This window comes from Megascapheus bottae, chromosome 21, assembly GCF_031878675.1.
Source record: "Megascapheus bottae isolate mThoBot1 chromosome 21, mThoBot2.hap1, whole genome shotgun sequence".
Lineage (NCBI taxonomy): Eukaryota > Metazoa > Chordata > Mammalia > Rodentia > Geomyidae > Megascapheus > Megascapheus bottae.
In genome coordinates, this window is record NC_143529.1 from 12,682,999 (window position 1) to 12,827,177 (window position 144,179).

Here is a 144,179-nt window from a genome sequence, read left to right on the forward strand (position 1 = left end):
CTCTATATTCAGAGGTGCCAGGGTAGATCTTTTTTTAATGCGTGCATAATGTGCTTATCTGTTTAGCATTAATAGCACCAATATCTTCACATTATATTCCTTCTAAGCAATGCTCAGTGCAGGAATAATTCTACAGGGAACAGGCTCAGGTCTGTGATGGAAATAGGAAAATCTTCCTTGTCAATGACTAATGTCTAGCTTAATAACAACAGGAAATATTTACAAAATACTAAGCATTTGCTAGCCCCTAAATTAGCATATGTTAATTTAGACTTCATATCAACTCTGAAAAGGCACTGTTATAAATCTAACTTTATTGGGTTTTTTTTTAATAGCTTATATAGCTTCCCTTCAAATAGCCCATTTCCACAGCCTAGTTTATCATCATTTAAATTCTTCAAATTCACTCTTTCTATTCAAATAATTCCTCGTGTCTCCAAACTGATTATTCACATCCTTTTCATTAAAATTAAGACAGAATGATTTCTCCTTAATTCAGAACACTGTAGGCTTTGTTAGAAAACCCATTTCTGCATTTTTCTCACATGACATCTTTTCAAATTAATTATTCCATTGTTATATCTTTTTTTTCTGAGTATAAGCCCAGCATCTCTGTGAGAACTTGAGACATTTTTTTTTCCTTATGCCTTCTGAAGATAAGTTGCTCTACTTCCTGTACTCTAAAAGAGATATTTAGACCTGGCATCAGAGGACCTGAGTTCTCACTTTATCTGCCCCTTGCTAGAGCAGGAAATACTTTAACTTTTCTTGACACCAATTTTCTCCCACATAAAATGAAGAGCTATGACTAGGCCAGCAAAAGTGTTGATATGTCCATAGCAGATATCACTAATCACTTTGGATTTCTCCCAGCTGACTCTCCCTGCAGATTTGCCTGGGAGCTTCCATGGAGTCACCGGAGCTATGTCTAAGGTGAAAAGCCAGTTGGCATCTTTGGTAAATTGAAATACTTAATCTCACACAGTCCTGCTTTTAACATTTTTGGAGCCTGAAACAAATAGAGGCACCATGATGAGTCTATTTAAAAATTACAATTAAGGGCCTTGAAGAGATATCAGTATACCCATATCCATAAAAAACATTTTTTTTTTTTGCCAGTCCTGGGCTTGAGCTCAGGGCCTGAGCACTGTCCTTGGACTTTCTCAAGGCTAGAGCTCTACCACTTGAGCCTCAGCACCACTTCTGGCTTTTTTCTATGTATGTGGTACCGAGGAATCGAACCTGGGTCTTCATGCATGCTAGGCAAGCACTTTAACCACTAGGCCAAACTCCCGGCCCCTATAAAAAACATTTATTACAAGAACCACAGATGGAAGCTTCTCAGTGTTTGTCAAGGGATGAAAGGATAAACAAAATATGGTATAGCCAAACAATGAGAACTTTTCCAACTTTAAGAAGGGAGGAAATTTTGATATATAATGTACATCATACATATATAATATATAACTATATATATATAATACAGGGTCAATAGGTGGACCCTGAAGACATGACACAAAGTAAATTAAGCCAATCATGAAAGGACAGAAAAGGGGAAAAAAAAGCCAAACACATTATCCACTTAATGACCACTGTGTGACTAAATTTCTAGAAAGAGAACAGTGCTTAGGCAGCGTTAGGTGGAGAAAACAGTAGTGAATTGTTTAATGGATACAGAGTTTCAGTTTTAGAACTTGAAAAGACAATGGTGGTGATAGCATTAGAACACCAGCATACTTAACGCCATTGAGAAAAATCAAGGTGAGGCTAGGCTTGGTGACTCATGCCTGTAGTCATAGCTAATTGGATAACAGAATTGAGAGGATTTCAGTTCCAATTCTGGGCAAGAAGTTTACATGTTAACAAATCAAATACTAGGAGTAGTGGTGTTTTTCTGTCATTCCAGTAACAAGGGAGTATTAAGAAAGAGCATTGTGGTGGTCTAGGCTAACACAGGCATAGCTCAAGATACTATTTGAAAAATAAAGCCAAAGGGTAGTTGGTGTAACTCAAGTAGTAGAGTACATGAGGCCCTGAGTTCAAGCCCCAGTACTGATGAAAATAAAAAAGGTCAAGTTGAAAATTTTTGTGCCATGTCAATGATTTTCATTGCAGCACTATTTACTATAGCAAAGATATGGATCCAACCCAGATGCCCCTTAGTAGATGATTAGATCAACAAAATGTAGTATTTATACACAATGGAATTTTATGCTGCCATCAGAAAGAGCGACATCACCCCATTTGTAAGGAAATGGAAAGACTTGGAAAAAATATTAAGTGAAATAAGCCAGACTCAAAGGAACATAGGCTCAATGGTTTCCCTCATTTGTCATAATTAGTATAAACTTTGGACTCTCCTAGCAGAGGTTTATAATAGGGCAAAAACTAGATACATAAGGCCATATAGGATGAGGCTAAATGAAAGGACCTTCAGGATATGGAAACAAGAACTATATAATTTGTGATTGTTGTTCTTAATGTACTACGTTATTTCTCATCTCTTTTGTTGTCCCTTGGTTATCTCATATTGTTACAGTATCTTACCTTGTTATCTGATATATTATATATATGTTTGTTTATTTGAAATCAGATAGGTAAGGGGGGAAAACAAGGTGAGGGAGGGGGTGGGGGGAGGGAAATGGGGACAAAAACATGAGAAGGGGTATCAATGTTTGTGAAGTAATGCACCTTCTATCTGGCAAATATCATGTAAAAAAATTAAAAAAAATTTTGTGCCATGTATGTTTTGACATAATTAAACATTTAAAAAAACTGAAATAGTGTTATCCTCAGAGATCTGGAAACCTAATGTTCTTTGCTACATTAAGCTACCATCAAATAAAATATGCCAAAAATATTATTTTTATGGGAAAATCTTATAGATCAAGCTAACAGACTGTCAAGTAATACATTTCATTCTCCAGTCTTGAAATACTTCATGTCATAATGACCTGGAACTCTAGGTTGCAATTTAGAATTCGTCTAATCCTTAAAATACCCTCATTGCAGTCCCACTTTGGGGTTACGTGCCAGAATGCAGCAGCCCTGCCAGGGTGTACCCCCTTTTCTTCTGATGCACAGCTGCAGCCTGTCTAAGAAGAATCTTACTTGCAGTGTGTGCTCATCCTAACCTGCATATCAAAGCTCTGCCCACAGTCCTGGGAACATCTGCCCTGCCATATTTGAGGCCAAGGTGTGAGCTCCTTATTAATGCAGCTTTTTCCTGATGTTTTGATGAAAAGACTGTATAAGCTTTGGGAGACCAGGAGGAGGAGGAGTGTCATTTGGGTTAGAAAGTCCTTAGGTCCTGTTCTTGGTGAAATTGGATTTGGTATGGACTGATCACCCTGAGAGAAGAGGGTAAGTGAAAGAGGACTGCAAGGCAGAGGTTTCCGAAGAAGAAGAAGAAGAAGAAGAAGAAGAAGAAGAAGAAGAAGAAGAAGAAGAAGAAGAAGAAGAAGAAGAAGAAGAAGAAGAGGAGGAGGAGGAGGAGGAAGAAGAAGAGGATGAAGAAGAGGAAGAGGAGGAGGAGCAGGAGGAGGAGGAAGAGGAGGAAGAGGAGGAGGTGATGATGGCGGCGGCAGCAGCAGGTTTTTGGGAAGGGTGAGAAATATAAAGAAGTGATAATCAGTGGAGCAAGAAATTAGAATTAAGAAGACAGGTGGAAGTCTTGACTTTACACCACAGGCCAGATTATTCTATTTCTGAAGCTCTAGATTATGGCAGATATAAGAAAGTGGTGGAGATGCTGAGGTGACTGTGAATACTTTCTATTTTTCTTCTTTTTCCTTTCTCCTCAGTGAAGGGATGACTCAGTGAAAAGAAAACAAATGATGAGAATGAAGGGAGAAAAATATGCCTTGGGGATTGAAAGAGAAAGTTAAAAGTTTTGGTAACTAATTGCTTAGGAAATAGGTGAAGTTGCTGACTAAGACAGTTAAAATAATTGCCCACTAGAAAAAGGGAGAAGCTGAGTTCATTGAACATGAACTTTGAATGGCAAACATTTGCAGAGTTATGTTTTCTCCCCCCTCTCCCCTCTTAGAAGACAGCAATCAAGGTAGTGGCCAGAGGAGATGTGTGGGGATGGCCCAGAGTGGGAGTTTTGGTGCAATGTAGGAAGTAGCTGAGATTAGGAAGAGAGGGAGGCATGCAGGTAATGCACACGTGACTTGCTATGGGCTGCAGGTGTGGAGGCTGGATAGGGATGGAAGTGAGGACAGTAAAAGGGATTGGTGCCACGACTGGAATGTGGATGAAGGAGCTGGAGGAACATGAGAATTCTGGATGTGGGTGCTCAAGATTCCAGAATGGGCCAGTTGCGGTAGTTAGATGTGTGGCAGAAAGGCCATGGATAAGGCGAGTGGAGTGAGTGAGGTGGAGTGGAAATTCGGGTTAGAGTTGAGATTGTGGACTCGATGCCAAAGTTGGTTAGACATTTACACCTTGTAGCAAACGGCTTGAAGAAAGGGTAGCTAACATCACATAAAAACGATATCAATTCAGATATGAATCCTATAGGCCAGCTAGCTACTCTACCTTTTCATTTGCACCATTTAATAAGCTTCTGGTTATTTCCTCAGAGCCTTAGAAGAGTATGGCACGAAGGCTGAGACCTAATGGTAATCTGGAAATAGTGTTGGGAACTAGGAGAATGCAGATTGCACTTCCAGATTTAGGAACAAGATACGCCTCCCTTGAGAGAGTATCTTAAGGTGACTCAGGGCCCTTAGGGGAATATTATGTCTCAGTTCAGACCTGATCAGGAGTGAAGAATGAAAAGCTGGGGAAAACTTAGTACCTCTGAAGAGAGAATGATGGGAAGGAACACTTGGGAGGAGATCAAAAATGACAAAGCAACAAAGAGACATTAGGGAAAGTGATTAGCATTTATACTTGTTAATTAATGGATAACATGAGGCTTCAGAAATGAGGATATTTGACACCATAGAAAATTTCAAATCTCTTATAGAGACTTGACAATGTATTTCATTTCTTTTTAAGTGGATTGTGGGTGTGGAAGCTGGTCCTGGGGCTTGAACTCAGGTCCTGGGTGCTGTCCTTGAGCTTTTGTACTCAAGGTTGGTGCTCAACTGCTTGAGCCACAGCTTTGCTTCCAGCGTGTGTGTGTGTGTGTGTGTGTGTGTGTGTGTGTGTGTGTGTGTGTGTGTGTGTATGTGTGTGCGTAATTGGACATAAAAGTCTCACAGACTTTTCTGCCAAGCTGGCTGTGAACCAGGATCCTCAGATGTCAACTTCCTTAGTAAGCAGGATTATAGGCGTAAGTACCGAGCTTATTTGTATTTCTTATAGAGAGAGTACAGTACCATGGGAATGTTTGGGTGGAGATACATGAAAAGCAGGATGAATGTGGAAGGCTCACACATTGGCCCTGCCAAAGGTTGACAAGGATGCATGTACGTTCCAGAGAGGGTGGTATGCTTAGTTGTAGTTCCAAGCATTTAATCAAGCTGGGAAAGGTTGGGGGTTGGGGTTACTGAGTCTCAGAAGACTCAACTGTGGGGAGGAAAGAAGTTGAAACAGAAGACGGAAGATGGTTCATGCTTATGAAGGCTCCATGTTGGGCATTTCACATACTTCATTCCTATGACAACCCCAGAAAAAAAAAAACCATCATTATCCTTATAATGTTCACAAATGATGTGATTTTCCTGCCACATAATGTGAATTTCTATATGACTGCAGGTTTTTCTTCCAAAACCCCTGAACTAGATAATGCATAAATTTAAAAAATACAGAAAAATCAAAAGGCAAGTTAGTATATGCCTTTAGTTTCTAGACAATATTTATGTATGTCTCTTCTGTGCTTTGTTTTATTTTGGCTGAGAGCCTGTTTTTTTTTTATCACTTGGTAAGAATCAAAGTGCTATTTCTAACCTTTGTCAGTAAAAATATTCAAATTGTAGGCTTTAGAGTAATTGACTTCAAATTGTCTCTCTCTTGGGAGGCAGGCCTTATGAACTCAATGCGCATTAGTCTTTGCTCCTGTCTAATGTAGGAATACAGTAAGAAACTCAACCCTTCAAATATCGTAGCTCTAAAACAGTGCTAATGATACCCACGTTGTTGACTTGAGAGGACTGATGTGTAAATGACATGCTATGCAGTGGCAAGGACTGGTGTTTCTGAGACTGGAGTATTTAAAGCCGCAAACGCTTAGGACCAAGTATGTTTTGGAAAGATACGGAATCTGCTTGATTTTAGAAAGGAGGACCAGAGTCCATAGTACATATTATATAATATCCCCATTAAGAACAGGAGCAGCACTCTGTAATTGCACGTGTGAGACATGACTATTCACCACAGCATGGCTAGATTAAGATCATGAATAGCCTTATTTTCACTGAGGTAGATAAATAAACTGAATAATGGCCACCCAAAGATGATAAGTCCTAATCTCTAGGATTGTTATCTCATTAGGAAAAATAGTCTTGATTGATTAGAGGTGTTTGATATGAAATTATCCTGGATTATTCAAGTATGCCCTAAATGTTATCACACTTGCTCTTTTTTTTGGTCATGGGTTTGAACTGTGGGCCTGGGAGCTGTCCCTGAGCTTCTCAGCTCAGGGCTACTGCCCTACCCCTTGAACCACAGTGCCACTTCAGTTTTCTAGTGGCTAATTGTAGATAAGAGTCTCATGGACTTTTGTGCTTGGGCTGGGGAATCCTCAGATCTCAGCCTTCTGAATTACAGATGTGAGCTATTGGTGCCTAGCTACACTTGCTCTTATAAGAAGAAAGCAGTGGTCCAAAAGTTTAGCTTAGTCATAGAGTATTCGACTAGCATGCATCCAGCTCTGGGTTAGATTCCTTGGTACTACATACATAGAAAAAACCACAAGTGGCACTGTGGTTCAAGTGGCAGGGTGCTGGCCTTGAGCAAAAATTGTCCAAGGGCAGTGCCCAGGCCCTGAGTTCAAGCCCCAGGACTGGCAAAAAAACGAAAAGAAAAGAAAGCAGTTCAGTCTTGACACTGAAGAGGGGACAACAAAGTGATTTCAAAAGGAGACAGGGATGTGGCCATAAGTCAAGGAACGAGGAAGGGACCACTGAAGTTTGTTGAGCAGGCCTGTCTAATAGCCAACAGTGAACTAGGAGAGCAATGCACAGCAGCGTTTGTCCTCAGAGATTCAATGAGCTGGATGTCCCCAAAGGCAAGTGACGCTCAAGACATCAGGTAAAATAAACATAGGCAAGAGATTCTGGTATCAAGAATCAAGACGATGCAAGGGAGAGGGCATCAATCCATAGGACATTGGTTACTGCTAAGGTTTGAATGTATGTTTCAATGTTCTTATGTTGACACTCAAAAACACCACAAGATGATAGAATTGAAAGACTGGGAATGTGGCGTAGTGGTAGAGTGTTTGCCTAGCATGCAGGGAGGCCTGGGTTCAATTTTCAGGACCATATAAGCAGAAAAGGCTGGAAGTGGTGCTGAGGCTCAAATGGTAGAGTGCTAGCCTTGAACAAAAGAAGCTCAGGGACAGTGTTTAAGCCTTGAGTTCAAGCCCCAGGACTGGCAAAGCACACACACACACACACACACACACACACACACACACACACACACACACACACACACACACCAAGAGAGGTAGGGCCAAGAGGTGATTAGGCCTTTATGAAATTCATACTCCTATAAAAAAGGGTTCAGAATGCTACCCAGGGAAGCAGAGGCCAGGCTCCACCAGACACCAGACTTCCTGGTGGTTTGTTCTCAGACTCACTAGATTTCAGAACTGTGAGCAATAAAATCTTTTGTTATAACTTACTGAGCATGAAGTATTTCATTATAGTAATACATATGGACTGAGAAAGTTGCTAAAATAGAAACAAAAATGTAGGGACTAACACAAAAACACAATGGGTATGTATGTATGTGTGAGAAGAGAGAGAGAGAGAGAGAGAGAGAGAGAGAGAGAGAGAGAGAGAGAGAGAGAGAGAGAGAGAGAGAGAGAGAGAGAGAGAGAGAGAGAGAGGCTTGAGTATTTGAATAAATATAGGCTCTGCTTGGATCCTAAGCCAGATCAGGAGCAAGGCAAAGTAGAATGAACTGTGAAGTAGAAGTCTGGAGGACACTGTGTGTTGTTCCTCAGGAGCCAGAACAAGAGGGAGACTTGGTCAATATTTGGCCTGAGCAGAGCTGAAGCCCCAGAGAACCCACTACCTCACTCCCAGCTTTACCAGGAAACTTAATTGTTAGAACAAGGGAGAGCTACAGGCCAGAGAAGGGAAAATTATAGGGGGGTGAGGGGTAGGGGCTGGAGAAAAACTGCTGACCTTGTGAATGTCTTTGTCTTTTTGTTTTGTTTTGTTTTAAAGTCAACTTCCTGATGATAAAATGGTCTCTCCTTAAGAAGACAACCGTCAGTCTCTAGTGAAATCACTGAGTTTATCTGAATGCTATTTTAAAAGTTCTATTCTAACCTAAATGGCCAACTCAAGGCCTTTTTAAGCAAACTATGGCATCTATACAACCAAGCATTATATAGCCATTAAAATTATATTTATAAAGAGTTTCTAAAGGCTTACAGAAATGTTTATGCTATAATACTGTGTGTAAAAAGCTATATACAAGACTGGACTACAAAGAAACAAAATAAAAACTATGCCTAAAAACAATGTAGTAAGAAATCCATCAAAACGCTAATAGGGAAATATCCTTTGGACCACAAGGCGATGAGTCTTTTTGAAAAGAAAATCACCTTTCTACTTTTCTATTTTCAAATTTGTCAGTGCATCATTTTTCTTTTGGCCTTTTCTCATTTTACATATAGAATACCTTTGTCATGGAAAGGACCCAATCAATAAATTCTCCTTTCTGGAAGAGCTTGTGCCTTACTTTGTATAATCTGGATTCAAAGCATTTAGTGTTTCAACAGCAGCAATATCTATCAAGATAAATAGTATTGCATTAATACGTCCAATTCTATGACCTCTAGAGACAAAGGACAAATAACAACAACAAAAAAACCCTCTTTTCCCAAAGCAATCCTAAAAAGAAATGTACCCCCCCCTCCATAAAGTCCAATTGGCAGAAAAAAACAAAAACAAAAGAAAAGAAAAAGCAACTTCAGGTTGTGGAAAAGCACCTGGAGAAAGTGAGTGCCTTTAATTTTGTCATGTAAATCTTTTTGCTGCATGAAGAGGCTGCTTTTAGAGATGGGTGTGGGAGAGCAGAAGCTGTTTGTTTCCTCTGGCCTGTAGTTTTCCTCTAGGGAGTGCATAGTTCAAGATTCCCCTCAGCCATTATCTCTATCTCTTCCAGGATGCCTTCCTTGAACTGGAATAAGTGTTCTCCCTACTTCCTTCACAGCCCAAGAGGCCTGGGCTTCAGTGACATCAGCTCTCAACCAGGCTATAAGAGCCACAGAACTGCAGAAGCTGTGATTTATTTATGGTGCTTTTTATAAAACCAGCACGTCCCCTTGGCAGACAATAGGTGCTGAGTATATGTTTGCCAAATGAATCCAGTAATTTCTCCAAAAGAGAAATTGTATTAGATTCCCAGTGCTACTTTAACAAAGTATAACAAACTGGATGATTTAAGAAATTATTCTCTCTCAATTCTGGTGTCCAGGAGTCCAAAAGGAAGATTCTGTTTAGGTTGGGTCCTTCTGGAGGGTTCCAAGGAAGGGGACAACTCTGTGTTTTTCAATTCAAGTTGCCAGAAATCCGAGACAATCACTCTACTGCCATCTTCATTCTTCCTTCTGTATGGGTCTCCTTTTTGACCTGTGTCCTGTTGTCCAAATTTCCTTCTCTGTTTCTGGATATTAACACAATTATTTGAATTTTTACAATAGCATAAATTAATTATATAAAGGGTTTCATTATGATATTTACATACATGCATATAATGGAGTTTGATGACATATATCTATAAAGTATATATTTACAAAGTACACACACACACACACACACTTTGATCATATTCTCCCTATTATTCTTTCTTTTTTCCTTTTCTTTCTTCCAGTGGGTTCATCATGTTATATTACCATTATTTAAATTATTATTTTTATTTAAAGGTACAAATGAGAGGAAACAAGTCATTTGTCTTTCTAAGCGTGGCTTATTTACTCAACACTATTCTTGACTGTTCTTTCTCCCCTCCTTCCTCCCTCCCTCCCTTCCTTCCTGTCTTCCTTTTTTTTTTTTTCTTTCGTGTTCTAGGGCTTGAGCTCAGGGCCTGGATTCTGTCTCCTAGTTTTTATGCTCAAGGCTAGCATTCTACCACTTGAGTCATGGCTCCACTTTTGGCTTTTGGTGATTAATTAAATATAAGAATCTTAGGACCTTCCTGCCCAGGCTGGCTTTGAACCATGATCCTCAGATCTCAGACTTTTTTTTTTTTAAATTGATTTTATTGTCAAGGTGTTGTACAGAGGGGTTACAGTTATGTACGTATGTACGGTCATGAGTATACTTTTTCTTGAGCATTGTTACCCCCTCTCACATTCTTCTCCCACTACTCCCCCCCACTCTCACCCTCCCAGCAAGTTATCAAGTTCACTTCCAACATGTTATATTGCTGTTATAATGGTTCAGCCTTTGTTCTTTGTCTCACCATTTTCCTTCCCTAACTCAGATAATCATATAAATGATATATCAGGTACCAAAATCACATACTATGACAAGAGATAAGTCACCAGGGGAGAAAAAAAAAGATCTTAGTCTTCTTAGTAGCTATGATAACTACAACCTGGCTCATCCATTTTCTTGCAAAGACAAATTCATTTCTCTTTATTGCTAAATAATAGTGTATTGTGTATATGTATCACAATTTTTAAATCTCTTTATCAGTTGCTGTGCATCAAGGCAGAGTGCATAGCTTGTCTATTGTGAAGTGTTCCTATAAACACTTCATGAGCCTCTATTGGATATTGACTTATGTTCCTTTAGCTATATGCCCAAGAGTGGTAGAGAAAGATCATATGGTCCAAGCTTTCCTCTTCTTATAAGGTTACAGAGATATTGGATTGGGGTTGAAGCTAATCCAGTTTGACCACATTTTAACCAGATTAGATCCTCAAGACTGGCTTCTACCCCCTGGTCTTTACTTAGCATCTGACTCTGATACATATACATGAAAAACTTTACCACTAAAAAAGCCAAGTATTTCCTCCTCCTCCTCCTCCTCCTCCTCCTCCTCCTCCTCCTCCTCCTCCTCCTCCTCCTCCTCCTCCTCCTAATCCTCCTCCTCTTCTTCTTCTTCTTCTTCTTCTTCTTCTTCTTCTTCTTCTTCTTCTTCTTCTCCTTCTCCTTCTCCTTCTCCTTCTCCTCCTCCTTCTCCTTCTTCTCCTCCTTGAAATAATGACAGAAAAATATGTGTTGGCTCTAACAGGGTTTGTGTGAAACAATGAAGACTAGTCTGCAATTATCTTAACCATGTCTTTTTTTTTTTTTTTTTTTTTTGCCAGTCCTGGGCTTGAACTCAGGGCCTGAGCACTGTCCTTGGACTTTCTCAAGGCTAGAGCTCTACCACTTGAGCTTCAGCACCACTTCTGTCTTTTTTTCTATGTATGTGGTGCTGAGGAATCGAACCCGGGTCTTCGTGCATGCTAGGCAAGCACTCTACCACTAGGCCAAACTCCCGGCCCCTTGACCATGTCTTTTAACGTTGGACCAATAAAATCCATACAAACTAGTGGCATATTTGATGAAGATTAAATTCTCCTATGTGGTTACATTACAAACTTTATAAATTACCTATGGATTTGGGACTTGAAGAGTAAAAGAAGACAATCATTGGCAAGCATAATTAAAAGTAAGAAAATGAAAATGATCTTAGTGAATGAATTCCTCAAGGTAGAATAGTTCTGATAAGCTATTCTTTTGTGAGAGTAATTTTTTCTGAAATCCCAGAAGAATGGTACATTGCTTAGATGGAGATGAATGTCAGACAGAATCTTAACATTTCTATGAAACTTTAGGCTTCTTGTTCAGTACTGGTAGCTCATCCCTGTAATCCTAGCTACTCAGGAGGCTGAGATCTTTGGATTGCAGTTTGAAGTCATCTTGAGCAGGAAAATATGTGAGATTCTTATTTCCAATTAACTACCAAAGCCAGAAGTGGAGATATAACTCAAGTGGCAGAACACCAGCTTAGAGCCAAGAAGCCAAGTAAAAGCATGGGGCTCTGAATTCAAGAATCAACACCAGCACAAAAACAAACAACAACAGCAACAATGACAAGACCCTTATGCTGTGATCTCTCTCCATAGACTACTTGTTCCAGAATGTCCAAAACTATGGAGATTTTCATACTTCCTTTGATGAATTATTATTTATTGATTATAAGCTATATTTTAGGTCTAATTGCCACCTAGGAGAGCAAATATGTGTCCTTGGCTTTTCTGAGTCTGGCTTATTTCATTTAATATTATGGTTTCCAGATCCATCTATGACATAGTTTCATTCTTGTTTATGCATGCCTATCATTTGAGTTTAGTTGAGCTTATTATGACTGAGGAGAAGGACAGGAGAAGCTGGTTTTCAGCAAGACTGACCCCAAAGAAAGGAGGTCCTATCATATGTATGTATTAAAATTCCAGAAATAATTGTTTACTTCTCAACAAGACATTGGGATTTCCAGAATTCGTGAAAAAAGATAAGACTAGGCCTTGTCAAGTATTGCCATGGTTTTCAGTTGCTTTGGGTCTGTTTGGATAAGCAGACATATCTTTTGCAACCCCGGTCAAAAGGAAAAAAAAAATATTTGCTCTACTGACTAGCTGGACTAGACTGTGAGAAGGATACTGAATATTTCTGCCTTAAAAATAATTCAGGGACTCAACAAGTTTTTCTTGAGCAAGAGCTCAGGAAAAGTTATTTGGATTCCATAACTGGCTATGACCAGAAGCTTCTGCATCCTTTTATTTGAGGTATTAACTTATTTGACCCCTACATTATAAATAAAACTGATTAAAGACTAAGGAGGCAACATGAACACAGATTTTAAAAATCTGGTTTTGAACTATGTTTGGCATGCTAAAATATCTAATTCTTCATAACTTGGCAGTTAAAAGAGGAGGGTGGATTTAAATAGAGATGACCAGCTGGCTAATTACATGTTGCCAGCATTTCTCTTTGGCTACTTACTGGATGAGTCCTGTTTATGTCAAAGGCTGACTGTGTCATTCATCTCCTCTCAGGGCTAAGCAACTGGAACATCATGGGTTCCTTTAACAAGAAATGTTTCAGGGAACCCAAAGCAACACAGGTCATTTCATTCTCTTGGAGAGCTGGACAGGGGGCAAGTACTAGTGAGTGAGTTGCAAAGTTTTGGAGTATGCTGAAAAGTATGAACAAGGAAGATTCTAGATGAGCACAGTCCAAAGCTAAAGGTGATAGGTGGCAAATTCAAGGCTAGGGTTTTTAGCACAAAAGCAGAAAATAAATACTAGAATCTCTATCTGCGTTTAACTGCAGTGAGTGCCGTGGGTAAAGTGGGTGTCGAGCTAAGTAGAGTTCATGTGTGTGAAATGAGATTGTCCTCTTCTAATTGGGTAACATACAAAACAACAACTCTCCCAGGGCTATTGTTGTGGATTGCCAAGAAAGGGAGTCAGACATGTCTTTGATGGAGCCTTGAAGAGAATAGAAGGGAAACACAGAGCTGAGACTGTGTCACCAACTTCAGATCACAAACAAAGTATAAAGGCAGTTAAATTCAAAAAGAAAAGAAAAACACAGTGCTGACCAATCAAACACATCTGGGATCTTTATTTTGCTCAAGGGCTATTAATTTCTGCCTGTTATCTAATGAGAACACAAAATTGAAGGCCTGAATTTTGGGATCTAACTGATCCAGTAAGAGTGGTTTGTGAATCTGCTTTTCACAAGAGGAAGCTAGAGCTCACACTTTCTGTCCTGACCTCATATTATATACAACCCTTTTTCCTCTCCTATCCTGCCATGATATGACGAATACATTCTTGGAAGGAAGATGTTCATCTTGAAAGTTGTCAGGCGAGCTACCCTTCACTTCCTCCATGAATAGCTAGGGGTAAACGCTCTCAGTCTCAGGGTTATCAGCATACCATGGTGGGGGGGGGCCTCTCCTTAACCTCAACCATGCTCTGCTTTCTGTTACATCCTCTCCAAACCCCCAGTGGTACCATAGAGGAAGCAAACCATCAGAGCAGTCATTTTTGAAGTCACTTTTGTGAATGGGGCCGGAAGTTTTTGTGGATCAGTGGAAGAGATTAGTTTGTTGCTTTGTGTAAATAAATCAAAATAAATTCCTCTTAAACTGGGTGCCCTTAAGGGAGAAAGTTTAAATGGATAAGATTTATAATTGGGATAATATTTCATTAAAAATATAGCTATTGCTTTGAAAGCACTAGCCCTTTAGGGTTCTAGAGCCTTGTTTTTAGATCTCTCACTTGAGTTTCTCTAAACTCTTTAATAGGAATATTATTTAAAGGTAGCTTCAAGGCGTGATATTTATGTCTGAATTCACCTGAGACTAAACATTGTGGTGGTCAATGCCATCAGCCTTTACCTACTTAATATGGTTGCTGAGTTTCTCTGGATCTACTGTGGTCAGGCTGGATTTTTCTGGGTAAATCTTTGTCTGATGGAACCATAACCTTCAAGATCCTCTGGCACAGATATAAACATTCATACTCTAGATGGGAAAATAACACTAACAGTTACCAACTGCTTCATTTGCATCAAATCATTTGAAAAGAGAAATATATGTATCAGATAGGTGATACAAAGAAGAGGGTACAAGAAGAGTCGAACTAGAGTAAAGAGTTGAACAACAACAACCAAACAAACTGGAGCCCAATTATAGGCAGTTTTCAAGCTATTCTGAGCACTTGATGCATTTTCCTTGAGATGGGGAGCAATTAAAAATTTTTGAGTGTGGAAATGATTGACGGAAGAGACTTTTTAGAAAGCTTAACATGACAGACTTATATGAGGTGGTTCAGAGGAAGAAGAGACTTGAGTTGGATGTCAGTAGCAATAAATCCAAGCATTAAACTAGAGACACACATTGGCGATGAGATCTTGAATCATGAGAAATAGCTAATATTAACCACATGTTTTCCATGTGCCAACTACCTTGTCAGTGCTTTAATGCATGAAGCAATACTTACAATAGCATTTGTATGTGTGTGTAAATATCCTTCTTTTTTGGAGAAGGAGGCTGAGGCTCAGAGTAGTCAAGAATTTGTTTACTGTTACCTGGCGTGGAAGTATCAGAATTGGGATCTAAACTCCAGTAATCTGGTTTCAGGGCCTTGGCCTTCAACATGCTAGGCAGCTTTGCAGCAGTTTGTAGCTGGAGTCTGTCTCTTGTCCTCTCCTTCCATTGAGGTAAGGCTGAAGTCAGCGTAGGAGTTTGATTCCATTCTGTGTCATTGTTTCCTTTTTAATTATTGGTCTCCTATGTAGTCCAGGTTGGGCTTAACTCCCTTGTGTGGCCAAGACTGGTCTTGAATTCACAATTCTCCTGCATCAGCCTCTTAATCTTTTAGTCCTTCTGTGGGGTTAAAGGTGTAATCCCATCTTTCTTTGTTTATTAGTACATTGACTTTTCTTCAAATGGTATCCTTACCAGATATTGACACTGGCAATGCTGACATCTATTCAAAAGAATCTTGTGAGCAAAGAAAGGATAAAGCTGGATAAATGCTATAAAAAATATCACCTATGAATGCTTTCCACATAGTAGACAAGGAAAAAGGAAAATTCAGGTCTTTCCTTCCTGTTTCTTTCCATCTGGCGATGATGATGCTTCTTACCTTTGTTCATCTTGGTTCTGTGATTTTTAGGAATGAATGTCCAAAATCGAAACTATGGAACTGGCATGATGTTAAATCTTTTGGTGTTTTGTTAGCATTCTTGAGTCATGGCAATATCTTCAGTCATGTCGTATATCTTACATTTGCTATGTAAGATATCTAAACATTGGAGCCTGTAGATGATCCAGACCAACACTTTGGGAGGATAAGACCAAGAATAGATATTTGACATTTAAATTTCTTTTCACCATTTGCTGTTACAAATTAAAAGTCTGATGCAGGGTCACCTAGAAGGTAGCCTAACTAGGTCATATTTAAATGAAGGTAATTCCACAGAACAATTTATATATATATATATATATATATATATATATATACACACACACACACACACACACACACACACACATACAACACATACACGTATTTCTAATTATAAAGCCTTCTTGTTTGGAGATAGTGTTAGTTCAGAAAACATTAATTTTGTCCAAGGCTATAGATGTACATTTTTGCATATATGCAGACTACCTAAAAAACAAAAACAAACTGCAGTGTTAAAAGAATTCTTTTGTTGAAAAACAAAGACTACCTTAATTTTAGACCTGAAATATAATGTGGATTATTTCACCATGGTACACGATGGAATAGCCAATACACATATTTGATTCAGCCTCAATTTCAACAAGCATTTATTATGGACCTGAATATAGCTAAGTTTTTGTGATGTGGTTTGATCATTAGGGTGGATGTTCTATGCTGAATTCTATCTAGAATAAGCTGTTTACTGTCCTTAACGTGATGACCTCTGATCAGACCTAGTTTTTCTGTACTGCATCAGCAGGTTTACCTATTGATTAACTGTTGATTCTATTTTTAAGTTTAAACTTTGGCCAGTGATTGAAATGGATTTACTTTTGCAAGCAAGCAATCTTAGAAGAACTATTGGGAAATTCTGAAACTGTTTTGTTTATTTAGAAAATTAAGCCAGTATCTTTTTTTTTTTGGTCATGGGACTTGACCTCTGGGCCTGGGTACTGTCCTTGAACTCTTCAGGTCAAGGCTCGCAACTCTACCATTTGAATCAAAGTGCCACTTTTGGTTTTGTAGTGGTTAATTGGAGATAAGAGTTTTACAGACTTTTGTGCCCAGGCTGGCTTTGAAACATGATCCTCAGATCTCAGCCTCCTGAGTAGCTAGGATTACAGGTGTGAGCCACCAATGCTGTACTAAGTATCTTTATTTCACTAGATAAAACATGTACATATTACAATGGCTATATAATAGAGATCTCTGGTTGTCAACTGTTTAATATGCATAGATAAACTTGTCAATTTTCTATAAAAATTCCACTAAGATCTGTTAGGTTAAGGTATAAAAAACTCATGGAACTAAATATAAAAATGTTTAAGTAATCTTCATTTGATTTAGTCTGGTCTAGCTTTAGTCAGAATTGGTATTATAAGTAGGACATTTTTATTTTAAAAGGAGAGGAAGTTCATCAAATCCTTAAGTAACTATTCAACATTTGGGTCACTCTTCCTAATAACACTGGCTTTGTAGTACTGTATTGATCTAGAACTAAAAATTCTATTTCTGTGTAGGAGCTTTAAAAATTGATCTCAGAAAATCAATTTTTAAAAGTCAACCTTTCCTGAATCTGCATTTCTTATTAAATTTTACTTTATGTTATTTTACTGTATTTTCCTTAATATTTAATCCATAGAACTTAAGCTTTTTCCTCTGTAAATAATAAAATTACTTGGAATAGACACAAAATGTTAAAAAATTATTTTTTAAAGCCATGTAGTAAAGTATGTAAACATTTTTATATAATATTTGTGTGTGTGTGTGTGTGTGTGTGTGTGTGATGGAGCTTGAACTTGGCCTGGGCGCTGTCCCTGTGCTCTTCAGCTCAAGGCTACTGCCCTACCCTTAAGCCAAGCCCCACTTCCTGTTTTCTAGAGGTTAATTGGAGATAAGAATCCCAGGTCCTTTTATGTCCTGGCTGGCTTTAACCTTGATCCTCAGGTCTCAGCCTCCTGAGTAGCTGAGATTACAGGAGTGAGCCACCGTGCCCAACTTCTTTCCCATCTTTGTTCTTCCTTTTTCTTCTCTTTCCTTCCCCTTCCCTGAATTAGGTGAAGTGATGCATACCTGTAATCTCAGCCTTCAAGAGACTGAGACAGAAGGATAATACTTAAAAGATAATAATAATAAAGAATGGATTTTTAAAAAAATGTTGTGATGCAAGATGGGGTAGGTGGCTCTCAGCCCAATATGGCAGCTCTGGTAGAATTAAACAAGTGTGTTGTTTATTTATAAAACCAGGACGATAGTGGGATGTATGAAAGGCAAAGGGCAGGAAGTGGCCTGTTAGCTTTTCCCAGCCCTGGTCTGACCCTAACGTTGGCTACTTTTCTTCTCACTTTAAGGAGGATGTGGGGAACTGGCAGAGCTCCAGGGATCAGCAAAAAAATGTAATTAAGGCTTGGAAAATAAGGGGTATGAGGAAAGGGCAAAAAAGCTGTGGGGTTCTTTGGCTTAGAGAAAAAAAAAAGGTCCAACTGATTTGAAGGGTCACTACAAGACACTGGTTGTTTTCCATCTCCACAAATAACAGGGAAAAAGGAAAGAAGCTTATGTTCTACAGGGTAGGGGTTTAGGCTGTGAGAATTGTTAAGGTTGAGGTGCTCAAGGCTCATACTGGCAACTGGGAAAGAAAAGTATTGATATAATGGTGTATACTGGCTAGATTTATTTACCTACAAAGGGACAGTGAAGGTGGTATCCAATGATTAGCTTTTGTGTTGTTTTGAAGAGAAGCCTATTACTAATTGCTTGAAAATTTTAGTTTTTTCCCCCTGTTTAGATGCAAATTAGGTAAGTTCAGACAAGGACTTGCTCATTGTAGTGGTTTCTGGCCAATCAGCAGGTTAAAAAAAAAATCACTTTCTTCTTTGAGGCTACATTTGTTCACTCCATTGCAAGGGAAACTACATCTGGTTGTTACTTTCAGGAAGAATTGGATAAACACCAGCTTTGGCATCCTTACTGCAAGGATGAATGATTCGAACCCATAATGCTGTCTGTCTTCTGTCCCTTCAATTTTGGCCCTTTGGCTGTGAGTCGGGGAAATGGGAACCCACAGAGATTATGTGGGGTTTCAACTCAGGATTTGGTGCCCAAGTTCTGGTCAGAGGGAGGAGGTAATTGGCTTCTATAAATCTGTGAACTACCAATGCTTCCTGCTGTCTTCCCAATTGAGGTGCTCATGTCTGACGTCAGCTTGTTTCATCTGCTACAAACTGAGGACAAACTTGGTAAGGTTTAAAAACAACTAAAGAAAATGATCATTCATATTATTTCTATTTTCTTTTCTTTCTTTAGTACTGGGGTTTGAACTCAGGATTTTGCGCTTAGTCAAATTGGCAACTACTTCTGAGCCAGCTATGTCTCTGCATCCCTTTCTCTAGGCCAATTTTTGCACTTCTATTTTGAGATAATGTCTTTCTTCTAGCCAGCACACTTGCCTGAACTGAGTTACACTTCCATTTTGCTTCCCAGTGTAACTGGGATGACAGGGGCTTGTCACCAAGGCCCACCTTTTTCGATTTCAAAGTCTTGAGTCTTGCAGACATTCTTCTGCCTGGGCTAACCTGGAGCCACTATTGTGTCAATCTCAGCTCTTACTTGGCATTGTTTCTAGGCCTGAGTCATTCCCAACTGGCTTTCTTTTCCTTCTTTCCATCTCCCATCCTTCCTGTCATCATTTCTGTGAGTAATTTTCAATTACATCACTGATATATAATGCATCTTGATATCTTTTCATGTTAAAAATATTCAGCTTAACTTCAATTTTTTTGAACTGTTGCTTTTCTGTTCCTTGGTATGGATATTCTGATCATTTCGGAGGGATATCACTTAGAAATACTTAAGTGATAAGGGTAGAAATCAGAATATTAATTTTCTCTGGAAAGCTGTTGACTGGAGGTGACAAGTTAGAATATTCAAAGGCGCAAAAATATTTTTTCTGTATTTCATTCTCTTAAAAACTCTTTTCTTTCCTCTCCATTTGGTATTCTGTATATACTGTATTTGACTTTGAGAGGTGTTAAGTTGGTGCTATGTACATATAAAACAAGTTATTTGTGGACTTTATAGCCTTTGTTGTAGAGGGGGGAGGGAAAGTGGGAGAAAAACATGGGAAGAATTAACGTACCCATTACCTGATGAATGTTAACTGTAACCCCTCTACATCTCACCCAAATAATAAGATGTAATATAATTTAAAAATGTCAATTAAGGGACCAGGAGTTTGGCCTAGTGGTAGAGTGCTTGACTAGCATGCAGGAAGACCCAGGTTCGATTCCTTGGTACCACATACTTAGAAAAAAAAGCCAGAAGTGGTGCTGAGGCTCAAATGGTAGAGCTCTAGCCTTGAGAAAAATCCAAGGACAGTGCTCAGACCCTGAGCTTAAGCCCAGGACTGGCAAAAAAAAATGTCAATTAAAACCATTATATTCAAAAGATTGCATAAAACATTTAATTGTATTTGTAAAGGAGTACGGTAGGAATGCAGGACAGGCAAGTAGGGGAGGAAGGGAGGTAGCATTTATGAAGTACCTATATCTGGTAGCCATATTATGTAATTTAAAATTTAGTTATCAACAACCATGTAGTACAGGAGATATTCTTGTCCCATTTTTATAAATGAAAAGACAGAAAAGGTAAGATAATTGCTCCACTTTGGTCAGTAACAGGATCAGGATTTCAACAGACTCTAAAGTGCCCAATATAATTCCAAAAAGAGATTTTTAAGACAGAGGGAAGTAAGGCTCAGAGGGTGAGTGAATTGTTCATACTCCAGACAAGTTCACTGATCTAGTCTAGTGCTCTTTTGTGTGAAAATCTATTTTGCCATTTATTGTTCAGATTGTTCAATGAAGTGGTTCTTTTTTTAAAAAAAATACACTGGAATAGGTATTAAAAGTGGGAATTTACCATTTGAGCAATTTCTAGAAATTCTGGCCAAAAATATTCAAATGTTTAACATTCATGGAAGGATGAACTAAAAGTATTCGAGAGACTGAGAACGTCTTTCATTTTGGCCCTGAGTACCTTTGTAAATAATATGCTTTTATAGAAAATGATTTGTTTTTTAACCTCAGAAATGTATATGAGAGCTGAGGGAGATTTCTGTTTGGAAGCTGTGGATGGTGTATCATTTGTTTGAAGATGATAAAAATAGTTCAGATGGACAAAGAGGAAGGTCTCTGACAATTTAGAAAAATATACAAAGTATGCATTCTATATAACTGTGGCATTTTGATTACAAAGGTTGTTTTCCTTTTTTTCTGATTAGTTTCCTCTGGCTTAATTTTTTTTAACAAAATTTTAAGTTAGTTTTTCTTTTTCCTTCCTCTGCATTTGACATTTTTCTACTTCTTGTTACTAATGTTCTTATTAAATCTCTGTACTTGGTATGAGTTTGTTTATATCAAATCCATCTAATTGTATTTTAGAAACTGGTAATTGCTTTCTTTTAGTTATTGCAGAAATGCAAGAAGCACACATATTCTCGACATAATCAGTTCACTCCCACAATTGTAATACATTCCATTCTAAAGTCTCATCGGTTGAGAACAGTGCAACTTTTAAACCTCCAAGAACATATTTCCTAGAACTATAAATAAGAGAATCTTAAATGTTAACCAGAAAAGAAACCTAAGGCATAATTTTACATATGAGGAAACATAAGATCAAATCAGCCAGCAATCTTTGGATTCCTATAACCTGATGGAAATGATGCTTTTGTTTTGATTAAGTAAATCTGTAGTCCCTACATGCTTAAAGTGGATTTACAGATTCATATCATAATGTGTACAAATTGGAAATGTTTTTTTTAACATTCTTGTCATATAGTTTGTAGATATAGCAGTACTGGTAAAGAAAAAAAGAGGAGAAAAATACAGTATATGTCTTCCAACCATGTAAGTGCTTGGTATGTAACTAGGTTACAAGTCAAGCAAAATCACCTTAGAAACACCTTCAGTTAGTGAAGGCCTCCTTTGTCTCCTCTAGAGTCGAGCTGAGTAAAAATCACAGACCTACCCTGTGCCAATATCTCATGTCTATAATCCTAACTATACAAGATGCTGAGATTTGAGGATCGAGGTTCAAAGCTAGCCCCTGAAGGAAACTGTGAGATTCTTTTTGGTCTTAGGTCTTAAACTGTGGGCCTGGGCCCTGTTCCTGAGCTTCTTTTTTTCAAGGCTAGTGCTCTGCCACTTGAGCCATAGTGCCACTTAGGGCTTTTTCTGAGTAGTTTATTAAAAGTCTCATGGGAGCTAGGTGTTGGTAACTCACACTGTAATCCTAGCTACTCAGGAAATTTAGATATGAGGATTGCAATTTAAAGCCAGCCTCTCATCCTCTCATAAACTGTGGCCCTGTGGCTCAAGTGATAGAATGTTAGTCTTGAGCAGAAGCTCAAGGTCAGCTCTCAGGCCCTGACTTCAAACCCCAGGACCATCACACAGATACACACAGACAGACAGACAGACACACACACACACACACACACAGACACACACACACACACACACAGGAAAACAAACAGACTTGTACTTCCTTCACTAAAACATACATGATATGTGAAATGGAGCACTGGACTATTTTTTGACTATCTCTCTTCACTGAAGAACAAAATAGTTAAGTCTAACTTTTTTTTTTTTTGGCCAGTTCTGGGCTTGAGCTCAGGGCCTGAGCACTGCCTTTGGACTTTCTCAAGGCTAGCACTCTACCACTTGAGCCTCAGCACCATTTCCGGCTTTTTGCTATGTATCTGGGGTACCAAGGAATCAAACACGGGTCTTCGTGCATGCTAGGCGAGTACTCTACCACTAGGCCAAACTCCTGGCCCCCTGGTTAAGTCTAATCTTATGTCTACAAATTTCAATGCAATTTTTCTGACAATGGCAAACTCATTCAATTCATCTTGAAGATTCTGAGGAAGAAAATGCTTTCTTCAAAGGTAAGTTACTACTGTACTAGATATAATTTTGAAATGTTCTTCCTGGAAAATACCACTTTATAGTATGTAAGTCTAACAGGAGATATTTCCCTTCTTTTACCTGAAATACTTTTTTTTTGTTCTTTTCTGATTTCAAAATAATAGGTGAATGCAGATAAATCAAGCAATACAGTAAAGTATTAATGTGAAACCCATCCTGATTTCCTAACCAATGTTAACATTTTGGTAAACATCCTTCCTGATATCTTGAAGATATCTTGTTTATTTACTCTATGTGTACATTCGTATATATGGATATATAGACTATGTAAATAAATGTACATATAAGTGTGTGTGTACATACATATGTTATTATATAAATATAGTGGATTTATGTAAATTTAAATGGCATCATGTTCTTTTGTATTTTTGTTTTTTCCTTGGCAATTTACCTTGGAGGCTTTCTTCTTTTTTATTATTAAGTACTAAATTCTGCTTAATACTAGCAGAACAACCCTCTGTATATATGTACCACAATTTAATTCCCAACTGGTGGGAATAATAAATTTTTCCAATTTATTATTAACCAAGAAGTAAATTAATATTCTTGCACATATATCTTTACCTCAAGAGCCTATTTATTAATAAAGTAGATAAAATACAGAAGGCTGATCCATATTATTGGTTTGCTTTTCAAAAACATTAATATTTTTGACTACTTTCCATTACTCCTGACAATACTCAATAATATAGAAATAGACTTTTCATTCCATTGACTTCCAAGTCTACAAATACTCAAAATTAGTATATAGTATGTTAATTCTGGCAAGCCTGCCAAATGCCATTAATGAACAGATTAAAACAGATGTGATATTAATGATTAGTAGGCAAAACAGTTTTTTTGAACTGTTAGTTAAGAAGTTGGAAAAATTCTTCTGTTACTCTCAGACACACTAAGCCTCAGTTATAGTAATTATTTGATTTTTGGTGTGCCCTCTGGTGTCTTTTAAATTAAAGTGTTATTTCTCTGAAGGTAGCAATTGTACAACAACCCTGAAGGCTCATAGGTGTGTTTGATACTCACTGAACTTTGCAGATGAAGAAAGAACTGTATAATTTTCCATTTGCTTCTCTCCTCTTAGCAGCTGTTGCTGCTTTCCTCTGTTTCCTTAGCTTTTGAAATACGAGCATAATATTTGCCTAGGACAAATAAAAACAGGTTAGAAATTGGGAAGGTAGCATTTCGTAATGGGTGTTAAGTCAGATTGGTTTAACTCCTTGCTCTCTCATTTATTAGACCTATGGACCTGAACAAATTGCTTAACACTTCTAAGTCCTAATTTATTCCATTATAAAGTAAAGATAATTGATTCTGTCTTAGAAACTATCATTTGGGTTAAATAGGATAATCTTTCAAAGCTGTTAGCATAGTGTCTATGCTAACATTTGATAAATGATAACTGTTTCCTCAAAGGCAAAGATATTCATTGTAATGTGTGTGTGTGTATATGATTACCATATGCCTTCTCTCTTGTGGGCATGATAACTTCTAGATTAAAGAAAGACAAGAAGCTAAAAGTTAATAGTGATTAGGGGCTAAGATTCTCAACAAAATCAATTTGGAACATGGATCAATTGATAAAAATCTGATTTTTTTTTATGTTCCCAGAACAGAAAGAAGTTATGGAGTTGTAACCTCTTTATACAACTACTTAATAATAATAATAATCATAAAACAAAACTGAAAGAGGTTCTTGGGGTATTGAAGTAGAGGAAGAATGGGAATGAGCTATAGTAACCATAAGAACATTTTATTAGGGTAAAAAATGACTTTAGTCTGTAGCCTAAAGCACCACATTATACAACTCCAGGAAATAAGAAAACAAAAAAATAAAAATGTGGAAGTTGAACTCTAGTAACCTTTGTTCTTTTCCAACTAGCAATCAACCTTTCGTAATGACAACCTCCTTAAACCCTTTCAACCAGACTTTCCTTTCTGCACTAGATCATATGTTCCTGAGCTTATTTTCCACATTAAGAGTCTTAAAAATTTGGAAATATCTTGTGGGTTTGATCACTAAGTTTGGATAAGGTTTCTGCATTTGCTGCTGGAAACAACTCAGGGAAATGGAGTAGCAAGAGGGAAGCCTATTACCAATGCTTCCTTCCTTCCATCCGTATATCTTGTATATCAAGCCACTTAGTCACAGCCAGTGCTCTTCTGCAAACATGTAGAGCGAAAGATTCTGCACATCATAAACACTTTAAAATTTGGGTCAGAGAGAGTTCTTTGAAAGCCAGAATATATTTTTTTTGTTTTAGCATACAAAGTGGGAATCATCGTGACATACAACACACACACACACACACACACACACACACACACTTACACACGTATAATATATCCCAGTTAAATCCCCTTTATCATGCTTTCTTACCACATTTCTTAGAGCAATTTCAACAGTTTTCATTATTCTCTTTTCATACCTGCAAATAATTTGTTTTGACCACAATCATCTTCATTCACCCGCTTCTTTAATCCTCTCCCTCTTCGTACTGGTTTCCCCCTGCCCAACAATGCCTATTTTACTTTCCTGTCATTCTTTTTTTTAAAGCGTGTACTAATTGTACCAAAAGGTTTCCCTATGATGTTTCAGACATGCATATATTTTGCTCAGAATACTCTTCTCTGTTGCTTTTTCTTTCTCCACCCCACATCTCCAATTGATCAAGAGCTTTCATTGAGATTCCCTATGTGAAGGGCAGAATGTTTAAAAAGACGAGCCCAATGTATCGTTTGTGGGACTAGGCAAACATCCTCTTCCCTGAAAGCAAAAGGATATCTCTCCCCTTGCTTCTCAGGAAGCCAGATCCAGATTTATTTATTTATTTATTTTTGTTCAAGACTCAGCAGAAACACAATGCTTCATTTTATAGTGGCTTATTACAACACAATGACAGCACTATAATTTCTGTGGGGATGAAGGGCTTCACTTGGCTTCAGGCCAGCTAAGCTCAGTGTCATTTAGCACTTCTATAACTTCTGACACTGGCAAAAACCCTCCATGGTTATGTATTCTATGTTCTTTCAGGAAGCATTGTTAAACTGGTTTTTAACAGCATGTCATTAGACACAGCAGTTAGATTGTGCCTGTGACCAGATTTCTTATGCCTGGTGGAAAATTGGGATAGTTCATCAGGCACTGTTAGCTAAAATGCCACCCACTTCTGAGGCCAGAATTGACATAAAAACAATTTGAGGCACAAAGGGCCCTTTTGGTTCTTTTGTCATCAGAAACCTATAATTGTAAAATTCCTCCTTGATTTTTATCATTCACAGGGGCCTAAATAATATTCCCTTGTCTTATTTTGGTTATGCGAAATGCAGCCATTCTTGATGTTTTAAAGAAATTATAGTCCGTTAAATAAACATTTTGAGGGAATGGCTAAGATCTAAAGCTAAGGACACTTCATAATTTTTGTTTACAAAAAAAAAAAAGCAGATTAAAAAAATTAAAGCCACACATCCCCACGTTGGTCCCCAGATACTACGGTGGAACTCTGCCCTGGGAGGCTATAAAAGTTTTGTAATCTTACTTTCTACAATGGAACAACCTGAGTACTTCCATATAACAGTCACCACCCGTGTGGCAGGCTCCGTGACGGATGTGTACTGAAGTTCTCAAGCATGCTGGGAGCAGAGCAGGGAGGTTCCCTTCAAGGAACACAGCTGTGCAGCAGGCCCTTCCATGCAACAGCAAACTGGGCCTAGAAAGTTAAGAGTCATCATCTCCTTCTTTAGCAATCTGGCATGACGAACTCGCTGCGACAGCTTTCACATACTTCCCTCCTTGTTCTTAGGAAATGAGAGGGCCAAGGAAAGACAAAGTGTCTGTTTACTCATACACTTACTGACTGCAAGTGCAAACATCTACCACGTGCTGTCTAAGGACTTAGCATTGTGCTCATACTTCCTATGTAGTATCTCTCTTCCTTCTTACAGTGATCACTTAGCTGAGCAAATTGACCAAGGTCATATATTATAAGAAAGAGAGCTGGGACTGCATTTTTGTGCCATTCTAGGCCTGTGCTTTTATTTATTTGTTTATTTATTTTTATTTATTTATTTTTGCCAGTCCCGGTGCCTAAACACCATCCATGGACTCTCTCAAGTCTAGGGCTCTACTTGCGCCTCAGCACCACTTCTGGCTTTTTCTATGTATGTGGTACTGAGGAACTGAACTCTAGGCAAGTACTCTACCACTAGGCCACACTCCTGGCCCTAGGCATGTGCTTTTAATCACTGGCTATACTGCCTCCTGGAATTACAGCATGCTTTATCTTGATCTCAAACACTGTGAAAAAAGCAAAAACTAAACAAGCAACAACCCCCCCCCCAAAAAAAACAGAAATGAGAAACATAATGCATAATAGATTCCTGGGATAATATTATATAATATATGCATTATATAATATATGTTTGTCATGTTTATGTTGCATTATTCTATTATACTATTTTTTTAGGTTAAACATAACAAATCTAGGATGCCAACTAGGCTCAAGCATATTGAAGCTATTTGATCTCTAAAGATGTATTAGAAATATAATTATCTCTTTCTGTTGGCTTCTCTTTGTCTGTCCCTAGTTTTCTGAAGTGATCATTTGTTTTGCATGAACAGTTGTTACTGAGGAATAACAGCTGCAGGAAATAATTTATGACATCGCTTTCTTCTCGCTCTCTTTTTTCTCTCCCTGCAACCTCTGGTCTTAGCAAAAGCTGTTATTTTGAATGAATATGATTGACAAAGATGGGACACTGTTTTACTTATTTTTCTTATAAGAGTGGTTGAAGCAAGAAGGTCTCCAATGACCCTTGACAAGGATCTTGTCATCGTCCTCCGGTTCAGACAGAAACCGTCACAGAAATACGACAAAATTAAAGAAAAAAATCATTGCCAATAAAATTGTTGAGAGGTAAGAAGCAGAGAAACTTTTAGATTTGGAGTGCTATAATACCGATGGTTTTTATTTTTGACACTCTAAGGGACATATCGTTTTACTTCAAAGCATAGCTTAGAGAAAGAATGCTTTGGAGATTAAATAATATCCTCTGATAGAGACATAAGGTTTAGGGGCAGCTTACTTTTCCTTGTCTACTTATTTCTGAAAATTGCCTCCGGGATACAAAGTCCATCCTTAAATTAAGCCTTCTTCATACTCTATATTCTATGTGAAGGTGTATTCTCAGATATCTGAAATCAGAGTAAATCTTTTTCTGTTTTCCAGGTCCTCCATGAGGAGAAACTTATAGCTTCCTGTTAGAGGTTGTGTTTGTAGCACACTTTCGAGTCTATACTTCTTGGCAATGCAAATAAAGGGCTGAAAGGAATCAAGGTAACACCACCATCTCTTTTATGATAAGGCAATGTCTAACAGTCTCCAAGTGTTTATCAGTTAGTACCCTATGTGTGTGTGTTTGAGGGCAGCCTAGTTTGCCATTCCCTTAATGCTTTATATATCCACAGAATATAATTGTACTTTGCTGCTGGTCTGCCATGATGCTAGCTTTTACAGGATCAGTTTTGATAGATTTAATTCTAGCAGGTTTTTTTTTTTTTTGGTCAGTGGTGGGGCTTGAATTCTGGGCCTGGGTGCTCTCCCTGAGTTTTTCAGGGACCCTATGCTGGGTTGCCTTTCTAGTTAGTGACGCTCAGAGTTGGGTGCTTTGGGACATTTAGACATGATATAGCTTGGTAAAGCCTGGATAATGTCCAAGAATTTCAGTGGATACTTAGTTTGATGACTTAGCATGGACATAGACAAAATAGCATTAAGTATATATTGGTAAAACCTGGCACTTCTTTGGTATTAGGGGATCAGGTCAGCAAGTGCTTCCTTGCATTTAGAGAAGCTTTTGGTGTCATAAGCTCAGAATTACTCCATGCACAGAATTCTGAGAGTAGATCCAGGGAGATTAGGCACATATATTATGCTCATATGCACACTAAGTAGAAATTTGCCTGAAAAGTTTCTTTCCTTTTTCCTAAAAGAAAATGTCTAATGGGTTCTTTTTAAACACTATAGAATTCATTTTCCTCTGGTAAATAAATGTAAATCCTGAGTAGGTTTGAGGTATGGACTAGCAAGAGACAAGAAGAATCAAATCTAGCAATTTATTAAGTGAGCCTTTGCCTAATGCTTACATGCAATGTGAATATTGACTTGATTCAATATTTGTCAATGGTTCTTGGAAGCACCATCCCAGAAAACCACATGGGCACAAGTCATATAGAAGAAAGGAAAGTTTATGGCCAGCAAGACCCCTTCTCACATACACATGAGACGCAGTGCTGTGTATTTTCTAGGGTGACGTGCATAAGCTGTAGGGTCTAGGGAGAGGAGAGACCTTGGGGTGGATGTGAGGGTTAGGGGCTTCATCAGGGTGGAAGATTTATGGCTGCTGCCCAACTAATTGATGGTCACTCTTGGGTGGATTCTGTAGCCTTATATGGTTATTCAGGGTAAAGGGATAGCTATTTACTGCCCTAAGCAATGGGCCTGGTACTGCTTGTGTAGAGAGAGAACACATCAAACTAAAGGGAAGGTGGAGGAAGGTCCCTGGGTCAGCACTATCATTCACGATCCGTTCTGTAGTAACCAACATAGATTCTAGTCTCTGGGGATAAAACAGTGAATGAGAGAGATCACAGCTTGGTCACCACTCACATTTTAGTGAGAGGGCAAAAGATAAACAAGAGGGGTTGGGAGTTAGGCCTAGTGGTCAAGTGCTTGCCTACCATGCACAAAGACCCAGGATTGATTCCTCAGTACCGCATACATAGAAAATGCCAGAAGTGGTTCGGTGGCCCAAGTGGTAGGTTCTAGCCTTGAGAAAATCCAAGCCCTGAGCTTGAGCCAGGACTGGCAAAAGAAAAAAAAAAGATAAACAAGAGCAAATACACAAGATATAATAAAGATAAAAGAGAGGAAGGGACTAGAGGGTGAGGAGAATGAGGAGGGGAATGAGGAGGGAGATGCTGGTGTCACTTTGGTGCCTTTTAGCCCTTATTTGCATTGCCAATAAGTATAAACTTGAAAATGTGTTACAACACAGCCTCTCATTCATCATGGATACATAATGAAAGGCTTAATTTGGGCGTGGGGGTGTCAGTGTAGGGGCTTGAAATGTGGATCTAGGCACTGTTTCTTGGCTTTTTTGTTCAAGGCTGTTGCTCTTATCACCCGAGCCACACCTCCACTTCCAGCTTTTTGATGGTTAATTGGAGACAAAAGTCTCAATGGACTTTCATGCCTGGTCTGGCTTTAAACCGAGATCCTTAAAACAGCCTCTGGAATAACCACGATTACAGATGTTAGCCACTGGCTCCCAGCTAATGAAGGACTTTTGATAACACAGCATTTAAGCAGAGAATTGGTGAGCTTTGTGTGTGTGTGTGTGTGTGTGTGTGTGTGTGTGTGTGTGTGTGTGTGTGTCTGCGGCAGTTGGATACCAGATTGAAGACATCAAAGGCACAGAGCTTGAGGGGATGAGGGGGATGTTTAAGAGCAACAAGAAGATCTTTGTAAGCCAAGGAGGCTCTAGAAGGTAATACTAGAGGGGTGGGGGAAATTCATGTGTTTCCCCATAACCCTGGGAAGAGTTTGGCTTCTATTCTGAGCAAGAAGCATCCACTCGGGAGTCAGAGCAGAGGAGTTAATGGATCAAGGTTGCATCTCAGCTAATGTTTAAGGGCTAATGTAGGAGAGAGTGGGTAGGAGGTTATTCTTATAATCCAAGGCAGAAATCATGATCGTCTGGATCAGGGTGCAGGTGGTGGCATTGATAAAGAAGTAGCCATATTCTGCACATATAATTGATGTGATTTGCCTCTGGACTAAATGCGGAGTGTGAAAAGAAAGAAAACTGTTAAAGTCGGGCTGGGAGTTTGGCCTAGTGATAGAGTGCTTGTCTGCATGCATGAAGACTCGGGTTTGATTCCTCAGTACCACATACATAGAAAAAAGCCAGAAATGGTGCTGAAGCTCAAGTGGTAGCACTCTAGCCTTGAGAAAGCCCAAGGATAGTGCCCAGGCCCTGAGTTCAAGCCCCAGGTCTGCCAAAAAAAAAATTGGCTGGGAGTTTGGCCTAGTGGTAGCATGTGCCTAGCATGTACGAAGACCTGGTTTGATTCCTTGGTACCACATACATAGAAAAAAGCTGGGAGTGGTGCTAAGGCTCAAGTGGTAGAGCTCTAGCCTTAAGAAAATCCAAGGACAGTGCTCAGGCCCTGAGCTGAAGCCCAGGACTGGCAAAAAAAAAAAAAGAAAGAAAGAAAAAAAGAAAAAGAAAACTATCAAAGACAACTTTAAGACATTTGCTCCTTGATGCCCAGAGAAAGGCTCTTTCTCTGGGAAGCATTTCTAGCTGGGTGGGATTGTGGGAACAGGAACAGGACACCCGCAGGCAGGGCATGCCAGAGGGGATTTAGGTGGCTTGTTTTTCAGTGCACAATGTCAAAGTGTTCTGGTTTGACTTAACCTATTTAGTGTCCAGGGGCTATAATGACTTTTGGGAAGCCTCAAACCAAACCCAAGCATTTTCCCTGAAACTCTGAAGGAATTTCTTTTCACTGTTGATCCAGAATTAGAAGGCTACAGAGGAGAGCTAGAGAATCAATGCCAGTCTTCCAACAACTGAGAGGGGAAATCCTTTCTCACAAAGTTGAGGACAAGTTTGAAAGTTGAAAAATGATGGAGGGATGAGTGTTCATGAATCTCTTCAACAGTAGAATTAGCTTGCCTGACCTTAAAGAAGGAGAGTTTAGATAATAAGGGAAAGTTACTATTGGCATAACAAAGAACACATTGTAAAGAATGCAAGTATTCACTCCTTATATACATTAGAGATTCAGGTATATTCTACCAAAATTTATTGGTGTCTACTTTGAGAATATTGCTGACTGCTATGAGAGATAGAGGAAGAATAAAACAAGAGCTCGAGTTTTTTTTTTTTTATCAATAAGAATGACAACATGTGGCTGGGTGTGGTGGCTCTCACCTATAATCCTAGCTACTCAGAGGGCTGAGATCTGAGGATCTCCATTCAAAGGCAGCCCAGACACCCAGGGTTAGGGCAGTAGCCTTGAGCTGAAGAGCTCAGGGATAGCAGCAGGCCCCATGACACCCCCCCCCCCACACACACACACTCCACATACACACTGGAGGGAGAAAGGAGGAAGAGAAAGAGAATGACACCATGTGTAGTAGTATAAAAATAACAACTTCTTTCTAGATAACAGGTAGGTAGTTTGCTTTCATAGTCCCTTCCTGTTACTACAGCCTTTGCCCTGAACCTTTGTGGTTCCCTTCCACTTTGATTCTGGCCTCATGTGGGTGACTTGTTTTGATCTGTGGAATGTCAGAAAACATGGATAGAAGCAGAGGCTTGGAAAGCACACATATTTCCTCCGTGCTTCTCTGTGTTTACGGATGTGTTCTCTTTTTCCTCTTTTCCTTGTGGTGGGAACATGCCAGCTAACCTTCTGCAGATGTGGGAGAGGCATATGGAGAAGATCCAAGGCCAGCCTAAATCCCCTGACGGTCACACGGCCCTGGAACATGGAAGAAACTCCGTCAAGATGAGCAGAAAGGTCTCCCTACACACAGTAGGACTTTGGATACATTAAATGATTTAGTTCAGACTAGAAAAGCCATCCAATTGATTCTAGGTTCATGAGCAAGAGTTCATGGTTACTGTTTTAAGCAGTTTGGGGGATGATTTATTTTTTAAAATAGGACATCACTGTGGCAATAGATGACTGATACAAGCACCAGAGGCCCTTTGCAATGTGATACCTGCTTGCCTTTACAACTTCTTTCCCCCCCACCCCAATGTACTTTATGCTCCAGGTTTACCTGCATTCTTGTGCCCTTCTTTGTACTATTCCCTATTTCTGAAGTTGTCTACTTCATCTCTGTCTAGACAACCATCATTCCTTTTTTTTTTTTTGCCAGTCTTGGGGTTCGAACTTGGGATCTGGACACTGTCCTTGGGCTTTCTCAAGGCCAGCATTCTACTACTTGGGCCAAGCACTACTTCTGGCTTTTTCTGTGTACGTGGCACCAAGGAATCAAACCCAGCGCTTCACACATGCTAGGAAAGAACTCTACCACTAGCCCATGCTTCCAGCCCCCATCCTTCCTTTTTAAGGCTCAGCTCTGTTGCCTCTCCTCTGAATCCCCAGGCTGGTTCTGTGTTTTCCCCTGATCTTTTTTTGGCAGAAGACACACACAACATTACAGTTTAATATGTTACTAAACAGACACTTCTGACAACAGGAACTGTGCATTCTCTCTCTCTTGGATGGAAGAAAATGTGCATTGGGGAGGTCAGTTGTGGGGCTTGAACTCAGGGCCTGACCATTGTCCCTGGGCTCTTTTGCTTAAGGCTAGCATGCTATCACTTTAAGCCATTGCTCCACTTCTGGCCGTTAATTGGAAGAGAGTCTCATGGACATTCTTGTCCTGGCTGGCTTTGAACTTCAATTCTCAGATCTCAGTCTCCTGAGGAGTACAGTATGGGTCACCAATTCCAAGCTACCAATATTTCTTTTATCTCCAAATTTTAGGAGAAATAGAAATGAAAAGAAATTTTACTATGATATAGATACAATCACTCATAGAAGCCAGTTACTGGTGGTTCAGGTCTGTAATCCTAGCTACTCAGGAGGCTGAGATCTGAGATTTGCTCTAAGATAACCTGAAAACAGCCTGAGTTTCTTATCTCTAATTAATCACCAAAAAGTCACAAGTGGAGCTGTGGCTCAAGTGCTAGAGTGCCAGCCTTGAGCAAAGAAAGGTAAAGGAGGGGGCCAGGAATTTGGCCTAGTGGTAGAGTGCTTGCCTAGCATGCATGAAGACCGGGGTTTGATTCTTCAGTAACAGATACACAGAAAAAGCCGAAGTGGTGCTGTAGCTCAAATGGCGGAACATTAGCCTTGCGCAATCCTAAGGATAGTACTCAGGGCCTGAGTTCAAGCCCCAACACTGGCAAAAAAAAGAAAAAAAAAAAAGGTAAGGGAGAATACTCAGGGCCTAAGTTCAAGCCCTGTACTTGCATCAAAAAATAAAGGAAGGAAGGAAGGAAGGAAGGAAGGAAGGAAGGAAGGAAGGAAACCATATATCCAGTTCTTTACATTTTTAACTTGTTTTTTAAGGCTTGCCTTGAAATTTGATTCTCTTAACTCTTCCCAACTAGCTGAGTATATGTGTGTCCATGCCCAGCCACTACACTTTAAGCTTGAGTTGACATTAGTCGTTTCTAAAATAGAAAAGTATTTCATAGATATCATAACCATCTATATACATACTTACTGCTCATATAATTAAGTATGCAGTAAATACACATGAAAATATTTGTACTAAATAATGGAAATTTACACATATTTTTCATATATTTTATTATAATTAATAGAAGGATTACATTATATTCACCAGACAGAAGGTGCATTACTTCACAAACATTGATGCCCTTTCTCATATGATGGTCCCCATTTCCCCCCTTACTCCCTCCCCCCGCTCATCTTGATTTCCCCCCTTCCTATCCAATTTCAAATAACCAATTAAGCATATATAAAATATATCAGATAACAAGGTAAAATATTGTAACAATATGAGATAACCAAGGGACAGCAAAAGAGATGAGAGATAACAGTACATTAAGGACAATAATCACTCATTATATAGCTTTTATTTACACATAATTTAAAATGCATTCATCAGAATTCTCCAGTGAAGTTCATGATTTTATGATAAGGAATCTCAAAAGTTATTTGGAAGTAGGATTTCTCTTTCATCTATTGGTTTAAAGCTGTTCCAGTACTCAGGTATGGAAAATGTTTTGAGGTGAAAAAAATTAAAAATCAGGTTTCAGTAAAGTCACCAGCACAACCGTGTTCATTGCAGCACTATTCACTATGGCCAAGGTATGGAATCAGCGCAGATCAATGGATCAAGAAAATGTAGCATGTATACACAATGGAATTGTATTCATCCATTAGAAAGAACAGTATGGAAGCATTTGTAAATAAACTGAAAGACTTGGAAAAATTTTTATTAAGTCAGGCCCTGAAATACAAAGGCAGCATGGTTTCCTTCATATATGGAAGCTAGAATTAGCCTATAAGCCTATGCAAATGTGTTAACTAAAACATGGCAGATTCAAGGGAGAACTCAAATAGTGTAATTCTTTTTTTTTTTTTTTTTTGCCAGTCCTGGGCTTGAGCTCAGGGCCTGAGCCCTGTCCTTGGACTTTCTTAAGGCTAGAGCTCTACCACTTGAGCCTCAGCACCACTTCCGGCTTTTTTCTATGTATGTGGTACCAAGGAATCAAACCCAGGTCTTCATGCATGCTAGGCAATCACTTTAACCACTAGGCCAAACTCCTGTCCCCTCAAATAGTGTAATTCTTGAGGCAAAAACAAAACCCCACAAAATAAGCACCAGGAAATGAGTACTTGTGTGAGGTGGGGGGGGGGTCTGACCAAGGGGTGAGGAGTGGAAGAATGAAGAGAAGGGGGGAATGCAATCTAGAGTTCCATGTATATACTAGAAAGTTAAGAAAAGTGAGGGAAGGGGTGGGACGGGAGGGGTGGGTAAAATGTTGAAAGGATTGACACTGATCAGGATGCATTGCATTTATAAACTTCTTCGTTAAATAGCAACTTCTTCGTACAATTATGTATAGATAATAAAATATCCTGGTGATTTATTATTGTCATTGTTGTTGGTAGTAGTAGTAGTAATTTTTACTAGAGATGCCAAATGTGGAGGGAAAAATCTAAAGACTAACAAGGCTGTTCCAGGTGGCTGGACATTCTGGAGTTGATTTCATGTCCTCTCTGCTCCTTCATATCATTCTTTCTTTTTTCTTCTGTGCTGGCACAGACCGTTGTTGCTGTTCTGTAAAGTCACCCGGGGGGAATTGAGGGTGCTTCGAGGAAGGAGAGCTACTTTCATCTCTGCTGGACATCAAGCTACCTTCATCTTTGGGGTCTTGACCCTTTTTGAGTTCCTGATGGTTTTTGGACAAGGAAGAAAAGGAGTCTCTGTGCTCCCAACTGTGGGATGCTGGGCTTTTGGGTCCCAGTCCATCACAGATTCCTGAACATCTTACAGATGAGGAAGTTTTCCAAAACTAAATGAAAAGAATTTTTTCAAACCTTTTGATCTTTACCAGATTAATCCAAGTGAAATGTCTTTAATACTGGAGTCCTAATAAAGAATTGCAAGGCATGTTGGCATAGATCTGCCAGTCAAGCTATTGCAGAAGCAGAGAATCTTGAGTTGGAGGTTCCCTTAGCCACAGATAATAAAATAAAATACAAACCAAAAGGGCTGAGTTGTGGCTCAAATAGCAGAACACATGCCTACTGTGCAAAAGGCCCTAGGTTCAATCCTCAGGAATAATCAATCATACATAAAGTTGTTCATACCTAGTCATACCACTCAGGAGGCTGGGGCAGAAGGATACTGACTTCAAGACCAGTTTGGGCTAGGTAATTAGTTCCATGCCAGAAAACTAGAACTTAAGAAAGTTTGGTTTCTTTTTGAAGAAGTATCTCGATGTGGCAAGCAAATGACTCAAGTAGCCTTGCTTCTCCAAGTACTGTTACTTAATCTACTTAATAAATTCTGGATTATTTGAAGATAAACAAAATATAAAGCAAAAATATTCCCTAGGTGGAGATAGGTTTTTTTTTTGATATGTAGACAGTTTTTTAACACTCTATAATGTAATTTTATGAAAATTATTCATAGGGCATGTAGAATTCTTAATAAAAACCCAAAAGAAATCTACCTTACTTCAATAGAAGCTAAGTTGGAGAGCAAGGCAATTTTATGGGGAATTCTCCAGGGCAGACTAATGGGTGTGATGTAACTTTCAAAAACAAAATTAGTGTATTAGTCACGTTAACTCTTTCTTCTCTATCTTTCTAAGAGCTGAGACTGAAAGTAAGAAAGGTTTTCCTTTTTCCTGAATGTTTCCAGCTAGGCCTTGTCCTTTTGCTCCATTCCTATATAAAAGAGAGGTGAGGTCTTAATTATGAACCATTCATCCAAATCCTTTGCCAGAATATGATTGCTCCTAATCTAAATTTGGATGACTTTAGACTTGAAGTTCTAATGGCTTGGGAGGGATGTTTTCTTGATATTTTGAATTTTTTATGCATTTATGTATGTGCTGGCAAATAACTATGTGAGTGCCTATAAATCCTCATTTGAATGCTGTAATGATGTTTCATGGTTCTCAGATAAACACTCTTCCTAAGACGTCTTCTGCAATCTTCTCCCCTTATTTTTTTGATTGACCATACCCCCTTTTTTATTAAAAGATTTTATTAACACTGATTATTTTTATTAAAGAATTTATTAACATTGATTTTTGCATTGCATTTCAAATGTCATGTTTAACAAACAAGTATTCAAGAAGCGAATCTACTATATATACAATCACTGGTATTTAGGTTTTTCTTTTGGCTTATTTATTTATTTATTTATTTGGCTTATGTTTACATCATATTTTAAATGACAAGTTTAACAAACAAGTGTTCAAGGAGGGAAACTCTAATTACAATCTCTGGGACTTAGTATTTAGAACTTAATCAAAATTAGGCTAAGGGTTTGTATGTTATAGAAACATATCAATTTATGAAATAAAACATTATAGAGTCATAGGTTTTTATGTCTATATAGTTATGTTTGTATTTCCATTACCATGTCCGTAGCTTTGGGTATGCAGTTATTGAGTCCTCGCTCTTGTACTCTTTGGATTTAATGCCGCATATTAAGGATTCCATGCGCCTTTTGTTCCTTAGGTCTTGACTTGTCTCACTCAACATGATTCGCTCTAGATTCATCCACTTCCCTGCGAATGCCATAATTTTATCTTGTCTGTTGGCTATGTAGAATTCCATTGTGTATATATACCACATTTTCTGTATCCATTCATCTGTAGTAGGGCATCTGGATTGTTTCCATCGCCTGGCTATTGTGAATAGTGCAGAGATGAACATAGCTGAGCAGGTGTCTTTATAATATCCTGGGTCATGCTGTTCAGGACAGATGCCCAGAAGTGGTATGGCGGGATCATAGGGAATGTCTACTTTCAGTTCTTTAAGGAACCTCCACACTGCTTTCCAGAGTGGCTGAACTAGTCTACATTCCCAACAGCAGCGTAGTAGGGTTCCTTTTTCTCCACAACCCCACCAGCAACTGTCATTGTCTGAGTTCAAGATCTTGGACATTCTTGTTGGGGTAAGGTGGTATCTTAGGGTTGTTTTTATTTGCATTTCCTTTATGACCATACATGATGAACATTTTCTCATATGCTTTTCTGCCATTTTAATCTCTTCTTCTGATAGGTCTCTCTTTAGTTCCCTTGCCCATTTAGTGAATGGTTTATTGGGTTTTCGGGGGATTAGTTTCTTGAGTTCCCTGTAGATACTAGATATTAAGCATTCATCAGATGTATTGTTGGTGAATATCTTTTCCCAGTTGGTTGGCTGTCTCTCTACTTTTGCAACTATGTTTTTATCTGTACAGAAACTTTTTGTTTTTAGGTAGCCCCATTTATCGAGTCTCTCTCCAATCTGTTGTGACCCTGGGATTCTGTTCAGGAATCTGTTGCCTGTGCCTATGAGTTCCAGTGTCTCTCCTACTTTATCATGTAGCAGTTTCACGGTTTCCGGTTTGATGTTGAGGTCTTTGATCCACTTTGAGTTAATGCTTGTGCATGACGAAAGGCTAGGGTTAATTTTTAGTTTTCTGCATGCGGCTGCCCAGTTTTGCCAGCACCAATAATTGAATAGACTGTGTTTATTCCATTGTATATCTTTGGCTCCTTTGTCAAATACAAGTTGACTATAGGTATGTGGTTCTATTTCTGGGTCTTCTATTCTGTTCCACTGATCTTCTGGTCTGTTTTTGTGCCAGTACCAAGCAGTTTTTGTTATTATGGCTCTGTAGTAGAGTTTGAAGTCTGGTATTGTAATACCACCATCATTGCTCTTTTTGCCTAGAATTGTTTTGGCTATTCTAGGTCTTTTCTTGTTCCATATGAATCTTTGGATTATATCTTCAATTTCCGTAAAGAATGTCTTTGGGATTTTGATGGGGATTGCATTGAATTTGTATATCAATTTTGGCAGTATAGCCATTTTCACTATGTTGATTCTCCCTAGCCATGAGCATGGGATGTCTTTCCATTTCCTAGTGTCCTCTTTAATTTCTTTCGTTAGGCTTTTATACTTTTCATTTAATAATTCCTTTACATCTTTAGTTAAGTATATTTCTAAATATTTTATTCTTTTGGGGGCTATTGCGAATGGGATCATTTTCTTGATTTGGCCTTCTGTTTGTGTATTGTTGGTGTACAAGAAGGCTACTGACTTCTGAAGATTGATTTTGTATCCTGCCACTTTGCTAAAGTGGTTTATTAATTCTAGAAGTTTGGGAGTGGAGTTTGTTGGGTCACTCAAGTAGAGGATCATGTCGTCTGCGAATAGGGATAGTTTAATTTCTTCTTTCCCTATGTGGATCCCTTTGATGTCCTTTTCTTGTCTTATTGCTCTGGCTAAGGGTTCTAGCACTATATTGAAGAGAAGTGGAGAGAGTGGGCATCCCTATCTAGTTCCTGATTTTAAGGTGAATGGTTCCAGTCTTTCACCATTTAGTATAATATTGGCTGTAGGTTTTTCATATATGGCTTTCACTATTTTGAGGAATGTACCTCTTATTCCTATTTTTTCTATTGCTTTCAACATGAATGGATGTTGTATTTTGTCAAATGTCTTCTCCGCATCAGAGAAATTATCATATGATTCTTATCCTTAACTCTATTGATATGATGTATTACATTGATTGATTTGCGAATGTTAAACCAGCCTTGCATTTGTGGGATGAAGCCCACTTGATCATAGTGTATGATTTTTAAAATTTGTTTATGGATTCTGTTGGCTAATACTTTATTGAGGAGTTTTGTGTCTGTGTTCATTAGAGAGATAGGTCTGTAGTTTTCTTTTTTTGTTGGGTCTTTCCCTGGTTTGGGGATGAGAGTAATATTAGCTTCATAAAATGAGTTTGGTTTCGCTCCTTCTGTTTCTATTTCTCGGAAGAGTTTCAAGAGTATAGGTGTTATTTCATCTTTAAACGTCTTGTAGAATTCCGCAGTGAAACCATCTGGACCTGGGCTTTTTTTGGTTGGCATTTCCCTGATTGCTTCCACAATTTCATTGTAAGAAATTGGTCTGTTCAATTTGTTTACCTCATCGTTGTTCAGTGTGGGTAGCCTATATTTATTTAAGAAATCATCCATTTCTACTAGATTTTCTTGTTTCTTTGAATATAGGCCCTAGTAGTACCTATTCATTATGGACTGGATTTCTTGGGAATCATTTGTGATTGTTCCCGTGGGGTCTCTAATCTTGTTTATTTGAGTCTCCCCTTTCCTTTTTTTGATTAATCTTGCCAGGGGTCTGTTTATTTTGTTGACTCAAAGAACCAACTTTTTGATTTATTAATTTTGTGTATAGTAAATCTTATTTCAATCTCTGAAATTTCTGATTTTATTTTTGTTATTTCTGTCCTTCTAGCTGTTTTAGAATTAACTTTTTGTTGCTCCTCTAGGTGTTTCAGGTTTTTTTTTTAAGGTTATTTACGTGCTCTTCCTCTGTTTGCACTCCTAGTGTGATAAATTTGCCTCTTAGAACTGCCTTTGCTGTCTCCCATAAGTTCCTTTGTGATGTTTCTTGATTGTCATTACATTCAAGGAAGTTTTTAATTTCATTTCTGATCTGATCTGTTACCCAGGAGTTATTCAGAAGTGTGTTGTTCAGTTTCCATGTGATTGAATGTTTTTTGACTTTGACTGCATTGTTCAGAATTAGTCTGACTCCACTGTGGTCTGATAGGATGCATGGGATTATATCAGACCTCTTGTATCTGCTTAAGTTTTCTGTATGCACTATTATATGATCTATTTGGAGTGTGTTCCATGTGCTGCTGAGAAAAATGTAAAAAGTTTTGCCCTTGGGTGGAAGACTGTGTATATCTGTTAAGCCCAGCTGGGCTATGGTGTCATTTAAGTCGATGGTGTCTTTGCTTAACTTTTGTTAAGTTGACCTGTCATTTGTTGAGAGTGGTGTATTGAGGTCTCCACAATGATTGTGTTTGGGTCTATCTTGTTCTGTAATTCTAAAAGAGTTTGACGAATTTGGGTGCTCCCGTGTTGGGGGAGTAGATGTTTATAACTGTAATATTATGGGCATGGATTGTACCCTTTACTAATATATAATGGCCGTCTCTATCTTTATGTACTGATTTTACTGAGAAGTTAATTTTGTCGGAGATTAAGATTGCTACTCCTGCTTTTTTGCTTGGTGCATTGGAGTGGAAAATTCATTTCCATCCTTTCATTTGGAATTTGTTTCTGTCTTTGGCAGTGAGGTGTGTCTCTTGGAGGCAACATATGGATGGGTGGTGTTTCTTAATCCAGTCTGCTGCTCTGTGTCTTTTGATTGGATTGTTCAGCCCGTTCACATTTAGGGAAATTATGGAGAAGTGGTCAGTGTCCATTGTTGTTATTTATTTTTACTTCTAGGTTTCTTTCTCTCTCTTTTCTCCCCTTTTGTGTTTAGTGAATTATAGATGTTTGCTTCTTGATGGGGGTGGTATTTAGGTTTTTACATCATATTTCAAATGTCAAGTTTAACAAACGAGTATTCAAGAATGGAATCTCTGTATGCAATCACTGGCACATAAATTTAAGAACAAAATTAAAATTAAGCTGAGAGTTTGTATGTCATAGACACATATTGATCTTTATAACATATCAATACATCTATAGAATATATATCCCATCATAGTTTTTTAAGTCGTTATACTTATATCTCTAAGTTCATGTCAATGACCTTGAGTAGCTGAGTATTGGTCCTTGATCTTATACTGTTTAGATCTAATATCCACATATCAAGGAGACCATGTACCTTTTGTTCCTTTGGACTTGGCTTATCTCACTCAACATGATTTGCTCTACTTTCATCCACTTCCCAGAGAATGCCATTATTTTATCTTGACTGGTGGCTATGTAGAATTCCATTGTATATATATATATACACCACATTTTCTGTATCCATTCATCTGTAGTGGGGCATCTGGGTTGTTTCCATCGCTTGGCTATTGTGACTAGTGCAGAGGTGAACAGGGGTGTGCAGGTGTCCTTGACTATGATAATCAGGGTAGATGCCTAGGAGTGGATGGCTGGGTCGTAGGGAAGTTGTTTTTTGAGGAACCTCCAAACTGCCTTCCAGAGTGGTTGTACTAGGTTACATTCCCACCAACAGTGCAGTAGAGTTCCTCTTTCTCCACATCCCCACCAGCATTTGTCATTGTTTGAGTTCAGAATATTGGCCATTCTGATTGGAGTAAGGTGGTATCTTAGGGTTATTTTTATTTGTATTTCCTTTATGACCATAGATGATGAGCATTTTTTATTTATAAACATATGAAAAATGCCATTTTTGCCTCTTCCTTTGATTAGTCTCTCCTTAGTTCCTTTGCCCATTTGGTGACTGATTTGTTTTCCTTTCCTCCCTCTTCCCCCATCCCTCCCTCCCGGTCTTTTTAAACAGATTCAGCTCAGCATTCATCAGTTACAGGAAATGGTTGAGATCCCAGAATATAAATAGGTACCTCATCTGAGTATCTGTTTAATTTAGCATATTATAATAAAACTGGATTCAGAGTAAGTATTTATGGAGTACCTACACTTATTCATTTTGCACTGTAAGCTTCACCAGGTCAGAGCTTTCTGTTATAAAACAGACTTCAAAAATATTTACTCAGCTAAAATAGTTGTATATGTACTTTTTAGTTTTAGGAAAATCTTAATTGGTATCTACAAATGATATTACTGTTAGGGCGGCAGTATGATGTGGAAAAAACCCAAACCAAACCAACAACCCTCAAATTACTTAGAATAACTAACAATGGGACAAAGAGAGAACTAATTCAGCAGTGATACTCACTGGACACTGTGTTGGAAATCAACTATACAATATCGGGAGGAGGGGTGTTGACAGGAAAAAACTAAGAGAAAATCAGGGAGGGGTGACACTGTTCAAAAAAGAAATGTACTCCTTCCCTGACTTACATAATTGTAACCCTTCTGTATATCATCTTTACAATAATTAAAAAAAGAATAACTAGTTATAAATGGTAGCTAAAAGCCTATGTTTTAAAGTCAAATTGTTTGGGTCCAATTCTGAACCCAATTCCATTTACTGGTTTTTCCACATTTGGTGAATTGTCTGCCTTCCTTGTGAGAAGGGTTCATAGAAAAGCAGGTAGTTAGGGAATTTTGGCCTCAACGTATTGCAGATGACAGAATAAGTAGAGAAGCCAAAACTTGCCTGACCATGAAATGGGAACAGAGGACTTTAAAAGAACATTCTTACAGATTAAAAAACAAATGTGGAAATGAGGAATATTCATTAAATCTTTGGTTCCACAATGGTATAGAAAATCGAGAAGAGAAAGCAATCTTCAAGGACTTCAGGCCTCCCTAATTAACCCAAGGCCAAGCTTTGTAACATGGAAGACAGTGGTTGAGATAGGCTGACATGCTGTCTTCCCACGCTGTGTGTTCTTTCTACTTCTCTGCTCTGTTTCTTTTTGAATAAACTTTTTCTTTTTTTCATATATTTTTATTATAATTAATAGAAGGGTTACATTATATTCTCCAGATAGAAAGTGCATTACTTCACATACATTGATACCCTTCTCATGTCTTGGTCCCCATTTCCCTCCCCCTACCCCCGCCCCTCATCTTGCTTTCCCCCCTTCCCTCTCAGATTTCAAATAATCAATACACATATATACACTATATCAGATAACCAGGTGAAATTCTGTAACAATATGAGATAACCAAGGGACAGCAAAAGAGATGAGAGATAACGTAGTACATCAAGGACAATAATCATTCATTATATGGCTTTTGTTTCTACATCCTGGAGGTCCTTTCATTTAGGGTCATACTATATGGCCTCAGGTATCTAGGTTTTGTTCTGTTGTAAATCTCTGCTAGGAAAGCCTGAGGTTTCTACTGATTGTGACAAATGAGGGAAACCATTGAGTTTATGTTCCTTTGAGTCTAGCTTACTTCACTTAATATGATTTTTTTTCTAAGTCTTTTCATTTCCGTACAAATGTGGCCATGTCGTTCTTTCTGAAGGCAGCATAGAATTCCATTGTGAATAAATACCACATCTTGTTTATCCACTTATCAACTGAAGGGCATCTGGGTTGGTTCCATATCTTTGCTATGGTAAATAGTGCTGCAATGAACATCGTTGTGCTAGTGGACTTAGTATGTCCTTGTTCCTGGACGACTGGGTAAGTGCCAAATAGTGGAATTGCTGGGTCATAGGGGAGTTCTATGTTCAGTCTTTTGAGGAACTGCCATACTGCTTTCCATAGTGGTTGAATGAGTTTGTACTCCCACCAACAGTGTAGTAGTGATCCCTCTTGGCCACATCTCCTCCAGCATCTGTTGTTATTGGATTTCTTGATCCTGGCCATTCTAACTGGAGTGAGGTGGAATCTTAGAGTTGTTTTGATTTGTATTTCTTTTATGACCAGAGATGTGGAGCGTTTCTTCATGTGTCTATAGGCCATTTTTATTTCTTCTTCAGAGAAGACTCTCTTCAAGTCTTTGGCCCATGTTTTAATGGGATGGTTATTTCTTTGGAAACCAGTTTTGGAGTGAGTATTTTTTTAGTTGTTGATATATTTTACCTATGAGGCCTTTGTCGGTTGCATGGTTAGTGAAGACCTTCTCTGGCTCTGTAGGCTTTCTAGTTAATTTGCTAGCTATGTCCTTTGCCATACAGAAGTTCTGCAGTTTAATGCAGTCCCACTTATCCAGCCTTTCTCTGATTTGTTGTGTTTCTTGGTCCTTACTGAGAAAGTTTCGACCTGTGCAAAGGAGACCTAGTGTATCTCCTATTCCTTCTTGTAAAGTTTTCAGTTTATCTTCTTTTACCTTGAGGTCTTTGATGCATTTGGAGTTAATCCTGGTGCAGGGTGACAAAGAAGGATCCTACTTTAGTTTTCTGCAGGTGCTTAACCAGTTCTGCCAGCATCACTTGTTGAAGAGGCTGTCTTTCTTTCATTCTGGGTTTTTTTTTTGGCTCCCTTATCAAAGATTAGGTGGCCATATGTCTGTGGGTTAATATCTGGGTCCTCAGTTCTATTCCATTTGTCTTCAGGCCTGTTCTTATGCCAGTACCAAGCTGTTTTGGTTACTATAGCTCTGTAATAGAGTCTAAAGTTTGTTATTGAAATTCCTCCTGTGCTGTTCTTTCTGCTAAGAATTGTTTTTGCTATATGGGGTCTTTTATTACTGAATAAACTTTTTCTATCACCTTCTCTGTTTGTGTCTTGTCTCAATTCTTTTCTTGCTGGGTTCAAGAGTCCATGGTCAACTTAGCTGCCGTAACTTTCTCACATCACTTGTGTCTCATATGTAAGAGCAAAGGCACCACAATATTTGATCCAGAAGTTTATTGGGAGGATTAAATGAGAAAGGCACAAGAGAATTTGTTGAGTTTCACAATGCTCCTGTTTCTTAATTACTAATTTCTCAATTCTATTTTTGACCGTACTTCTCAAATTTGATGTGTGGACTAATCGCCTGGGGATCTGGTTAAAGTGCCAAATCTGATTCCGTAGGTCTCGGGCCTGAAATTCTGCATTTCTAACAAGCTCTCTGGGGATTCAAAAGCCTCAGTCCACAGACTGCAGAAGAACAGTGGTTGTCAAACCTTTCTGTGCATCTGGATTCCCTAGAGTGCTTGTTAAAACAGGACTGCTGAATCTACACCTGGAGTTATTGCTTCAGTAGGTGGAGGGTGTGGTTGATAATTTGCATTTCTAACAAGTTCCTAGGTGATAATCAGGCTGCTGGTTTGGAAACCTTATACTTTGAGAACCACTGATCTAAAAAACAGATGATTATTTTATTTGGAGAGTAAATTACTTTGCTATGCTGCAGAAAACAGGAGTAGCAGGCTTAAGCTTTGAAATTCTCATGTTGTAGGTTTTAGTTCTGTTGCCTAAACTTGTTGTGTGTGTGTGTGTGTAATACATATACATATATACACACGCACACACACATGTAACTATGGGGCTCATCTATTATATCCCAAAATGCTTTGCACCCTTTAACATCTGCCACAGCTGAAATGACAACCTAACCTTAGCCAATAGGATTATGGCTCTTGACTGAACAGTCTTCCTCTCAGATGAAGGGAAAAAAAGGGAGGAAAATATTTTAGTAAGGTTCTCATTAGACCTATTGCTGTTGCCATAAGCAATAAACATATTAGGATGGTTTCCTTCATGGACCAAATGTTAGCATATTTTTCTGGGTCAGTACAGAAATACTTGGAGGACAAACATAGATTTTATGACTACTTGAGTTTACTTATAGCAAAGCATAAAAAATGGGCTATGCACATATCAAACCAATCCTCATTAAGGGTAATATTAGAAAGAGGAAATATTTAAATATACAAACAGAACCTACTTAGGTTTATTAGTGTTTGGCACTCTTCAGTGAAGAGATATTTATAGCTTTTTTTTCAGTCATTGTCCTGTAAGACTGATATCTTAGATCAAGCAACATACCATAGAAAGGCAAAAGCGAAAAAAAAGAAAGAAAAGTGTAACTACCTACATTAACATTTAGAAATTAACATTTGTTGCCCTTAAGATACAAGATAGTGTGCCATTTTCTGAAACTGAGTTCAAGAGGGTCTCTGGTCTCCAAGGGATAAGGATTTCTGTCAATACTTATACTATGAGCTTATTGAAATACAGATGTACTAGTGATACCATTAACATGAAAGGGAAAGGTAGAGAAATGGTGACATTTTGTTTGAGAATGTTGGAAAAGTTTTCAGCAGGGTATGGCTGTGGGCTGAGACTTTTGAAGATTACAAAGATTTTAGTTGGTGTTCTGATGTGGACTGAAATGTTCCCCCAAAACCAAAAGGCTTGGTGGGCAGCTGATGGGCTTTAGCGAAGTGATTGGATCATGGGGACTCAGCCCCATTGGTAGATTAATCAATTCATGGATTAATCCATAACTTTATCATCTTATGCATGTTTGTATTAAAGTTCCTCGTATCAAGTATGTTTTCTAAGATCCAAAATTTGTTCTTTCCTAATTTCTTGTGATTTCTGAAGCATTAACCGGTGTATTTATTTTGAATGTTTTCTGTTCTCCACTTGGCTTACCAAGTGGTGGCAAACACAAAACAAACAAGCAACAACAAGAAGAACAAAACACAATGTAGCAGATTTTTCTAGGCTCACTATCAGAGAAAGTTGCAAAACTCCAGCAGAGAAATCACTGTATGTTGCATCTAGGAAGATCACTGGCCTTGTATTTCCCTATTTGTCTTCAAAATTATTGTGAAGGACTGCATACGAAACATTGGTCTTTGGTCTATTTTATTTAGTTTATTTATTTGCAAATTAACTGGCATGTATTTGTGGTGTACAAATGATGTTTTGATAAATGGATTGCTCATAATGAAGTTCCTACATCCAGCTTACTCATGAACAAAAGCCATACTTTGCTTTTTAAAAATTATTTGATGGGCCGGGAGTTTGGCCTAGTGGTTAAAGTGCTTGCCTAGTATGCATGAAGACCGGGGTTTGATTCCTTGGCACCACATACATACAAAAAAGCCGGAAGTGGTGGTGAGGCTCAAGTGGTAGAGCTCTAGCCTTGAGAAAGTCCAAGGACAGTGCTCAGGCCTTGAGCTCAAGCCTAGGACTGGCAAAAAAAAAAAAAAATTATTTGAGTGGCCAGGAGCATAGCCAAGTAGAGTGCTTGCCTAGCATGCATGAAGCCTGGATTAGATTTCTTAGTACCACACACTCAGAAAAAACCAGAAGTGGTGCTGTGGCACAAGTGGCAGGGCATTAGCCTTGAGCAAAAAGTGTCCAGGCCCTGAGTTCAAGTCCCAGGATTGGCAAAAAAAAATTGATAAGAAGTTTGGTCTGGCTGGGTGCTGGTAGCTCATGCCTATCCTAGGCTGAGATCTGAGCATCATACTTCAAAGCCAGCCTGGGCAGGAGAGTCCCTGAGACTCTAATCTCCTGTAAACTTGCAGAAAGGGCTGCAAGTGGTGCTGTGGCTCAATTGGTTGGGTGCTAGCCTTGAGTAGGGACAGAGCCCAGGTCCTCAGTTCAAGCCCCAGGAGTAGGAAAAAAATTAAAAAAGGGAAGGATAGAAGGAAGGAAGGAAGGAAGGAAGGAAGAAAGGAAGGAAGGAAGGAAGAAAGAAAGGAAGGAAGGAAAAAAGGAAAGAAGGAAAGAAGGAAGGAAGGAAGATAGTCTGGTCTTTCAAGTGAACAGTAAGAGAAGAATCATCTAGGCCCTTAAGAAATGGTCCATGGTCTGTTACCATCAACTCAAGATTTAGTAAGGTGGTATTCCTCTCATAGTTTTAAGGAAACTGAGAGTGATACCTGTTTCTAGTCAGAATAAAAGGCAATAGAAAATTTCAGGAGATTTCAGTTATATTAGGTGCTAATACTGGTATTATTAATGATGGTATTATGTTTTGTGTGTTATAACCAGAACAGAAAATAGATATTTTAATAGACTTAAGAAAATCCGCATGTTTTCTTTTAGTAGTCATTTTAAGCATGTGTATATGACACAGGCTCTATTAGGAAAAACTTTGAATCCCCTTTTCTTTAATTCTAAGTCTACTTTTAGCCAATATTTATGAGAACCAACATTATTATCCCTTCACAGTAGCTACATTTTTCTGTTTCTTCCCAGGGTTCTGTGAAAGACTTTGTATAATCCGGAAGAGATGTTTCTACAGTGAAAAACAAACCCCATATTTAAATCAAGTCTCTTCATGACATCTAGGCTGTATCTAGGGCACATCTGGACAGTTGGAAACATCCAAATATGACTGGCGTTTCCAGTTTTCAGAAGAACATTGACGAAATCAAAGAATACAGAATATATCCTACTCATGCGCAGTTTTTTAAAGTTTCAGTGGGACTAGAATGCCCACACGTGGCCCCTGCTTCTTCCTTGTGTGTGTCAGCTTTGGACTGCGGAGATGCCAGAGGGGACTGACATTTTAAGGGTGTGGTTTCTGAGGTTGCAACATGTCTTGCCATGACTTAAAATCCCTCTCTCATTTTCTCTCTCTCTCTCTCTCTCTCTCTCTCTCTCTCTCTCTCTCTCTCTCTCTCTCTCTCTCTCTCTCTCTCTCTCTCTCTCTCTCTTTCGTTGCCAGATGGTCTAACAAAGCAGCAAACACAGGATCCATTGACCTCAGAACTTGATGCCTTAGGAAATGAGGCTCTTTCGGGGTCTTTCCTAAGTTTCTATTTTTAAATATCTGGGGACCTCTAAGCCAGGAGCTTGCTTTTCATTTCCTCTTTCTCTTCCTCCCTTTTTTAATGAACACCAAGGGTAAGAATTAATCTTAGGCATAGAAAGTGAATGATGACCTTTTGCCTTTCCCCTGAGGACATTAATCTTTACTTTCCAAAAGAAAGTCTTCCTTTTTCAGCTTAAACTGTTTGGATAGTGTGTGCCTGGGAGGTGTGGAGAAATCAAATGGGGAGATAATTCTGGGAGACTACCAATAGATCCGGTTCTTGTGATCATCTCCCAGGGGTGAGGAAACAGTCTCAGATATCCTCTTCAGGTCTAATTCCCTACTGGGAGCAGCTGCGTAAAATGCAATTAACTTTCAGTTAGTGAATGAAAATGCCTGGACAAATTAGAAAAACAATCATCTGCAAAAGAAGGACAAATAGCATTATTTAGGAAAGGGAAACACCGTTTCTACTTATTGAATGGAAACATGAGATCAATTAGTGTGAAAAGAGAAAAATAAATACATTACAAGGGCCACTTTGTTGATCTAACATGTACTGAGCATCAACCATGTGTCAGAAATAGTACCAGGATCTGGAAATGTAACTGATAGTGCACTGCAGATACTCTATGGTCTTACTGACTTTGTAAACTAGTGTAAGAGCACAGATATTCTGTGGTCTCATAGACTTCATAGACTAGTGCAAGAGCGCAGCAGGCTACTTAATCCAGTGAATGTGTTTAAAGGAACCAGAAGAGAAAAATCTCTCTGAAAGATGAGAACTTAAACCAATATCTTAAGAAGGTTAGATAGACAAAGGTCTCCATGACCTTGTCAGGAAACAAGGCAAAGCAAGGTGAAACAAACAAACAAAAAAAAACTAGTTCTGGATCATTTTTCTACCCTTAAATGCTAAATACAATTCTGATTTCAATAAGAAACCATGGGGTCACTACCCTCTCTTTTCCCTTTGTGTGAATAGCATTTCTCATATCTCATTGAATGATGAATTTGTTGATTTATACATTGTTCTCCTTGTTATATAGTGAGTCCCTTAAAGTCAGGGGTATTCCTTAATATTCTGTTTGCTTATTCTGAATAAGCGAAAGAATTAAGACAGATGAGACAGATGTTTTCAGAGCATCAAGTGAAAATATCCTTCCTCACATTCAGTCTTCAACACAAATGCCTAGGCCTTGTGTTTGTCAATGTGTGAATGGTAAGCAAGTTATACGAGGCGCAGGCTCTTGTGGTATGTGTAGTCTGATGGGGGAAAGCATATTCTACATAGGTACCATATGAGTACATCATTCCCAATTCTGTTGTCATTTTTGTTTTTGGTGCCAGTCCTGGGGCTTTAACTCAGGGCCTGGGCTAGAACCCTACCACCTGAGTCACAGCAATACTTCCAGCCGCCCCCCCTTTTTTTTTTGCTGGTTAATTGGAAATAGGCATCTCATAGACCTTGCTGTCCAGGCTGGCTTTGAATCATAATCCTCAGATCTCAGCCTACTAGCTACTCAGAACCAACAGCTCCGGGCCATAATTCCCAAATTCTATGAAAATAAATTATGTAGGTGAAGCCAGGCACGGCTCACACCTGAAATCTTAGTTACTCAGGAGGCTGAGATCTGAGAATCAATGTTCTAAGCCAGCCAGGGCACAAAAGAACCCAAGACTCTTATCTCCAATTATCCTCTAGAAAATGAAAAGTGGGGCTTGGCTCAAGGGAAGGGTGGTTGTCTTGAGCTGAAGAGCTCAGGATCTGTGCCCAGACCAAGTTCAAGTCCCATGATCCACAAAGAAAGAAAGAAAGAAAGAAAGAAAGAAAGAAAGAAAGAAAGAAAGAAGGAGAGAAAGAGACAAAGAAAAAAAAGAAAAGACATTATGTAGGTGAAAATCTGAAACAATTTTAGCTGAAAATGCGGGAAAATGGAAACTTCGCTGGATTTTTGAATGCTTATAAGGAATGTACCTCACATTTTCTTTCACTTTTTTATCCTCCTGAAATGAATAAATTTTTAGGTACTTGCTGCAAATTTTTTGTAGGGAAAGGAACACAAAATAAAGCTTTTCCTGAATATTTTGCTTGCCCTGATTGATTCAATTTCCTGATAACAGAATTTACTTTTTTGTTTTGTTATTCATTATATCAGTTAATCATTAATGATCTTCAGATTTTCCCCAAATTGTTCCCCAGTGGTTATCTAACATTATCTACTGAATCACATCCACTTTGCATGGATATTTTAGAATCCTAGAAACTACAAATACCTATAATCAGGGTGCACATTAAAGGTTATGAAAGCACAGATAATTTCAGGAGTTTAAAATAAAAGAATTGGTAATTTTCAAGAAGATTATTGTTAGTAACTTATGAAAAAATCACATACAAAATAACATTTTTTCTGGATTCAGATTTAAGAAAATAACAAATAAAATTTCAATTTTAGGTGTGAATATTGGAGGATGAAACTAAATTCATTAGATAATAGGACAACATTGTATTGTTATCATTAAATTGATGTTTCATGATTGCCTCTGGAGTTTCTAAAAATAAAGCAGAATTCACCAGTATTCTTTTGACTCCACTTTTTAAATTTTTTTTTTTGTGGGTCATGGGCTTGAACTCTGGGCCTGGACACTGTCCCTGAGCTTTTCAGCTCAAGACTTCCACCCTACCCCTGGATCCACAGCCCTACTTTCCCTTTTCTAGTGCTTAATTGGACAGGAGAGTCTCTAGGTCTTTAGTGCCCAGGCTGGCTTTGAACCTGGATCCGCAGATCTTAGCCTCCTGAGTAGCTAGGATTACAGGCGTGAGCCACCGTCCCCAGCCACTGTTTTGATTTTTTGTTTGTTCTTTCTTTTCTTTTTTCCTTAATGTTATATTAAATATTATGTTAACAGTATTATTTCCTATTGACATTGAACCAGTGTGGGGGTGAGAGTTTACATGAAATGGTATGATACCTTTAATTATCAGGTCAAAGAATGTAGTAATGGCCCCCTAAACAAAAGGTTATTTGCTTGTGATTGTTTAATATTATACCTTTTGTGTGTGAGTGTATGTGGCTAGTCATGAGGCTTTATCTCAGGGCCTAGGTACTGGTCCCTAAACTTATGATTGTTTAATATTATACTTTTTTTTTTTTTTGCCAGTCCTGGGCTTTGGCTCAAGGCCTGAGCACTGTCCTTGGACTTTCTCAAGGCTAGAGCTCTACCACTTGAGCCTCAGCACCACTTCTGGCTTTTTTTTTTTTTTTATGTATGTGGTACCAAGGAATCGAACCCAGGTCTTTGTGCATGCTAGGCAAGCACTTTAACCACTAGGCCAAACTCCCAGCCCAATATTATACTTTTTTGGTACTAGTCCTGAGGTTTGTTATTAGGGCCTGGGTGCTGTCCCTAAGCTTGTGCCCAAGGCTAATGCTTTATCACTTGAGCCATAGCTCCATTTCTCTCTCTCTATCTCTATGTGTGTGTGTGTGTGATTAATTAGAGATACAAGTCTCATGAACTTTCCTGCCCAGGCTGGCTTTGAACCTAGATCCTCAGATCTCAGCCACTTGAGTAGGTAGGATGAGAAATTCGAACTACTGATGCCCAGGAATATTATATTTTTTAAAAATGAAAATATGACCTCTTTACTCTTAGTCTAATATTGAATTACTTGTTATTGTAATAAAAACATGAGCTCAGTTGGTGAGAATGAAGATAGCTAATTGAGAAGCAGAATAAAAGAAATGAAAATACAGAAGTAGTGACAGCTTTTCCACTAAACCAGACCACTTCCTCACAAGTGTTTAATCTGCGTTTATCTTGCCAACTACAGAGGAGACACATGTGTAGAATGCACTTCCTCCTATGCTTCATATCCTACATTCTCAGCAAAAGCCATCCCACTCTGCAAGAGTGAGTATGGCTGAGTGTGTGTGTGTGTGTGTGTGTGTGTGTGTTCAGTCTTACTTTTTATGTATGTAAAGCATATATATGTGTCCAGAACATAACCAAATCTATAGCCTAAATATGGCATTAAAATTCCATACGGGACAATTAGGAAAAAATCATTAAAAAGTTCTTTACTGCAAACAAATGATTGAAAGACACCGTCCTTAGACACATGCTATGTAGAAGAGACAATTTTCTGTTAGGTGAAGCTAGTTAAAAGAACTTGAAATGTAGTCTCTGACATCAACTAGAAAATGACTGTTATGAGATGAAGCCAGAATGGTAGCATGGCTAATAAAGGAAGGAGCTTGGAAAATGGACAGGTTTCCCAATAGTTGTCTTATTTTAAATTCAACAAATACAGGCTAAATAGAAATAAAGTAGTAGAAAATAAATCTTCTCTTGCTTGTGTATAGACTTTATAGTTTTCATGTGCATGAGAACAACGGATGTGCTCTCAGCTGACCCTCACTTGTCTTGACAATTAACAGAGGTTATCTATGCATCCCCTCTGTAATATGAATTAGCCGGGGACCATGGTTCTTGGAATACTGGAGGCCAGTAGGACACTCATTATTATATTCTGCACTTCTGTTCTCTTCAGTTGACTCACAGGCTTACCAAGAGTCAGCTTTGTTTTCCTGTTTATACCATTTGCATTTGTTATACTTGTGATTTAATGAAAAAGCAGGTAAGCCCACAAATACAGAGGATATTATTGTTTCTATAGAAACCCAATCGAGGGCTGGGAGTTTGACCTAATTGTAGAGTGCTTGTCTAGAATGCATGAAGCCCTGGGTTCAATTCCTTGGTACCATCTACACAGAAAAAGCTGGAAGTGGTGTTGTGGCTCAAGTGGTAGAGTGCTAGCGTTGAGCTAGTGCCCAGGCCTCTCAGAGTTCAAGCCCTGCTACAGACAAAAAGAAAGAAAGGAAGGAAGAGAGAAAGAAAGAAACCAAGTTGAATGCTTTAAAAAGAGTCAATAAAGGGAATCATAATTTAAACTGAGCATAGTCAAAATGATTCTCTGTTTATTCTAACTCATATTGGAGTACAGACCCAGAGTAAGGGGGAGCTTTGCATTCACCCAAGCTTGTGGTTTTGCCAGGAGATAATACAGGCCACAGAGAAGATACAAGGAGTTAAAGATGTTAAAGTGATGGCAGTGGTTGTTATTGGACTTGAACTGGAATAGAGGAAAACTGAAAACATGAAAGATGTGTGAGACAGTGGAAAGCATAAGTAGGCTTGGTCAGCTGGAGGGCAGCTGGGCATCTGATGTCTGGCTGTAAATTGCAGGTTGTAACTAGAGAATGCAGTGCTTGAAATTAAGATCATGGGAAGAGCTCAGGCAATGCTAATGACAAAGTAGCATTTGGGGAACTGAAGTGTTTTAGAGACAACACAACAGGAGTAAATAAACAGGACATGAGAGATTAAGTTGTTGGAAGGATATTGAAATCACCGAAAATTATCCCAAAGAAATGATTGGAGGGAGACAGTAAAATGGCCCAAAAGGTAGCATGTCATATAATTTAGGTCATGGCATGTTTCTACTTATGAGTATATGAGGCAGGCAGATTAAGATTGTGTAACGTGTGGAATATTGGACTAAAGATGCTTTTGGTTTTTGCTTTTTTTTTTTCAATTCCTCTGTAGGAAAGAAGTAGTAGCTGTTGTTGTTTTTCAGAAGTTCCCTAATGGACTAATATTTATTGATGTTATCCTTTGAGTCAGAATCTATTCTTGCATGAAGTTATATGCTGTGAGAAATCACCTGTATTTGTCAACACAGATAAATAGTCAAACACATTAGAATATGAAAGGGATGGTGGAAATAGATGGCAAGGAAATAAGAATAGCATCTATACACAAGGACATTTACCAGCTGTGTTCTCAGAAGCTTGAGTCTGGTAAACCTCATTTCTTTTATCTTTGAACGTTGATCTTGGAGCTCTTTGTCTTAGAATACCACCTCTTCATATTTGTGATTTTTTTTTTTCCGTAGAACTGAAGTAAACTGAGTTCATTCTGTCACTTCAACTTCCTTTCCACTTTCCACTTACTATTTGTTGATTTGAGAAGAGATATTGAGTGATTATGAGGACCTTTATACAGGATGTTTTGGTCAGGGTCTTCTATTTCTTTAGCTTAGAACAACATGTAAATGTCAAGCTATTAGAAGAGTGCTGGGGAAAAGATAATCAACACAAACATTATATTTTTTGGTGAGACTGTTGGCATCAGTCTGGGAATGACCATTGTGTTCAGTTTGAAAAAGGTTATCTTAATATTTTTTGAGTTCTTATTTCAGTCAAGGTCCTTACAGACAAAAGAACACAAAAGTTTCCTTGAAATGATTGGGATTACAGGTACACACTTTCATACCCAACCTAGGATGACTCCTTCCCTTCCCTTCCCTTCCCTTCCCTTCTCTTTGCTTCTCTTCCCATCCTTTTTTCTTCCTGAACCCTGCTTTTCTCTTCCTCTCTTATCTCTTCAAGATGGGATCCAGGGCCTTGCACATGCTAAATAAGCTATGTCCCCCAGCCTTCAAATGTGATTTTCATTTATATTGAAATAATTCACAGCCACTTTATGCCAGACACTGTTATTCATTTGGTTTAAATGATGAAGAAACTGAGATGTGGCAAGTTTAGGAAATTCGCTGTAAGTCACAGAAACTGGTTAGTGACAGAGCTAGGATTCATATCCCAGGCCAGTACTGGAGACAGGCCTGTGAACAAATAGTTACAGTGTTATGAATGAGGTAAGTGTGAATGGAGGGCTTGTACAAGGGTGAGCAGAGGAAGGAGTGACTAAACAGGTCTGTATGGAGGACATTGGTGCAATTTCCCTTGCCCACAATGTCCCTTGCCAGCAATGAGCATTGCAGCTTTATTTAGGGCTTGCTTTATTATTATTATGCATGGATCCAGATATAGAGGTCACCTCATGTTGCCCTGCTGTCCCTTTAAACATAACAATACTTAAAATAATTTCTTCCTGACATCCTGGACCTCCTCCAGGGGATTTTGTTCCAATTTTTTGGATAAGGCAGAAACAGGAAGAGGATGTGCTAATGTTCCCTGACCAGAGACCTAAGTTGGAATATGGTAGAGTTTTGTAACTAAAATCATTGTTAAGATTATATTGTCTTAGAGTATGGATGTGTGCCAACTATATTTTGCATTGGCCATGATAAACATCCTATATATAATCACAAACATCAGCTGTGAGGGTTGTTCAGTCTTAACATCTCTATAGTTTGTTGGTCTCTGTTGAAGGAAGGTGATTTTGTTTCTTTACTAATAGTTCTCATTTCCAACATTTTTTGTTATAATAGCAACAAGGTAGTAATGTATTTCCATTTTGGCTAATAACAGAAAAACAAACTCACTTGTCTGCTTTATTGCTCAGGGAGGGAAGTATTTCAATTTGGCTCCCTTCACTAATTCTCTATGCAGTCCCTTTAGGATATTGAACATCCATATATTTGGTTCTTGGTAAGTATTCGATTTTTTTTTTTTTTGGCCTGAGCGGACACTGTAAACAGGTGTCGTCTGTTTGTGGCCAAGTGGTGGCCTATTCATGCCAGGATGTTAAGTACATCCTGTAGTTTTTGTGTAAACACCAGGTGGGTTTTTAATCCATTCAACATAGAGCCTCTTGCTCATTACTCCTTAGTGAATGAAAGTCTAAGGGAAGTCCCAGCTCAGCAATTCTCTCTACTTTCAAGAGTAGGTGAATCTCATTCCAAAATGACCTAAGAGGAGATCTGGATCACTTATTTCCAAGGCTCATCCGTGCATACCCTTCTTAGAATGACCTCAGAAATTCTTGAGGAAATACCAAGTTAGTCCCATTCATTTACTATTATCTTTAACATTTTTCAGTTTCAGAGTTGAAGAAATCCCCCTTCTCTCCAAGGTGAAAGTACCTAGGAGTTCAAGTCCCTGACTCATTACTAGATTTATTCTTGTTTAGAAAGGGATATAAAAAGGCAAACATAGCCAGGCACTGGTGGCTCATGCCTGCAATCCTAGCTACTCAGGAGGCTGAGGTCTGAGATATTGATCCAAAGCCACCTTGGGCAAGTATAAGGAACTCCTAGAGACTTTTATCTTCAACTAACCACCAGAAAACTGGAAGTGGAGCTGTGGCTCAAAGTGATAGAGTGCTAGCTTTGAGCCAAAAAGTTAAGTGACAGGGCCCAGTCCCTGAGTTCAAGCCCTATAACTGACCAAAAAAGAAGACAAATGTGAAACCAGGTTATCCTTGCAATGCTGAGAGAACATCTGAGCCTATGGTTATCAGGACACCTCTTGTCCTCCAGACAAGAGGTGACATTCTTACTCTTGTTACACCACCACTGGGGAAGTTTCCCAGGGAAAAGGACAGTCCTGCTTCCTGACCTAGCCATACACTATCGCACCACAGCGCACAGGGAGCTCTACTCTTAGGACCATTTCATTCCTTAGGCGTATCAGGTTCTCATACTGATACAGGTGGTCCGATGAATGGAGTAATTTTGGAGAGATGAACACCATAATCAATTTGCAAGAAAAGAGGCTACATCTTCTCATGACTTGCCCATCACTCAAAGGAGAAATGTGGAAATTGACCACTGTGGCAAATTCCTAGCTATCCTTGAGTATTGATTATCTTTATTTCAGTAGCTATCTTCTGCATATCTAAGTTTTGGCTTATGGGGATCTAAGCAGAAGTGATGTCTTTTCTGGGTTGTTGCATGAAAGGGAAGTGCAGCCATGTGGGCATTGGATCCTTGGGCATCTAAGGATGGTACAGCTGCACCCTGGGAAGGGACCTGAGCTCTCTACTCTCCAGTGGATGAATGAGCCCTGGACTGATGAATCTTATCCACACTACTGGATGAGATAGACAGAATGTCTGTTGTGTTGAAACTCCTGTCATTTGGGGTTCACATTGTCAAGCAAGACTCTAGGTTGCTGGAGCTTTTTCCCAATCAGTGACTTGGGAGTTCAGTAGAGTTAGTTCTAGTTGAGAATATGTCCTCATTACTCTGACTCTGTTTTCAGCAGGTAACGTTTCTTCTCTCAGATATGGGTTGCTGGGACTGTCGGTGGCTTCTCCTTTGAATACTGCCCTTAAGGAATTCCACAAAGACAGAAAGTGCTGAGACATTAGGTCCAGAAAGCAGCCAGTGGAGGTCTACATTTCTCACTTAGATTCAATACTCCTGTTCCCAACTGTCACTTCTTTCAAAATTGCTGTATTTCCTTGGCATTTCCCAAGATTGATGTCTGGAAAAGCAGAAGCAATTTCTCAGACATGACTACTGTGTTTGAATCTGTTGCTAGGACATCTGTGGAATTTCCATATTCCATATTCTATCTTAGGAAAGAAATATAATTTTTTTCTTTGATGCTACATTCTTCTGTAGCCAGAAATACAAGGAAACCACTGTTTGTGGTGGCATTTTGGCAGAACCCTGAAGTGTGGCCTGGATCTGGGAACCCACAATCCAAGAATAAGGCACCATTTACGTACAAGATTGTTGAATTTGGATAGAAACTAGGTTCAGTTCTGCTTGTGAGGCCACTGACTTACAGGGTCAAAAAGAGCTTATTTTTCAAGCAAGCATGTTTCACTGTTTACGGGCGACTACCAAAATAATTATTTCCTGTGCGGGTCAGTAGAGTGAGGTAATCCTTAAGAAAATGTTCCATTGTGCTTATTGGACTGGGCGGTGCCTAACTCCAGACATTCTCTTAAAGTAACAGTAGCTGTGATGAAGTCCAGTTTATACACCCTCAGGGGGGGAGCCTTGTTTTCCTTCCTGATATTTTGTGTACTTTTTGGTGGAAGAGACAGCAAATATGAAGGTGTATACACATATACACATTCACAGTGACTCTTCTGTGTATCTTCTCGTATTGGTGCATCTACACAGTATGTAGATGTTTTAGACAGACAGTTCTATAAGAACCAAGATAATATACTCTGCTTCTGTCAATATTAAAGTAGACACTTAGCTGGACTCAGTGGGTCTTGCCTACAATCCTACTTGGGCAGCATATATTGGAAGAATTGTGGTCAGGTTTCAGTCTGGGCAAAAAGTTAGTGGGATCCTATCTCAGCCAAGAAGGTGGGAGTGGCTTCTGCATGACTATCATCCCAGCTGCATAGGAGGTGTTAGGTATGAAGATCACAATCCAAGGTGAGTTCTAGGCAAAATAAGCAAGAACTGATCTGAAACATAAACCTAAGGGATGGGAGGAAGAGGAGGTGGGGGAGGAGGAGGGGGAGGAGGAGGAGAAGGGGGAGGAGGAGGAGAAGGAGGAGAAGGAGAAGGAGGAGGAAAAGGAGAAGAAGAAGAAGAAGAAGAAGAAGAAGAAGAAGAAGAAGAAGAAGAAGAAGAAGAAGAAGAAGAAGAGAAGGAGGAGGAGGAGGAGGAGGAGGAGGAGGAGGAGGAGGAGGAGGAAGCTTACTATTGGAGGTATGGCTTCAGTAGTAGAATATCTGAGTAAGCATAGGCACTGAGTTCAAATACTCATACTGAAAAAAGAAAGAAAGGAAAAGTAGAATTTACTTTGTACTTCATTTGTCTTGAAAGCATGGTGTATTTTCTTTCCAATCCATAGGAATGGGCCTATCGCTAACTACAAGTCTCATTAATCATATTTTGAACATGAATGGCCTGCAAAGAAAGTAAATTCCAGGGAGGAGATTTTCTCAAAAGCCATCCTCCCTGTTACTATGACACCGAGAAGAGAGGACATACCAGAAAGAGCACCCAGTAAGCCAGGATCAAATCATGCCCGAATCCAGAGACCAGACAACAATATGCTTCCTATCCCTATGCTTTCTGTCACCATCCCCAAAGGAGTAGGCCCAAGATTATCCATAGCAGTGTGAGGTACTGGTGTAGCAAGGGCAGTGAATTGGGTGGGGCTGCTGGAACAACAGTCCGTAGGACAATCAAGCAAGGCCAGATGGCTTACCACTCTGGAGCCACACAGTAGTAGGGTGCATTTGGGTCTACATTGTCTGGCATCTTCACTCAGCTTACCTCCCATGACTGACTTGGTATAGATGCTTAGAGAGTACACTACATTACAGCTGCAAATTACAGTGAGCAAAGTACCCTGTCGATTAATTCACTGACCACATTTTTTTTGGAGTATGTGCTCTGTACCTGCACCCTTGGTACTAGAGTGCAGCAGTGAGCAAGCCAGACAGGTTCCCTGCTTTGAAAAAAACAACAACTGGTGTATAATAAATAAGGAGACCAAAACACAGGTATGTAAAAGAATGATAGATTGTAGGCACTTGTGAAAAACAAATTGAATATCAAGGTAGGAAGTTTATAAGGTAGCCCCAAGCATCTGTCATAAGCCTCTAAACTCAGCTTTATTTCAGAGGAAGGATTTAACTAGGTTCCCATTCTTCCCCTCACCTGGAGCTGGCCTTGAACCACAGACCTCCTAAATCCTCATGATCCCTGCCTTCCAAATAATAGTATTACAGGCTTAAACCTCTATACCTGGCTGGTAGCTTTAGGATGTCCTTTAATGGTCATATGGGTAAATACCCAGAAGTGGGATTGCTGGGTCACAGGGAAACCCTATGTTTAATGTATTGAGCAACTTCCACACTGCTTTCCAGAGTGGTTGAAGTAAGCCAGACCCAAAGAAACACAGACTCCATGGTTTCTCTCATTTGTAATTATTAGTATATGTCTAGGATAGTCTTCGAAGAGGATCACAATAGTTCAATAGAAGATGATACTAAGTGAAATGAACTCTAAGTTATGGAAGCCAGAGGTTCTTCTTTGTGGTTGTTTTTTAATGTGCTGTGTGAAGTTATTTTTTTTTCTTCCTTTTGGTTATCCCTCGTTGTCACTGTATTTGATTTTGATAGCCTGTGCCTTGCATATATGTTTCTCCAAACTGGGAAAGGGAAGGGGAAAAACAAAATGGTAAAACATGAACCTGGGAGTTTGGCCTAGTGGTAGAGTGCTTGCCTAGCCTGCATGAAGACCTGGGTTTGATCCCTTGGTGCCATATAGAGAGGCTGGGATGTACTGAGAAAGTTGAGTTCAAAATGCCCATTTTCATATCCACATTTGTAGGAGACATTTTTGCTTTTGGACCAAGGAGAAAAAATGAAGAGACAAGAAGTCCTTGCCAATCCCTTGTATGAGCAAGTGTAGCATGCATGCATACATACATTTCTGTTCAGCTTGTCGACTACTTCAGGGATATAATTTCCAAGAAAATGGATTGTTCCAGAGAGACTAGATCTAAGAGACCGTGCCCACAATCTTAGCTACAAATTATGTATTTCCTCAAATGTTCCTTAAGTAGATGTTTGAGAAAAGAACAAATAGCATTTTCTCTAAATTCTGTCCCCCAGAATCTATGCAAAGTCCATTCAGCCAGGCTGAGCCCTCTCTATTCCCTTGAGTTGTTGACTCAGAGATGACCTATCTGCCAGCGCAGTACAATGAAATCATTAGCTAGTCTGCCACTTCCCACTGCTTAGCCACTTTCTGATGCTATTTTTAGGAGTTCTGAACATTACAGCACAGGCAGAGCAGCAGTAGCCAGCCCTAAGAACTCAGCCTGATTTCCTTAAAGTCTAGGTGGCACCTGAAGATAAGTAGCACACCTTCACCCCCTCTGCAGAATTTCCAGTGCTTCTATTTCTGCATCTTGGCGGAAGAGAGAGGAAAGGGAACATGAGGTGCTCAGTTCTTCAGAGATTTTTGAAAATGGAACTTAAAGCTTAAGAGGCAATTCCTTCATCCCACCCTTCATCACACAAAGTGAATGATTGTTTCTGACAATACTCCTTCAGGGGGTCTAATTTCTCCTGAAGCTATAGTTTAATGGTAAAGAGCAAGACTTCAGTAGGACTTCATCAATTTCTTTAAGATCACAGTCTCAGAGCTAGAAGAAGCGTTATAGGTGTTGGAGCTCTTTTCTGCTACTTAGTTGGTCTTTTCATCCATAAAACAGACTGATCAAGCCTCTATGCAGGATTCAAATGAAATATACATCAAATAGGTTAACACAATATATGAGATAATTGGAAGGCCCTTGATTAATGCTACTTAATACATAACTTCGACAGCTCTGGTTTTCCTGTTCAAGTCTCTTCATGTTTAGGGATTACTAAATGATTAGCTTATGTTCCAGGCTCTAGGTCACACAGTAGCTTCGCCATAAAGGCTCTGTCCTGAAGGCAGAGCCTGTGGTTTGAAGCAATGCTCTGGGCTAGTGGGTAAGCTTGCTAAATTTGGAGGCGCTTGTTCTGAACCACATTCTTTGGTAGTTTCTCTCTTAGCCAGACTTCTTTGCCTTTCTTACTTTCTCTTACTTGATTTAGAACTGATTAGCAAGTAGATGATGGTAATTTATTAGCCTCCTCAAACCCAAACAATGGAAACATGCTGAGATTTCAGGGTCAAGTGGGGAGAAGTGGTTTGCAGTGTGATTTAAGTTCCTGGCATTATCCCCATGTTAACCTGCTGGTCCTCAGAATGCATTTGTCTTTCCTCCCCATATCCCTTCTTAAGCCTCAGTGAATTTTTCTTTATAATTGTATTTTATTGTTGGGGTAATGTACAGAGGGGTTATAGTTACAATCATCAGGTAGTGGGTGCGTTATTTCTAAGAGCTTTCAGAGATCACATTAGATATAGAGATTGAGGCAACTGACACCAATCATTTGGATTTGATATGTGAGATTCCTGAGATTCAACCTATTTTTTTTCCTCTTGTGCCAGCATTGGGGCTTGAACTCAGCCTGGGAACTATTCCTAAGGTTTATAGCTAGAGGTATTCTACCACTTAAGTTCCACTTCTGGCATTTTGGTGGTTAATACTCCAATGAGCCATCATTAAGAGTCTCAGGGACTTTCCTGCCTAGAGTGGCTTTGAACTGTGACTCTGAGATGTCCGCCTCCTGAATAGATAGGATTACAGATATGAGCCAGCAGTACCTGGAGAAGATTAAACTTACCTGGAATTCTGGATGAAATATCCTGAAATATCATTACTGTGTTACAGTAATGAGGAAATCTGTGCTAACTTACCTTGTGAACTTCTTCATTGAGCTCTCTTCTGAGAGCAAACTCTTAGTCTGGCATAAAGACCCTACTTCATAAAGGCTGGACTGCATCTTCTCAGCCTTTCCTTAGTGCCTTTTCTGTGCCAGCCTCATTGAACTACTTGTGAGTCTCTAAGCATGCTATACCGGGTTAGGCTTTTGATAGTAATGTGTAGTGGGCCTGAAAGGAAAGTTTCTTTCTGACACATTGCTAGTCTGGCCAGTTGTGTTTATCCTCCAAATCCTTCTGGGCCTGCCCTGGGACCTTGGCTTTTTTCCTCAGTGGTTCCTCCAGACTTGAGTTCCCTGGGGAAAAGCTACTGTCTTAGTGTCCCCTGGACATTCTCTCTGTCAGTCAATGAATATGAACTTGTTGGGAAAATGAGTTCATCTTCAAGATTGCTTTTGGGGATTCCTATTCTTGTTCATTCCGCTTAGAAGGAAATCACCTAAACAATTGCAATGCTTTTCTAGAAGACCCTAGAACAATTTGGCCTACCTAAGCTGAGTAAATGCCAGACTGAATACCTGCATGAGAAGTCATCTTACATTAGACTCCTGAAGAAAACAATTTTCTTTTGCTTCTTGTCTCAGAAAGGTGATCTATGTTCTGGCCGCTACAAATTTGAACACACTGAAATTCCATTCTGTGAAAATAGTCTGGAATTTTTCACCAGACAATGTAAGAAAGATGACACATGGGTTGTGGTATTAGGTGTTCTTAGACAAATACTGAACTTGTCTGGACCATTTTTACCTTGGTCTTTACTATACTGTTAGATATTCTATAACATCTCAATTCCAGTTTTAATTTTTTTCCCTGAGCTCATTTTCCTCCCTCCAATATTTTTCGGAGATAGCACACAGATCTTCAGTTTTATCATCTGTGTTTAAGGAAGATTAGTGAAGGCTGTGTGTGTGTGTGTGTGTGTGTTTGTGTGTGTGTTGGTTAAGACATGGAAGGATAGTCATTTAGATACAAAGAAAAATTCTATGTTTTCTAAAACCTAAAAGAAAAAATATTAACATCTGAGATTTCTTTAGTTTGGTATACAGTACCTAGCAAGGTTTTGTTTATTTGTTTGTTTGTTTTGTCAGTCTTTCAGCTTGAACTCTCAGCCTGGGTGCTGTCCCTAAGCAGTCCAGCTCAATGCTAACACTCTATCACTTGAGCCACTTCTGGTTTTCTGGGGGTAATAGGAGATAAGAATCTCATGGATTTTCACGCCCTGGGTGGCTTTGAACCACGATCTTCAGATCCCAGTCTCCTGAGTAGCTAGGAGTATAGGCATGAGCCACCAGTGACGTCACCATCTGCAAGTTCTTTTGTTTTTTTTTTTTTTGCTAGTCCTAGGGCTTGATCTCAGGGCCTGGGCACTCTCCTTGGGCATTTTCAAGGCTAGTGCTCTATCATGAGGCCATGATTCTAGTCCGAAAGACCTTAATAGATTTTAGCCATAGTTATGTTTTTGATTACTAATATATGGTAATTGTTGTTGTAATTACTGGGCTTAGGATCTTGTGGATTACTTGGCTTGCCTACTCTGATAGTGATCTACTACTTCAGCCATGCTTCAAGCCCTGCCTTTTGCTTGTTATTTTGAGAGATGGAGTCTGTGGGACTTTCCTGCCTGGACTGGCCTCAAACTATCCTTCTCTGGATCTTTGACTCCTTAAGACCTAGGATTACAGACAGGAGCCACTGGTACTCAGATGATTACTCTTATCATTTGCAGTAATAGAACCCAGTACTTGAAAGCAGGTACTACTTTTACCAAAACAAGTATTTGGAGCAGTAATACACTGTTCTGGCCCTACATTCCCCATAGGAGGTAGTGGTTATATATATTAGTTGGAGTTTACCCAAGCTACTTCTGGGACAAACAGGGCAATGTATTTGGAACAGAGGTCAACAGCTGTTACTCCTCTGTGACATTCCAGAGATGTGGACAGATGTATTTGGATTGACCTTCCTTATTCAGTGAGTGTGGGAACTGGAGGGAAAGGACGGGGAAGAGAGACACAGCAAGTGAGAGGAAGAGAAGCTTCCCACGGGGAGTAGTAACATGAGAAACTATGGCCAGCAAGGCTGGAGCGAACAGTTCTGTTTCCTGGAGGTGCTGTTCTGAATATGTTAGGAGATGCAGGCCCTTAAAATTGTTCCAAAAGGAAGAAAAATAAGCATGGTAGTTTTCCCAAGGTAGGGACAGGATTTCAGCTACCGAAGGGGTCAGAGGTGGCCTCCCTTGTATCCCCCAGTTGCAGGGTTGGAAACAGAAGATCAAATCAGATTCAGTGTAAGATGTAGAATGGAGTGCATTCTTCTTACATTTGTGTTATACCAGTAATCAGATGGGTGGGTCATCAAGTAGAACAAAAGAGCCTGGCTCAAACAAAAAACAAAACAAAACAAAAAAGGACTTTCTCTTTTTGAGTTCAAAGATGGAATATCATGTCATAAAGACCTAGCTAAAGTACAATTGCTAGGCCATCTGAAATAATGTCACTCTTCTCCTGCTTTATTTATTTTTTTTTATTTTTTATGTTTTTGCCTGTCCTTGGGCTTTCTCAAGGCTAGAGCTCTACCATTTGAGCCACAGCGTCACTTCAGAGGAATTGAACCCAGGTCTTCGTGCATGCTAGGCAAGCACTCTACTACTAGGCCAAACTCCTGGCCCTCTTCCTGCTTTATTTAGATTACCAAATGAATGAAACTTTCTGTCGTGAAATGTTCCTAATGCTCTGATTATCATTGCTTAGAATCATGATGATTGCTTAGATTCATGGTCATTTACAATTGCTAGTCTGGATCTATTCATTCAAGATGATGTCAAGACTTTGTAAGTTTTGCTTCTGTTGACTGAGTCTGAGGGAATATCAGACCAGCAGGGAAAAGAGGTCCACCTAGTCCTGATAAAAGGATGTCTGTTAATCACATATAAAATTCTTGTACATTTGTTAGGAAGTTGTGGCTGAAGTTCAGGTGTGCCGATTAATAAGATACCTGTCACTTTAAAAGCTTTGCTCCTCCCTGTTTACTGCACTTTCAATCAGGAGTTGAAATTGAGTTGCTTGGACCATCTCTACCTTTCCATGACACTTGAATCTAGAGTTTATTTTTCCCAGTCAGATGGCCGAATTCAAATCTTGGTTTTGTTACTATAGTGCTTTGATTACATACTCCCCAAAGCACATGCTGCAACCATAACCCTACTATAGTTCTTTTTTTTTATTGTAATTAGTAAAATGGTTACATGATATTTGCCAGATAGAAGGTGCATTAATTCACATACATTGATACCCTTTCACATGTCTTGGTACCCATTTCCCTACCCCCCCCACACCTCCCACCCGTCTTGGTTTTCCTCCCTTCCCTATCAAATTTCAAATATCCAAATACAAATAAATTCAATATATCAGGTAACAAAGTGAGATACTATAACAATATGAGATAACCAAGGGACAGCAAAGGAGATGAGAGACAACATAGTACATTAAGGACAACAATCATTCATTATATGGCTTTTGTTTCAATATCCTGGAGGTCCTTTCAATTAGCTTCACATTATATGACCTTATGTATCAAGATTTTGCTCTATTGCAGATCTCTGCTAGTAGAGCCCAAGGTTTCTACTGATTATGACGAATGAGGGAAACCATTGAGCCTAAGTTCCCTTGAGTCTGGCTTACTTCACTTAATATGATTTTTTCTAAGTCTTTCCATTTTCTAACAAATGGGGCAATGTCATTCTTTCTGACAGCAGCATAGAATTCCATTGTGTACAAATACCACAACTTGTTGATCCACTCATCAACTGAGGGACATCTAGGTTGGTTCCATATCTTTGCTATGGTGAATAGTGCTGCAATGAACATTGTTGTGCTAGTGGATTTAGTATGTCCTTGTTTCTGGATCCTACTATAGTTCTTATAGGAAGGTTTTTTTTTCTTTTTTTCTTTTTCCAAAAGGCTCTTGTACTGCAGGTTTGGTCCCGTCTGGTGCCTCTGTAGAGTGATGCCTGTGAGCCAAGAGGAGTAGCTGAAGAGGTGATTGGATCATGGGGAGTGCTAACTTCATCCATGAGTTAATCCATTAATTCTGAATGGGCTGTGAGGAGGTAGGGCCTGGTTGGAGAAAGTAGGTCATTGGAGGGCTGTGCCTTTGAGGGGTGGACATTGTCCCTAGACCCTTCCTTCCTTTCTTCCTCTCTGCTTCCAGGCTGCCAGGAGGTGAACAGCTTGCATTCCCCCGTATACTTCCACCATGCTATTTCTGTCTTGTCACAGTCTTAAAAGCAATTAAACCAGCCAGCATGGACTGAAACCTCTGAAATAGCCAAATAAATCTATCCTTTTAAAAATTCTCAAGTCAAGAATGTTGTCACAGTGAAGTAGACTAACACACTTAGCATTTTGACAGTGTTGGGAGACAGTGTTGGGGTTTAATGGAAGATCACAGTCTCCTGAATGGATTAATGTCAATTACTAAAGGTCTTGTGGCCACGGTCTTAGACTTCTTTAAGATACATTAGAGGATATACCTCTGATCATAATTATTTGTTGCACAAAACAGACTAAAACAGTTACTTAGTATGTCATTGTGAGTAAATGATTTAACCTCTTTAACTTTCTGTTTCCTTAACTATGAAATAGAGATAAAGATAGTCCCAGTCTCCTAGGGTTGAAGTAAGTGCACGAGGTATAGTTCAGTAGATTATAACTGGAATGCAATAATTCAGAGAGATAAGCTTGTCTATGTGATTAAGATGTTCATGCAATTGTTCTATATGATTTTTATGTGATAATGATCACAATTCAATCCATATGGTGGGTTATTGTGATTTAATTTACATCTCTTTTTTGTTTGTTTTACATGATTTTAAACATATTTTTCAGGTAATTCTTCCTATAACCTTATAGATTATTTAGGTAAATATGTTTTAAAGAAAGATTCGCAGTGTAATTACTTAGCCAATATGTCAGTTTCTTATTTTTATTTATTTATAGCATAGCTTTGAACCATGATCCTCAGATTTCAGCTTCCTGCATAGCTAGGATTATAGGCATGAGCCAATGGTGCCCAGCTCTAATTTCCTTTCCTTTCCTTCCTACTTTCTTTTCTCTTTGGTTCTGTTGTTTTGGGATGATATGCATAGCTCTCTTACCTTTATCACTGTCTATTTTTTGCATAACTTTTATACCAACAGCTGGAATGCTACTACAAAGTTTAAAGAGATACTCGGGCTTCATTATTTTTCCACAGTCATCATGTGAGCATTGCAACCTGTACAAGGTAGGTCTTTGGGGGAAGCTTAGAAATGAAAATGAAAGGCATGATTTTTGCTGGAATTTGGATCAAAGAAGGTATTATCCTGGTAGACTTGCTCTGTACAGGAATAGCCACAGGGTCTCTCCTTGATGACTTACAACTTGACAACTCTAATTCTTAAAGATTCTCAGTGATGCCTTATAGATCCCATTGGTATGTTATGACCAAAGGGTTGTACATCAAGGAAGAATACTATGCTAATTTCTAAGCCAGTATTCTGCCATTACGCATGTGTTAAAGTAAAACATGTTATTTTCCATGATCTGTTCTAAGCAATCCAATGAACATTTATTCAGCTCCATCGCAAAGTCTGAACTGAAGATTAAATCTTATTTCTATCTTAAAGATGAGGGATATTCACACACTGTGAAAAATATGAGCAACATATAGAGCAAGATATTTTCATCATTCTTTTTTCACAAGAGGAATTGAAGCTATGATCTTCTTCAAGCATATAGCTAGAAATTGAGCCAGCTAGGGTTTGATCTTCAAGGCTTGTGGGTGAAATTCCAAATCCTGTGACTTTTTTGCTACCAGAATTCCCAGTTAGATACTAGCTATTTTTTCTCTTCTGCATTTAACATAGAAAACTGAGTCTGGTATGCATTCTGTACAAGAGAAATCCCCTTCTCCCTTGGGAAATGTGGAACCCAAAGGGGGTCCAGGAAGAGGGAGGAAGATGCTGTTAGGTGTAACACTGGCCTCAGTTGTAAGAGAATTGAGTAGTGAAAGAAGTAGGTGTTTGAGTTGCTACATTGTTGAACTCAGCACAGGTAAGGAAACAAACAAGAGTACAGGGCTGACATCTTAGCTAGGATCAAGGTGCACTGCAAACTGGAGTGTTCCTAGTATCTTCATCTTATGAAGCCAGATAGGGCAAGAATACTCTGGTTAGAGTACCAGAGAGCGAAAGCCACAATTGCAGCCATATTGATTGAAGGAAGGAGGATGTCAGAAGAGCCATGTTTTAGTGTTTTATGCCTTGAGTAAATGTCTTAATGACATTTATAGACTCAGGGTTACACTGTGAATGAGAGAGATGTGGATTCCAGCTTCATGATTATGATCTGATAGGAGACAATAAATACTTGCAAGAATTCTACTGTAATATAAGAAGTGCAGTGGCAGTTGTAGTGGAGAGATGCAGTTTAGATCAGTTGAAGTGGAGTGTGTGTGTGTGTGTGTGTGTGTGTGTGTGTGTGTGTATGTGTGTGGGTGTATGTGTGTATGTGTGTGGTGGGAGTTGATTGTGTGTGGTGGGAGTTGATGGTGACTGAAGAAAGCATCTGAGAAAGTTTATTTACTCTGAACTTAACAGATCAGAGAGAAAAATGCTAGGCAAAGAGAAATAGATAGTGCTTGCTTTGAAATTCCTTCTTACCTCTCAATGCCTGTTCCTACGCTTAGTTCCCTTTATATTTGAAGCAGCACAAAGAATTTAGCCACTGGTATCATATTTTCTCCAGCAAACCATGTGTATGGATTTCAGTACACTTATTTGATTAAGGTAGTTTGTTAAGCCATGAAACAATATGTCTTCAAGTGTCAAGAACGCATGTGATTTTAAAGAATGTAGAATAATTCCAGAAAATACAGGTGTATTTTTATGAAATACAGTTTAATTATGTCTTCCAGTGTCATTTGAGCCACTCCATTTCCCTCAATGATTCCTGTCACTTAAACTCTAAAAAAGCATTAGCTGCATTGTAACAATTAAACATTCTTATCTTTTGCCTTTAATACTGGAATGGGTGAACTGTAGAGAGGTGGTGTGACACTTCATTTCTACCATTCAGGTAGAAGTGTCTAGTTCTAATCTTGGTTCCATTACTCCTTGAGAGTTCTTAACCCTAAGTTTTCTCATCTATAAATGGGGATAATAGCACCTCCAGTTGTAAAATATTAAATGATACCTAGAAAATAGAATGATTGATTGGGATATGGATGTTGTAATTTTGATGTAGAAATTGGCACATCAATATATATCAGAACATAAACTAGTATTGGAAATATAGCAGGGTTTTCCCCAGGCTTTGATGGATTTAAGGTCCCTTATTTCACCTCTGTTATTTCTAGCTCTTAACAACATATTTGAATGACATTGAATTTCAGGAGTAAATGAAAAATGACTAATACAATAATCTACTTCTTTAGTATGACACATAGTATTTTTTAAAAGGGAGTGGAAAGCAAATGTCAGTTTGTATTTCTTCTTATTCTGAAGAATGAAAACCAAAGTAAAATTAGTCAACTGATAAAAGTGCTATTTTATGTATTTGTGAAAGTTAACTTACAGGGTTTTGGCTTTTATTCCATGTATTTTTTATTGTGATTAATAGAAGGATTACATTATATTCACCAGATAGAAGGTGCATTACTTCACATACATTGATACCCTTTCTCATGTCTTGGTCCCCATTTCCCTCCTTCGACCCCCACCCCTCATTTGTTTTCTCCCCTTCCCTATCCGACTTCAAATAACCAAATACGCATATATACAATATATCAGATAACCAAGTGAAATACTGTAACAATATGAGATAGCCAAGGGACAGCAAAAGAGATGAGAGATAACATAGTACATTAAGGACAAAAACCACTCATTATACGGCTTTTATTTCTATATCCTAGAGGTCCTTTCATTTAGAGTCATACTATATGGCCTTATGTAAATAGGTTTTGTTGTATTGTAAATCTCTGCTAGGAGAGCCCAACTTTTCTACTGATTATGACAAATGAGGGAAACCATTGAGCCTATGCTCCTTTGAGTCTGGCTTACTTCATTTAATATGATTTTTTTCTAAGTCTTTCCATTTCCTTACAAATGGGGCAATGTTGTTCTTTCTGACAGCAGCATAGAATTCCATTGTGTATAAAAACCACATCTTGTTGATCCACTCATCAACTGAGGGACATCTGGGTTGGTTCCATATCTTTGCTATGGTAAATAGTGCCGCAATGAACATCATTGTGCTAGTGGATTTAGTATGTCCTTATTTCTGGATGATTGGGTAAATGCCTAGTAGTGGAATTGCTAGGTCATATGGGAGTTCTATGTTAACCTTTTTAGGAACTTCCATATGGCTTTCCATAGTGGTTGAATGAGTTTGTACTCCCACCAACAGTGTAGTAGTGATCCCTCCTGGCCACATCCCCTCCAGCATCTGTTGTTATTGGATTTCTTGATCCTGGCCATTCTAACTGGAATGAGGTGGAATCTTAGAGTTGTTTTGATTTGCATTTCTTTTATGGCGAAAGAGGGTTTTGGCTTTTGTACAATAAAGGAAATACACATATTTTTCTTTTGCTCATAACTTTTATTTAATTAAATATTTCCCATGTATAATAAAAGTAAATGCTGCCTAGTGTTCTTTAATAGGTTTTCTGTATCAGTCATAGGAAATTGTGGGACCTTAGTTTCTACTATATACACATTCTTAATCTGTAAACATGTGTCAGAGCTCTCACTCTAGATCAATATATAATTTAGTGACTCAGTTTAGAAAAATTGGCCCTAGAAGGATATCAGGTCTGGAGTAAGACATACTGAATAGTCTCTCTCTAACTGGATGGAATGTGAGAGCCTAACTATGTAACTCACCAGTAGTTTGGACATGTGACAGAATCATTTCTAAGGACAATTAGTTCCAAAGGCTTGAAGATGATCAGTATGGGAAGGTTACAAAGACTGCTTGTGAGAAAATTGAAATGTAGACAAAAAAGCCTACTGGAGATTAAGTACTTTCAATCTTAGCTTAATCAGATCAGGAAGATGGAAAATGAAAACTGCCTCCACCTGTAGTTAGGTCATCAAGAATATTCACTGTAGCATTTAAAAATGGATAAAAAGGTAACTGGAGGATAATATGACTGAATATGTGCCAATGAGAAATGATGTTTATAAAAACACTTAAGCTTTGCATCATTGGAATGGCAGAGATCTTTTGAAAAAGACTTCAAAAGTATAAGAAAAAAAACCCCAAAGCGAAATAAATGCTACAATATCTAACTTAAAAGCTATTACACAGCAAGATATACAATGGGAGATGTTATATCTATCAAGCTGTGGATATCCAGAATATGCAAGGAACCCTAAGAGCTTAATGAAGAAAAGAAAACAAATAATAGTTAAAAATTGATAATAGACTTTAATACATACTTCTCAAAAGAAGATATGACAGGTAGGAAACAAGTAAGAAACAAACACCACTAATTTCCAGAGTAAAGCAAATCAAAGTGAGATAGCACCTTCATATAGTAAGGACTATTGTTAGAATAAGAAGGACTATTGTCTGAAACAAAATATGACAGCAGCTGGTGGGGGCTGGAGAAAAAGAGACTTTTGAACACTGTTGGGGAGCATGGAGATTGTGGTAGTAGAGCCATATGGAAAATAGTTTGGAGGGTCCTCATTTAAAACTGAACCAGGGGCCTGGAGTTTGGCCTAATGGTAGAGTGCTTGCATAGCATGCACGAAGACCTGGGTTCGATTACTCGGTACCACATACATAGAAAAAAAGCCAGAAATGGTGCTTAGGTTCACGTGGTAGAGCTCTAGCCTTGAGAAAGTCTAAAGACAGTGCTCAGGCCCTGAACTCATGCCCAGAACTGGCAAAAAAAAAAAACCAAAACAAAAAACAAAAAAAGCTGAACCACCATATGATTTAGTAATCTCAACACTGAGTATATTTCCAAAGAAAATAAAATGAGTAGAAGATACATCTGTTCTCCATGTTCAAGTAGAGCACCATTCACAATTGCTATGGCATGGAAACTACTGATTGTTCATTAGTTGGTGAATAGAGAAAGAAAATGTTGTTCATATGTGCCATGGAATAATATTTAGCCATTAAAATAAAATCAAATCCTGTCAGTCATGATGACATGGGTGGAAGTAGAGATCATTAAATGAAAAACAGGTGCTATATGAGTTCATTCGTATGTGGGATATAAAAGTGTTGATCATAGTGGGGCTATGGCTCAGGGGTAGGGTGGTAGCCTAGAGCCGAAGAGCTCAGGGACAACACCTAGGCCCAGAATTCAAGTCCCACAACTGACAAAAAATAAAAATAAAAAAGTAGAGCTAGCATGATGGCACACAGGCAGGAAGATAATGTGTTTGAGACCAGCATAAAATATATAGCAAGATCCTTTTGCAAAAATGAAATAATCAAATATGCTGGGTGTAGTGTGTCATGCCTATAATCCTAGCTACTCAGGAGGCTGAGATCTGAGATCAAGGTTCAAAGGCAGCCCAGGCACCAAAGGACCTGAGACTCTTATCTCCAATTAACCTCTAGAAAAATGGGAAGTGGGGCTTGGCTCAAGGGTAGGGTGGTTGCCTTGAGCTGAAGAGCTTAGGGACAGCGCCCAGGCAGCAAACAAATACAAATCTGTTGAATCCCGCCCGCCTTTTTTTTTTTTTTTTTTTGCCGGTCCTGGGCTTGAGCTCAGGGCCTGAACACTGTCCTTGGGCTTTCCTCAAGACTACCCTGAGCCACTGCACCACTTCTGGCTTTTTCTATATATGTGGTACCGAGGATGAATCGAATCCTGGTCTTCGTGCTTGCTAGGCAGGCACTCTACCACTCGGCCAAACTCCCAGTCCCTGAATCCCTTTGTTTTATGACCTGTTATATAACCTTGTGTGATTTCTTGAGGAACACAGACAATATAAGATATCTAAGGACTGCTGCAATATTAAGGTCTTTGTGTGTGTGTGTGTGTGTGTGTGTGTGTGTGTGTGTGTGTGTGTGTGTGTGTGTTATTCTTGGTTGTGGGACTTGAGCTCAGAGCCTGGGCTGTCCCTGAACTTTTGTGCTCAAGCCTAGTGCTTTACAGCTTTGAGCTATAGTTTCACTTCTGGATTTTGGTGGTAAATTGGAGTCTCACAGACTTTCATTCCAGGGCTGGCTTCAAACTGTGATCCTCAGATCTCAACCTCCTGAGTAGCTAGGATTACTGGCATGAGCCACCAGCACCTAGCAGATTTGTTTTATGTAGTTTTTCTGCCAGTCCTAGTGCTTGAACTCAGGGCCTGGTGACTGTCCTGGAGCTTTCTCAAAGTTAGTGCTCTCCCACTTGAGCCACAGCACCATATCCAGCTTTTTCTGCATATGTGGCACCAAGGAATGGAACCCAGGGCTTTGTGCATGTTCGGCAAGCATTCTACCACTAGGCTAAACTCCTCCCTCATTGAATATTGCATATTACTTGATTTTTTTTATACTGGACAAGAGAGATGACAAATAATTATTATGAGTCAACTATATTTTCTTGTCAGTTATCTTACTGAAAGATCAATTAGCCCAATGTGGGTGCCTGATACAGAATATATAATATCTGCTAAAGTCAAATTTTCTATTACTATGGATACCCAGCCACAGGCTTGCCTCTCAAGTTTTGGTATTTTCTTTGCTTAGGGAAATTCCTTCAGATATTCATCCTGCTGGATGCTCACCAGTGAAATGTGTTTTGCAAATTTCCTATAAGTGAGCTGAGGGACTGTTGGCATAGCCTAGGCACCATGTGTTAAATGTCTCATAGGGCTAGCTCATGATCCACCCATACATTATGCCTGTTAACCCTTAGCAGCCAATCTCCAATTCCTCAATATCATTCTTCTTGTATTTTTTTCATATATTTTTATTGTAATTAATAGAAAGGTTACATCATATTCACCAGACAGAAGGTGTATTATTTCACATACATTAATACCCTTTCTCATGTTTTTGTCCCCATTTCCCTCCCCCCACCCCCTTCCCTCATCTTATTTTTCCCCTTTACCTATCCTATTTCAAATAAACATATATACAATATATCAGATAACCAGGTGAAATACTGTAACAATATGAGATAGCCAAGGGACAGCAAAAGAGATGAGAGATAACATAGTACATTAAGGACAACAACCACTCATTATACGGCTTTTATTTCTATATCCTAGAGGTCCTTTCATTTAGAGTCATACTATATGGCCTTATGTAAATAGGTTTTGTTCTGTTGTAAATCTCTGCTAGGAGAGCCCAAGGTTTCTACTGATTATGACAAATGAGGGAAACCATTGAGCCTATGTTCCTTTGAGTCTGGCTTACTTCACTTAATATGATTTTTTTCTAAGTTTTTCCATTTCCTTACAAATGGGGCAATGTTGTTCTTTCTGACAGCAGCATAGAATTCCATTGTGTATAAAAACCACATCTTGTTGATCCACTCATCAACTGAGGGACATCTGGGTTGGTTCCATATCTTTGCTATGGTAAATAGTGCTGCAATGAACATTGTTGTGCTAGTGGATTTAGTATGTCCTTATTTCTGGATGATTGGGTAAATGCCAAGTAGTGGAATTGCTGGGTCATAGGGGAGCTCTATGTTTAGCCTTTTGAGGAACTGCCATACTGCTTTCCATAGTGGTTGAACGAGTTTGCACTCCCATCAACAGTGTAGTAGTGATCCCTCCTGGTCACATCCCCTCCAGTTATTAGATTTCTTGATCCTGGCCATTCTAATTGGAATGAGGTGGAATCTTATAGTTGTTTTGATTTGCATATCTTTTATGGCTAGAGATGTTGAGCATTTCTTCATGTATCTATAGGCCATTCTTATTTCTTCTTCAGAGAAGACTCTCTTTAAGTCTTTGGCCCATCTTTTAATGGGATGGTTGTTTCTTTGGAGATTAGTTTTGGTCTTCTTGTAGTTTTTGTTTTTAACATAGTCTTTCCCTGTCCTATGGAAACCTCACTTTTGTAAAGAACCTCTCTTCTTTCTTTACAAATGCTTTTCTACTTTCACTTCTCTGTTGGATTTTTCTCAACAGTGAAATCCATCCCTGTAAAATAACTCTCACAAATCCATTCTATAGTGACGGACAATCTTCTCCAGTGACAAGAAAAGGCTTTCTGGTAAAAGAAGAGAGAAAAATCTAAAGTCATCAAAACAATGTAATATCCTGTGTGAAAGTCATGATGTCTTGTGGTTTGACTCTCTTGATCATGTGCCCTCAGGGAAGTTAAGTTGGAGGCTTCCGAGGCCCTGGCAGGTGTGTCTTCAGCACAGTTCCTCCTGGTTCCGCGGCCAGCTGTGGCCGACTTGAGGGCGATGATGCTCAGATTGCTGCTCCTGGCTCTCAACTTCTTCCCTTCAATTCAAGTTACAGGTAAACAATGTCAATTTCTTTTCTCCTCCTAAATTTTTATTTTGTACAATTGCTTTATTTAAAGATTTTTTTAAAAAAATTCAAATAATGGGTGAATGTGGAACACCTTTGAAATGTGGTTCTGCTCTAATAGAAGAGCCCATTCACTTAGAAACTCACTGGTTCTCAAGACGATGGCATAGCATTAGAGCAAAGGGTCTTTGGAAATACGATTTTGTTCAGTTATTAGTGGATAATGTTCTAAGAATTTCAAACCTTTGTACAGTTTTTTTTTTGAAATATAGCAATATAAGCGGGTTAAGTCTGAAAGCTTTGAATTTGGATTGTCTGGGTTCTTATCACAACTCTTACTCATTGAACTTAGACTAGTTTTAAAACTTGCTTAACTTCCATTTCCTTATTTGAAAAATGGGAATGATGATAAATACTATCTCAAGGTCATTGTGAGGATAAAGTAAAATAATCCAAGGGAAATGCTTTGTTCCCTCTGTCATTGAGTAGCAAGATCTGTATTGGTGTAAATGTCCACTGATCTGAGTAAGTGTCAGAATGAACCCTAGAGTTACCATAGACACTAGTATAACACAAATACTAACAAATTAGTTTATTCCTCCTACTGGCTAAAATCTGTTTAGTTAGATTAAAATCCACTAAGTTCCCAGTAATGTTGATGAGGAATCTAGTACTTGTAGAACACTAATGAGTATCATTCAATTATCACAAAACTCTTTGGATCCCTTATGATTTCCCCAAAAACATAGGGTGATTTTTTGACCTTCTCTTCTGCCTAGAGAAATTCTCCCAGGCCCTGAGCTGGCTGGTTGCTTGCTGGTCGTGGTGTGGTGGTGGTGGTAGTGGTGGTGTGTGTGCGTGTGTGAGTTTGTTGAAGAAACTAGCTGGTTTTAGGCTACTTTTCAACTCTCTGAAACTTAAGCTTCCTTCAGTCCTCATCATCTCAAAGTCATGGTGAAGATAAAAGTGAAATGAGAGGTGTTACAGTTAATGAAATGAGATAGTACTATAAACCCCATTGCAGGTTAAGAGACTGAAGAGTAGGAATTAACAGAGTGAAGTAAGTTACTAAGGAAAACACCAGTCCCAGTTGTTGGTGGCAGATTCCCAGTCACCTTTGTCTGATTCAAGAACCTTTACCAAGTATGATGTGACTCGTCATTTCATATATGTCTATGGAAAATCAGTTCCTAACAGCAAAAGCTTGATACTTTGGTGAGTTGGAGTGATACACTTATTCAATCTGTTCTGTTTAAAGAAAGGATTTGGCTTAAAAAAATGGACTTGTTTAAGTAAGGATAGCTAAGTAAGACAGAGGTACAATTCAGAGCCAGCATCTTCCATTTGCTTCCCATTCATTTCAATGGCAGCGTCGGCATGAGTCACTGGTGTTGGTCTTAAACATCACGTATACACCTCTGAAGAGAATCATTTTGCAGTCTGCATGCACACACACAGTTTGGTGTCTGACATGGTAGTGAGCATAAACTGTATATTTCATTTAGAAAAGGTGTTCATATATGGAAAGACATCAGTTGGTGAAATGTTATCTGGAACCACACATTTAGAACTACTAATATTCCAGAAGAATCTTTGAAATGTATTATGAAAATGTTTCTAGTTGCCTGTTTAAGAAATATTTAGCATTCTTTTTTTTTTCTTGTGGGTCATGGGGCTTGAACTCAGGGCTCTGGGCCTGTCCTCTTCAGCTCGAGGCTACCACCCTATCCCTGGGCCTGGACGTTGTCCCTGAGCTCTTCAGCTTAAGACTAATGCCCTTCCCATTGAGTCACACATACACTTCCCGTTTTCTAGTGATTAATTGGAGATAAGAGTCTCATGTTCTTTAGTGCTTGGGCTGAATTTGAACCACAATACTCACATGTCAGCTTACTGAGTTGCTAGGATTACAGGCATGAGCCACTGTGCCCGGCAGCACTCATTTTTAAAGGATATTTAAATTGTCTCAATTTATTAAATAGCCTCACTCTGGCTGAAAACTACTTAACATGGGTACTTGTACGCCAAATGCTTTTCTGATGTGCTTCGTGGACAGCCATCTGTCATCAATTCGTTCACTTCTCTTTGAAGATTCTCTTGGTAGGATTCAAAGCTTTGTATTTTTTCCCTTTAGAACATTTATTAAGTAGGATATAGCTTAAAAAGCAGTCAGAGTTCACACATGTGGAATTACTTTTCAAATGCCAACTTGCTTTCTTACTAACATTCAAGATTTGGTGCTTAGTGTATATTAATGAAGCAGTAAAGAGGAGAGGTAGAGGGCATACTTTATTCTTTTTTTTTTTTTTTTGCCAGTCCTGGGCTAGAGCACTGTCCTTAGACTTTCTCAAGGCTAGAGCTCTACCACTTGAGCCTCAGCACCACTACCAGCTTTTTTTTTTTTTTCTATGTATGTGGAACTGAGGAATTGAACCCGGGTCTTCATGCATGCGAGGCGAGCACTCTACCACTAGGCCAATCTCCCGGCCTGAGGGTATACCTTTGAAATGCCTCTTCCAGTAAGAAAGTTCATGAGAAGTAAGATAATTACAACATACAGAAGTGTACCATTCATTTCTAACCAAGTGGTGCAAAGCCTTTCTTTCCATGTGCTTTTTGTTTTTCTCCGTTTACCCTCCATGAAGAAATAACGCATAAGAAAAGTCTGTATGTCATTGTCCTTTGTAAAATCATGAGATGTGTCTGCGTTGAGATTGTCTGTGTGTGTGCATGCATGAAGAATAGCTTTTTTTGTTTTTTGTTTTTTACAAAATTCTACAACTTTATACGCATGTAACTTATTTGTAAGAGCTAGCATTTCTATTAACCAGCATAAAACCTGATAGACTTTAGAAAAGTTCAAGTATCAAGCCCCAGTATTTTGGATGTTTTTATAGGCACTGAGTTGGTAAAACTTCTTTATATCGATGTGGTTCCTCTGTGGTTAGACAATTAAAAAAAAAGAATTATGAAAAAAAAGAATAGCTTCTTATTTCTGTTCATTTAATACATTTAACTTAGCTGAAAATATTTATTTGATGAAGATTAAGCCTAATCTGACTCTTCAGTAAGGGTTAGGTAAGGGTGTAGTCAGAACTCAATGGCTAATTGAAAGAAATACCATGTAAGAAAAGCAAGTAGAATTTAACCTTGATAGTGCCTTTGCAAAGGTTATATGTTTTCTATGAGACATGCATACTTATATAATTGAGATCCATGAGGCAGGGTTTTGTTAGGCTTTAGAATATGAGTCCATCTTGGAACCGAAGGCCCTTGTGGTTGGTGGTAGTAGGAATAAATAGACAACACATGTGATATTGGTCATACGTTTTTCAGAAGACATTGGTTAGTTTTTAGCAAGCTGGTCATATAATATGAAGACTGAAATCAGGTCAACATCACTTAAGTTTCCCACAAGAATATTTCTTTTCTTTTTTCCCCCATAACCCTTAACAAGTAAACTGTCAAAACGTCCAGTTTGGACATGACTGATTTTAATACTGCTACATGAACCCCATTGCTTTGATTTCCCAGAGAAGTGCAGAATGCAGCAAAGTGATTGGGATTTAATAAAAAGTCCTATCTTCAAAGCAAAATAATTAAGAACTTTATCTTTAGCTCAGTTGTCAGCAAGTGATATCCTCTGTGGTAATTGTGCACAGAAAAAAGTCATTTATCTTTTACAGTTAAGTGTCGCATTGGGGCTGGGCTTGGGAAAGTAAGATAAAAAGATGAACATTGGAAAACATAATGTAATAAAATAGATTGTATTTATATGACTTCCAATATGCTACAGTCCATTTTCTGACTTAAAAAATTCACAAAATGGGCTGGAAGTTTGGCCTAGCGGTAGAGTGATTGCCTAGCATACATGAAAACCTGGATTCAATTCCTTACTACCACTTACATACAAAAGCTGGAAGTGGTACTGTGGCTAAAGTGGTAGAGCGCTAGCCTTGAGGAAAGCCCGAGAACAGTGCTCAGGCCCTGAATTCAGTCCCCAGGACTGGCAAAAAAAGAAAAAAATATTCACGAAGTGTCTTGTCATATGGAATAAATTTGATGAGTATGTAAAAAATATGAATATTGTGTAAGAATTATTTGTACCCTTGCATTATCTAAGATATATATTACTTTTTCACCTTTAAAAAAAGATAATGATCTTGCAAAGACAAGGACTGCAAAATTAATACTGATGTATCAATTCCAGGCAATAGAATGAGTCATCGAAACACATAGATAAGAAATAGTGATTGTAACTGTGAGCCACTGCTCACCTTCAGGCTTCGGTGATGGATGGGGAAGGGAGTTCACTGCTCCTCCATCTTCAGACATTGATTTCCCCTTTATAGGTCTCTCATTCTCAAGGGTAGAGAAATGCTTTAGACAATTTGGCAGTTACCTTGTAGGACTACCTGCCTCCAAGTATTTCCTGCAGACTGTGTGGTAACATTTATAAGATGAAAAATTTTGTACCACCAACATTCCAGAAGAAAATTCTGTTTGTGGTTTATCGTCTCCTCAAACAATGGCTCTTCATCTTTACGTTAACTCATACCAGCATGGGTGAGGATGCCCAATTGATCTCAGACTTGCTTGTATAAAACTAACAGGGCTGTGCAAAGCACGATTGTTTTATAGCAATCGAATTACAGCTTATTCTTTTCTTCAAGAAGTTTATTCAGGGGATGGGACTTTCCTGTACAGTTTCGTTAGATGCTTGGGAAAATGACCTCTGGGTGGCTGGAGTTTCTAAAGCTGGATTTCTTTTTTTTTCTTTTATAATATTTATTATAATTTGAAAAACTTCTGTTTAATAGTAATGAATGATCATGACGAAATGAGCAGTCACACAGACGTGCGTACAGCTGCGTGTACAATTAGATGTGTTTTATATACAACATTGAATGAGTTATTCCTTTTTAATTTTCATTGTTTTGGTGTTAATACTGGGGTTTGAATTCAGAGCCTGGGCACTGTTTTTACTTAGCTTTTTCACTCCGTTCTAGCTCTCTATCATCAAGTCAGAGCTCCATTTCTGTCTTTCCTACCCCAGATGGTAAAGCTGGATTTCTAAACTATGAAAGTAACTGCGTATCTCCTTTACAGTGATTGTTTTTGTGATGGTGTATAGTGATTTGGTTTTGGACACTTTTTGCTCAGTGATGCAGCATTAATGCTGCTACCACCAACAAACAAAAACAACAAAAGAACGAAAACCCAACACACTCTGAGCATTTGGTCTGAGAAACATTGCTGAGAATCAATTCCCCACACCCCAGCAAAAAGCTTTTGTAAAGAGTGTATGTAACTGGTTACTTGTGACTCTGATTTTGCTGACAAAATATTATGAGAGAGATACATTGAATGGAATAAAAATCTACCTAGCTGCTTGGCAGAGGCTCAGAAAAAAACAAACAAACAGGACTCCTTTGGTTTTCATAATTCAATGCTAATTTCATAGACATCTTAATTGAGTCTGTGTTATCATACAGATTATGTGTGTTTATGTTTTCACTGCTGTAACAGAAGTTTCAGGTGGTGGAGAATTTCTTACTTGGAGTTGTTCCTTTATCATTAACATCGCCATTATTGTCAACTGTATGCCATCATCTTCCTGATCTTGGGAACTCTGGCAAAGGTAGCTTTTTCCTGATGATATCATTCAGAATTACCCAGCCCACTTTGGACTCAGCTATAAATGTGACCCCTTTTCCACCACATCCATATCACCTCATCAACTCACAATCTATCAAATCACTCCTCCTACTCTTCTTCTTCTTCTTCTTCTTCTTCTTCTTCTTCTTCTTCTTCTTCTTCTTCTTCTTCTTCTTTCTTCTTCTTGTCTTATTCATTTATTTAGCTACCTGGGTTATTGACATGTCCCTCTTTTGAATAATGAAGTAGATTCTGTGTTGAATTTTCTTTTTAGTAGTGAGAAAGGATAAGATTGCTTAGGGATCCTTGACACAAGACCAAGTGTCAAAAAAAAACCCACCTCACTGCATTTGCATCTTATCTAGAGGATCCAGTGAGTTTCTTTGTGATTAAACTCTGCTAATATCATGGGTATGCCATTTAAGATCAGGGAAGGTTCCATTTGTAATTCACAGATTCTCTCCTGTTAAGTGCATAAGGGACTGTTTTCACCATGAGTCTCCTAGGGAAATAACATAGAATGTTAGCAGAGTCTTTTTTTCCCATATATTTTTTATTGTAATTAATAGAAGGGTTACATTATATTTGCCAGATAGAAGGTGCATTACTTCACAAACATTGATACCCTTTCTCATGTCTTGGTCCCCATTTCCCTCCCCCCACCCCCACCCCTCATCTTGTTTTCCCCCCTTACCTATCCTATTTCAAATAACCAAATACAAATATATCCAATATATCAGATAACAAAGTGAAAAACTGTAACAATATGAGATAACCAAAGGACAGCAAAAGAGATGAGAGATAACATAGTACATTATGGACAACAATCACTCATTATATGGCTTTTGTTACTATATCCTAGAGGTCCTTTCATTTAGCATCATACTATATGGCCTTAAGTATCTAGGTTTTGCTCTATTGCAAATCTCTGCTATGAGAGCCCAAGGTTTCTACTGATTATGACAAATGAGGGAAACCATTGAGCCTATGTTCCTTTGAGTCTGGCTTACTTCACTTAATATGATTTTTTCTAACTCTTTTCATTTCCTTACAAATGGGGCAATGTTGTTCTTTCTGACAGCAGCATAGAATTCCATTGTGTATAAATACTACATCTTGTTGATCCACTCATCAACTGAGGGACATCTGGGTTGGTTCCATATCTTTGCTATGGTAAATAGTCCTGCAGTGAACATCGTTGTGCTAATGGATTTAGTATGTCCTTGTTTCTGGATGCCTAGTAGTGGAATTGCTGGGTCATAGGGGAGCTCAATGTTTAGTCTTTTGAGGAACTGCCATACTGCTTTCCACAGTGGTTGAACAAGTTTGTACTCCCACCAACAGTGTAGTAGTGATCCCTCCTGGCCACATCTCCTCTAGCATTTGTTGTTATTAGTTTTCTTGATCCTGGCCAGAATGTTAGCAGATTCTTATTCTCTAAAGTTCCTGCTCTTGTGCTTTGGCAAGATAACCCTAAGGTGCTCAGCTCAGTCCATGGGTATTTATTCTGTGTGGAGGACCCTAATTGGGTGTCTGTAACAGACACAAACACTCATTTTGAGATTCAGGAAATAGAAATAAAAATTATCAAACTTCCTATTTTCTTTTTTTAATTCAGGGTAATTGTGGATAGTATTTGATCCGTACTCACTTATTTTATGGAAAATAATTATCAATCAAAACATCTAGAACATTATAGAAGGCAGCCATTAATATTTAGAGATGAGAAAGAGAGCAGAGAGTCCTCTGAATTCATAGAGAAGAAAGCTTTGTTTGTTGTTCTAGAAGAATCTGATAAAAAGATGACACTTCCAAGTTACCTGGCAGTTTTGGATGCTTTGGGCCCTGTCCCACCTTCTGAATCCAAACCATCTTCTTTTGTGCTTAAAGGAATAGCTTATGTCCAGTCAGTACTCTTTGATTTCAGTTTAGTTGAGAAAACTATGTAACAGGATCCAGCCTTTGGCATCCCCCCACCTCATGGTACTATTTGGTGCCTTGATGGCTTTGCATATATTGTCTTACACTTCTCACTTGAAAGTCTTCTGTGAGACACAAAATAGAAAACTAAGGGACTTCTTTCTTCCTCAAAGTTCTCAAGATTATTATTCTCAGTTGAACATGTCTATTTCCCTACTAAGCTATGAGCTCCCTGACCAGGGAAGTATTATGTCTTATCTATCTTTATAACGCAACATGAGGCAAAGTGTTAGAAAAATGAAGATATTCAACAGGTATTTGTTGAGGAAGGAAAAATGAGTATAAAATGAAGAAACATAGGATAATTGCTATATATATATATGTATGGGATGGTTACTTCATGGAGAATTGAGAATCAAACTGGAATCGAAATGATAGATGATTAAAGATCACGTTCTTTAAAAAATGCTAGCTACACTGTTCTACCTGGATTTCCTTGTATTAAATCATCTAATCTTTCCCTGAATCCTATGACGTTGTTACTATGATCATATTGTTTCATAGAAAAGGAAACGGAAATGCTGAGCAGGTAGAGCATCTAACCCTGTTCACTCAGTAAGTATGCAGATAGTCTTGCTGCAAGGTTCAAGGTTTTACCAGTACTATGTTGCCTGAGAAAGAAGTAATAGAACAAGGAAACTAAACCAGGATTATTGCTGAATGTTTTTGGGACCGAGGGCAAATGAGCAGTGTGCAGCAAGGAGCTTAGGATAGACTCAGAATAAACAAAGGACTGAAAATTTGCTAACAGAAGTCTGTCTTACTTTCCAGACATCTTGAAGAAGTTGACCTAGATAAGGAGAACATTAAGAATCATGTCTTTGACATGAGACATGAGAAGAGATGACTGGTTGAAAGGAGACGGTAGGAGGGTGGAAAAGCAGAGAGTTGAACTGAATCTGGAGCATGCCCTCTGTTTAGGGATCAGCTGAAGAGGATGGTGACTAGACAGAGAATTGACTTGTGAGGGAGGAGGAATAAGTGAGAGAGAGACAGAGGGGATGCTACTAAAATCAAAGGGGAAAAGAATTTAAACAAGAGACAGTAGCTAATAGCATTCGATGTCAGAAAGAAAGAGACGACTGTTGGGAGGTGAGTCAGACCCTTGTTTAAGCAGAACCCTGAGGAAGGATGGTAAGACTTCAAGGATTAAGAAAAAATGGAAGGGGGCAAGGGGAGGGAAATGGGGACAAAAACATGAGAAGGGGTATCAATGTGTGAGAAGTAATGTACTACTACCTGACAAATGTAACTGTAACCCCTCTGTACATTATCCCAACAATTAAAAAAAAAAAGAAAAATCAAAGAGGGACAAAACAGTGTCTTCTTTTCAGTGAAAAGAAAATGGATAGATAAGAAGAAAGTGAATGTTTACCATGCTACTTTGTCTTGTAGGCATATAGTACATGTTCACAATTGAATAATAATGTTTGACATGTGGGAAGAGTCAAGTGTTAGTTGATAATGAGTGAATTGGGGTGTGTGTGTGTGTGTGTGTGTGTGTGTGTGTGTGTGTGTGTGTGTGTTAGCATCCTAAGGCCTGGAGAACAGAAGAGTATTAGACAAGAAAGGACAAGGGGGAAGAGGAAAAAGGGTTGCGTCAGTTTACTCAAGAAGATAAAATCAGGGATATGTTGGATAAAGCTTGGGTATGGGAATCACTCCTTGTTGGTAAGCCTGAGATTTATTTGCCAGCTTGGAAGGATTTGTTGGGCATGGAGCGTGGCTAAAGGATTTTTTTGCCTGGCCCATCAACAAACAAAAACAAAGCAAGAAAATACACAAAAGCTAAAAAAAAAATCACCAATGACAAACAAAATTCTGCTTTGTTAAATGTATATTTATTTGCCTTTAATTCTATCAGAATAGGTCCTAGTATTAAATTGATGACAACAGGCAAATGCATCATCGCTTGACTTCAAAGACTTTCTTCATATGTCCTTTCAATTCTTGCTTTACTACTCCCTCATAAAGCATGCTATGGCTGGACATGGCCTCAGCTTGTGGCAGGATCACAGCCCAGTTTAATGCCATCAAGGCTCTAGGTTCCAGTCAGTGGTGTTGATATCAGCATCTCCCTGTGGTCTTTTGGGAAAAGGATGTGGCTGTTTGACAATTTGGGGAAGACCAAATTCATTCCCTACCCAAACTCAGAAGCTAAATCAAAGATTTCCCAAGGTTGGGAAGAGTAGAAATTTTATAGTCTGTCACATTGTGACATTACTTTTTGGAGCCTGTTTCCTTATTGAATATAAGAAGAGATTGGGTTAGAGGACATCTCAGGTCTAGTTTTTTTGTTTTTTTGGCTTGAAAATGCTTCTACAGTAGAATTTTAAAATGCCAGCTTAAAAAAATCTGTTCTAATGAGGCAGCTCATTCACTCTATTCTTCTGTGGATGTTCTTAGATTTTGCTAGAGCTTAAGGAAGAAATTGTAAGGCCAGGTATTTGAAATCCTTTGAGATGATGGATAACCAGGAGCTTTGATGCGAATGTGCTAGAAATAACTACAGACGTTTGGGGAGCAATAATGCCTTTGCTGACTCTTGTTTTCCTTTGTGCTATTAAGGTCCAAAATGAATTATTTTTAACCTTTCTTCTTATGACACCTAGAGGATACTCATGTGTCAAGGTTGTCCTAAGCAGGTCTTCAGAGATGTAAGATTTAGGAAGAATAGAACAGACATGAGAAATATATATAAATATTTATTTATATATAAATATATATATACATATTTCAGAGTTGTTTTGAATGAGGTCTCAAATGACCTGACTTAGTATTTAAGCTTGACTACTATATTAAATTGTAGATTTAGAAAGCAGTATAATAATAGAAGAGATCAATTACAATAAAAAATTATAAAAAAATAATAGAAGAGATCCATTTATATCTATGAGTTGTCTTTTCTTTTTTTTTTTTTTGCCAGTCCTAGGCTTGAGCTCAGGGCCTGAGCACTGTCCTTGGACTTTCTCAAGGCTAGAGTTCTAGCCCTTGAGCCTCAGCACCACTTCTTGCTTTTTTCTATGTATGTGGTACCAGGAATCAAACCCAGGTCTTCATGCATGCTAGGCAAGCACTCTACCAGTAGGCCAAACTCCCGGCCTGAGTTTTCTTTTTAATCTGCTACTGAATTACTGTAATACATTTATGCTAAAAAGCCATTGAATCTCTGGTTATCTAAACTAGACAATCTTTTAGGTTGATATGGTAAAATTTGATTTGGGGAAGTGGTTCAGTGGCTTTTTGGTGTGGTACCACTTTTATTTAAGTTTATTTGCCATAATACTGTCTTCATCAATTGTCCATCGAGCAAAGGAAAATTATAGGTCTGTGAATGGTAGGGGGATGGATGATACTGCACCCAAATTGATGTGGCCATATATTTAGGAGCTTCTGTCTTTCCAGAGTGTTTGTACCCTGAATTCCTGGCAGTGTCTCTTGGATATGGAGCAGTAAGTGGATTTGTAAAAATAGTTTTAATATCAACTTTTACCTTAAAAATGCATTTCTACACTTAATAGATGGCTCCCCAATGTACATTTCTGTCTCTGAGTAGCTTCTTTAAACTTCATGCCTATGTTTCTTGCTCCTTCTGGATCTTTCCTCCAGGAGGCTTTATCTATCCTTTAAATGTTGTATGTAAAAAAATATATTCAACAGCTTTATTTCCCCCATACATATCTCTTCTCTTATCTTATTTTGTCAATGGTGTGTCCACTCTTGCCCTCACCCAACCCATGAATTCAAGTCATTTTCCATTCCTGCTATCAACAACACGGCCTTGTCTATTTCTTTCTCTGCTGTCACTTGGGTCTTGTGAACTCACATGGATGCTATGGCAACAAGCTCCTGATTGGTCTATTGTTTGCCTTTGACCTTGATCTAATCCAATGCCTTCTTTACTGCTGTGCTAACCATTCCCAGGACTATTCTCAATTTACATGTTGTGAATGGCTCAGGTTGCTTTCTTGTAAAATCCATGTGCCTTTTCTTGGCATTAAAGGCTTTTAATGATTGATATCAGGCATCTCTATCCATTTTTCTACCTACATAAATAAAATGTCCCATTAATTTCCAATAAATACTATCCTAAGGTCATTTAGTCTTTAATCTAACCTGCTTAAATTTAGCCTAGATATGATGATCCAGCCAAGGGGGAATTTATACAAAAACTAGACCAGACTCATCCCATCTGGAAACAAAGGCCTTTTCTGGTGACTGTCAGTTACCTTCTATAAAGCTCATGTACTCTCTATGGCTTTGCAGTCTAGCTAGCTAAGAGGATACTACCTTGGGATTTCTTCTACATCTTTACATCTCCCAAAAAACAGTACCTTTGATGACAATATTTATTTGTTAAATGAATGAATGAATGACTTTGCCATAGCAGAGGTCAGAATTCTAAAGAAAAGATATCATTTTTTTGCATTAAGTACCCATTGATCATTTTGATAGACTTTTTATCAGTGAACTGTTTGATCTCTGAGTTACTTTCTGAAATTGTATAGCACAATGATATTTGAAAGGGCCATAGTTGGTCATCCATTACCCTGTGAAGTTCTGTTATTTATTATTGTTTGTTTTAACTGCTGGTACTGGGGTTTGAAACTCAGGGTCTTGCGCACTTGCTCTTACATTTTTGCTCACACATAGCACTCTACCACTTGAGCCATGCATGCAGTTCAGCTTTTTTTTTTTGCTAGTTAATTGGAGAGAGTCTTGTGGACTTTTCTGCCTGGGCTGGCTTTGAGCCCCCAGTCTCAGCCTCCTTAGTAGCTAGGATTACAAGCATGAGCCATCAGTTCCATGCTGACTGTACTGCTATCTCTACATTTTTGTCAACCATCTTTTATAAATAAGTCACCCTACAAATATACAATATTGAAATCTTGAATGGGACCAGATAGATATGTGTATATTATGCTTGTTTGGAGCTATGTTTTGACAGACTTTTCTTAAATCACCATTCCTTATGGAAATGAAGATAGAATAATGGGCAACAACACATGAGATAAAATGAGCACAATGTGGTTAAAACCATAACTTTTTGTTGTTGTTGTTGTTTTCATTTCACATGAATTTCCGAATCTGGGCATTGAGCATTGGATCAGACTTGGTAGCTTTATTATCTTAGTAGTTGAAAGAGGATAGTGAAAGGTATCTATGACCAATGGTCACAGACCATTGGTTCTTTTTGTTGTTGTTGCTGTTGTTGTTTTGTTTTTTAAACTCAAGAGAGCAGTTTGTCTTACAGGTTCTAGAGCAAACACTGGGTTAGCTTTTGGGGAAGCCTGCCCCTTACAGATTCTGAAAAGGGATAAGTGGTTTTGTTCTGAAGTGTATTTTAGACCCAAACAGGAAATGTTCTCAGAGGAAAGTTACAAAAATGGAAGAAGCTCTGTGGTCAGGAGGAGATGTCTTGTGCCAGGGCAGTCAATACCACCCTCTCAATTGGCACACAAACTTCATAGGGAAACACAGTTGAAAATAGTAAGCGTTCATCTTTTTTTTGGTTCCTACTCAACATGCGAAATTCTGTTCAGTTAGAATTTTGTTTAAGAAAGGAAATAACCTAAGCTTGGGAGCTTATATCCTGGTTTTCTTTTCAGCTGCAAAAGAAACTCTTGCCTGTAATGTTCATAAATGGAACCCAATAAAGTTATTAAAGGTTCTGGAAGAAAACCAATTGCTCCTTAAGCAGGTGTTGTATCTTCCTAATTGCCTCTCTATCTTCTCAAGGCATACTTCAGTCTTGAGAGCTGCTTTGCTCTGGTCAGCAGCTTCTACTTGTCATTTAATTGCTCTATGGTGCTTATGACACAGAAAAGGAAATATAGAATACCATCCATTTAAATACAACAAACAAACGCATCTCACAAAAGCCCTGAAATAAGAATTTGTCCAATGAAATAGAAGTGTGGAAGTGACTTCATATGTTGACAAATAATGTCCTTTTGTATAGTTTGGCAAGCTGGACAGAATAGCTGCATTGGTATCATTACTGTTTGTGCATCAGAAATCATTTGTTAAGAAGTGTTTCACAGGATACTAAGATGTTTTCCTTTTTGATCATGATTTAAATGATTATTCCTAGGTGTTGAAATATATTATATCTTACTTCTTTGGTTATTTGTGTGACTTGGTTCAACAAAATTGTTTATTTGTGTTCAGTTACCTCTTATGTATAAGAAGGCATGACTTAGATTGTTTCCTTCCAACTGAGTATTATTTTTCTCAGGTGAGATTCTTTCCAAATGATGGAGAAAAATGAAATTTATCTTGATTCTGTTCTCTTTTCATGCCATTTACCTTTTACTCAATTGTATTCTCCCTTTACTCCTATTTGGACTCTTCCATCTAGTCCAGATTTGAGAGGATCTAGAACCAATCACAGAAATTACATTGAAATTTTGATGCAACAAGGTAGAGGGTAAAGAGTAATAGACTAGAAACTGTCCTGGAGGCCTGAGCTCAAATCTCAGGGGTCACTTATTTGTCCTGAAAACTCAGGCAAAACTCATTTGACATCTCCTCATTTATCAAATGAGCGTAAGGATACATGTCTTATCTCTTTACTTCACTGGTAATACAGATTGCAGATGTGAACACGAAGCCCATGTGTTTCCCACACTGTATTTGAGGCTTCCTCTTTGGAAATCTGTGCACTACCTAAACTGTGGGGAATATCCTGCCAAGGTTGGGGGGTTCTTAGATGTCAGAGCCACACCTTAGATGTCCTTTCCACTTAAGCAGAAGATTGACCTGTTTACTAAATGTGATAATTGACCTAGTTACCATAGGTGAAAAGGCAGGTAGTTGTTTTTGTCACCAACCTCCCCCTGCTCCATTCTCATGGAAACACAAGCCATTTGCAGTCTTCTAGAAGTTGGTTATATCACAGGAGTCACAGTCTATCCGTGGGAAATCATTTTAGCTTTGTTACCTTGCTCATAAGCAGCAGATAACTACCATCTCATCTCAGATCTCACTCTGTGTTAGCCTGTTGTCAGGCAGGAGTTGTGAGGGAATGAGGTTTGAGGTTACTGTTTCCTGTCTCCACACCTTTAGCTTAAGTAGCAGCAAGGAAAGGCTTTGAAAAGCAAAGCACTAAATTCATCATCAAAACAACTTGTCGATTCAGTTAAACAAATGTCCATAAGCTACTTTACAACTAACAGGTTAGCAATGTTTCTCTCTCTCTCTTTTTTTTTTTTTGCCAGTCCTGGGCTTGAGCTCAGGGCCTGAGCACTGAACTTGGACTTTCTCAAGGGTAGAGCTCTACCACTTGAGTCTTAGCATCACTCTGGCTTTTTTCTATGTATGTGGTACCAAGGGATTGAACCCGGGTCTTCGTGCATGCTAGGCAAGCACTCTACCACTAGGCCAAACTCCCGGCCCCACAATGTTTCTCTTTTAACTAGTAGGTTTGACCTAAGGAAACCTTGCCTAAGTGCTCAGAAGAAGGAAAAATCAAATAATTTGCAAGGAAAAAGCAGCTCTGCCAAGACAAAATAGTCTATGAAGCATGTTTTCTATTCCAAATATATGGAAAATAAAAAATGAATCAAATGGTAGTGAGGAGATGTTAAATATTCCTCTAGTATCTTCTCTATCTAGCTATATATGCCCTTAAATTATACAATTAGTCCTTAAATTATAAAAGTATTATGGATTCGCAGAAACTCCAAGAACCAAATACATATGCATTCCAATTGTTATATATTGCAGTAGTCAGTTACTTTGATTTTTATCAGAGGGATACATAGTTTAACATGTGGTCTCTCTCTCTCTCTCTCTCTCTCTCTCTCTCTCTCTCTCTCTCTCTCGCTCTCTCTCTCTCTCCTCCCTCCCTCCCTCCCTCCCTCCCTCCCTCCCTCCCTCTCTCCCTCCCTCCCTCCCTCCCTCTCTCTCTCTCTCTCTCTCTTTGGTCAATCATGGGGCTTAAACTCTGAGCCCAGGTGCTGTCTCTGGGGAATTCAGCTCAAGGCTAGTGCTCTACCTGTTGAGCTACAATGTCACTTCCACCTGCATTCTTTTTTAAGCGAAAAATAGAAGTCAGAATGGTTATATAGTCTTGAAATCACAATGATCACATGTATTCAATATTAGAGATTGTTATCTTTTTGTCTACCAGCCAAAGTAAATTTCTTTCATTTAATGCCTCTTAAAGTTACATATGGATATGGAAGTCCTATGACAAAATTTCTTGCTTCAACTTTTCTTGACTATTGACATGGACCAAGGTGAGATCAAATGTTATATGGATACAAATATTTAAAAAAAAACAAAAATAAGAGGTATATGGTGGTACATCCTATCATCCTAGCATTCAGGAGATAGAGGCTGGGGACTGAAAGTTCAAGGGCAGACTGAATTACATAGTGAGATCATGTCATTAACTAACCCCAAACACACAGCAAGAGATTTTATCAGTCAACCCAGAACTCAGCTTCATTTCTAAACTAGGAAACTGTAAGCCACATACTAGCATCAAGCAAGCAAAATATTTCAAGTACAGTACCTCTGTTTAAGGGTCAGCAAATTTAAGTATTAGCATTGACGTAGAGGAGAGAGGATAAACACTGACATACATAGCTGTCAGTAGAAATGTTGAAGTTGGAGTGCTATCTACTTAATAATTACTTAAGGAGTTCCTGTTACTCTCACAGTATTCTGTAAAGAAGTGTAACATATGGTGCTTGGGGAGAAGATACTTGCAAGATAGACTTATAGACAACGCACATGAGTGAGAAAAAGAAAACCATACTGAACCTACTAGCTACTCAGGAGGCTGAGATCTGAGGATCAAGGTTCAAAGCCAACCAGGACACCAAAGGACCTGCGACTCTTATCTCCAATTAATCTCTAGAAAACGGGAAGTGGGGCTTGACTCAAGGGTAGGGTGATAGCCTTGAGCTGAAGAGCTCTGAGGTAGCTCTCAGGCTGAGTTCAAGCCCCATGACCCACCAAAAAAAAAGAAAGAAAAGAAAGAAAGAAAGAAAATGGAGTTGGAAAATCCATGGTTGCCTATGAATTTGAGAATAAGATTGGTTTCATATATAAGGTGGATGCTTCATAAACTTGACTGTAATTTAGAATTACAGAGGAAATATTAGAAATACTGATGCCAACTTGGGTACCAGTGGCTCATGTCTGTAATCCTAGCTACTCAGGAGGCTGAAGTTTGAGGGTTAAACTTGAAGCCAACCTGGGCAGGACAGTCTGTGAGACTCTTAACTCCAATTAACCAGCAAAAAGCCAGAAGTAGAGGTGTGACTCAAGTGTGGTTGCAAAGTGCCATCCTTGAGTGAAAAAGCCATATTAGAGCACAAAATCCTGAGTTCAAGTCCCACTACTGGCACAAAATAAAGAGGAGAGAGAGAGAAAGAGAGAGAGAGAGAGAGAGAGAGAGAGAGAGAGAGAGAGAGAGAGAGAGAGAGAGAGAGAGAGAGAGAGAGAGAGAGAGAGAGAGGGTGAAAGAGAGGTAAGGAGGGAGGGAAAGAGGGAGGAAGGAAAGAAAGAAGGAAGGAAGGAAGGAAGGAAGGAAGGACAGAATGATGCTTCGATCATACCCAGAGACTCTTAATTAACTCTCCTGCCACTCATGGGTTTTTAAAAGTTTCTCCAGTGATTCTAAGAGGTGGTAAGGTTGAGACCTCTGACCAATTTAGCTTTCAGAATCAATTGAATATTAGAATCAATAGGAGAAATGTTTTGAAACAAAGCCAAAAGCAATACAGAAAATAGTTTCAAACCACATGGAATCTGTTAAGAAAATTGTTTCAAAAATGTAAAAGTGCTAGTCATACAGCAATAAAAACACAGTTTGGTTCACAATGAAGAAATGATTACAGTAGGCATTCTTTTTGGAAGTGTTCACAAACAACGTCATTCATCACTACAGAGATGCAAATCAAGTCATGAAGAGATAGCGCTTACTACACTTGAATGTGGCTTTAAGAAAAGAGAGGCAATAGCAAGTGTTGGCAAGAATGTAGAGAAAATGGAACCTGGGTAGAATGCTGGTGGGGATATGAATGGAATAATTGTTGGGAAAACATTTGGGCAAGTCCTCCAAAAATTGGACAGAAAATTATCCTATGACTCAGCAATTCCACTACTGGTATACACATAAGAGACAACACACACACACACACACACACACACACACACACACACACACACACAAACATACACACACACCTTACACACTGGTCTTATTCACAATAGTCTAAAAGTAATGAATGGAAATCCAAAATGTGGTATATTCACATAGTGGGATGTTGTTTGTCCATTAAAAGCAATAGAATTCTGATACATATTACACTTTGGATAAGCTTTGAAAACATTTTGCTACAAAACCATGTACAAAAGGCTGCATATTATATGATTCTATTGATATCAAGTGTCTTCAGTAGGAAAATACACAGAAATAGAACAGGCAAATTGAGTAGACTGCACAGAAAGGAGATTACTTGCCTCCAGAAGTTAAAAGAGGGAAAAGGATAGGGAATGACTTAATGAATAGGAAATTCCCTTTTGTGGAAATAGAAATGTCTTGTAATCACATGGTAGTGATCCACTCACAATTTTGTGAATTGACTATTTAAAAAAGCCCATTGAACTGAACACTTAAACACCACACAACACACTCAACACACACAGCACAACATCACCCACCAGCCTTAGCTTACACTAATTAAGTCAGAATTTATGGGAATGGGAGAATGTGGACGTAAGTTTTCTCTCTAAAATTTCTAATGTTTATGTATATAATACTATTGTACATTATGACACAAAGCTAGTAATTGGGTTTTATGCCTTCTGCTCAAGCAAAATAAAATTTCAGAATGCACGAATTTAAGACCAGGTTAGAGGAGAGCATGACCAAAGAGGTGGCACTGATTGAGATGCATTGTACATATAAATTGGCATGCTAATCCAAACCCCTTTGTACAACTATTTAAAAATAAAAATGACTTTAAAGCAAATAAAACTAGGTTAAATGATAAATGTCATTGCAATGGATTCTGATTCTATTTGGCTTTTCAAGCATGAGGGTGGGTGTTCCTTGAAGTAATCTTTTTTTGAAAAAGACAAAGCAATGACTACTAACTAGAAACCTCCCTAAACAATAGCAAGAACTTCTTTGTTTGTATGGAGATTTAAATTGAAGACAAAATTGCTATTTGTTTGCTTCTGAAGAGTTGAGACTCAAACCCCTGTGGGTCCTTTGGTTGCAAAATTGACTCCTGATGGTTCTCCTAAGAGTTCCTTAGGTGGAGTGGGGACTTGAGTATTTATTTCTGGTTCTACTCATTATTTCTTCAGTGACTTTAGACAAATTGTGTGATATGTCAGCCTCTGAAGTCATTTTTTACAAGAAGGAATATATTTTCATGAGGTAGCAATAGGGATAAACTGTGAAACAATGGCAATGTTTTTTTTTAATATAGAATTGATAACAGAGTTGCATTTCCTTTGCTTTAAAAGGGAGACACTGATGCTTTGCTCTTTTATCTTGGTATCATGAAGGTAGAAGATGATGATCTGAGACAGCTCTTGCTAGACTCATTATCCTCTGAGACTGAAAGGATCATCTATACCATACTCTCAAGGATGCTGCTGTCTGAATTTGTTATGGGAATAAGAGGGCCCAACTTACTTACTGGGTTACAAACTCTTACCTCTTGATCCTACTCTTGTAACGTCCAATCATCAAAGTCAGAACGTTTCAAAACTTTTAAATTCATTCATAACCGCCTGCCTCACAAATTAAAAACAAAATCATTTGTACATCTGGGTCAGACTTCCAAGGATATCCAAGGCCAGATGTGGCCTTTGTCTCAGGCTTTCTCTGGGTGCATGTGTTCAGGGGAATGGAGACAGGAGTTGAATCAGTGGCATTGGCAGAAAGGACAGTTGGACGAGATGGCTGTCAGGAGCAAAGATGAGTGCTTTCAGTTTATTCTCCATCCCTCACTGCTAACAGAGGCCTTATTTTACTTTCCAGGTAGCATATGCTCCATGGTCCATTCTAAAAAAGACAACTACACGATCAAAATGTGAATGTTTCAAATATTGGGTACAACGTAACACTCCAAGAGATAGTATATCTTTTTAATTTTTCTTTTTATTTATTTATTTTATTTTTTATTGTTGGGGTAACATATAGAGGGGATACAGTTACATTTCCCGGGGAGACAGTATATGTTTATCTGCCAAGAGAAAGCCTTTGTTGGGAGAGCTATTTATTTGATTCATTCATTCAACTATTTTTTTTAAAAGAACATCTAGAAAAATTTTCTGGTTCTAAATGCATGATTTATTTTTTCCTCTAGAAAATAAGATTTTGGTGAAGCAGTCGCCCTTGCTTGTGGTAGATGACAATGAGGTCAACCTGAGCTGCAAGTACACCTACAATCTCTTCTCCAAGGAGTTGCGAGCATCCCTGTATAAGGGTCTGGACAATGCTGTGGAAGTCTGTGTTGTGAATGGGAATTTTTCCCATCAGCTTCAGTTTCACTCCAATACTGGGTTTAACTGTGATGGGAATTTGAGCAATGAAACAGTGACTTTCTACCTCCGCAATTTATATGTCAACCAAACAGATATTTACTTCTGCAAGATTGAGGTCATGTATCCTCCTCCTTACCTCGACAATGAGAGGAGCAACGGGACCATTATCCACATTAAAGGTAATGTGTGAAGTCTACTCCTGCACCACCCTGAAGCAATGGTGACCTGTAAACTAGGCAGCAATCACACTAGGCAGTGTGATCGATGTTAATAAAGATCAGTCATGTTCTTTTTTGTAAAAAAATTTTTTTACTTTAGAAAATATTGAATTAATATCATCCATATCTTTATTTTCCTTGTTGGTAGATGGGAGATGAAGTTATGGTGCACAGGAAAGATCCCATAAAAGATTTTCAATTTGAGAGGACCATGGCAGGAAATAAAAATACAATGTAGGCCTGGGTGTCTTCTAAGAAGCAGCTGAGTGGCATTGGTCAAGGCTCAGGAAGAATGGGTTCCATTTCAAATGAATTGTCTCTTTGTGCTTCATGGTGTTTCTCAGCTCAGTGCTTTTCCATTTCTCCAAACATGCAAAGGATGACTAACAGCTAGGACAGAGGATATGATGATATGCAATTAGATAGCAAACAACTCTTTATTTGGGGTACACTATTGGACAATGCTTCATGTCCCCAAGCTCACTATTGTCAAACAATCAAACAAGGAATATTAATAATTAGCATGAATAAGAGTAATATGAATAATAATCAATATGAATAATTAATATGATCAATTGACAACTATCATATTCATGAATCAGTGGAAATAAGTCCACTGAGCTTACATTGATGTTAAATAAGTCTCTTCAAACATTGGGGAGAAAAATGGTAAGATTCCCAAGCTCAGAAGAATGCAGTTTATTGGTATCAACACACCAATATAAAAGAGGACATCACATAGTCACAAACATAATAGCTGTCCTTCTCTTTCTTTCTTCCTTTCTTTTCCTTTTTTTTTTTTTTTGTGGGTGGGTCATGTTGCTTGAACTCAGCTTGGGTACTGTCCCTGAGCTGTTCAGCTCAAAGCTACCACCCTACCCTTGAGCCAAGCCCCACTTTGCATTTTCTAGGGGTTAATTGGAGATAAGAGTCTCAGGTCCTTTTTGTGTCTGGGCTGGCTTTGAACCTTGATCCTCAGATCTCAGCCTCCTGAGAAGCTAGGATTAGAGGCATGAGCCACCGTGCCTGGGTTTAGCTTTCTTTTTCTACAGAATGCTAAACAAGAAGATATATGCTCATTATTACTGGTACAATTCCTATAAATGCTTGTTCTCCTATCCTGAAACAGAGATCTACTGGAAAAAAATTAAATACTGAACCATTAACATAATATAACCATTAACATAATATGTCAGAGTAGTTTTGTGTTCTGGCAAAATAGAGACAATTAATATGAGAATGTTACTAAATCTCATTTAATTTTCTAATATCAATAATGCCTAAGCAGAGACAGACACAGTGAGTCATGTCTGTAATTCCAGCTACTCAGTTGGCAGAGATCAAGAGGATTGAAGCCTGAGTTAAACCTGGCAAAAAGTTAGTGAGACCTTATCCCCGTATCAACAAACAAGCTATGAATGGTGGCATATGTCTATAATATCAGCTACACAGGAGGCATAAATAGGAAAATTTCAGTCCAAGGCTCTAAGGCAAAAAGTGTGAGACTATTCAAAAATATTACTAAAGCAAAAAGGGCTCAGGGTGATTCAAAAGGTAGAGTATTTGCCTAGTGAATATACGCTCTGAGTTCAATTCTTAGTACTGCCAGAACAAACTAAAAGAAGTCTATACATCATATTTTGGCTTAAAAAGGACATTTTATTTATTTATTTGTTTATTTATTTATTTTTGTTGGTCGTGGGGCTTGAACTCTGGGCCTGGGTGTTGTCCCTGAGCGCTTCAGCTCAAGGCGACCACCTTACCCAGAAGCCACAGCACCACTTCCAGTTTTCTAGTGATTAATTGGAGATAAGAATCTCGTGAACTTTAGTGCCCGGCTGGTTTTGAACTGAGATCCTCATATGTCAGCCTCCTGAGTAGCTAGAATTACAGCATGAGCGACCACGCCCAGCTTAAAAAGGACATTTTAAAATCTCAGAATTTATGCATATAAATGCCCAAATCCTTTGTATAACTACTTATATAGCATATTATTATATATAATATATAATATGATATAAGAATATATAACACGATTATAAATAACTACTTATATAACATATTATAATACATTATGTATAAGAATATATAACATAATTATATATAATATGTCACCCTAATACATTAATATACATTTTATACTGTATATTTATGCATATTATATTTTCATACTATATGTATTTTATGTAATATATATACTAATATATATGATGTATCATATATGTATATAATATACACATTGATTTTATATATAAAATATATGAATATGCACATATACACAAATATGTACATATATTAATGATCCTGGGCTCAATATGTAACTGCATATGACATTTTCTCAGTATGTATCTGCATATGACAAATCCAAATGAGTTCAAAAAGATGTCTAGGCTCAATCTTTAGATTTCGATGTAATTGATAGGGGTTGGGAAAGGGGCATTTAATATTCATATACGATCAAAATTCTTCAAATAATGTGCAGCCAGGATTAAAAATGTTTGGAATAGCCAGTGCTGGTGGCTCGTGCCTTTAATCCTAACTACTCTGGAGGCTGAGATCTGAGGATCATGGCTCAAAGCCAACCTGGGCACTGACAAACCCATGAGACTCCTAACTCCAATTAACTACCCCAAAAAGCAAAAAGTGGAGCTGTAGCTCAATGGTAGAGTATTAGCCTTGGGCAAAAAGTGCTCAGACAGGGATCAGGCTTTGAGTTCAAGCTCAAGAACTGGCATATATACACAAACACACAAAAATGACATTTATGCTCTGATTACTAGCCCACTATTTTGACTGCTATACTATGCTGGTTTTCTTATGGTTTGAAAATATGTATATCATTTTATTTACTTCAAAAAGGAAGCTTAGGTCTAGATGATTGGTCATGTTAGAATGAGGCTGAGTCGAAGCCCTTAGAATCACATAGTGGATTGAGCAAAGTCAAATCACAAGTAGTAGTTTTTCAACTTTTCTTGCAAACTGTCTAGGCCAGGGTCCACGGGAGAGTTGGGAAAATCCCAACAAGCAAGTCCCTATAGGAGCAGCAACTGAGTTTCATGTCTTTCATGCTCTTCTCTCAGTGAAGTGCACTTCAGTTCTATTCCCATATTGTTAGATCCATTTTGTTCTGTCTTCCAGAGAAACATCGATGTCCTGATCACCAGCCTTCTGAGCCTAAGCCCTTTTGGGTATTGGTGGTGGTTGATGTAATCCTGGCTTTCTACAGCTTTCTAGTAACTGTGGCCCTTTGTGTTTTCTGGGTAAGTGAAGCAACACATTTCCCCACTGCACTCTCCATCTGAACATATCAAGAAGCTTCTCTGTTTACTCTAGCCTTGATGGGTATGAGGGACAGCCCTAGATTCCATCATGCTGTGCTATTATCTCCTTAGCTCCTTCTTCTCTCCTCCCTCCCCTCCCCTCTCACCTCTCTTCCCTCCCTCCTCCTCCTTTCTCATCCTCATCATCTTTGTCTTCTCCATCTCTTTTTCTTTTCTTGCTCCCTTCCTCCTCCACCTCTATTACCTCCTCCTTTTCTTCCTCCTCCTCATTATTATACAAGAGCCCTTCAGTCTTAGATCATCTTAATCATTTTGTCCTCTTATTACATTTGCTTCTTAATTATTTCTTCTGTGTTTTCTGTAGTAACATAGAAAGCAGGGAACAAAAAGAGTTCTTGTCCCTGGAAGTTCTGCTTTTGTTATTGTTGTTACTATTTTTTTTTTAAATTACAGTTTACTTCAGATATTTGGTGACTGACTTAATGCTACAAACAACAGCTTTTATGCCTTTATACATTCATTCCCTTTAACCTAGATGTATAATGAATATTTTATACATCTGTCCTCTAATACAGAAAGCAGAAGAGTTATAGAGACAGAGTAATAATATTACTTTAAACCTTTCACTAGGTGCTTACCTTTCCCAATGATATTTATTCTCTATGTTGCTTTCTGTTTCCATGAAAAAGGAAATGAGAAGCATTTCTTGGAAGGATTGTCCTCCAAACTCCCTGAGACTGCATTTCATAAGCTTTCCTGGCTTTTAAAGTATACTTTTGCTCTACAAAAGTCCTGGTTTATAGGATTATTTTTCTTTCAACACTTTGAAAGTAGCATTTTTGTTAGTACAAAAAGTAAAACTCTTCATACTGGTATCCTCCTGGGAATTTTCCCAATTCACCCTTTGCAAGTTGCCCAATCCTTATGGGAAAAGGGGACTCTAATATAGCAAAGTAGCCCAAGTTCTGCCTCTGATGTTAGTTTGCATCTTGGGTGGGTCATATTATAGATATCTTTCAGGTCTGTGGCAGTTGTTATTGATTTTAGAATTTTTAGCATTCTTAGTTGGCATTTTTTTCCCTTCTAGTCTGTGGCCATTGAATTTTTATGCCTGTTTCCAGTCCTCTCATTGAGAATCTCAGCTTCTTAATCTAATGACCAGATGTAACAGTCCCTTGAGAGCCAAATGCTGCTCTGAGAGAGGCTGGCCTGGGCCTAAGAAATTGACTAGCTTTGTGAGAAATAGTTTGGAAACAGCTTTAACTTTCAGTGGCCAAATGAGTACTTTCCATCATTTAGAAATTATGGTAAATAGATGTTCAAATAGTAGTTTCCAAAATGAGGCGCTAATTTCCTGAGTGACTACAATCACAAGGAAAAAACAAACACAGTTTCTCACTTTTAATGAATTGAAGCAATTAACTTTCAAATCAGCATACATCATAGATACTATGAGCAGTTTCTTTGGCAGTCCTATTAAGTGCTAATAAAGTTCATCTTGTTTATCTTGAAACAAACTTACTTTGGTTTTATTAGATCTCCCAGACTCCTGTTGAGTTTTGCAATCTCAGTGGCATGTCTCCTCATCTGTAGCCTCTTATAGTCAAACCAGATTATCTAATAAGAAAACCCTTTACGTGAATCTCAAACTTACTTCTGTGTACTGTCTAACTAATGGGTACAAACAGAACTATATCTATATTTCACAGTAGAAAGTGGCATTTTGGTCTTGGGCCATCATTTCCGGCTGCAGTTCTCTAAGTGACGAAGACCTTGATGAACTAGGCATCTAGGCCAGGAGGGATCCCTAGTGTTTAGCTACTTCCTCGGTCATTTACTGGGCTCCTATTTTTGGCTAGTCTGCAGTGCCTTGGTGAAAGTTGCTATTTTCTGTCACTTCCTGAGGGCCCAAGAGGTGCTACTGTAGCCTGTTCTAGGCTGAGTGGGTTTCTGGGAACAGCTGCAGATTCTATCTCAGTTCTTGACCCGAGGTTGACATTGGAATAAATTAAAAAACCTTCTCCTGCTCAGGCTGGGATGGACTAGCAGCTGCTACTCTCACTCACTTCTCCTTTCACCCAGCTGAGTAACGAACCTCTTTCCCTTGCAGTCTTTTACAATCATGATCATAAAAGGAACTTTTGAAAAATCATGCTCTTCTCTACAGCATGACAATTGCAATGTGGAAGATGCCTTTAAATCCAGCACATTCTTGGAGACCATTTGTTTCTGCATTTTGAGGGGAGCAGAGGTGGGGAAGGGATTGAGGTTTGAACAGAGGATCTCACATTTGCTAGACTGGCACTCTACTACTTGAACCATAACTTCCAGCCCTGGTTTTAGCTGGTTATTTGGGAGATGGAGTCTCACAGACTTCTCTGCTGTGGCTGGCTTCGCACTATGATCCTCCAGATCTCAGTCTCTTGGGTAGCTAGGATGATTGACAAGAGCCATGGGTGTTAGACTTATAGATTTTTTTTTTAATGGGCCGGGTGCAGTGGCTCTCACCTGTAATCCTACCTATTCAGGAGGCTGAGATCTGAGAATAAAGGTTCAAAGCCAGCATGGACACAAAAGAATCTGAGACCTCTTATCTCCAATTAACCTCTAGAAAATGGGAAGTGGGGCTTGGCTCAAGGGTAGGGCAATAGCCTTCAGCTGGAGAGCTCAGGGACAGTGCCCAGACCAAGAACAAGCCCCACGACACTCCCCACACACACACACACAATGTCTTGTATATGTTCTGTGTATTGCTGTTAACTCCCAGAAAAAAAAAGTGAATTAGGCAGAATAGAGGGAAGGGCAAAGGAGAAGTGTCTCGAGGGAGGAGTGTGCCCTCTGGCACGGACACACAGGCCCATGGGGTACCCTGGGCACAGGTGTGTGCATATGTTGGATGCTCATTTCCGCCTAATGTTATTTCCATCCTAATGTTGCATTTAGACTCTGGATGATATGACCAAATTTACTTAGTGGTAAGACTGTGAGGGTAAGATGGGAGCTGACTGCAGATCTTTCATCAACTTTGGGTGTAATTTGGGGGTCTCAACAAGAAGACATCTTTACTGGTGCCTCCTTATGTACTATATTTTTTTTTCCTTGTCCAGAGACAAAGACTGTTAGTTGGGGATTTGGTAAAGAGATATCTAAAGATTAGAGTAAGTACTAAAAATGATTCCTGGGTTATCGGCAGCAGCCTTCACTGCTTATTTGGGGCAAGCATTTCATTGGCTTAACATTGCTCTAGTGTAACTTTATGCCCAAGAGACTCCTAGACTTTTATTTATAGAAATGATGTAGAACCAAGCTATTTGAAGAATATAGCATGCTTAGCTTTCACGTGTACTTCTATCTGAACAAACTTTCCAATTATTTTTGCTAGTTTTTCTTCTTAGTACCAGGTAGATATGTGAACTGTCATCTCATTGGCTAAAGCTGAATTTATACCCATCTCTTTCAAATTTACTTCACCTAGTGTTGTGCTTGTCTTCCAATCAACCTAGGCTCCAACCTCAAATACCTTTTACTATAAGTAATGAGGAGCCAGACAGTGTAGTAATATGGATTCCGATTGGTGACATATCCCTTGCTTTTCTGTCACCCCATTTTTTTATGGTCAGAGTACTTAGATGAGTATTTTCTAATCATGGCACTATTGGTGATTTTGGTTAGGCAAGTTGTCATTGTAGGAGTTGCCCTGTGCATAGTAGGTTGTTTACTAGCATCTCTGGCCACTATTCTGTACATGTTGGTAACGTCCCTTCCTATTATAACAAATAGAAATGTCATTGGACCTTGTCAAATGTCTTTTGGAACAAGGGGCACCTGGGATTGAGCTGTCAAGGTTGAGACTTAGGAGTTCTGACTTGGGCTACTGTGTTTATAGGAGTGTCATTTATTGATATGAGAAACATAAGGAAGAAATCAATTTAGGGGTCTTGACCTTCATTTGGGGCCTGTTAGGTGTAGCATATTTTTGAAATCCAGTCCAGACATAAACATTCAGATGAGTAGGTGGCAACTGGAGCTGAGAATGAGAATGAGAATTACCTAAGGAGAGAGAACTGAGTGACTAGATGGGAAGGCTAAATACAAAAGGGGAGAAATTCTAACACTGAATGGCAGGAGAAGAATGAGCCCAAGGGAAACAGGGAAAGAGTAACAGAGAGGTAGGATGAAACTGCACCATCACAGAAGGTAAATAAGAAGAGTATTATAAAAAAGGAATGAGTAATCAATACTAGCTCTCCTCGGTATCTCCTGGGATTGGTTCTGAAGCCTCTTCAAGTACCAAACCATTGAGAGGTGCTCAGGTGTCTTATAAACATGCCTAGATTACTTATCCTATCTAGTACAATATATATGCTATGTAGGAAACTCTATTGTTCAAGGAATAATAACAAGAATATTGTTTTGAATAGTTCCTGTGTTACTGAGTCCATAAAGAGCTTACGATAGGGAGGACTAATGTAGAATGGTGCGGAGAGTTTAAAAAAATTAGTAGTTTCCAAATCGTGTAGTCTTTTGACAAGGAAGGTGTGAAGACTCAACTAGGAGTGCATAGAAATGAGGACAGGGCTAAAGTCATTCACTCTTGTAGTTATTCAGACTTGGATGTCGGCTATGCCCCATGTATGGTTGCATGCATCATGCCTCTGTGTCTAGAAATAGACAATGCTTTCCATGGTAGAGAACTGTGAATCCAGATATTCAAATACATTTCTACTTTTATAAATTTTGTGGATGTTTTGTCACAATATAAATCATGTCATCACATTAATCCAGAAATGATACTCCTAGCTCACAGTTACAGCCCCTGGTCAAAAGCTTTGCCAAGATTCATGGTGAGCTTAACCCCTGCTCCACATTCATTTTGACTTTTAATTCCTATTCCGGATAGAAATTTAGTCAGAGGGAACTGAACCTGGGAAATAACGGTGAGTACATTATTGTCTCTGTAAAACTCTGTATACGCAAGTAAAGAAGATGTAACTAGTTGTCTAGAACTGTAAATCCCCATTAATTTGGTTCTCCTGGTTGTGAACTTATGATAATCCCAGACTCTGGAGGAGCTGAAGGTCTTTTTCTAATTAATTATAGGAAACATGTTACATAAATGACTAATGTAAGGAAATTGTAATGCGACCACTTAGCTTATTTTGAATAGGAAAGGCTTTCAAATAGTATTTAAATATCAACAGATAAACATTTGCAATTCGGGCCAAGTGATGCATTGAGATGCACATTTTCTTTTTTATTAAAAATATTTCCTTTGGTTGGGATTTTGCAAGTTCATGTTGAAGAACGGATAGATTCGAGTAGTCCTTATCCTTGTGCATGGTACTCCAGAAACGCTAACGTTCAGGATCACAGGAAGTAGATGTCTTGAATAGATGTGCCCAAGTCTTACAAGTCCTCCTTTGGCATCTTCCCCATGTCCTTCCCTGTTGACATGTCTCTTTTCTGCAGATGAATAGCAAAACCACCAGGCTCCTTCAGAGTGACTACATGAACATGACCCCCCGGAGGCCCGGCCCCACCCGCAGGCATTACCAGCCCTACGCTCCAACGAGAGACTTTGCAGCATACCGCCCCTGACAGGGACGCCTATCCAGAAGCCAGTTGGCTGGCACCCCTCCAACTACTCAACACCACTGCTCTGGATAGGAAAGCAACGCCTCATTTTCAGCCAGCCACTTCAGGCCCCTGTTAGGCCGCCAAGCCAATTGTGCTTGAACATCTAGACTATATATTGAGTATCTTGACACTCGGCAATGAAGTTAAATTCCTGTGACAGGCTAAGTCTTGCAATATCATGGCCCCAATTCCAACGTATCAGCATCTATTTATTGACTTGATCCAGAAGTTAGAGAAGTCAACAAAAAAGTGTGTGGATTCTTTTAGCTTTGAATTCTACTTCTAGACTACCAGGGGGAGACAAGTTTCTTCCATGTTTGTCTTTCCATCTCAGTCCAGTGAAATATGATATTCAAAGACACTTTGGATGGAAAAGAAAGGGTTGAAAATAATTTCCTTTGGTTAAATATGTATTCAGGGTAGGGATAGTTTAAACTGAGGGAGGAAATAGTGTTACTGAACAGTTTAAAACTGTTAAAACACTTTCCTCCTTACAAAATGAGCCACTTCGTTCTTATTTAATGCAAATCTTCCTGTTAGAACAATGTGGACATTAATGAATTCTGACCACAGGTAGACAGTTTAAGTAACAGAATTCCCTCAAAACATAGGTAGACTTACTTTCTTTGTTCCCAATGATGGGAATTTAAATGTTCACATCATGACTTAAGAAGAATTGAAGAACTCTTTCACACACAGAAGAATGTGTCCAAAAGTAAGCTCACATTATGTCCAAATGATTTGAATAGTAGGAAGGGTTATTTGTTCAGCAAGCAAATTCTGGTCACACCATATGTGTTTCAGCTTTGCAAGTTGTTCTCTGTGCGGAGGTCTGGAGTGGAGTGCTAAAAGAATACCCATAAGAGGAGAGATGATACTGTGAAAGGGGAATGTTAGTATCCATTAAGGTTCAAGAGATGGATTCCAATAAATTTCCTTTGAAAAAGGGAATGAGGCAATTCTTGCCATGTACTAAACAAATGGTCAGCCTCAAGTGGACAGTTTCCTGAAGGCACCAAATAGAAGAACCCTTGGTGTAAGAGTTCCTTTATAGACACTTTCAACACTCTAGAATCCTGCGGCTTCAGTTGTCCATGTATCCTGGAGATCCATTGAGATGGAAAAGGATTTTGGAGTGTATCTTTTGAGACAATGTCAGCGTTCTCTGAAAAGATCTGATCTTGGAATGACTATGGATATTACTCTGCTTCCAATTTGGGTTAACTGAAATCTATCGAAGGACCTTGAAGAATAGCTGTACTGCCACTGATATCATTTTCTCAGTACTTTGGTTTATGTATGTGCTAGAGGAGCCTGTGTTTTAGAGGCAGAGAGAAGTGCTTCAAATCCCATCCTCATCTGAATAGTCTCAAGTCACTGCTCAACTTCCACTAAGACCCTTCAATTGTAAAATGACATATGATCACAAATCTCTGTCCTTGTATTATATTGTCCATGGGGATGTGGCTGCTGCCATGACAGTCAAGGCCTTGCTGTCAAGATGCCATCCTATCTTTATTCTCGATCCATAATAATAGCTCTTGTTGTTATTATTGTCATATTGGTAAATTACATCTAGAAGCTGAACTGGACAATGATCTAAGAAAGTAGGTAATCTATAACATATTTAAGCCCAAATTTATGAGGTGCTGTCAAATGAGAACCTCAAAATCCTCAATTTTTCTATTTTTTGAAATATTGTATCTTGTAATGAAATGGAGGATATTTCTTCCCCCGCTTATTTTTTGTATATAAAGAAGCCTTTATTTTTTTTCTAATGTGGAAAGCAGGGGAGGCTTAGGAATCTTGTGATTCTGACAGAAAATATTGTACTCTGATTTTTAAATGCTCTTCCATTTTATATATTTAATCCAGAGAAGGTAAAGTTCAATAGTACTTGTTTGATGGACTGTTGACTTTACATGTGCACTTGTGTTTAGGGTACACAGAATTCTTCAATCCAAGTTACCTGTTTATATATTAAAACTGATAGAGTTGGAGAATTTATAGAAAGGACAGTAGCAAAAAAATGCATTTTTTGTGAACATGGAAAGATTTGATCTTTGGTAATAAATGGTTTTGTTTTCTAACTGGAAATATAGGTTTACTAAAGATGAATCACACTTGAGATTTTTCTTACTCATGCTGAACAGAACCAAAGTAGTGTTATGTAGGGAAGTTCATTTTCACTATTAGTGTGAACCAAGAAAAGGTTGAAAAACAGGTTGGAGTACTGCTTTTTGCAGTTTCAGATATGATAATTGTGAAGAAAACAGTATCATTTGCTGTTATTATTGTAAGAGTCTATAATTCATGTTATTTCTGTAATTTTTGATTTAGGGGTTGAGCATGTCAACCTATACACACAAACTGTCCATTATATTTTCTGTGCCTAGTGCCAAAATTACCACAGTATCATGTACTTGCTTTTATTTTTGTGTTTAAAAACATTGTCTTCAGGGAATGTATACTTTCTGGCTTAGCCAATATCCCCACTTAGATCAGGTTTTCATATAATAATTTCACTTCAAGGAAGGTTCACTTCTGGTTTATTTGGCTGTCTTCTGTCATGGTTTCTCACGGGACCAATAGTTTCCCTCACTGAGGGCTCAAGCTGGAATTACTGTATATTCTGTGTGATGTCGTTGCCCTGTGAGAAAACTCCAAAGTTCAGTGTTGAATCAGCTAGATACCTGTCATCATGAATATTGGAATGGATTTGTTGATTATTAAATTATGCTGTCCCTCTTCATCCCAGCCTTTTTGCATTGTCAGATGGGAATTTCATCAGCCTTAGCAAATGATTCCATGCTACTAAATTCAATTACATGCTGGAGGTTGGAGATGATAACAGTAATGGATGCAGAACCAACAGCACTGCCATAGGCCTGCTATGAATCTAGGTCAAGGAGAGTAACATAGCTTCTCTCAAGATGTGGGTTCAGTGAGTCTTGTATCTGCAAGGCCATTTGAGGCTCAGGGAAACCCTCTTTGCCTCACTGTCTGTCTCTCTCTACCTCTCTGTCTCTGTCTCTCGCCTTCCCCTCTCTACATTTATGTATATGTTTTTGACATATTCCTCTTCAGATATCTCAGGCATGTTCTTACCTTAATGCCTTCACACACCGTAGTTTTCTAGTAGGTTTCTACCTATCTACCTGACTGAGACCTGAAGGTCACCTGAAGTGTCACCTTCTACCCTAGGTAATCCCCTGTACACACACCCTGCCTACTTTCTTGCATATTTGTCTCCATACTGTTTTGTCTTCTTTTGCACTAGCCATTTTATTGGTTTGTTTATTGCTTCCCTCCCCCAAAGTAGACTGTAAGCTGCATAAGGGAAAGGATTTCATCTGTTTTGTTTATTGCCTGGCATGCAATAAATATTTATTGACTAATAAAATGAATTTCATATGGTGTTTATGAATTAATGGTTCAACTAAATGGTCTAATCACACTCTGAGAAGTGAGACAATTCACATTATTAAAGCCATATTTATTAGATAAATAGGCAAAGCATACACAGTTAAGTGTGGTGAAAAAATCTAATGGATATGTTACCTACATTTTAAAAATTGTTGAGCAGTCTGGAAAGCTAATACTAGTAGAAAGAATGATTCTAAAATGTCATGTTAAACAAGCTAAAGCTAAAAGCAAGTTTATTTTCCATTGAAGTCACATTTCCTCTTTTTGGACTCTACCAACTGTACTTTAACTATATTTCTAGATAACACTCTGAAAATGTTGCTTTTTTTTTTTTTTGCCAGTTCTGGGTTTGAACTCAGAGCCTGAGCACTGTCCTTGAGCTTTCTGAAGGCTAGGGCTCTACCAATTGAGCCTTCTACCACTTCTGGCTTTTTTCTATGTAGGTGATACCAAGGAATTGAACTCTGCCCAATTGTTGTGCATGCTAGGCAAGCATTCTACCACTAGGCCAAACTCCTGGCCCTGAAAATGTTGCTTTTGCAGTTAAAACTGCTTCTTCCCAGTGAAGCTCTGCTCTTTCCTATGAAGTGATTTTACACCAACAAATTCTATAAATTTCTTGCCTGGCTGAGATTCAAAAAGAGCTCAGAAATGGAAGTTTGAGGAAAGAAAATGGAAGCATCTTCACCTGTCATGCTCATGTCATAATTGAGCACTCAGATAACTTGCAACGGTTTCAAAACAAGAGAATAACAACAAACAAAATGTAGCAATTGGAAAAAGTTAAAAATTGAAATTAAATATAGAGAGTAACAAAGGGAAATTTGATCTAAATATACTGCATATATGAATGGAAACATTGTGAGATATCCTCTAATGAAATTAATATGTGCCAATGAAAAAATCAGATTTATATCCAACACATAAACACACGTTCTGCTACTAGATTGTAGGTAGGGGAAGGCCCTTGAATAACAGACATAGAATTTCTCTGAGTAACTACAGAGCAGGTCCTGTTTCCTTGGTTGCAAATTTTACTCTAAGAGTGGCTTGGAATTGAACAAAAGCTTAAATAAAGCTTAATAAAGGCAACAACAGCTTGGAAAAGATGTGTAGTCACTCATGAATGGTTCAACAGGACTAATCAAATCAACTAGAAAAGGATAAGCTTGGTTAAAATAATCCTGGTTAGTAAATAAATTAACAAGCTGTCTTTTTTAGTGTACTAATAAAAAATAGTACAACCTAGTTCTGTAAACAACAACAACACTTTATTCTAGTACCTTAATACTCAAGTTCAAAATGAAAACCAATGTAAACTCCACTTCTTTACCTGACAGATGTTCACCATGCTCTGGAAACACAAACATATGAACTGTGTAAATGCCCACAATCCTGAGTTCACTCCTTTCCTCCAGTTTGAGAAAAAAAAAATTCAGTCCCTTTTAAATACCGTCCTCTGTGCCCCTCATCTGGAATAGCGATGATGGAAGGGTGAGAAAAATTGAAGAAGTACCTGGATCTGTTGCAATGGGGGCCTGACAACCACAATAAGCAGGGGTAGACAGGGTGGACTAGAAGCCACTGGATATTTTCATAACTAAGGTCTTATTCTACTGAGGCTATGCTCACATCCTTATATTTCAGTAGCATTTCTTGAAGTTTGTCCTCAAAGTGTGATTCTTCAGGGCCCAGAGTTTGGCCTAGTGGTAGCGTGCTTGCCTAGCATGCCTGAAGACCTGGCTTTGATTCCTCAGTACCACACACACAGAAAATGCCAGAAGTGGCTCAAGTTGTAGGGCTCTGGCCTTGAGAAAACCAAAGGACAGTGCTCAGGCCCTGAGTTCAAGCCCCAGGACTGGCAAAAAAAATGTAGTTTTTCAGGAACACATCTGAGGGGTTGGATCTCGCCACTCTCTCTGTCTCGCCTTCCTGGACCAAGGTGCACTTTCCCTGTGAAGATTTCTAGGCTGCCAGCTCTCAGGACTTCAGGCCAGTGTCCAGAGAAGAAAAATGACTCACTTTCTCATCATGTCTTTTGTTAAACAGTTCGGGGTGTTGACACTGGGCAAGCATTAAGCTTGCAAATCTCTTGGGGAAAAATTTGGATGATTGAAGAGTATATCAGTTTTCCTCAGCTGATGTTACTCTTGGAACAACACCAAGGGCCAAAATGTCTGCTTCAAAGACCATTCCTCTGATTTGACCATGTAAACTCTGTAGAAGGGTTTGGAGTGCCAGATGTTCAAGAGAGGACAAGACATTATAAAAAGGTAATTGATCTCAGGGCAGGGGGATTTGATTTTCACTTGTATTTTGTTGGGCAGAGCTATCTCAGTGATAGATTGAAATGTTCCTCTGACTCCAAAGTAGAAACTACGTGCTGGGTGGAAATGTCAGTTGAGACCCAAGAGCAGCAAACAGCTTTGTTTTCCTATAGTTGTGGTTTTACGTGGTTGTGATGACACACGAAGATGAAAATGTGCAGCATGAACTCCAGTTGTTATCTGAGTGAGCATCTCTGCCAAAGCTGAAGGATATGTGTGGGTGTCACCTGCAAAGAGAGAGAAAGAGAGAGAGAGAGAGAGAGAGAGAGAGAGAGAGAGAGAGAGAGAGAGAGAGAGAGAGAGAGAGACTGTTTCAGAAAGAAGAACCAGTTAATAAAGATCATCAGTGACAAGTGATGTTTATTTCATGAACTTTACATTCAATTTCCTTCCTCATGTTAATCTCCATATCTGCATTTAGTACCTGGACTAAATTTATGAGCATCTGGTGAATGAGCAAAGGGGTAACAAAAATGGCTTTGAATGAATTTCTCCTGCTTTGTACAAGGCATTCTGGCTCTCTATATGAGGAACTACAAGATTTTCCTTCTATCTAAGATAGGCCTGAAATCCACGCTCTGCTTAGGAAGGATGCACCTCCTTCCTAAAGGAGTGGGCGAGTGCCTGTCTCTAATACCTCCGGGGGACTAATATGGCCCAAACAGAATGTTAACCTTTCTGCTACTAGGTAACGGAGCTTTGTATCTTCAAAACAGAAAATATCTATTGAGTAAAGCAAAATGAAACAAAATAGGTTCTTACTACCATCAGTATTTATCTCCTGAGTCCCTTCTTTAGTTTTTCCATACCGTTATCTCTGTATGCTTTCATATATTCTTGACATATTTTTGACTTCTATTCTTAACATATATTTGATGAGGTTAGTAATGTGAGAACAAACTTCCTGGTTCAGATCTGAAAGGAAAAACAAGTAAGTTTTGGTGACCTGTAGGTCCAGAGCTAGGCCTGGAATTAGTTCTGGGGATGACTTTGAAAACTTTTCAGTTATTGGGAAACTCTAATTGTATTTCCTGGATCCTAGAACCATGTGTGGGCTAGAGTAAGTGCCTTTATCTCATTTGTATAATAGTTTTCATACTTAGTTGGTCTTCTAGAATTATCTTCTCCAAAGGAATACAACTGGTTTGTATTTTTCCCATCACTGCATTTGTAAGTCATAGAGAAATACTTTACTTTTTTGAGATTTGCTGATTAGGATCATTTGAAAAAAATCTCTAATTATTTCAAATCTATAATTTCTTGTAATTGTTACTATCAAAATATGAGTTACTTTTTCTGAAGAAAATAATCATATTTGTTTTGGCAGTACTAGGGTTTGAACTCAGGGCTTTATGCTTGCCAGTTAATTGCTCCACCGCTTAAGACACATCTTCAGTTCATTTGTATTTTAATTATTTTTTAGATAGGATATTGTGTTTTTGCCCTGAGATTTCCTCAGATTGCCCATTTTCTACCTGTGCCTGCTGTGTTGCTGGGATTATAGGTGTCAACCATCATGCTTGACGTACTAATTGTGATGAAGTCTTGTTAATTTTTTGTGTGTAGGCTGGCCTCTAATTATGTTGCGCCTAATCTGTGCCTCAAATAGTTTAGGACTATAGGAATTAGTTCAGAGATAAAAGATTCCTGAGAGTGGAATACAGTCTAAGTACAGTCTTAGATTGGAATGAATATTATCATACATGAATCCAAACTTGTGTGAAGTAGGGATGCTTTCAAGAGGAATGTTTGCATTTTTATCTTTAGAATTATTGCCAATTTATTTTGCATTGAAATGCTAATGATGTACAGTTCTGTCAATCACATCTAAAAGTTTTAAAATCCATTTATTCTCGTTAGCATAGTGTTAGCCCACTTCTGATCATTGCCAGACTGATAGCTCAGAATGGTATCATGTAATCTGGATAATTTACATTTCACTTTTATGACTCAATTACATCATGTTTTTAAATAATTAAGAGTTGTTTGTATTTCTTCTTCTGTGAGTGGTCAATTCATTCTTTGACTTTTTTTGTGTGTGTGAGTTGTGGGGCTTGAACTCTGGGCCTGGGTGTTGTCCCTGAGTTCTTCAGTTCAAGGCTACCACCCTACCCCTTGAGCCACAATGCCATTTCTGGTTTTCTAGTGGTAAATTGGAAGTAAGAATCTCACAGTCTTTAGTGCCTGGTCTGGCTTTGAACCGGGATCCTCAGATCTCAGCCTCCTGGGTAGCTAGGATTTACAAGTGTGAGACACTGTGCCTGGCTCTTTGTCCATTTTTTTTTTTTCAATTGGATTGTTGGCTTCAAAAAGTGTGACCTTTTTAAGGAAATCATCCCTTTGCTTGTACCATCTTTATTTTCAACATGAGTAGATGTGAGCTTCTTGTTTCACTATGAGTTCACCAGCTTTGCATGCTCTGCACTGAACCTGGCACAGGAGTGAGATACAGTCTCTGACCAAGTTTCTAGGCTATGGGAGATCCAATGCTTTATATAGGGTTTCTGGTCTCCTGTAAGCTGTGCATAAGAAGTGATTACAGAGCAAAGATGGGAACCATTCCATACAAAGGAGGAGTGCATTGAGCAAGGCTCAGGGAAAATATTTTAGAGTAACACCAATTGAATTTTAAAGGACAAGGAAGATAACCGTGAAATGAAGTGTGTGGAGTATTGTAATTTAGGTGCAGAGACCAATTTGTGTCAAAGCACAAACGTGGGGCTTTAAAGAATTAAATGTGTGATGTTAGTGCTGGATAACAGGTTAAGTATGAAAGTGTGAGAGATGAGAAGGGCTGTAGAGATTGACATTACAGTAAGACAAACTGTTTTCACCAAGGAACTTGAGACTTAGAAAGCTAAACATTTAAAGGAAAACAAAACTCCTGCATTTATCTGGTTGCCGGTGGCTCATACTTGCAGGCCTAGATACTTCGGAGACAAAGATCTAAGGATCATAATTTCAAGCCAGTTCAGGCAGAAAAGTTTGTGAGACTCATTTCCAATTTATCAGCAAAATTTCAGAAGTAGAGATATGGCTTGAATGGGAGAGCGCCAGTCTTGAGAAAAAAGCCAAGGAAGAGTTCAAGCTCCAAAGCACGAAAGAAAATACAAAACCAAACCTGTATGTAGAATTATTGCTTATAATGATTTAATAAGTAATTATAAACATATTTATAATAAAATTATTTTTGTCATGAGTAAATAGTTATCTTACATTACAAAAATAAACCTATAAGAATAAAAATAAAATATCTTTGTTTTCCTTTCTCCTATGCTTCTAGTCTTTAGAGTAAGCCATTTTCTTTTTTCCCCCCTCATTCTTTAGTATGCCATTTTCTTTAGAGGATGCAATTTTTTATTTACCTCTTACTTATCAATATTGCATTGTTATGTTTTGTGCCAGTCCTGGGGCTTGAACTCAGAGCCTAGGCTCTGTCCCTGTGCCCAGGGCTAGCACTCTACCAGTTGAGCCACAGCTCCACTGCTGGATTTTTTTGGAAGGGGGAGTAGCTAATTGGAAATAAGAATTTTACAGACTTTTCTGCCCGAGCTGGCTTTGAATCGTGATTCTCAGATGTCAACCTCCTGAATAACTAGGATTATTTGAGCCATTGGCACCTGGCTGACATTGCAATTTTTTATATTCCTATTTCTTGGCCTGGAAAACTTAACAGAATTCATGGACTCTTCACTCTGAAATATTTCCTTCTCTCATTAGTGCAAGAGGAGTCTACCTGGTTGGATTTGCATCAATTGGTTATTAGTGAACATTTGTTCAAAAGGGTTTTTATTATAATCTTTCCATACATACATATAATTTACTTCAATCAATTACCCCAACTCTAATACTTGCTCTTATGGACTTTTGTAATTAGTTTTTATACATGTACTTCAATCATATTCACCCCCATCCTCATTAGTTTTCAGTGGCATGAAAAGGGTGATTCGGCAGAGGTTGTAGTCAACTGAGCAAGAATGTAGTTGGAGAGATAGGTTAGTAGGAGGTGCTTAGAGGATAGAAAGATGAGGGCTGACGGTTGACTGGAAGTTAGAAGGATAGATTAGGTATCTCCTTGGGTTCTGATGGGTGCAATAGTTATGGGCATTTACTTTTTCTGAGACAGAGTATAGGAGGAAGAAACTGGCTTTAGTAGGAGAGAATGGACTTGACTTCTGCCATGTTGAATTTGACATGCTTGTGGAAATCTGGTGGCAGATACCTTATAAGGTGGATGACACAGAATTGTGACACTCAGGAATGAGTAGAAACTAGGGTAATAGACTGGTAAGTCAGACAGCCACTTATGGTTTGCTCAGACTCTTATTGGTTCATTTACTAAGCACATGTTGTATATAAAAGAGAGAACAGGTTTTTCCTCACCTCATGAAAATTTTAAGCTGGTAAAGGAGATTGATGTAATTTGTGAGTTTATACTCACAAATGTGTATGTAAGTATAGATTGTGCTAGGTGTTACAGAAAAGAGCATGCAGGCTTATGTGTGTGATTAACAGTACAAATTCAATTTAGATGGGAGGCAGAGTGGTGGGTGGGACACATATGGGCAGGTAAAGTTTCTGTGCTCAAACTTGCTGGATGCTGAGTTGTTAAGGAGGTTGTGAGTAGAGGGCATTTGGAGGAGAAGTTGTAGGTCGGCCCACCCCAGTCTTTGTGGATCTTAGGATAAAGGAAAATCAATGGAGGCCCATTAAATATCTAAATATCACAACTGAGCCACAACTAGTAATATATTCTATTTCTCTACCTTGGCAGATACACCTGTATAATTTTTTTAAAAAGGAAAAATATGTGCAACAAAAGACAGAAAGGTGGCAAACTATTGATAACAACTGAATATGGTTATTATGACACATGTCTAAGATGATTGGATAAGCAAGGAATTTCACACGATACACATTCTCTTAATGGTTTGAGGTGATTGTATAAGCACTGAAACTCGGCAAGGTATAATGCTGTACATTTTAAACTGGGTGCTAGCTACTGTTCATATAAAAACTTGCTGAGCTGTAAACATATGGCTTGCATTTAATTTCCTGAATGGCCATACCTTAGCAACATGCTTTAAAAACTTATAACAACCCATTTTTTAATTACTGATGAGTAGGCTTTCTCCTTCCTATCCATGAACAGTGTTTTTGTTTCTTATGTCCTTAAAAAAATTCACTTTAATTCATTTTACATGAAGTTTTTATGCAGAAAATTCATTTGACTGAATTAAAAAATAATTATTTTTTTAAAAAAGGATAAAACATTAATGTTTTGTTTTTAAATTTTTTATTTTATTTTATTGTTGTGATAATGTATAGAAGGTTTACAGTTACATTCATCAGGTAATGGGTACATTGCTTCTCAAACCTTGATACCCCTTCTCATCTTTCTGTCCTTCTTTCCTTCTCCTTGTCCCCTCCCAATCATCTTGTTTTCCCCTTTCACTTCTCTGTTTCTTTTCTCAAGGCTAGAGCTCTACCACTTGAGCCTCAGCACCACTTCCGGCTTTTTTCTATGTATGTGGTGTGGAGGAATCGAACCTGGGTCTTCATGCATGCTAGGCAGGCACTCTACCACTAGGCCAAACTCCGGCCCCCCTGTTTCTTTAATAGTTTTTTTTTTCCCCCAGAACTGAGCACTGAACTCAGGGCCTTACACTTGCTAGGCAAGGCCTCTTCCACTGAGCTAAATCCCCAACCCCAAAACATTCATATTTTGATCTGTTTTTTTTTATAATAAATAGCAAGTAATCATTCTTACCAAATAACTGTAGCTAGAATTAGAATTAATGTAGCAGTAATTTCTTTTTTTCCTTTTTTTGCAAATTCCCCAACAGAAGATTGGTTCATTTACCCCTTTTAATGTATTCCATATCTTGTCTAAATTAAATCTAAGCACTTTAATAGTATTTAGTTGGCATTGATCTGTTTTAGTTCAGACTGCCAAGACAAATTATCATAGATTGGGTGACTTAAACAGAAGTCTCTTTCTCACAGTTCTGTAGGCTGGGAAATGTAAGATCCAGTCTGAGATCCAGTGCTGAGAGGAGGACTACTTTCTGACTTACTGCTGGAATTCTTCCCACTGTGTCCTCATATGACAGAGGACACAGAGACAAACTGGCGTGAGCCTTTCCTTATAAAGGCTCTAATTCTATCATGAAGTCGTACTCATTGCCTCAAAAGACTCTAGCTCCTAACATTGTTGCATTGAGATTTAGGGCTTCAATAAAGTAACCTTGGGAAGACACAAGCAGGCCATCATCCACATAGTGTTCAAACTAGTTAGAAGGTCATATTGCCTTGCATTCATTATTATTTCTATCATCTCACAGATCTATAAGACATTGGGTATAATCACAGGAGATTTTCAAAGTATGTCATCACTGTCAGCCTATTTGATATCATGTTTATTAGTGCTAAGAAAAATCAGAGTCATAGTGTGGGTTCTGTTTTGTTTTTTGGTCAGTCCTGGGCTTTGGACTCAGGGCCTGAGCACTGTCCTTGGGCTTTGTCAAGGCTAGAGCTCTACCACTTGAGCCACAGCACCATTTCCAACTTTTTTCTGTGTATGTGGTACTGGGTCTTCATGCATGCTAGGCAAGTACTCTACCACTAGGCAAAACTCCTGCCCAAGGTTCTATATATTTTTTTAAATCATTCTTTATCTGTATTGAAACTTTAAAAAAAAAATCATTCCTGGGACTTGAACTCTGGGCCTGGGTGCTGTTCCTGAGTGCTTCATCTCAAGGCTAGCTCTCTAACACTTGAGCCACAGCACCACTTCTGGCTTCTTCTGTGTATTTGGTACCAAGAAATCAAACCCAGGGCTTTGTGCATGCTAGGCAAGCACTCCACCAAACTCCTGGCCTGGATTCTGTAAGTTTTTGACCAAAAATGTGTATATACATCTTCTAGATTTTAGGGCCAGTCTCATGAACTTTCATTTGATTAATTGTTAGCATAAAACTGAAATCGTTCTGGTGTTTTTAAGGTCTAGGCAAAATGTATTAATTTTTTTTTTTTTTTTTTTTTGTCAATCAGGGAGTTTGAACTCTGGGTGCTGTCCCTGAGCTCTTCAGCTCAAGGCTCCACCACTTTGAACCCTAGAGTCACTTTCAATTTTCTGGTGGATAATTGGAAATAAAAGCCTTACAGAGTCTCCTGTCCAAGCTGGCTTTGAACTTGGACCCTCAGCTTGGATTGCACACATGAGCCACCAGTACCTGATTTGTATTTACATATTTTTAAATATTTATAAATACAAAGATATTTATAAATGATACTAGTTAATGCAACTTAGTTGCTCATATAGGTGTGACAGACACTAAGATGTGTTCTCTAGAGTCTTGACAGAACCAAGCCGTGCATTCCTGCAGCTGCTGAAGTGTTCATCCCTAATAGTTCCTTATGGAGTCCACCCATGGGGCTGTCCTCGGCTGAAGCGAGCATCTCAAAGGAGGCCATTCCTTCCTCCTGACGTTGTCTGATGGCTGGTTAACTGGAAGTGTCTGTATGCGAATAGTTCAGAAGAGCTATATTCCAAATCTGTATGTTTTCCCAGAGCCTCTAATTGTATTGACTGAGGTTTCTGACTTAATTATAATTGCACTGGAGTTTAATTTTTTTCCTTCTGCTCATTCTTGTTTCTCTTTCCACCCTTTCCCACTGAGTGGGGAGAAAATTCTTATGTAAAAACTTTAATAAATTTCAGAAGTGGAAATTATGTTACGTTAGTGTTCTGTCTCAACTTCTATATATATATATGTGTATATATACATACAGTATAAATTTCTAATGTGGATATATCTAATGTATATATATATGCACAATATATATACACAGTGTATATATATCCACATTAGATACACATATGTATATGTATATATACACATATTCATATATATGAATATATATTCATGTATATATGCACATATTCATAAATATATGCATATATCTGACTATGTGTCTATATGCATATATATACAGTTGTTTAAGCTAATTAATATTGCATAATGTCCCAAAACACTGTGCTAACTTCTAAGTACTCTAAAGCCATAATTTGAAACTCTTTTTTTTTTTTTTTGCCAGTCTTAGGGCTTGAACTCAGTGCTTGAGCACTGTCCTTGGGCTTTTTCCTCAAGGCTAGCACTCTTCCACTTGAGCCACAGCACCATTTCTGGCTTTTCTATGTATGTAGTATGGAGGAATTGAACCCAGGTCTCTGTGCATGCTAGGCAAGCACTCTACCACTAGGGCAAACTCCTGGGCCCTGAAACTCTTTGAGGGGCAAGAAGATAGTGAAATGGTGTACACCTGTAATTCCAGCGAGTCAGGAGGCTGAGGCAAGAATCTCATGACTTTGAGGCCAGCCTGGGCTATATATTAAGATCCTATTTTTTTTAAAAGGCAAGAAAAAGTAGGGTTAGTTATTGCAAGAACTAATCTCTTGTAAAAGGAGCAATTGTATTCATACTATCTGTGGAAGAACATAAGAGGCCAATTAAATATTTTTCCCTTGCTGAAAAATTTCTGTACTCAGTACTCCCTAAGCTTGGAACAACTTATGAACTTCATAGCGTCTGGAGACAATGACCATTATTTTGAAGTCACAGGATAAGAGACATAAAGGGTATCTCCCTGGCCTAATATGCTGGATCCTAAGAACAGATGCCCTTTTTCTGTGGAATGTTCAGAGTTAGAAGAAACATAGAACTCTGGAGGAAAACAATTGCCAGTAGCTAAGTAAAGGACTAGGGGAGATAAAGCAGACCTGGAAGGAACTGCTGAAGAGGAGAGTTCAAGAATTGTTAAGTCAAACATATGAAATGAATGATATATGGCATTAAAAATTATTGAGTCCTGGGGCCGGGAGTTTGGCCTAGTGGTAGAGTGCTTGCCTAGCATGCACGAAGACCCGGGTTTGATTCCTCGGTACCACATGCTTGGAAAAAGCCGGAAGTGGTGCTGAGGCTCAGGTGGTAGAGCTCTAGCCTTGAGAAAAATCCAATGACAGTGCTCAGGCCCTGAGCTTAAGCCCAGAACTGGGAAAAAAAACGTTATTGAGTCCTTTGCAAAATTAAGCAGAAAGTGCAGAGTTCTTCTGTTTCTGTATATCTTCTCCACATCACAATAGACTCTCCACTATCCACATCCTATATAAGAATAGTACATTGTGTTACAATCCATGGACATGTCATATCAACCAAGTGCAGAGTTCACATTAACATTCACTCTTGGTATTACATATATCCATAGATTTTGACACCTACGAAGTGATGTACATTTACCGTTAAAGAGTAAAGAATAATTTTCCTGCCTAAAAATTTATCCAAATCCTTTCAATTGACAGAAACGATTTGTTGTAAAGGAGAAAGAATCACGTTTGCTCCAAATGGAAAGAAAAATTGAATTGTAAGGCGGTGTGGTTTATAGTGTTCATTAAGTAGGTAAGATGAAGGAGTGGAACCAGCTTTTTGGATTTAGCAACTAGAAACCTTGGCAAGACTCGTGGCAGAGGGATGATGGAGCTAGAAGTAAGGTTTTAGCAGAGGCAGTTGTGACTAGACAGTGGCAAATAGGAGGCCAAGAAATTTATGGCAAGTGGTTTTCTTGGCTAAAGAAACTTCTTGTCATCCAAGTCCCTATATTGGTCTTTAAATTCCTTTAGGACATCTCCACAGTCCCTCACACTGCATGGTAAATGACCATGATTTCAGGAAGGCCATTAGCTGGAGGCTTTTAGCGTATTCTGAACTTTTCCACAGAGCCTGGCTTCTTGATTATATGTCTATAGAAGTTCCACAGGCAGAGCCCCTAAAAGAGAAAGAGAAGCTTATCACTAAGACTAGTCCATACTCATAGGCCAAGTGTTGGATACTTCCAGATAGAAGCCAAGTCAGATATCCAAATCAGTGGGAAACAAAAGAAAACAGCTAAGTAAAAAGGGCATATAATTGCAAATCAGGAGACTTAACTTGGAATTAAGTTGCCATGTAAAATCCCTTCAGTACTTTCTGTCCTTATAAAACAGAAATGGAGATGTCAAAAGATAGTATTGATGCCATTGATGGCTATATCTCCCTCCATTAGTATGTAGTATCTCTGTGGGCTGTAACACCTCTAGATTCCCTTTGAATGTCATGTGCATATGATGTTTCACTTGACTTCAAGGAAGTGAGATTTAAAGCTTTAATACTAATAATTATAGCTAGTATCCAGGAAATTCTACGTGCACGTATGATTTTACTTGGTATTCAAAGTTCTTTCATGAAGTTGGCTTTGCCATTATTTTTGCTCATTTTTTAGATGAGGAAATAGTGAATTTTCAGTGAGTTGTCTTACTATGGACCGCAGCTCCAAACCCAGGGGAACTGATTTCCTGAGCATATTCTTAATCATTTTACTTAACGCAGTTTCTGCCTTTTAACTTATGGGGAACCACCAAGGCCCAGGCCTTGTGGTAATTTACAATTGTTCTTGTACATGGCTATGAAGTTCTTCTTCCTCGAGGGGTGACATAGCTACAGAATGAGGTGTCATAAGAGCTACACAGGAGAACTGTCCTTCCCTTGAGAGGTAGCCTTCTGCAGTAATTATTATGATAAGTTTTAAAAAGAAAAAAAAAACAACCTTTTGTTCATTTTAAAAAGTGGCCTGAAAATAAAAAGCAGATTTCTAGAGCCGCTGAAATAGAGTTCCGCATGCTTTTGGTTGCAGGTGACAGAAACACGACTTGAACTGGTTTAAGTAGACAAAGGGAATTTGGTAGCTCAGATGTCAGGTAACAGGGGAATAATGGAAGCATCGTTCCCATAGTCCACAGTGTACTTCCCCACCCCCTCCCCAACACTCAGGTACTGAGTTCAAGCCCCAGGACCTGCACAAAAATAAAACACAAAAAATTATGGAACCAGCATGTATTGACTTCAAATTCCTTACCCCAGGTCATATGAAGTGGAGACTTCTAAAAGAGTATTCTTTAATCTGACATCAGAACCTGATTAACAATTAATTTCTTTGGCGATACAGGTTTTTCCCCTTAATTTTCATCCTAAGTTTCTTAAGATAGTAGTATGGGGAAATGATGATTTCTTGCTTCATTTCACAACATTTATCTCCCATTCAGTTTCCCATAAAGGAAAACTGGGAGTGTGAACTCCCAAGCGAGTTGGAACTTCCTTGTTAAGTACCATGATAAATTATCTTCACCATGTTATAAACCTCTGATATCAAAGTTGCCCTGGACATTTTTACCTACATTCATGTCTATTTTTTATTGGTTACAGGTGTACATATATTGTTCTGATACTAGAACTGTCAAAGTGTTCACTGTCTCAGTTCTCCATACTTTTGCTAGCAGTTAGACAGTAGTCTAATTCTTTAAACCTTTGCACAAGTCAGGAGGGCTAGTAGGAAAGGCATGTAGCTGTAAGAGGGACAATGAGAATATACTGACTTGATTGAGCTGATTTTTAAAGTTTTCTTCCTATTTCTCTGAATCTGTAATCTCCTTTGTTAGTCATGAATCCTTTCTTTCACCAACCTCAACCTCTTTCTCCTTGAACAACTGGCAGTCATAATAATAAAGATGCATTTTATCACTTGAAGAGCTTTCTAAGCATAGAATGAACTCAGTAGGAAAAAGAGTTTCTCATTGCAGGATTAAGGGAGCTGGATGATCAGTATCAAATGTGCTCGGTAAGTAAACACATAATACAAAAGCTATTTTGTGCGTGGCATGAGGCACAATGTTAAACATCTTACTTCACATCATCACAATAAACCTGTACACTATTTTTTTGTCTCCATTTTCCAGTTGAACAAATTGAAACTCAGGGAAGTTATATAACTTGCTTAAGGCCATGTGACTAGGAAATGGCAAAAAATGACTTAGTTTGTCCTGCTTCAAAGCCTGTTCTTTTTTCAGGTTTACACATGTCACTTTAATTAGGCATTTAAATTATCTCAACTTCAAGAGTCTAATTCAGAGGTTCTTTGAGTCTACTAAATTTTGTATCAAGACATGGTTGCAAAAGGGGATAAAATAGTACTAGATGAAGTTTCTTTCTACTTATTTTTCTTCTCTTTGTAATTTTAGAACAAGGAGTCTAGAAACCTAAAAGAGTAATCTATTATCATTCTTTTTAACAAACAAGGGAATATCGTGGTTTTCACATTCAAATCAAACCCAAAGTTGTTTTCTGATTGCCATTGAGCCTTTGTAGAATGTAGTCATTTTTAAATCAGGGGGAGCTTGTGCTTGGCTGTCTCACCTGCAATGGAGATGATGAGCCATGGAGGTCTGTGAGGGGGTGGGGATCATGTCTGAGGAAGAGTAGGTGATGTGTAGAAAGACGACTATTTCAGTCAGAGGTTTTCTTATACCTGGGTGGGCTCTGGGTGTTTGAGAAGGATCGTAAGTCTTAAATAGGATATAAAAGGATGAAAGTGGAGCAAGGGAGTCGGGTTTGGCCCAGAAACTTACGATCTGACTCACAGAGACATAAAAACATTCAACAGAAGGGAAGAAGGTGTGTGCTTCAGGAAGATATGAGTGCACAAATATAAAACAGCAAGTATATGACTTTGAAATGTACCAGAACTTTCTTCCTAGTCTGAAGAAGGAAATGAGAGCCACCTAGGCTTTCCTGAGGCCTGCTATGTGCTAAGTGATAAAACTGTACGTGGTCTGTTTTTATATTACCATGCTGAAATGTAGAGAGTCCATTTCTTGGACTTAGACGAGGATTTTAGGTTTAAAGGCCATTTTGATTTCAGACTACAGCAATGTAAGGAAAAAATGGCAGACAAGGATTCTAAATGATCAGATCATTGGCTACAGAACCGGATCTTTGGTATTTCCAATGGATGTTGGAAAAAATGATTTATTTTGCTAATGAACTTGCATTGTTAGGCACTGTCCCTGAACTAATGTACACTTTGAGCCATAGCTCCACTTCTGGCTTTTTTGGTAGTTAATTGGCGATAAGAGTTTCACAGCCTTTCCTGCCTGGGGTGGCTTTAAACTGCAATTCGCAGATCTCAGCCTTCTAAGTAACCATGATTATAGGCTTGAGCCACCATTTCCTGGCTTTAAAGCAGCTTAAATAGGCATATTCAATTGTTCTGGCATGTGAAATTTAAAATGTACATTGTGTAGGGGTGTGTGTGTGTGTGTGTGTGTGTGTGTGTGTGAATACATAAATTGTGATATAGGAAGATTTCAAGACTTTGTTAAGTCAATAAGTGGTTTTTTATATTAAGCTATTGAATTCAAGAAGAGATTTTTCATGGTGTGGATAAGAAAAACACCATAAAAAGGGAAGACTTATGAATAATGGAGAAGAAAAATTTAGGTCACACTATGCCCAGAAGCCTTACTTTTTTCCTGCTTCAAGTAAAATCTCTAAAAATATGTTTTTCATAAATATAAAAACATTTTATACTGGTCTTTTTATAAGTGATATTTGCAAATACCATTCTAGTACATATTTTTCTATAAGAGCTTTGCATTTCCTGCAATCTCATCATTTGTTGACATATATCTAGGTAGTAACGTATAAAATCATAATGAACTTCATGGATAGATGTATGATCAATAAAGCATGTGGTTGGGTTAAAAAGCGAAGTTCATTCTTCTTGTCTAAGAAACACTGGAATGATTTGTTGCTGTCTGTTGTGATCAGGTCTGATACAAGAATGGTCACTCTATCACTTTGACATGGAAGTGATCAGATCATGACATATGACTATAGTTGGGGCTAGATTCTCAGAGTGTCACTGATACTTATCCTTCAAGATTTCACCGGAGAGTATAAGAAAGCTTTGATAACAAAGTGCTTTAGAACACAAGAAGTTTGGTAGGTGATTTAGGGCTGGTGACAGAGCTCAAACACATCAGCAAAAGCCAACATCCCTTGTCCTGCCATGTCAATGTCTTAGCCCTGCTGCTGTTGGTCAGGCGGCAAGTTACATGTCTCATTTCTGGAAATAATGCTTATGTAACACTCCCGAAGAAAGTTCAAGTAACAAAAGATTTCATGATTTTTTAAAAATTTTTGCCAGTCCTGGGGACTGAACTCAGGGTCTGAGCACTGTCCTTGGGCTTTCCTCAAGGCTAGCACTCTACCACTTGAGCCACAGCACCACTTCTGGCTTTTCTATGTATGTGGTACCAAGGAATCAAATCCGGGTCTTGGTGCATGCTGGGCAAGCGCTCTATCACTAGGCCAAACTACTGTTCCCTCCCTCTCTCCCTCCCTCCCTCCCTCCCTCCCTTCCTTCCTTGCTTCCTTGCTTCCTTCCTCCTTCCCTCCTTCACTCCCTCCCTCCCTTCCTTCCTTCCTTGTTGACATATTTTACCAATTAAGCATGTTCACTTGTAGTGCTATTTGTTAAGAATTCTTTTAAAAATCAAAATAAACTTACACTATGAAATTATATAAATAAGAAATAGTAAAAAAAAAATTCCCAACAACATTGAACTAAAACACAGCTTTTCCTTCATCTTTGGAAACCTAATCCTTCGCTGGTAAAATGTTAATCTTTAATGTGTTTTTTTCTGCCCAGGCAATTTGTCACTCAGATCGCTGTAGGGAGCACAGTTGACTGATGGCTGCTACCCTACTGGACCCAGCGCTACACTCACACTAAGGGCAAACTTTTCATAGGCTGTTCCTAGTCGGTGACTAAATAGAGCAGGAATATTAATGCAGGGCTAATTCCACAAGATGTGAGACTCTCTGATGGACAACTCCACTGGCATGTGTATTATTCCATTATTTATTCTCACACATCTATTTGAGTTCATTTATGAATAGTACCACTGGACTTTTGCTAGAAGACTTGATCTAGAATTCACAGGATAAAAAGGAATTGATTGATCCGCAATGAAGAAACATTTACAGTGAAAAGGGAAGCCAACATTGGGCAATGAGATTTTAAAGCTTGTAAATAATCAATGAAGACAAACTTGAGCACATTCTAGTACAGAGAAACATTTTAAAATGCTTTGGAGAGCTTTTTTTTTTCATAAATAGAGACTGTACATTGGAGAGAATGCAAAGTGGATGGGTATCTCTTACAATGAAATACTGAGACTGTGTTGCGACTACTATTATTAAGATGCAGAAACAAGTGACAGAACCAAGGGAATTATAGGGGGAACTTGCTGATGAGCTCAAAGTTTAAAAGTCATTTTCATGCTAGGTGCTGGTGACTCATGCCTATAATCCTAGCTACTCAGGAAGCTGAGATCTGAGGATCTCAGTGCAAAGCTAACCAGGGCAGAAAAGTTTGAGTGAGACTCTCATCTCCAATTTACCACTCAAAAACTGAAAGTGGAGTTATGACTCAAAGTAGCAGAGCACTAGCCTTGAGCAGAAGAGCCCAGGGACAGTGCCCAGACTATGAATTCAATCTCCACAACCACCAAAAGAAAAACAACAGCAACAAAAAACCAAACCAAACAAAAGGTCACTTTTAGTGATGGAAGACAGGAAATAGAAAAAGTCACCGGATTGTATTTTAATTAACTTAAAAATTATTTTATTTTATTGTAAGGGTGATGTCAAAGGGGTTGCAGTTACATAAGTAAGACAATGAGTACATTTCTAGTTGAACATTGTTACCCCCTACTTTGTTTTTTCCTGAACCCCCTTCCAAGTTGTAAAATTCATTTCCAACAGTGTCTTGTGAGTATCGCTGTTGCATTGGTTCATTCTTTGTCCCTTGTCTCACCATTTTGTTATTGCCCTTTCCTTCCCCATATCAAATAAATGTACATACAAGACACAGGGCACCAAAATCAAAAACAATGACAATAGGAGATAAACCAAAGTGAGGGGAGAGTGAAATAAACTCTTAAACCTGTTTTCCTTTTGTATTCAAGTAAGAAATTGGCTTTAAGCTTTACTGCTTTAGTACTAAATTTGTGGTATGGCAGAATAATAGATTTTCTGAATTTTCTTTTGAAGCATTTCATTCCTTAGGAAACCTTAAGCAGAAAGAACTGTCTTGAGTAGGGATAGAGTGCCCAGGAGTGTGCAACTTTTCCAGGCTAAAATAGTTCCCGAACGTTAGGCTGAGAGTGGTCTGTAGATGCCTTGAGAACAGGTGACCTTTTCTATGCTTTTTCAAGACAAGTCTCGTGATTCTGTAGCATACTTTGCTTCTAAGACAAACCCTCCTAAATGTTAGTTAATAGAATACAATGACTTGTGGGGAATTGAAAAAACAAACAAACAAAAATTTTGGAAGAGCTTCCCCAAAAAAGAAGAAAAATGAAGGTGAATTTACTATTTGAGCAGACTGGTGTGTCAGATGATACCAAGACACAATAAAGTCTAGTTTTCTAGATTAGAAACTTATTCAAATGAGATATGCAAACCCAACATGGTTAAAGAAATTTCCCCAGGTCACTGTGAGATTGTTTTCCATCTCTACTCTTCACTGCATCACAGAGGCTTAATCAGTTTCTTGGTGGGTTGGGCCAATTGGAAGTAGTGATGGGAAGTTGAAGGCTGGATAAGAGGTAGAAAAATACAAGGAGGGAAAAATGGAAAGATAGCGGGAAGTTGGGAAGTCTTGTTGAAGTTGGATGGCCAGATTTCAATAAAAATTTTCTTTCTTTGATGAGTCCTGAATTTTGTTGTTTCATCTCCTTTTTGTTGTTCTCTTCCTTTTTGGATTAGGTTTACTAAGGATCTGTCAATTTTGTTAATTGTTTCAAAGAACCAACTTCGGTTTGTTGATTCAATTTTCTGTCTCTAATTCATTTATTTCGGATTTAATTTTGGTTATATTTCCCTCTACTACTTTGGGGTTTGACTTGTTCTTGTTTTTCAAGGAGCTTGAAGTGTATCACTAAAGTATTGATTTGAAATTTCTTCAATCTGCTGAGGCAGAGCTCAAAGCCATACATTTTCCTCTGTCTACTGTCTTTGCTGAGCCCCAGATGTTCATTTTTGTTAAATTCCATAAATGTTTGAATTTCTGCTCTGATCTCTTCAATGACCTACTGGTCATTTGACAATATGTGAAGTCTCCATGAGTTAGAGAATCTAATGTTATGGCTTTTGGTGTTGAGCTCAACTTCTATTCCATTGTAGTCTGATAGGATGCAGGCTATAATTTAATTTTCTCGAATTTTTAGATTTGCTTTGTGAAGTAAAATATGATCTATTTTGAAGAATGTTCCATAAGCTGCTGAGAAGAGTGTGATTCTGATGCTGGTAGATGAAATATTCTGCTGATGTCTGCTATTTGGCCAATGCAATTGTCTAGGTCTGAGGTTTTTCTATTGAGTTTTTTCCCCGATGACCAATCCAGAGGTGACATTGACATGTTGAAATCACCAACAATCATTGTATTTGGACCTATGTGTATTTTATGTTAAGTATATGTTTGACAAAGTTGGGTGTTCCAGAATTTGTTGTATAGATATTTAGAATTGCTATATCCTCATGCAGTAGAAATCCCTTTATCAGTATGTAATGTCCATCTTTTGTCTCATTAATTTTAGTGTGAAGTTTATTTTAGTTGATATTAGTATTGCTGCTTCGGCCTGTTTCTAGGGACCATTTTCTTGAAAGACTTTATTCTAGTCTTGCACGTGGAGAATATGTTTGTTTCTGTCAGCCAGATGCGTCTCTTGAAGACAGCAGATGGATGGGTCTTGCTTTTTTATCCAACTAAACGATGTCATTTAATTGGAGAATGAAGTCCATTAATATTGAGATTTCGACAGAAAGCCTTTTGAACTGGAAATCAGAAGGGGTGATGCTTTTGCCTCCTTGCCCACAGAGGAAGAGCAGGAGTGAGGGAGACATGGGCGACTGCAGCAGTGAGGGCACTGCCGGCGAAGGGAAGGTGGTGGCCACCCCGGAGAGTTTTTGCAGCCTAGAGATCACCCACCTGCCCCCGCTCAGCTACTCACTCTGCTTGGCGCTGGCCAAGGCTGGGCCACTCTCGGGCCTCGAGGGAGGAGACAGCCTCTCCCTCTTGTGGATTCTCCCATCATCCATTTGGGCTTACTCATCTGGCCAGATGGAGATGGCCCTTTACAGTTTCCCAGGTTAGGTTAGTACTGTGAAATGCTCCTGTTCCTGGCCCTACCTTCTTCCTCGTTCCCATCCCTGCAGAAAGCAGTTGCTGGTTTTCTCCCCCAGTTCCTTTCCAAGTAGTTTTGTTTATCCTACAACTCAAATCCCTGAGCCAGAAGTAGGGTGCTCATACTCCCAAACTCTAGTGTCCAGCCTTCCCCTGTTGAGTTTCTTTTAGTCTCTGTGCTGTACCTAGTGGCGCCTGGGTGAGGAGGACATTGCTCTTGTCTAGGGTTTTACACTGTCTTAAGTTCAAACCTCCTGCTTGTGAATCAACTGTGTCTCTTTTTTGACTTGGTGAGAAAGTATTAGGCTTTGGGGTAGGAGGGAGAACTGTAATGTGAAGCAACTTCTTGTTGTTTTTTTTAATCTCTCATTGCTGTAAATAACTTTTAATAGCCAGATCACCGATTTGTACTTTTTTTTTTGCCCCCCAATTGCTAAAACCATTCTCTTTCACCTGGTTTTACTGTAATAGTTGGAAAAGGAATAAATGTTGTCTCTTAAAAAAAGCCAGAATTCATTAAGAGGGAAAAAGTAAACATTGCACATTCTACATAGAATCTTCAGCTATGTAGAAAAAGAATTGGTAAACGTTGCTCCATAATCTCTGTGGATTTCAAGCAAATGCTGAGAAGAATCTTTTGGTCTTACAGTGAAGAATTGGAGGTTGGCTGAGATTGACTTAGATGAATCAAGTGACACTTTGAATATTTGTATCCAAAGAGCGGAATAATTAATGTCTCGTTTGAACTTCGCAACAAGTCCCCTGGGGCCGGTCTCCATGGCTTTGTTTTCAGGCTTGTTTAAAATGTTCAACTGGACACTGATGTGAATGAGTGCATGGAATGCACGTTTACCAACTACAGATTTGATAAATTGCTGGGAAAAAGATAATATCCTGGGTTATAAATTCATGATTTAAAATTACTTCAACCAGTTGGAATTTTAAACTTAAAAATGAAAGATAAAGTGTAATAAAGGCAGAAAGATTGGAAGGGAAGAAAGAGACATTCACAGATAAAATGATTATGTGACTTGAGTATGTGGAACTTAAAGAATCTACAAACTCTACTGCTACAAGAATTTAGCAAGCTGCTTAGATAGGCCTTATGTACACCTATCAATAACATTTTTATACCATGAACAAACAAATTAAGAATAAAAGTTTTAAATTAAGTTCTTTGACACAAATACTAATAATTTTCTAGGAATAAATTTAACCACAGATGTATAAGACTTTTACACTAAATACTAAAAATCACTACTGAGAGAGATGAAAAAAAAACCCAGAGGAGTGGAGGAAGTACATCAGGCTAGTATGTTGGAAGACTCAGGCTTGTAATGACATTAACTTCTACATTAGTTGCTGTATGGGATCAACAAAATTCTGGTGAAAACATCTTTAATTATTTTGTGCAAAGGGCCCATGTAATTCTAAAATATATGTGGCAATATAAAGAACCAAAATCTGTAAAGACATCCTAGGAGTAGATCAAAGAAAGATAATGAACATATTCAGATGTACCAGGGCTGAACAAAAGAGTTATTGGCAAAAAAAAAGGCTAATTGACCACAAGAACAGTATGGAAATTTGAGACACAGAATCCACATAAGTAGATTACCTGATTTATGACACAAGAGTCAGCACTCCAACATAGGTAGTGCATCTGACAAACTGGATATCGAAGTGGGAAACACTATATCTTAATCCCTGTCACCTACCCCCAAATTGAATCCTTGAAACTTGCCAATCTCAGTTTGAAAATTAGAATAAAAATGATTCTAAAAGAAAATAGAGCAGAACAACCACCTAGTTTTTGAGTAGGCAAGAATTTCTTAAACATACACAAAATGTACTAGTTATCCGGGAGGACTTAATTAATTGGACTACATTAAATTAAGAAATTATTTATTCAAATGTACTTATTAAGAGACAGAAAACAGCATGCTTGCATAATACACAGAATGAGCCAAAAGGAACCATATCCAATAATGTGGCTGAAACTCATAAACACAATGTTGGGCAAAAAGAGTACACATTTGATTATTTCAATGATATAAAGCACACACTCAAATCTGTGGTATGAAAAGCAGGGTAATGTTTACTCTTGGGTAAGTAGTGGCTAACAGGGGAGTGACAGGGGCTCAAGGTCATGTTCTCCATTTAGTTGTACATGTGAATTTAGTTTGTGAAAACTCACCAGATTATTAATTTAAGATATGCCACATTTGTGCAGGAGCATAAATCACGCACAAAAGTTTTGAAAATGAGTAAGAATAAATATATAAAGTTTTGAATCAAAATGAAAAGAAAGATACTAGGTTAGGGAGTCAGATTGATTAATGTTAGATACTTCAATAGGAAAAGTTTAAATTTATCTTTTTAGCATGTTTATTTCTCACTTATGAAAGTCAAGCAGGAAGCCTACCTGTACTGAGGTGTCCTGACAGATTTCTTCAACAGAGGGGAAGAATGGAAGAGGTGTACTCTTTGTTACCTTAGCTGGAAGTCGCACATATGAGCTCTGCTTCTAGAAATAGAATATGGCTTCAATCACAGTGTGAGAGAAGCAAATGGGATATTTAGCAAACATTATCTGTACTACACCTTGCTTCATAACAGTTGGCTTAGGAAAAAACCCTTCTTGTTTTCAGTTCACTACAACTATAACATGCCAGCTGTGTCTGTACAATGTGGCTGCTACTAAGGATAAGTTAAGTTTGGAAAGCATTGTCCCCACTCCCTCCCCAAAAGGTACTAAAAAAAAAATCTAGCAACAAAGAAGAAAGCAGCTTTCCAATGTATTAGTTACAATAAAATATTTGAGGCTGAGTACTTTACCAAGAAAAGGATCAAGCCAAACTCAATGGCTCATGCCAATAATCCTAACTACTCAGAAGGGAAATTTGGATAGATTGCAATTTGAAGCCTTACTTTTTTTAATCCTTATCTCTACCAATAAAAGTGTGGGTGTAGTGGCATCCATCTATCATCTTGGCTAAGAGGGAGATGTAAATGGAGGATCAACAAAACCAAAATAACAAACAAAATAACCCCCAAATTATCTAGGGTGTGGTTCAAGTGAGAGAGTGCCTGCCTGGAAAAAAAAAAGGCGCTCAGGTCAAAATTGAGTACCATAAAACAAAACAAAGCCATTTGAAACTAAAGGATGACTGTAAAAGATTGGGAAACTCTACCCATTTGGCTTCTGAGAAGGCTACCTTTACTGCATCTCAGCACAGCAAAAGACAGAGAGATCATATCACATAGCAAGACAGGAAGCCAGAGAATGATTTAGGAGGCAGGCCAACTCTTTTACAGCAGCCAATCTCATAGGAACTAAGTAGGGTGTGACTAGGACTACCGTAATCTCTTCCTAGGATAGTTCTCTTAACATCCTGATTACCTTACACTAAGCTCCATCTATTAAGGGTTCTGCCAGTCTCCTATCATCACCACACTGAGGAACAAGCTTTGAGTTCAGGAAACTTTGGGGGACACATTCGAACCATATCCATCAGAGTCAAGTGTCACTTGAAATATTGTGTCCAATTCTGGATATTGCCTTTAAGAGTGTCATTGACTAGCTGAAATATGTCTAGAGATGTTAGCTATAAAGACATACTAGCCCACCATAGTCTAGGACATGTTGTAGTTATTAATAATCCCTCTAATATGAATGGCTTAATATAACAAAGGTTTGCTTCTTGCTCGGATGACAATCAGATACAAATTTTACAGGTGACAAAAACCCCTCATGACCATTCAGATCTGAGCTCCTTCTATTTACTAACTCTGATCTTCCAATCTTGCTTGGTTCTCCTTGGAGCTACTCCTCACTAGGTGCAGAGTTTCTCATGAAGCTCACAGAACAGTGCTTAGTCCTTTACCTCCATTTTCCTAGCCACAGCCTAGTACGTGATCCAACTTTGTGGGGGATTCCTGCTGGCACAAGAGGAGAAAATGGGGACCAGGAAGTTTCAAACTAGCTCTGCCTCAGATAGTGATAAGTAGAAAGTAGAAAGTCATATGAGAAAGAGTTGAAGGAATAAGATAAAGTCAGACTGGAAAAAATGACAGCTGTCCTCAAATTTATGAAAGGAGATGCATGAAATCATCTTTAAATAGTTAAGAGCTATGTGGGGAAGAAGGAATCTTCTTAGGGCAGCTTGTATTGTTATTTTGATTTGAACTTTAAGCTTAGTGTGAGAAAGAACTTACGCATAGAGATATTCTTCTTATAAGAGATGAATCTGTGAATATTAATTATATTTTATTAAGTGCTTATCTGTGCTAAAGTCTTAGCCCATTTAGTTTTAACAACCATGCTTGAGGGAGTGCTATTACTATCCATCCTTTGCAGATGAGGAAACAGTCTTGTAGAGGTGATGTGATTGGCTCACATGACACACAGAGGGCATGGAGGGCAGAGTCAGGATGTGAACCCACAACATGTGCACATCAATCTTCTGTCTTATTATTTTAAAGGATTTTGTTCTTAGGTAGTAACAGCTCAGCAAGGATATTTCAAAGAGAAATGTTCTTGGGTGTGGTTTTATGACAGGAATGTATAAAGATAGTATGGGAACACTGAAAAGCTCTATGAAGGTCATTAGCACGTTTGTGCTGGAGGATGCTGAGAATGACCGAGGAAGCACAGAAAGAAGCAGAGTTAAGAAAAGTCTGTGGTTGTTCCAGCTCTACTCTTTGAAATAAATGTATGGCTGCCATCAGTGGTAAATAATGCATCGTTTATTTGGGGAAATAAAATGACCCACAGCCCTATTTCTATACAGGAAATTTATGTTCTTCCCTGTTTGACTGAAGCACACATTCCAGCAGGGAAGACAGGAGGGAGTTTAGAAAGGAGAGATCCAGAGTAGACATTTTTACTACCTTCAATGGTTAGCTGATGTTTATTTGCCAGCAGCAGTGCTGTTTTATCCAGATATTCTACATCTCCCCCTACAGGGCTTAGAGATTCAAATTCTCTATGCGTGTCTGTAGTATTTTGTTCAATTCATACTCAGTCACATAGAAGCAGGCTCTGGCAACCTTAGTGATTTGATCAGGTAGCCATGGAGACACTCTATTGCTTCATGAATTCATAGCCTGCAAAGGGAGCATAGATTCTCAAAGCATTGGAAGTGCATCGAAATTCCTCACCTCTGGCTTGCATACACAAAACTAGATGTGCAAGACAAATGCAACTGGATCCAAATTTCCAAATCAATTAAAAGACTTGGAAATCAATTGGACAGAACCCAGAACTACTAGCTCTGTATCCTATAACAAGTATGTGTTCACTCTTGATTCAAGTGGCCATTCAGAAATTGCAGCATGCCAAGAATTAAACATGGCAAGAAGTGGTACTTTCTAGTTTGTTAAAAAAATAAAGAAGAGAAAAAAGAAAAAAATATATACCAGGGATCACTCCAGACTACAGCAGTTACGATATGTCATTTAAATATAGAACAAAACAAAGTTAACCGAAGAGTAGGAGAAAGAATAAACATATTGAAATCACAGAGTTGAATGGATCGCCATACTTGGGCAGGAAAAAGTCTATGTGATCTGCAGTTGCTGAAGCTGGAAGTGGAACATAGTTATTCATTTTTCATTTTCTAATGAAATACACCAGAAAATATACCCATCCACCAGGACACTAATTCTTTTCTTCCAGCAAGTAAATTAGACTGTGAATGCATTTCATAGGTTCTTGTATAAAATAAGCATTTATAGAGGTAAACAGAATGTTAACTTGGGTATAAAGATACGGAAATGAGCCCTCTGCTAGCTCTTGAATCAGACATCCAAAACTCAGAGGCTGTGACTTTAAGAAATATCCATGAAGTCTTTTTTTAATAGGTTTGTTGACAAAGTACAAAAAGAACTTTTGTTAATAGAACTTTTGTGAAGTTCAGTGTCAAGGTTCTCACTTGATTCACCTTGGGAGCGTAATATGGATAAGTTCTTAGGCTCCTGTTCCCAGAGCTCTTGATTCAGTAGGCCTTGAGAAGGGCTTAAAAACCTATATTTGAGATATGACTCTGCTCAGCTCTTGAGATGGAGATGATTATAGTTCAAATTTTGAAAAATCCAAGTGGGATAGTGTAAGTGGACCTTGGGCAGGTATTGGACTAAGGTCTGCTTCAGGCATGTGCCAGACTTACCTGGAAGGGAAATGAAGATTGCAGGGTCTAATGTAGGCCTGGAACTATACTAGACATCTTTCTTACACTGATCCATTTGAAGAACCAAGGAGATAGGGGCAGGATTTCTCTTCACAACACAGGATTAGATGCCTACTTAAAATATCTATCATGAGTTGCTTAGAGAAAAAGCCTACTCTGTAATTCCAGCAGCAGGATTACATGAGCATGGCAGTGTGTCCAGAGTCTCAAGAATGTTGTGTGCCATACTTAAATGATTCCTTTTTTTTCTTTTTAGCTCACACTTAAAGAACTCAGAGTTTGAAGCCCATGTCCCCATGAAAAGAGTTCCATGCTTTGAAGTTCCTCCTACATCTGAGGATTCTAAACACGACCACAGTCATAAAATAACCCCACTGATAGGATGAGTGCACATGGGTGAGAAGCAGGGGAGTTCAGCGCAAGATCAGAGAGTTCTTCAAACTCTTTTTCTTGACATCGCCACAGATTATATCCACTTTTCAAAACAAATAACCACCTGGCTCCTGAAGTTAAAGAGTCCTTAACTTGGGGATGTGGTGTTGAACCCGGCATGATTGGGTACAAGAGGGAAAACCCACAATAGCTTCTAAGTCTAAGTCATATCACATCTCCATAATGGCAGCCTGTGAAGGGCCATATAAGATATTTCCAAGTCATGAATTGTACTTAGATAAATAAAAAGTTTTGCTGTGCTGACAACTTTTGCTGGAGAAAAATTGTACAGGAAAATGAAATCTATACTTCCAGATCCAGACCAATGTATAACTACACAATGGCTCTCTATGTATAATATTTTCCCCACACCAATTTGAAAGTTAAAAATATTATCAGACATTTATTTGGGCTTCACAACATGAAACAACTGGGTCCATTGTTTTCCTTCATTAAATGGGTGATTAAACAGCTGGCTCAAATCAACAATCTGATTTTGATTGTTTGTTGTTTACCATTTGGCCCCAATAATATTATCAGTTCTCAGCACAAAGACTTTGTTTAAATTAAGTCACATACTTTGGTTATGTCTTATACAAGGGTTTTTTCTCTGCTTGTTTTAAAAGCAAGCAGCCAAATTATTAGCTCATCCATTTTTGGCAGAATAAAATGATGAATGATTTTAAAAGCTCTAAGCATGTACAACTTCAGAGGACTCATAACAACCCCCTCCCCAGTGGAGAACAATGCTCAGGTACTTTCTATAGGATGTGTATGTAGCTTCATCTTGTAGAAGGATTTCCTTCATTTTTAATTCCCCATGCCTCTGACTAGTATCCATCTTCTGTTAGTTTTGTTTGTGTTTAAAAAAGAAATAATGCTAGAGAGAAAGATAACCATCTTTCCATTGCTTTGTGGACCCATATCATTCTCATACAATTTCTGTTTTGTCTTTCTTGTAAGTGATGCGATGAGTTTTAAGCACACTCTCAGAAGTGCATGGTGAGCGGCCCAGAGCCTTTGCAACGGCACAAAAAGTGGCCAGATTACTAGTGAGGAAAGCACAGCTGGAAGCTAGATGTTGCATCATCTGGCCTTCCTCTCCCAGAACAAAGAAAATTATTTTGCAAAGTATTTGCAGATGTTCTTACTTCAAGTGACATCATGCATCAATTGAGGTTTTCAATCTGCAACCTTAAAGTGTTCCCCTGTACGGAAAGCCCCATGATAATTCATTCTACCAGAAGATATATTGGAAAAATTCAGTTGAATCTTAAAGCCAAACTAGTAATTTGGATACTCCCAAAGGATGATAGGATGTTTCCATTTAATATTACAACACAGGGTTCTGCATTTATGTCAAAAGGGGAGATCTAGGAAAAGCCTTTTTGTAGCCTTAATGATAATAGTTGTCATTCTGTGAGATTTAAAATCTGCAGTAAACATTATAGTCAAACTGATATTGCTAGGATTTTTTTTAAAGAAAAGTAAACATCAGGCCGGGAGTTTGGCCTAGTGGTAGAGTGCTTCCCTAGCATGCACGAATACCGGGGTTCGATTCCTCAGTACCACATACATAGAAAAAAGCCAGAAGTGGTGCTAAGGCTCAAGTGGTAGAGCTCTAGCCTTGAGCTCAAGCCCAGGACTGGCAAAAAAATAAATAAATAAAAATAAATAAAATACAAGTAAAGAAAATTCATATTCTCATAAGATAATATAAAAGAATAAATAAAAAGAAAAGTAAGCATCAATATGGGTTTTTAAAAATCAATGTAAGTCATATTCAGGATTGGTCAAAAAGAAGTGAATCAGGGAATTGTAGTCTATGTCTACCATTTTGGTTATTTTCAGTTGTTTTCCTCATTGGGAAACTTGGCCTAAATAGTGAGAATTAGATGATGTTCTGATTAGTGGGAGTCTCTTGTCAGTTTACTGTAAGGTTGTGCTGTCCATCCTTTTTACTTCCTCATTCTTTTGTAGTCCTCAGTGTCCATTTGGTTTTCTGGCATGGTTTGGCTTATCAGCTTATCACCTGCCTCAGAAGTATTATAGGCTGCAATTTCCTGATTAGCTGCTTTTCTACTTAACTTGTATTACTGTCCTTTATTTACTTAGGATTCTGGGTTGACACTTCCTTCAAGATTGGAACAGTCAAGACAGATGACACACATACGAGTACATTCATGTTTAATCTAAAAATAATGGCCAATAAATACATTGCTTGATGTTTTATGACCAGGAATTAATTACTCAAGTGCTAATTGCCAACTTGAATAGGAATTTCTTCATAAGTCAGCTGAAATAAAAATGTGTCAATTTTTCCCCCTTCCTGATAGGTTGTGGAAAGCAGAAACATACCAATGTTTAAGCCAAAAGGATTAAGAAATGAAAGAGAAGTCTTGTCCACATTGAAGTCTCTCATATCTTTGTGATTCAGAGTTTTGGGGGGGAATTTTGCTGTGTATTTCTTGTCTTTTATTTGGCAGACCAATATAAACAAGAGTACCAGGAAGAGTGTGTTCGGCTATTTTGCTTCAGTTTCAGTTCTCCAGTTTCTCCTAATTGAAGGCTAACAAGATGTCCATGTAAATGGCTCACCCCTTCATCAGTCCCTGAACAACATTCCTTAGCTTCCTTTCTTGAGCAAGTTCTCGTCACACTGATGTCAGGCTGACGCTATGAATCCACCAGAATGAACAGCCTAACTACTCATAAAATGATAGGTGCTAGGAGATCAGCTATGCTCACAGTAAGGAACACTGGGTTTTACATTGTTCAGTAGAGCTCTTCTGCTTTAGCAAAGCCAGTTTACTTATTTACTGTTTGAGTGCAGAACGTTAATTCCTGCTAATTAATTCCTGAAAACTGTTTCTGTTTTCTACCAGGAAGTTCTCCCCCTTAACCCCCACATGACTTTGGCAGTTCTCTTCCTCCAAGCACAGATCAAATTCAGTTCTTTTAAAAAGACTTTACAGGCTAGGCCATGGATGGCTAGCCTTAAAACCCTAACTACTGGGAGGTGAAGATCGGGAGGATTCAAATTTGAGGGCAGCTTGGGCAAAAAGTTCCTAAGATTTTATCTCAAAAAAAAGCTGAATACTGTGTTAACATATATCTGTCATCTCAGCTCTATGGGAAGTATAAATAGAAATATTATGGTCCAGGCTGGCTTTGGGCAAAGTGAGACCCTATTTCACATACAAAAAATAGTAAGAACAAAAGAACAAGGAGGGTTAATGGTATGGCTCAAGTGGTAAAGTGCCTTTCTAACGAACCAGAAGTCTTGAGTTCAAATCCCCTTGTCACACATACACACACACACATGCCTGTTTAGAAGGCATTCATCCTACTTAGTTTTTCTCTGTCACCCTTGCAATAGAGTGTGATAGTTTCCATGTAGGATGTTCTTTGTGAGCTCTGAAAATGGGGACCATAAAGTATTCACGTTTGTGTTCCAAATGTTTTTCATCTAAAAAAATGCTTTATTATGACACTGGGTCATTGAACCATGTCACAACCAATCACGGAGGCACTTTCAGGAAGGGTTCGTGTAGAACGTCTCCAGATATCGCCCAGCTTCCTCAGGGCTCACACAAGAAGCAGTGTGCAGTCTGTCAGATTGTACATCTTCGCCAGCTCCTTGATGGCCTGCTGAGGAGCTTTCACATCCACCTGGAGGACACGAAGCTGGACGCTCCTCCCTAGGCTCTGCAGCTCTGGGGCCTCGTGGGGAAAGACGGTGGCACCGAGCGATGGAGGTACACACGTGTGTATGAGCATTTTCTCAGCTGGAAGCCATACTCCTAGACTCCCCCCCTCATTTTTACTTTTATTTATTTTTTTAAAGAAAATCCATTCCAATGAGAAAATATATGCCTTAATTTATTTTCGATGAATGGACTGATAAAATCAACACCAAACAGAAACCCAGGCAGATGTTACTGAAAATAGAAGGGCAAATCTCTCCTAAGAACATCATCTGCTCATTTCCTTATCATTCTCACATAGATATGTATTACTTGCTTGAGGAGATAATGATAAGAAGCCTTGAAGAATCTGGTAATATTATCCTTTTTTTTGTTGATCCCCACAAACAAATGTAGTATATAATATTATATATATATGAATATATCTTCATACAATTCTCTAATCTTTAAGGAATTTTCTGCTCTCTGACTGTTATGTGTTTATAATGTCATTTTTTTACTGAATTTAGTGGACCATATAGTAAAATTTTAGACTAAGTCCTAGCAATACAAATACTTTCTAAGAAATCTTTAAATCTTTTTAGGCTCAAAATTTTATTTCCTTCCTTCCTCCTTCCCTCTCTCTCTCTCTCTCTCCCTCCCTCCCTTCCTCCCTCCCTCCTTCTCTTCCTACCTTTCTCCCTCCTTTCTTTCCTTCCTTCCTTCCATCATCATTTTCTTTACCTAAGTCCTTTTCCCTCCTCTTCTTCCCCCTCCACCCCCCTCCACTGTGTGTGTGTGTGTGTGTGTGTGTGTGTGTGTGTGTGTCCTAGAGTTTGACCTCTGGGCCTGAGTGCTGTGCTTGAGATATCCTTTTGCTCAAGGCTAGCAGTCGACCACTTGAGCCACAGAGTGCCACTTCTGGCTTTTTCTGGAGATGAGTCTCATAGACTTTTCTGCACAGGCTGACTTTGGACTGCGATCCTCAGATCTTACTTTCCTGTGTAGCTAACATGACAGGCATGAGCCACCAACACCCTGCTTCCTCTGCTCCTCTTAGTTCCCCGCCTCTCCTAGACTGGGCACCTGACTATGTAAGTGATATATTAAAACTAGTTCAATTTGGCTGATACTAAAGGCAGGCAGGAACCTTGTTGTTGATAATCGTGATCTACGTGTTAGGCAAGGGCTTCATATGTATTGTGCTATTTGACCCTCAGACCGCAAAGAAATAGATTTATTATTGTTTATTATTATCCCTTTTCTCCATTTACATCTCAGTCTGATTACAGACTGAGATGTAAATGTATCATCCTTATACAGATTGACCTTCAGTTTTCTGGTTTAGCTGTTGCTGAAAAAGCAAAAACAGACCCAACTCCTCCTTTTGTCTCCAGCTGCTAAGCCAAAGGATAAAGAAAATATATTCCATCTGCCAATCACTTTCAGGAGCTGCATTTCTCTGCAGGGCAGAACAGGAAGGCAGGCTGGATTTCCCATGATCACCAGGGCAAGGAAGCCTCTGCTGGAATGGATGGAGACCTTGAGTGGTCATTTTTCTTCTTGGCTGAGCTGTTTTACTGTCTCTTCTTTCACTATATGTGTGTGTGTGCGTGCATGTGTGTGTTCTTATCTTAGGTCTTTTTTCCTGTTCCAACAACACATTTGCTCACTTGAGCCATTCGTCTAGTCTGGCATTTTTCTAGTTAATTGGAATGGAGTCTTGTAGACCTTTTAAGGTCTGGCTTTAAATTTTGATCCTCCAGGTCTTAGCCTCCTGTGTAGCTTGTATTACAGGCACTAGCCATTGGTGCCCAGTTCCAAATATGTTTTTGATTTAGTGTTGTTGACATTTCCTATGTTTGAGAACAGTAATGAGAAGTAAGGCCAGTGATCAACTGAGGCTTTCTTTAGATTTTTTTGATAATAAAGCCAAGTGATTAAGTAGAGGAGAACATTTCTTTTCTGTCCTCTCTGGTGGGAATAACACATATGTAGCACAGCCCATGTTGTCAAATGCAGAGTGAAATTAGATCAGCATTTCGGTCCCAGCGCTACTATCTTATTGTGTGAGATAATCTGCCTGATCGGCAGTTTCAGTTCACTTGTATAAATGAAGATCAAAATAATTCCTAGCTTCCACATTTATGAAACTCTTATGAGGGACTGTTTACATCAAGCCGTGGAACAGCACCAGGATCAGAGTAAACACATGGACTATAGGAAGATAACAACAATCTCATTCTAAAACTAAAGAATGAAATTGGCAAAAATGAATAAGGGTAGGTGACATTCTTGACAACCCATGGGGCTGTATTTATCTTGCCAATATTGTAGGAGTACTTCCTGCAGCAGTGTGACATAAAAAGTTAGAAGATTATCACATAATTAATGGATGGCAGAATATGATCTAGCAGAAATGTCATACGGGTTAAAATAACCATGCCTACTTTCACAGAGAACTAAATGAGAACCAGAGATTTCTAGCACATGAGCCATCAAGCCTTAAAGCAGTCTCATGAGGTTGACAAAAACAAAGCTTTGAAGTTTGGTCAGATTTATGGATTGTTTATTTATTTTGTACCCAAAAACCTTAGAAATTGAAGGTCAAACAGGCAGGAGAAAAGTGAAGTTCCTGCATTGTATGCTTCTTCCACGAAGATAATAAACACAGCAAATACACTGTGTAGGCCCATATCAAATCACCCATATTTAGTAAAACTACCTCTTTTGGTTTGTATTCTTCATTTAGGTCAACAAATTTCATACAAAAAGTTAACGAATTGATGGATAATCACTTTTGATGTTGACATATCTGCTGGGGCTTTCATGTTTTCTTAGTTTAAGTGACTAGGGAAAGAAAACAGAAGTGATTTAGGAGCAAATATATTATGGTCTCAATAAAAGTGAGTGAGTCTAAAAAAAATTGTGTGAACTAAGTAACAACTTTACCTTTAATGACATTTACCAGATTGCTTTACTCAGTGTTGACCTCATTTTTCATTATCTCACTATTTTGTATATCCTTGTATTTAAGCCAATGATATCCCAGATGATATTTTTACAAAAATCACACGATTCTCATGTCAAACAACAAAAAAAAGAGAGAACGAATTATGTGCAAATGTTGGATTCTCTTGTTTTTATGAGCTAATCTGGCTGCTTTTCAGAAGCAAAATGTTGGCCATTTCAGGGATTACAGTAACTGGGAAGACAGTGTGTCGGGAGCAGAATGGGGTTAGAAGAAACAATTAGGAAAAAATGTTATGGATTAGTGGGTAAAGCTAACCCCACACGTGTACCATCTTGGATTTGGCAAACTAAACTGACTTGGTTTGAGACATAAACCAGTCTGAGTGGAGAATGTTTCTGGAATTTTGGACTCATCAGGATTTTGAGATCAACCCAAATGGAAGGAATCTCTAGGTAATTCACAGAATCTGAATCATTATAGAAGCCAATGGGAGGTTTGGCTTCTACCACTAGATGATGCTGGTATTGTTTCTGAGAACAGTTCTTCAGCCATGTCAAGCACCATAAAAAGGGTCAAAGTCCCTGATGAAAATATTTGTTGGACAAACTGTTATTGTGTTCTCTTGGCTTCTATTTGAAATATAGACAGTTAGGGATTTTTATCCTCTGGCTAAAAAGAATTCAATAGAAGATACATTTTCTTTATAGCCCATATTCTCTGGAGTTGGATTTATTGGTATGTCGACCAAGAAGAATCCTTTTCAAGGTCGAGGTGGTAGGAGTATGTGTGGTTGGAGGAGGGCACATACTACATCAGTGAGGAACAACTTTAACGTCATAATATATACATATTAAGGAATATATCAAACATGAAATGGAGCAAGATGATGGCTTAATAAATCTCATTTTAC

The 144,179-nt window shown here is 38.5% G+C and overlaps 1 protein-coding gene across 1 annotated transcript; it reads left to right on the forward strand.

The window, feature by feature from the left end:
- The first annotated feature begins 3,574 nt into the window (after positions 1 to 3,574).
- On the forward strand, positions 3,575 to 109,520 carry Cd28 (CD28 molecule). The gene is made up of 6 exons (XM_090355213.1): positions 3,575 to 3,606; positions 4,192 to 4,371; positions 76,657 to 76,808; positions 96,800 to 97,156; positions 100,334 to 100,455; positions 105,946 to 109,520. The coding sequence occupies exons 1-6, from the start codon at positions 3,575 to 3,577 to the stop codon at positions 106,072 to 106,074; spliced, it is 972 nt and encodes a 323-aa protein (XP_090211339.1). The 3' UTR covers positions 106,075 to 109,520.
- Positions 109,521 to 144,179: the final 34,659 nt, after the last annotated feature.

What these genes read in the sequence shown, in the direction of transcription:
- Cd28 (XM_090355213.1), top strand. Translation starts at nt 3,575, where the DNA reads ATGGCGGCGGCAGCAGCAGGTTTTTGGGAAGG. An exon ending in GCAGCAGGTTTTTGGGAAGG is followed by an intron (nt 3,607 to 4,191) that starts GTGAGAAATATA and finishes TATGGGCTGCAG; the next exon opens with GTGTGGAGGCTGGATAGGGA. An exon ending in GACCATTATCCACATTAAAG is followed by an intron (nt 97,157 to 100,333) that starts GTAATGTGTGAA and finishes TCTGTCTTCCAG; the next exon opens with AGAAACATCGATGTCCTGAT.